The sequence below is a fragment of the Hermetia illucens genome, chromosome 4 (assembly GCF_905115235.1).
Source record: "Hermetia illucens chromosome 4, iHerIll2.2.curated.20191125, whole genome shotgun sequence".
NCBI classification, from domain to species: Eukaryota; Metazoa; Arthropoda; class Insecta; order Diptera; family Stratiomyidae; genus Hermetia; species Hermetia illucens.
In genome coordinates, this window is record NC_051852.1 from 74,679,362 (window position 1) to 74,823,540 (window position 144,179).

The 144,179-nt window shown below is 40.7% G+C and overlaps 5 protein-coding genes and 2 long non-coding RNA genes across 9 annotated transcripts in view; 4 read left to right on the top strand and 3 right to left on the bottom strand.

Moving 5' to 3' along the window:
• Positions 1-12,009, bottom strand: part of LOC119653426 (CCR4-NOT transcription complex subunit 9) — a 15,109-nt gene extending 3,100 nt beyond the window's left edge. Inside the window, exons 1-4 of the mRNA XM_038058005.1 lie at positions 11,667-12,009; positions 1,196-1,576; positions 945-1,139; positions 788-879 (exon numbers count right to left, since the gene is read on the bottom strand). Of these exons, the coding sequence (XP_037913933.1) occupies positions 788-879; positions 945-1,139; positions 1,196-1,576; positions 11,667-11,723 (725 nt within the window). The 5' untranslated portion in view covers positions 11,724-12,009. The remainder of the gene's footprint in view (positions 1-787; positions 880-944; positions 1,140-1,195; positions 1,577-11,666) is intronic.
• A 19-nt stretch (positions 12,010-12,028) lies between these two features.
• Positions 12,029-20,030, top strand: LOC119653429. The gene is made up of 2 exons (XR_005249696.1): positions 12,029-12,415; positions 19,924-20,030. It is a non-coding gene; the product is annotated as an uncharacterized LOC119653429 (long non-coding RNA).
• A 2,757-nt stretch (positions 20,031-22,787) lies between these two features.
• On the top strand, positions 22,788-32,371 carry LOC119653425 (protein DDI1 homolog 2). Its single transcript, XM_038058004.1, is given in 6 exon segments — positions 22,788-23,337; positions 30,819-31,020; positions 31,083-31,205; positions 31,265-31,427; positions 31,545-31,746; positions 31,807-32,371. Coding segments are annotated over 6 exon segments (1,455 nt in total). The 3' UTR covers positions 32,022-32,371.
• Positions 24,074-24,632, bottom strand: LOC119653428. The gene is made up of 3 exons (XR_005249695.1): positions 24,469-24,632; positions 24,271-24,309; positions 24,074-24,209 (listed from the first exon to the last, which is right to left on the bottom strand). It is a non-coding gene; the product is annotated as an uncharacterized LOC119653428 (long non-coding RNA).
• A 7,146-nt stretch (positions 32,372-39,517) lies between the features above and the next one.
• Positions 39,518-61,983, bottom strand: LOC119656279. The gene is made up of 3 exons (XM_038062706.1): positions 61,623-61,983; positions 61,478-61,564; positions 39,518-40,350 (listed from the first exon to the last, which is right to left on the bottom strand). Exons 1-3 carry the CDS (start codon positions 61,680-61,682, stop codon positions 40,210-40,212), a joined length of 288 nt encoding a protein of 95 aa, XP_037918634.1. The 5' UTR covers positions 61,683-61,983; the 3' UTR covers positions 39,518-40,209.
• Positions 61,984-62,284: 301 nt separating this feature from the next.
• On the top strand, positions 62,285-97,871 carry LOC119656278 (plexin domain-containing protein 2). Of its 2 annotated transcripts, XM_038062704.1 has the most exons (10): positions 62,285-62,427; positions 80,864-81,366; positions 81,423-81,545; positions 81,605-81,797; positions 89,180-89,389; positions 89,446-89,597; positions 89,660-89,732; positions 89,786-90,117; positions 90,176-90,193; positions 96,449-97,871. In XM_038062704.1, the coding sequence occupies exons 1-10, from the start codon at positions 62,319-62,321 to the stop codon at positions 96,515-96,517; spliced, it is 1,782 nt and encodes a 593-aa protein (XP_037918632.1). In that variant the 5' UTR covers positions 62,285-62,318; the 3' UTR covers positions 96,518-97,871. The 2 variants fall into 2 exon arrangements, with proteins under 2 accessions (XP_037918632.1, XP_037918633.1); XM_038062705.1 differs by lacking the exon at positions 90,176-90,193.
• Positions 97,872-114,248: 16,377 nt separating this feature from the next.
• Positions 114,249-128,373, top strand: LOC119655688 (protein regulator of cytokinesis 1-like). Of its 2 annotated transcripts, none has more exons than XR_005249940.1 (9): positions 114,249-115,079; positions 115,190-115,386; positions 115,523-115,910; positions 115,978-116,418; positions 116,478-116,658; positions 126,447-126,682; positions 126,750-126,856; positions 127,028-127,162; positions 127,266-127,403. XR_005249940.1 is itself a non-coding variant. In XM_038061692.1 (9 exons), the coding sequence occupies exons 1-9, from the start codon at positions 115,057-115,059 to the stop codon at positions 127,437-127,439; spliced, it is 1,947 nt and encodes a 648-aa protein (XP_037917620.1). In that variant the 5' UTR covers positions 114,272-115,056; the 3' UTR covers positions 127,440-128,373. The 2 variants fall into 2 exon arrangements, 1 of the variants encoding a protein (XP_037917620.1); XM_038061692.1 differs by having other exon boundaries at positions 114,272-115,079; positions 126,750-126,921; positions 127,266-128,373.
• The last annotated feature ends 15,806 nt before the right edge of the window (positions 128,374-144,179 follow it).

Sequence of the window (144,179 nt, forward strand, 5' to 3'; positions counted from 1 at the left end):
AAACAATATGTGACCACTCAACGAAGTATAGCCATTAGCAAAGACAGCAAATGACTATAAAAGTGTTAAAGTTCACCAATTCATCGTGAGAGGTAGCTTCGCAGATTGCTCAATGCAACTATTATCTAGGTTTTCGATTAAAAGGACATAACTGGAAAAAGGTGAGTCGATAAGCCATCCATTAAGAATTCAGCGAAGCGAAAGTTGATATTGCGTAAATCGAGCCATCACGTCACATACCGACATAGGTCTAATGAGCTTGTAGCTTTGTGGCGCAACCGTGCTGATTGAACTGGTAAAAGCTTTTGGCAGGGCAGTCGGATAAATCAACCAATACCACGTTGACCGTCCGGTTAATAACGTTTCCAATAAGCTTCTGACAGTGATCTGTTGCCGGGGAGCATTCGGAAGAAACTAATAGTTGTTATCAGAGTGACATCGAGATCAAATGCAGATTGCTCCACATCAATGTCCTTACTTACTGCTCTAGGAGAATAGTATCTGAAAAATGGCCGGTACTGTTACTCCTCCAAGTGTTGTTAACAAACATATCTATCGTGTCTTCAAAATGCTGTGTCCCACAATTATTAACAAACCGGCTGTTTCTAGGCCATGGAGTAGAATCCTAAAGACTCCTGTCGCAGAACAGTAGAGTGCCGCCTTCTCAGGAAGAGTGTAAGCTTTTCAGTTTCTAGTTTTACCAATGTAACATAAAACAATTCCATAAACCTAACCTATTCAAACTAATCAATGACTAGCAGTTCTCTTATCTTATATGGATTCTTACCTGGGATTATCAGAAAGTCTTAAGTAACAACGAACTACATGCTTAAGAAGTCTTGTGGAAGGTTCCTTAGCTAATTGTATAACCATTTTACCCTGAAAGTAAAAATACGTATTTAGTCAATTTTTCACGAAGAAAGCAAGTTATGTGTAAAACTTACTAGTATAATGGCTACATGTGAGAAGCGTTCGTAGGTTTGGCAGATATATGACAGGCCACTGTCATCAAGCAAAATTTTCTGTAAAATGAATGTTGCAACGGTTTTGCTTAACTCTGAACCCGATTCCATAATTCTTAGACACAACGGAATGATTTCGGTTGTCAAGAGAAAAGTAATTACTTCTTGTTCATCAGTCTGCAAAATCAAGAATTTCAATTACAAAAAAATCGAATATGTGAAAAAGATATTACCTTCACAAGTGCTCCAATTACACCTAAACTTGTCAAACGTAAATATTCAAATGGACGCGTTTTCGATGTGGTATGTAGAAATGGATACAAAAATAATGGAATCTGAGCTTGTAAAAAGACAGTTCGTGTTTCTGGATGAGATGCGACACATTGTAGGAGGGCAAGAGCATTGCATACACGATTGGACTGATGTGCAGTTAGTGTGGCAGGATTTATAGATGGATAGATGTTGATGATTTCTTGTAGAAGCGCAGCCGTCGTGCCAAAGCTATGCCATAGCATGGGTGCAAGATCGGGGACTGTCTCTCGTTTCTTACTTAATTCTAATAATGCTGTTTCCCGTGTTTCGGGGTTGGAGAGCTCGTTTATCCATTGGAACACCTGCAAGTAGAATTTTCGTGAAACGTTAAACAAATTTCCAGAACTTTTACCAAATGATTCCTTTCAAAGGTAAATTTTTCCCTGCTACCTGGTCCACGAATCTCTAAATTACAGTTAATTCAAACGATTCAGGAGAACATAACGAACATATGTTTTGATTTTCGTCAAATCAAACTTTTGTCAAGCTTACAGATTTGCAAACAGATTTTATAGTTGTAATGTATTTGTGTTCCCAAAGATTTGGCAGGGTTAAAATTTTTCGAGCGTTAATTAAAGTTCCGATGCCAGGATATCTTTTCCTGGGGTCTATCTGAAACTAAGTAGCGCAGAATTAAAACACATAGCAAGGAACATACAGTGGTAGCACCTATGGGATATTGAATCACGATACCCTAAAGATTACACAAAAAACATTCATAACGAACGATATTTACAAAGTGTTTACCAACATGAAACCCACCAAAAACTGCCAAACATGTATTGTTTGCATTCAAGTCGCTGCCCGATAGCATAGCCTATGACAAAACGTTGTAACGTCTTAGAACACGTTTCGTGAAATTTAGCCGGAAACCCCCCTTAAGTTCATGCTAGAAGTTCAAAATTTGGCAATGGTATAAGGGATAACATATGGCGTAACCGTAAGTTCGAAAGAAATCCAACTATTATTAACAAAGTTATAGAAGGTGAAATTTTTAAATTTTATGAGAATTTCATGTATTCTAAAACGTATCAATTCGTCAATACCACAACAAGGTGAGCTCACATGAATGGGAGGTCGCAGGGGTAATAGGCAAAGTTTGTTTGCTGTTGTTTGTGTGAGGGTGAGCATAATATATGTAATATATTATATATCTTGCAGTTTGAAAAAAATATCTAGGAATATTTTGCATTTGTGTCATATATGAATGGAAAAATTCGAATGTGTAAGATGAACACAAAACCTTTATACCCGAAGCGCCGTATCTCGACTTGCGGCAGTTTAAGAGAACAATTACTGATTGAAACCTAACGTTGGGTATGGTCCTGCATATATTAAGAAATTGCTGTTTCGCTGTGGAAATAACACTCATAAAAAATATAAAGCCCTTCAAAATCTTCGCCTGGTGTGTGATGAGCTGAACAAATGTGCGGCAAAGTAAATGTTTGCTTATTACATGAGGAACCGTTCAAGTTTGCCCATGAGTCAATTCAACGTGAACAAACAAATAAAAATAGAAAATTATGGGAACCAATTATGCTATAAGTTTAGAAGAAAAGCTGAATCGATTCTTGAATGCAATAAAAGTAGAGGAGGTTGTTATCCCCAACTTTCTTCAGATACATATTCAATGTATTCTAAGGCGTAGATTGCATGTGATTCATACCAATAGAGTCACCCCTGATTTGGCTGACTTATCTATTCGCCACAATTTAAGATTAAGATAAAGGTAATATATCAACATTTTTACATTAAATGTTATCCATAGAATAGCAAAATGATGAAAATCCGAAATTCGACCGTATGAGACAATAGGATCAGTTTCAGAAACGACAAATTCATCAATGAACAATTCAAATTGATAACTAATAGTTATACAATATAATTATAATCTGCGAGTTTCTTAGAGCGCGAACACTTGCTACCTAGTCATCTTGGATAAACAAACATGCTCAAAGGGAATGAGAAATGCTCTCGATAGGTGCTACGCTTGCTGCTCTTCCGTTCTGTTAATAATATTATTATATTCATTTTGTCCCACTATATTAAAAACAATTGCAATTAACTTTTAAGACTTCACTAACCCTTTTGTAATATAAACATTAACATTTTGTGAATTGAAGTGGGTCAACTAAACATATAACCCGTTTCGCTCCAGCGCCTGCATTTCGTATCAGCACATTGAGCAAACCGACGAGGCTAGCACTGCTGGAGGCCATCAAAAATATGAGCAGCTATCTTATCCTGATCCTTTTCAATCTATACACCACCACTCTGCACTCCAGAATAAACCAGTAAGTTGAAATTGTTCAGTTTGCAAATGATGTCCTCATTATTGCGTCGAGGAAAACCAAAGAGCATTTCTACAACCTTTCGGAAGACTAAGGCAATGCGACTACTAAAGCTTTCTGATCAATCCTTGTGTTACCACCCGGGTACCCGGGTACCATCGACATACAATTTGTTAAATTACTTTCGTTCTTGGATCTTTACGATTGGGTCAATTTCCTACAGAATTATGCATTAAACAATTCTCTTTCATTTTTCAACTAAGAAAATTTTGAAAGTAAAATCATATAATCGATTCGGGGCACCCAGGTACCCTTATACAAAATTCATGTTATTCATATATTATATCATGATGCAAATGTGTTTCTAAGGAAGTCAACCGGTAAATTTCTAAAATATGGTAATATACTATTATTAACTTTATTTGTGCAGATATCGGAAAGAAATTTATTTTGAGGCCTAGATTTCATATATTTGCATCACTGTTTTTTTTTTTCAAACTTTTCGGTTGAGTAGGTTCTGCGAACGAGCCCTGTTTCACTTTTTGGGGCATACATGTTGTGCCCCTAGGTTTCACCCAATACCAGAAAAAAAGATCAATTTCGAAAAGTACTAATTGAGCCTTTCATTTGATACCCCAAATGACTATGTTCTGTGAAAAAACAATTTACGCCCTTCTTTCGCATGTATGGGGAGCCCCTCTTAAAATTCAACAAAAAATGGCGCCACTCACTGCATATAAATGGACACACAGACCACATGTTCTCACAAAATTTCTTAACAATCGGTTCGAATGCGAAAGTTGAATTGAATGTCAATTATTCTCGTTAATTATAACGTCAGCATCTTATTTGTATGGCTTAGCATGCGGTAAATTCGCTCGGAATTCATAAGTTGAAACAGCTATAACTTTGACACTAATAGCCAGATTTTCATGAAACTTGGCATGCATACGATACTGTCTTCTATGCCGGCGCGGTCAATTATTTTCGTTAATTATGTCGTTAGCAGTAAATTCGCGCAAAGTTGCTAAGTTTGAACTACTATATCTTTGGCCTTAATGGCCAGATGAAATTTGCCATGCATATGCAAGATATTGTAATCTATGCTGTTAGTTTGGTATTCCTAGGATGCACTAAAGGGGGGTTTATTAGTCCATTTCTAAAGTTGGTAATATACTATTAGTAAGTTTATTTGAGCAGACATTCAAATGGCACATATTTTGAGGCCTAGATTTTATCTAAGTGCACCACCCTGATTTTTTTCGGATTTGGATCGGGTAGTTTCCGAAAATGAGTTCTGTCTCACTTTAAGTCTATGCATTTTGGCTCGTTACTAACACATTTTACAATTCACGTCAAAACTAATATCAGTTTCAGAAAGTACTAACCGAGCCCTTTCATTTGATAGCCCCCCCCCCCAACTATATCCGGTGAAAAAAATTGTTAAATCCTCCTTTGCATGTATGGGGAGCCCCATTTAAACTCCACCTAAATTTATGTCACTCAATTGTTGGGAGAACGTCAGGTTGGTGAAGCAAATAGTCACTGAAATATGCATATTTGCAAAAATAATAATACCGCATATCGATTTTCCACATCTGTATTGCATTGATTCGAAACTAATAAAGTTTTTGGCGGTATTCATGGAAGCGTGGCCTCCACATCGAAGCTATAACCGAGACAGACTTCTACAAGTACCTAGGAATTCTGCTAGGAACCCATGCTCGAGTTGGTGATTCACTGGTTTATGCATTCGGAATATTGCCGTGGACGAAGACCGATCTGGAAAACGTCGTGCGGCGGATACGGACAACTATGTCCAAATTCCGAATGCATCATCCAAAGTCTGCCGTGGAGCGGATGGACCTGCCTCGTGACATCGGAGGTAGGGGCGTGGTTGACGTGGCGGCACAACATCATCGCCAAGTCGACTCGCTGCGCGCTTATTTTTACAGTAAAGAGCTGGCAAGTCCCTTGCATGTGGCTGTCTGTAAGGCAGACTGTGGGGTGACTCCTCTTAACTTAAAGGATGGATCTTCCAATCTTCTGAGTGGGGTGAAGTCGGACCAAGAATGGATCAATGAATCGAAGTCGAAGGCAATGCACGGTAAACACATGAATTGTCTTTGACAGCCATTTGGCGAACAGGCTGTGTGCTGGGGAGCTCTGTGCTGTCTATTAGGACCGGCAAGTTCTGACTGACCGCCATAATCTACATAACAAGCCTGACGTACTGTTAGTTGACAAGACGGGTCGCTCCGCATATATAAATGATGTTGCTATCCCCCATAACAGCAACATCGAGCGGAAATAGGTGAAAAGGGTGAACTATGTGCCAGTGGTTCGGGAAATCAAAGAAATTTGGCGTTTCGAGCTTGTGGTTGTAGCTCCCATAATATTGTACCTAAATCCCCCACGGCTTCCCTTGATGTCCTGGGACTTTCACACAGTTTGGTACAAGTACACCATTCTGCATACGTGCTCGATGTTGCGGGGAGTTCTCGACGGATTTTCCCATTAACCTAACACCGGCCACCAGCACCAGCGCCCCTTTAGTTTTTAAGTAGGTAGGATCGTCCGAGCATAAATGCTTGCCACTTAGTGCTAGTATTAGGTAAAATCCGGCATCTGCCGAGATTGTGACAACTCGGAAATAAATTAATGAAAGGAACGGGTATCCGGTCTAGGCCTGCCTTAATAAGGAACTCCAGACATCCCGGTTTTGCGCCGAGGTCCACCAATTCGATATCCCTAAAAGCTGTCTGGCGTCCTGACCCACGCCATCGCTCCATCTTAGGCAGGGTCTGCCTCGTCTTCTTTTTCTACCATAGATATTGCCCTTATAGACTTTCCGGGTGGGATCATCCACATCCATACGGATTAAGTGACCCGCCCACCGTAACCTATTGAGCCGGATTTTATCCACAACCGGACGGTCATGGTATCGCTCATAGATTTCGTCATTGTGTAGGCTACGGAATCGTCCATCCTCATGTAGGGGGCCAAAAATTCTTCGGAGGATTCTTCTCTCGAACGCGGCCAAGAGTTCGCAATTTTTTTTGCTAAGAACCCAAGTTTCCGAGGAATACATGAGGACTGGCAAGATCATAGTCTTGTACAGTAAGAGCTTTGACCCTATGGTGAGACGTTTCGAGCGGAACAGTCTTTGTAAGCTGAAATAGGCTCTGTTGGCTGACAACAACCGTGCGCGGATTTCATCATCGTAGTTGTTATCGGTTGTGATTTTCGACCCTAGATAGGAGAAATTGTCAACGGTCTCAAAGTTGTATTCTCCTATCCTTATTCTTCTTCGTGTTTGACCAGTGCGGTTTGATGTTGTTGGTTGATTCGTCTTCGGTGCTGACGTTGCCGCCATATATTTTATCTTGCCTTCATTGATGTGCAGCCCAAGATCTCGCGCCGCCTGCTCGATCTGGATGAAGGCAGTTTGAACGTCTCGGGTGGTTCTTCCCATGATGTCGATATCGTCAGCATAGGCCAGTAGTTGGGTGGACTGGAAGAGGATCGTACCTCTTTCATTTACCTCGGCATCACGGATCACTTTCTCGAGGGCCAGGTTAAAGAGGACGCATGATAACGCATCCCCTTGTCGTAGACCGTTGTTGATGTCGAATGGTCTTGAGAGTGATCCTGCTGCTTTTATCTGGCCTCGCACATTGGTCAGGGTCAGCCTAGTCAGTCTTATTAATTTCGTCGGGATACCGAATTCTCTCATGGCCGTGTACAGTTTTACCCTGGCTATGCTATCATAGGCGGCTTTAAAGTCGATGAACAGATGGTGCAACTGTTGTCCATATTCCAACAGTTTTTCCATCGCTTGTCGCAGAGAGAAAATCTGATTTGTTGCTGATTTGCCTGGAGTGAAGTCTCTTTGGTATGGGCCAATGATGTTCTGGGCGTATGGGGCTATCCGGTCTAGCAAGATAGTGGAGAATATCTTATAGATGGTACTCAGCAACGTGATACCTCTATAATTGCTGCACTGTGTGATATCTCCCTTTTTATGTATGAGACAGATAATGCCTCGTTGCCAATCGTCAGGCATTAACTCGCTGTCCCATACCTTGAGCACAAGTTGATGAACCGCTTGGTGTAACTGGTCGCCTCCCTATTTAACTAATTCGGCTGTAATTCCATCGGCTCCTGGCGACTTATGATTTTTTAACCGATGAATTGCACGGACTGTTTCTCCTAAACTTGGTGGTGGCAGTATTTGTCCGTCGTCTTCAGTTGGTGGGACCTCCAACTCGCCGATGTTCTGGTTGTTCAGTAGCTCATCGAAGTACTCAACCCATCGCTCTAATATGCCCATTCTGTCGGAAATCAGATTTCCCTCTTTGTCTCGGCAGGATGAGCATCGAGGTGTATAAGGTTTCATCCTGTTGACTTGTTGGTAAAACTTCCGCGCCTGGTGCGGTTGCTCCCTGTACTTTTCTAGTTCACAGACTTGTTGGTTCTCCCAGGCTTCCTTTTTCCGTCTGTGAAGTCGCTTCTCCACTCGACGGAGTTCGTGATAAATCTCTGCGCGTGCCCGCGTTCTTTGAAAAAGCAACATTACTCGGTATGCTTCATTCTTCCGTTCCGTTGCTAGCTTACATTCATCGTCAAACCAGCCGTTCCGACTCCTTTTGCGGCTGGGGCCAAGTATGTTTGTGGCCATATCCATGATAACGTTCTTCAGGTGATTGTCAAGATCATTTGTTAATGCTTCATCTCCAGGTCCTCTGTTGACTGCGGTTATTGCGGCATCCATTTCCCTCTTATAGGTATCGCGGAGGGTTGTGTTGTGGATGGCTTTAGTGTTCACTCTCACCTGATTGTCAGAGGGGATTCTAGGTGGTATTGTTATTCGAGCACGGAGCACCATGCCACCGAGATAGTGATCCGAGTCTATATTGGCCCCCCTATATGTTCTGACATTCATCAAGGCTGAGAGGTGGCGGCGTTCGATTAACACGTGGTCAATTTGGTTGAAAGTGGTCCCGTCTGGAGAGGCCCACGTATGTTTGTGGACCGCTTTCCGCACAAACCAGGCACTTCCAACAACCATTTCGTGTGACCCTGCTAATTGAAAAGTCCGCAGTCCGTTATCATTTGTATTTTCGTGTAAGCTATGGGAGCCAACGTATCGCCTGAATACGGGCTCCTTCCCTACTTGGCTGTTAAAATCCCCAAGTATGATTTTGATATCATATCTGGGACAGGCTTCGAGGGTTCGTTCTACTGCCTCGTAGAAGGTATCCTTCTCCGACTCTGCAGTCTCCTCTGTAGGGGCGTGAACGTTGATGAGGCTTTTCTAAACTTGCCTCGCGAGCGCAGAGTGTATAGCCGTTCGCTTTCAAAGCCGATAACAGCAGGTTTCATTTTTTGGCTGACTAAGAAACCTACTCCGAGCACATGGTTTACTGGATGACCGCTATAATATATGGTGTAGTGGCTCTTCTCCAGGAAACCGGTCCCTGTCCATCGCATCTCTTGCAACGCTGTTATATCAGCCCTATATTGGGACAGGGTATCGGCTAGCTGCTCATCAGCTTCATCTCTGTACAGGGAGCGCACGTTCCATGAAAAAATGCGCAAATCGTTATTCCGTGTTCGTTGCCGGGTCCGTCGTTTTAAAATCCGTCCTGTCCGAGGCTGCTGTTGTGGCTTCGTAACAAGTTGTTTTCCGTGTAGGGTTGTCAACCCTACCCAACCCCCAACCTGGAGGACCAGTTGGTACAATTTGTCCCGTTTTTAGGCGCGGGAGACTCGCCTTCATCCTTCTCCGTCTGCAGCTTTTCGTTAAGAAAGAGCTCCCAGCGGTCACCACGTGGAGGTGGAGATAAGGTTTGGTAGTAGAGCTGTTGGTGTTGGTTCAGCAGGCATTTCCCAGGTTTTATGCTCCATCGTGGGTACCAATCCACGTTTCGCCCTGGGACCTATACTACCCTTTGACCAGAAGGGAAATATCAGAAAATGTGATTTTTCGGCTGCTAACATATTCATAGACACCTCTGTATATTTTGTATTCTTAAAGAATTACTTTTCAGCGAATTCGATGGATTTATCCAACTTCCCTGTTATAATTTTCCCTCGAGTAATTTGTTATCCCACCCATTTTCGACAATATTCATTATAATAGTGTAGGCTAAACCAAAAGAGACACACTTTTCGCTCTGACCCATTCGTTACAAAACATAAATGGGTGGATACTTAAGCTATCCTGTTGAAATTTGAAGAACCGTTGCTTCCGAATTTTAAGCAATTTCAATTCTAGTAGCCTTAGGTACCCCCTTACGTTCTTTGATAAATAATGAACTATTTGCGAGAATAGAAAGGAAAATCAGCAGAACCATCAATATTGAGCTCTTTTCTGTTGAGAAATAGTATTTCTTTCAATCCAAGGCAAGTGGACCTGACAAAACTCTAAACTTCGAACACCCGCTGATGTATCCGCAAAACAATTTTTCTTTATTTTTTCGATTATATCGTGAACTGCAAAATTCGAGGCGATCTTCAAAATGTTCCGATGGAAAACGGTTGTTTTATTGTACCTTTCTTCTTCCCCCTCTCTCCTTAGATTTACATATTAACCATTCCACATTATTAAACCGCTTGCCATGACCAGTTTCTCAAAAGAAATCACCAACAATAGATTTTCCAAGGTCTTGCCAATATTCGCTTACAATCCCGATAATGCTCAAAGCTACTATTGCCAAAATGTACAGGACAGCGTTGGCGCGTGATTATCGAATCCGAAAACTTTCTCTGATGGATGAAATTCTCTGTACTTCATAATTATTTTATATAAAACCTGTAGGTTATATTAATGTAGACTCCCCGTTGAATACAACCTACACTATAAGCAAATAAGCAAAAACTCACAAGCGTGAAAGTATTTTATGACGGAGTGTTATGAACGAATTCTGGCAGGATGTTAACTTTTTCGTATTTTCAATCATACTTAGTATCCACTGCACACTGCACATTCCCGGAAATCACGAATAACTTTTTAAAGTGGAGCCACAAATTCCTCTTTCCCCGGGACTTCTATTGGATAATCATATGAGAAGCATAGGCTCCAGGACAAAAACAAAACTTATAAAATTATGATATACTAGCAAGGAAATAGCCAAAAATTCTGCGAGGCGTCTACTCGAGATTATCTTTTAACCACTTGAAAAGATCCTTCTTTAACCTCGTATTTCATTGGTTTTATGCGAAGCATCAGGGCTCCTGATATGCATTCTTGACAACATAGCAGAAGAACGAGTCTCTAATTCCTGCCACCCCTACGTTTTGCAGATTATCCGCAACAGAAAGTGCAAACCTAGCCACCTGTCCAGGGTCTTAAGGAAAGAATCCGAGCCGAGAATGAAAACCATGCAGGTCTCCCCCGAAATTGCAAAATTAGTCTTTAAAGACTACATTCCCGGACTCCCAAAGAGACTTTGGGCCCGGGGAGAAGGACCCTGTTCCACTTCTTCTCTACAGGCCTGTGCATACTCTAAGATAACGAAAAATAGGATCCTTACTGTATTGCCTGCAACATTCCCGCATTAAAGAAAAGAAGACAAAAATATGTGAGTTATAAGCGAAACTCCTACAAACATTACTGAGATTTTTCGTATTGTTTGGCAACCTTGAGCTGAGAAGCAACTATGAACAGACCATTCGCTAGCTCCTAGCTTTGACATTTTTTCAATCAAAGAGACTTTGAATTGTTCGCTCAATTCGAGCAAAATTTCGGAAGGCGTTCCTGGCAATCAATTTGCCTTTTATTCAATATAAACAGACACCGCTTTGCGTACATCCGAAGGAGGGCTCAGTCGCCATTTTAATAACTTTAAAAGTAGTTCTTGCCGGGGACCATACTAAAACCTTTGACAATTTTCCGTTCGAATACGCAACAAAACCAAAAATAAATACTCATGAATGCATTCACCATATCTTCGTGGCCATACTTGACCCTATTTTCTTCCGAACGTTCACAAAGTCGGTCTCACCACCAACGCGACCGTCACCCTTTCTTTACCTGAAACCAAGCAGGCTTCCAGGCCCTACCATTTGCAGAGTCCTCCGAGCTCTCAATTATTACCTTTTCACTTTCAGCCGTCGACGAATTAAGATTTGCTGGACTCGGCTGCGTGCTCATGATCAATCCTGTCCTCCAAAATGTCTAAAAACTTGTAAACAGGGGCACAGTGAGTGGAGTAGAAACGCCTTTTCCGTCACGTATTCTTTCCTAGTAGCAAGCCCAAACCACAATTTTCAAGCACGAACACGTAAAATACCGGAAGAATTCTCAATTACCGACCGATGAAAATCGATTCCTTGTCCACAAAGCGATTTCCCTCAAAACTTTTTCACTTCACACCTTTCAACTTCACAGTTTGCTATTACGTCGCACAAGCACTTTTCACACACTTTGCTGTACTAAAAATTGCACGGCATTGCCTCACTCCACTTTTTGCCGGATTCCAGTGATCAATGACAGTTTGCTGCTACGATCACATGTTTAAAAGGGAACGCAACCAAAATCCTATCTATGCAGCCCAGCTGCCGTTTCCAACTTACGATCTAATACAGTTAATGTGCAAAATAGTTAGTTGCGCACAGCGTAGTTGCCATTATTTTATTAGCGAGATTACTGTTCACGGCTAAAGGAAAAGAAAAAATGTAAAGAGGGAACTGATAGGATAATAAAATTTGCAATAAATACCGGAGTAATGATGACAGGCGAAAATATTGAAGGAAAGTTTTGAAGTATTATCACAACGGATACTAGGTAGCACTCGATTGTATGTAGCAGTGCTGGAGATATCTAAAGCCACCCACAAACTAGAGGTAAGTAAGTAATGCATGTAATGTAGAAAAAGTGGCATCTTTCACCTTTTTAAAGTTTTGTGAATTATTAGAATCGATTCGATTTTCGTCTGTTGCATACGTTCACGATTTGTTCGGAAGCGGCAGACCCGATTGGCGCGAAATTTGGTTAGAACAGTGTCTTTCTGTGTCTCTTTATATGCAACGGGATAATTTTGCGTTCCGATTATGGCGCGGGGGCTCCCCGTATATGGGAAAGTATGGTGTACATTTCTTTTCCATAGAATGTGGTCATGTGTGATATAAAATGAAAGGGTTCGGTGTACTTTTTGAAAATGATCTTGCTTTAGATATTGTTTTTTACGCCTCAAAAAAATCCCATTCTAATATCCGTTCAAATGAAGTCAATAAAACCCTATACCATGTTTTAAAAATTTACTTGAAAACCCTCTTTAAGTTTGTTGTAGATGCACACAATTTTGCAATAATATATCTGATAAAATCAACAAACCTTTAGTACACCTCATGAGAGAATTACCAATTACTATACATTCATTACCAATTGGAGACACAGATACAAGGACCTACACCACAAATCATTCTATTACATTTCCAACTGCTGAGACCAGTTTGCTATTCGCAAATTAAAAATATCAGCACCAGATTCAAGCCAATAGTCTGAAATACACTACAGTGTCTTGCACGTATAAAAGACGAAAGTGTTCTTTGTCCCTGTAAACTATTGAAAAATTTCTGTAAAACGCTTTCAGCTGAAAACCATTTACTAAATGTGTTAATTTTTAATTACGAGCTAACCCTTTTTCAGGCAAAGGCTTAAGAAGAAGAAGAAGAAAAGGATAATTACTAATTTCATATACACACCGGATAAAATTATCAAATACTCAAACCACTGAATTCTGTCAGATCACAAAGGTTAAAGGTTTTTCGCGAATCGTTAGAACTTAGATGGTGGCCAGATGATATTTGAGAGATGTTAGCCCTTTTTTACTTTTCAAGGTTTCCAGTGAAACCAAACTCACGACATATGTGTATGTTAACAAAATTTGTGGGTAGTGTCTCATACAGATGAGTGTAGGTATATATAGCTCCCTTAGTGCCAGCGGTATTCAACTAACGTACTTATACATATATATGTACATATGTAAGCTTCGGCACTTGGAGTAAAGTGGAAATATTCAAATAGCTGTTCGCAATTTAGGTATGTGCGTGCATATATATATGTAAGCATCAGTATAGGGTAATATGCAATGTTTTTTTTGTTTAGGATGAGCATAATGTTTATGGCTTCAATATGTACATACATAGGCCGTCTTCTTTTTCTTCAGCCTTTGTCCCATTGACAAGCAGGGTCGGCTCGTCTTGATCGGTTTTGCCATTTGGATCTATCAAATGCCTGATCTGGATGCTATCTCGAGGCTTTTAAATTCCCATCCAGCATATCAAGCCACCGTTGTTTCGGCCTGCGATCGGTGCAACCCCATAACGGTCGCGGATATCCCCATTTCGAATGTAATCAAAACGTCGTTAAAAATTCAGTTTTATTTGTTGCATGAGGCGATCATTCCATTTTTGGACAAGTTGCTCAAGATAATTTTTGCTATTAGATTCTAGGAAAACATCATCTGCATAAAGCAGTGTATAGGGCGCTGGCCGTCCCGTGAGATGGTGTGGATAATAAGAACAAGGAGGAGTGGTGAGAGGGCGCTTCCTTGATTAACACCAACAGAGACACGAAGCGATTTTGATACACCCGCCATACTTCGAAGTTTACTTTTCGGATCGTGGTAGAGCAATTGAACCCAGTGCACGAGTTCGTCTTGTACTAAGTGTTGTCTTAAAGCATACCAGATGAGTTCGTGTGGCACACGGTCAAACGCTTTCACCAGATCCAGAAATGGAATGTAAGGATGGCGATGCTTCTCATGGCGTTTCTCCACGAGTAACCGCGCAGCGTGTATTGCGTCAGTAGTTCCACAGTTTTTGACAAATCCGGCTTGATTCACACTATTTCAACGATTTCGCGAATGTGGTTGTCAAGAATGCGTTCAAAAATCTTCGTGGTATGGGAAAGTAACCGAATCGGACGGTAATTTGAACATTCTGCTGGACTACCTTTCTTTTTCCATATTGGAACAATAGTGCTTTCTTGTCAGTCAGGTGGCCTTCTACCTTCCCGAATAACCCGATAAAAGAATTCACTGAGCCACAGTGTTGGGTCCCAGCTCTTCGCTTTCCAGAGCTCAGGTGCCATGTCGTCAGGTCCTGTGGCTTCCCTCGAAGAGGATGAGCAAATTCTTCAGTTGAAATCTATTCGAAGTATTCTCGCCATCTATCCGCTGTGGCTTGACGGTTGGTAAGCAGAGTACCGTTCTTGTCATTAGGGCAGCAGAAGTGTTCGATATCCTGTGTGCTTTTCTTTCGGCTTTTGGCAAGTCGCTGCAGATCTCTCTCGCCATTCTAAGTGTCCAGTTTATCGTAAAGATTTTGGTAATAGTCCGCTTGGGTGACAGTGACTGCTTTCTTTGCTTCCCGGTTGGCATCTTTATAACTTTGCCAATTGGGTAGAGGCATTTCTTTTCACGGACCTTCATTTCAACATCGTCATTCCAAAGCCAAGTACCTCGATGTACCGCTTACCTGGCTTGGTGACCCCAAGGGTTGCAGAGGCCGCTTTGTGGATCGTGTCTTTCATTTGGTTCTACGATTCTTCCACATTCGTAATGGTTGGTAATCGCGTAAGTGAGATCATTTCTTCTTTCTTCTCACGAAATCGCCACCATCTAATGCGCGACGGGCCAGTGCGTTCCTCACGCTGTTTTATTGCTGGCTTACTTCACAGAACGGCAATCAATGGCCGATGTTGAAGTGCGATGTCTGATTGGGAACGGCTTTGCAATCAATGGCAGTGGTAAAATGTCGACGTCTTATGAGAATATAGTCGATTTGCGTTTTAATGTTCCCATAATAAAATGTAGGAAGATGAGACAATCGTTTGATGAACCATGTATTCATAAGTACAAGGTCATGGGTTCCGCAAAATCGATTATACACTCGCCACCCTCTTGCGCGCTCCGAACCCGTTTCCCCCATCGCACCTATTATCGTCTGCCTTTTCCCCCAGATGACCATTAAGGTCGTCGGCAATGATGATATAGTCGTCAGCAGGCACGTGAAAAGAAATTCAGCTGGTTGATATAAACACTTTTAAAGACAAAAAACATATCGGTCTATAACATCAACGTGTTTTTTCGATCTTGGAAATGTTTCCTAGGATTGGATGGTGTGGACGAACAAACACAATATACCGTCCTATTTCTACATCACCGATTCAGGGGTGAATTGTCATTTCCGCGATATGATCATCGCCTATTTCCTGAAGCTTATTCATATTCCCGAAAAGAACTTTATTAGCCAATACCTAATGACTGTGGAAGATAATCGAATTGCCTCTCCAACTAGGCAAAAAAATTTTCACGAGTTACTCCTATAACAAGCGATTCAAGCAGGTAATGAACAACCAAATCAACAAACTGATTGAATTTCCGTAAGTATATAAACACTCATGTGCAAATCAAATATACTTTGAAAACCAGAGGTGAAATAGACAAAGCTCTGTTGGAATTTAAAAAAAAAAATTACCGTAGCCGTACAGCTCTCCACCCCATGCCCATGTATCACCAATCTTCCATCTCATCTTCATCTGTAGTATACCGCATAGTATACTACAGATGGTCCAACTAAAGCGCAAGTTGAGAAGACAATGACAGGCTCGTAGATCTACACACTTAAAAAAGCAATTCGCCAGAGCAAGTCGATCGCTCCATGAAACCCTTAAGGATCAACGGAAACAGGAGTTACGAAGTTGCTTAAGAGGTTTATCGCCTACTGTATCAACTGATTTCTCCCTGTGAAACGCTACAAGAAAGTTGAAGAGACCTGTTCAATGCGAATCGCCACTGAGACCAGCAGATGGCAGCTGCAAAAGGTATTCCTTCCCCACTTGCTGGAGATAGAGTCGAGATTTCCAAAAATATCCCTACCTACACCGAAGGGAAGCGTCTCATTTAGAGCCAAACAAGTTACTGAAGCCTTTAGAGAGCAAGTGGACCCAAAGAAAGCTCCAGGATACGACCTAATCACGAGAAAAGTATTGAAGTAACTTCCGGGTACCGTAATCGCTCACGTGACTCACATATTCAACGCAATTCTACGTCTCGCCTGTTTCCCTATGGCTTGGAAGGATTCAGAAGTTGCAACGATCCCTAAATGTAGGTTGCATCATACAGGCCTACAAGTCTGCTACCCTCTCAAAGGTGTTCAAAAATTACTAATTTCAAAAAAAAATCACCACATCTAGTAGAAAACTTATTTCTCAGTACCAGTTTGGCTTTCGAGAGAAGCATGGTACAATCCAAAAAGTGCATATGATCGTCTCTGAGATAAGAAGTCCACTGGAGAATAGAAAATATTGCTCAGCGGTCTTTTTGAATGTGACGCAAGCCTTCGACAAAGTGTGGCGCGATGGTTTGATTGTTAAAATAAAGAAACTACTTCCAGTACAGTTTCATCAAATTTTAGAATCTTTTCGCTTGGAGCGCAAATTCAGGGTGAAATAGATTACAGATGATACTACCATTTTAAGTATCCATACCAATCCTCCTCAAAAAACTTGCAAATCCACCGAAGACGAATTGAAAAGTGGTTTATAAAATGGAAAATTCGCGTAAACGAAACCAAGTGCTGCCACGTCACTTTCATCCTGAACCGGCAGAACTGTGCTAAGGTCTCACTGAATGGTGTAACGATCCCTCAACAGAATCATATAAAGTATCTCGGTTTGCACCCGGATAGACGACTAACGTAGAGAAAACATATTGAGACAAAGGCAAATGAAGCTGAGAACAAAAATATGTATTGGCTTCTAAATAAAAACTCTATGGTGGGACTCGAATACAAACGCCTACTCTGCATGCCAATGTGGGCAGTTGTGACTCAGCTGTGAGTGAGTACCTGAGTCAAATCAGGGTAATAATTTCGGGCGAGCGTAATGCTGACCACATTGCCTCCTATAGGGTATTCTGTAGTGTACCGGTACGGTCTTAAACGAAGTTCTTTAACACACTTCAAGGACCTGATCTAATATGGGTTGTTGTGCCAACGATTATTATTTCCGAGTTATCACAATCTCGGCAGATACCGGATTTTACCTAATACTAGCACTAAGTGCCAAGCATTTAGACTCGAACGATCCTACCTACTTAAAAACTAAAGGGGTGCTGGTGGTAGCGGCCGGTGCTAGGTCAATGGGAGAATCCGTCGAGTACTCCCCGCAACATTGAGCACGTATGCAGAATGGTGTACTTCTGCATGGTTTGAACCAGACTGTGCGAAAGTCCCAGGACATTAAGGGAAGCCGTGAGGGATTTAGATACAATACCTGTAGCTGACAATATTATGGGAACTACAACCACCCGCTCCTTGATTTCCTGAGCCAATGGCTCACAGTTCACCTTCTTCTCTATGTATTTCCGCCCAATATTGCTATTATGGGGGATAGAAACATCAACAATATACGCAGAGCGACCCATCTTGTCAACTAACAGTACGTCAGGTTTGTTGTGTAGGGTATGGCGATCAGTCAGAACTTGCCGGTCCCAATACATGCTGTAAGCAGAACTATCAAGTACTACTTGCGGCTCATATCGGTAAACCGGACATATTCCCGTGATCAGCCCATGGTGTATGCAAGGTTTTTATGGATAACTTTACATACAGCATTATGCCTGGTGATGTATAGCACCGGTGCCATAATAGTACAGCCAGAAATGAGATGGTCCAACGTCTCTAACACCGAACCACACATTCTGCACTGGTCGTTCTCCACCCATTCTTTCATGATGAGCTTTTTATAAGCTAACATGAACCTCTCCGTCTCAGCAAAGAGCTCCCCAGCACACAGCCATCGGTTCGACAAATGCAAATCGACAAATGGCTGCCAAAGACAATTCCCGTGTTTACCGTTCATTGCCTTCGACTTCCATTCATCGATTCGCTCTTGGTCCGACTTCACCCCACTCAGAGGATTGAAAGATCGATCCTTTAAGTTAAGTGGAGTCAGTCCACAGTCTGCCTTACAGACACTCGCATACAAGGGACTCGCATACTCTTTGCTGTAAAAATAAGCACGCAGCGAGTCGACTTGGCGATGATTTTTTACCGCCACGTCAACCACGCCCCTACCCCCGATGTCACGAGGCATGTTAATCCGCTCCACGGCAGACTTTGGATGATGCATTCGGAATTTGGACATAGTTGTCCGTATTCGCCGCTGGACGTTTTCCAGATCGGTCTTCATCCAGGGCAATATTCCGAATGTATAAGCCAGCGAAGGGATAGTAAATACATTCAACGCGCTTATTTTATTCTTCCCCGAGAGATGCGATTATTATTATTAATTATTATTAATATTTCCATAGAAGATTGCAATGGACAACGTTATTATATGCCTCAAATATTGCTGGAAAATATTCTGGATTATATTTTGTCTCAGATGACGCTCATTATCCCAGGTGCAACACATTTTTAAGGTTTTGTGTAAACACAAAACCTTATTAAAATCGGTTTACTGTCTGTCATATCGGTCCGTCTGTCTGTCTTTTTTTTCATCAAATATAGTCATGTGGGGTATCAAATGAAAAGTATCGGTTAGTACTTTTCGAAGCTGGTCTTAGTTTTGACATCTGTTGAAAAGGTGGGGAGTGCGGGGGGTTGAAAGTGATCATTTTTTCAACGAACCCGTTCTCAGAAACTACTCAACCGAAAAATATGAAAAAAATCAGGAGGCTGCCACTATATGGTGCCTAGGCTCCGAAATACCGTTCATATCGATATCTGTTCAAATAAAGTTAATAATAGTACATTACTATAATTTTTAGTAATTGACAGGAAAACCCCCCTTAAGTTCACTCTAGAATCACAAAATGCCGCAATATAGGCTCCAGCATAGAGCATGATCCTGCCAAATTTGGTGAAAATCACACTATTACTAACAAAGTTATACTAGGTCAATACTGTCGCTTCTCTGCAAATTCAAGACTGAATGTCAATATCACTTGAAAGTGGAAATTTTCACATAATATATGCATATTTTACGTGCTTCATGCTAATGGGATAAATGCACACTCAAATCTTTTTATAAAAGAAATACACAAAACCTTTCATACCTGAAGCGTCTAGCTTCCGGTTTCCCGACTTGTTAATTTTAATTTGTGCAAAAATAGTACAGTTTTCTCAAGTTCGACGTATAGTGCCTAGGTACTTCTTCCGCTCCTTGGCAAGCTTCTCACATTCATATGCAGATTTGTAAATATAATAAGTGGACTTGGGATCTTTATCAAAATTGCAAGGACTGCAGGAGACAACTCTACACGGAGACCGAGAGCCACAATTAATGATCTAAATTAATTAATTTAATAAATTTATCTAATTTTTCATAATTTTGTTGACAGGACCTTCTGGATGGAGATTTTTGATTCGAAATGGCATGCATATCATAACGTACCGTTTAGATGAGGGGCTGTGAGTTAAGGAAAGCTGCTATTAAATCACAAAAAAATCGGACGAAAAATAAGTGCACAACTTGGACCTCGATGGGAGTTGCATGACCAAAATATCGCGCATAAGGGCCGGCATGAGTGCCGTGTGTGATGCAGTGCATTGGTGTGCGCCCACTTGGTTACGAACACATGGCTGCGAGTTGCTGCGAGCACGTGACAATATTTGTCATCACAATAGATGTTGCACAGCGGTTTATGGCTTCGCAAATCCCAGCGGAAACCATAGGCAAAGCTTCCTTAAAGATGCATTTCAGATTAATGGTGATGGATCTTAATGAAATCACTGAACGAATGATGCTTCAAAATCCCTCTACAGGAAGCTTGGTAGAAGCAAACATGCGCAACATTCTCCGCAATAGATTCATATTTACTTTCCTAGGAAATGAGGAGGAAATAAGTAGGTGCTGCTGAAGGGTTGACCTTGCCCTTCAGATGCATTCATTTCCTGCCGGTATAGGATAAGGAAACACACAGAAGAAAACCATCTAAGCGACATCGACACACCAATACCCTACCTCGTCCCTTCCCGAAAGGTGCGCAATAAGATTCCGTGCCCCTTTGTCACTTGGTTTCTCGGTCCTCCCGTATCTAGTCTTCTTGACATCGCTCTGTTAGTATTAAAGATAGCAGTAGTGATGAAAATGATGAATAAATGCATTTTTATCTCCATAAGTCTCTATTTCACTGAAATATATATATGTAGCTGTTAGAGATATCAAATTTTTTAGCGAGGTTTCGGGCCTAAATACGACACTGTTCGATGCTATATACAGACAGTTTCCAGGGTATGGCCAACTCTTCAGAGCTATTTGGAATTGGAAATCTACACCTCAGCTCAAGATGACTAAATATAGAAGATAGAATTCCCTATCAAATGCTCGAATTTTTATGTTGAGCAGTGCGCCGTCCTAACTGACATGTATAGATGCGATGGTGTGCAGCCACATGGTTGCAATTTCATCTCTGTAAGGGCTAGTCGAGCGCATAAATGAAGAAAAAAAAATCTTGTAACTTTTTTTCCCCAATAAATTCGAGTTCTGGTTTTATTTACGCTCGTTGATAGGCTTTCATCAGTAATATTCAGGTGGTGTGATTCTGTATTCCCTTTTAAATCACTACTTGCGTTAAATTCACCAAATATCAGTTTGAAATGAGAATTTATCTCTTTTGCTTTGGCCTTTATCATGTCACGAGTTATTGATAAATTTCAGGATCGTTGCTTTCAGAGTCACTTCATTAACGTTTTTCCATGTTTGTAAAGTTTTTTCTTGGTAACAGTCAAAATGTGCTTTCTTTGGTCTCTAGTCTTACACACTGATGGTTTTAATAATAATCGTTGACGCAGCAGTTCATATTGGATCAAGGTCTTGAAGTGTGTTAGAGCACCATTTCCAAGACCGTAACGGTGAACTAAAGATCACTGTAGGAGGCAATGTGGTCAGCATTACGCTCGCCCTAGATTATTACCCTGATTTGACTTAGGTACTCGTTCACAATTGAGTCGACTGATATCCGACATCCAGTTACTATGTCCGAGTAGCTGAGTGGTAAGAAAACAAGTCTGTCGTACGGAAGGTCGCGGTTTAAATCTCACTGGTGACAGTGGAATTTGTATCGTGATTTGAAGTTGGATACCAGTTGACTCAGCTGTGAATGAGTACCTGAGTCAAATCAGGGTAATAATCTCGGGCGAGCGCAATGCTGACCACATTGCCGCCTATAGGGTAGCAGAGCCTACCTCCTGCTGACAGAAGCTAACAAACATACTGCAAAGTTTATCCTGTCGAAAAGCAGGAAGATTTGCGGAGGTATTGTATGTATTCTGACTGACCATAATTCACTAGCTGGACATGTGTTCAGAATAGAAATTGTAATCAACGAAACATTTTCTACGTGTATGCCAGGCCTATGGACATATCAGATATCAGATCTTCGGTGTTGATGTGCTCCAGTTACAATGCGAAGCACCACACCCTCTAACGGAAATCCTAGGATACATAAACGTATCTGAGATATTTCCTAAGATGTTGGAGTCGAGTACATTGGGCCACTATGGTTTGGGTGCTCAGAGGTTGTGCACTTCTTCCACCTCACCACGCGAGTGACTCCCATTTAAAAACATGTCATAAGTCATGTACTCCGAAATAGAAACTTTCAGTTAATTTTTCCAGATATTATAATTTTATTTGCTTGGAAGCAAAAAGAGGAATCATTTCCAGAAGCGCCATCAATACATTTCAATTGAATGAATGACATGATTATTGACTGTTTGAATATGTACTCAGAAAAGAAAATGTAAACCTGCAATATTCCATGTTACCTGCATAATCATCGTAACGGACTCTAATATCATCGATTCACAAGTACATAGGAATCTCGCAACTTTTAGTACTCCAATGGCAGCTGATTGCACTAAAAATGGAATCTTCTCTTTGCATGACAAGTCACTCTGGCGGATCGTCAACAAACGTTGGTAGTGGTTGACTGTATGCGTTCGTTACATACTGGAGTTGCTACTGTCAAAATTTGCCGTGTTATTATTTCCGTTTCACAGAAAGTAAGTGCGCGGACCTGGTCGGTTTGATTTCGCAAAATTTTTAATGATTCAGTTTAATCCCTTACAATAATTCGAGATACGTGGTTGTGGTGCATGTGCGCATAGAAAATATTCGCTTCCCTCATAAAATTTGAATCAGTTAGGACAAAGCAAAGTTTCGGACTCGGTCGCGCGATAGAAATTACATTGATAAGGCACAATGAGGGTTACGGTAACGACGCTGACTGACTACATTTTCACCCTGGACGTGTCGGAAGACTTGGAATTGGAAAACTTCAAGGCGTTCTGCGAAGTGGAGTCGGGGTTCGCGGCTCCTGAAATAATGATCGTGTTCAATGGGCAGCCTTTGCTCGACAATAAAAAGTCTCTAAAGGACTTCGGAGTGAAAGATGGGGACGTGGTGGTCCTACAAAGAATGCTTGCCCCTCATCCGTCCGCTTCGAGTGGATCGTCAGGCCAAGGTTCCGACTGCAATTACCATGGGTCGCAGTGTTCGTGACGAAGTTTTTCTCTTTCAGGGTTGTCCGGTTTGGACTTCAGCTCAATCCGCGTGCCCGGCACACCTGGATCTTCGAGCGCTGCCCCGGGCGCGAATCGCTCATCACTTCAGCAGCAGAACCCCTTAACAGTTGGTGCAGAGGATGATCCCACAGTTATCAAAGACATGTTGCTCGCCAACCCGGACCAGCTCGCTCTGCTGAAGCAGAACAACCCGAAATTAGCAGAGGCGCTGTTGTCTGGCAATCTAGGTAAGAGTACACTCCCGCTCGTTTATAATTAGTTGCGGTCACTTCTTTCCGAAAAATTGCATTTCATTTTGCGCGTTTCGTGTCGATCTCGCGACTACCACTGGGTCAATGAAACGCTGAAGGCTGAGTCACAAGTTTGTTTTCTCACGGAGTGGAATTTACGTGGTAGTCGCAGCATAATTTTCGAAACATCCTGCACCGCCCAAGCACTGCATTGAGGAAAGTGTTTCGTTTGTCGAGTGTTTATTTTTACTGCCAGTGCTCGCTCCATATTTGTCAGTGCTCAATGGAATACTGGATTTCTACCGCCGGCAGAAAATGCTGTGCTTGTGCTTATGCTAGTCTCGTCTTGCAGATTTTCATTTTCGTATTCCAAGTGAATTCCAATGTAAATCGAAATAAATATTTACAAAGGTATCAAGCAGTCAGATTTGACAAAATCAAACTATTTTCCGTGGGAAATTTATGTTGTAGCGCTTAGTGGGCTCGAGTTAAAAAAAAAATTCGAGGATCTCTTTTTATTGGGGTTATAACTATGAAATCAACATATCATAATTTACAGGTATTTTTTTTGTTTTGTTTTGACGCACTCGCAGCCATCCGGCTCAATATGACAATTGTCTGGTATCGGGCAATGTATGTTGGCAGCTGGCACGATAATGTAGCCTTAGTAAAAGTTTATTGATTGAAGATCAAGGGGCGTTTCTACAGCTTTTGTAGCTTTCCCATGTTGAAACCTGGATTATAATCGTTGCTGTTGAGAGTGCAAATGCACTGTCGTCGTAGAAAAGAATAAATCTAGTCTCCGTCAAATAATAAACTTGAAGATTTCAGGGAATTTGGCTGTATCATAATGTGACTTTTTTAATAGGCTAATCAGAAAAATAAATTCTTAAAACAATGGTACTTTTTTCTGATTGTGGCTGAACTTACACGATCAGTATTTCATCAGTCGGCCATAAATCAATTCATCTAAAATGGAATGATGGATTGATGACAATGTAAACAGGACAAAAACCCTTTTGGTGGCACAAATTTAAAGATTCGAACCATTCCGAATGCGTGTTTCGATTAACAATATAATGACAATTGCATTCCACTCAACTTATCATCAGTCCAGCAATTACTTACTAGATTAGTAGTGATGACTATGGATAAGCCCAATATATTCGTAAGTCAGGTCCATTGAGTATGGGTACTGCCTGTTAGTTATACTGTGCCCTAAACAATCAATTTGCCATAATTTCGTCATTCTGACAGACGCCAGACTGATGAAATACTGATCGTGAACGGTCAGACAATTTGTTGCAATTGATGATGTAATCTTTTGTCTCCTACTGGCAATAATACAATGTTTGCAAATGGAGTTTCCTATTTTATAAAAGAGATCTTTTGAATGGCTGAAATACAACACAGGAATTAATGCATGAGAAACGAAGTTCATTGCAATGTGTGGCGGATGATAGTTTGTTGAGACTTCACGTCATTTGCAAATTGGCGGGGCTTTCCTTTTCCGGCTGTTACTTATGAATGTAATTAATTTGAATGAATTCGTTTTTACAGCTGCAAAAGGCACTATGTCTTTGAGTCGCAAGTACTAATTATTACAGTCACTGCATTAGTGCCGTCGCTTCCAATCATAAAAATTGAATTTAAGCCGGAGGTATGTGCACAATGAAGCGGCTCAATTAGCGTTTTTCAAAACTATCCTATATTTGATGTTGGGTTACGCGTGAAAAATGTAACAGGAGTTTGGAAATACCTATAATAAAATTATACGTACGAATTGGAAAACGTGCATAGGAAATTTCTCAAAGAAAAAAAAACAGAAAATCTTTATACCCGAAGCGGCCAACTGTCAATATTTTGACTTGTCACAATCTTGGAACACATTTCTCGCCAATGACAATACGCCCATGGAAGATCCCATTCTTACGGTTACCCTACCTTTAAGATCCCCCTAATTATTCAAAGTGTTTCCGAATATGCCGATGAAATGAATGACTTTAGGAGGGTTTCACGTATTTTTGCCAGTTTCTAATGAGAATACTTGCAAGTCCCTTCAGAAATGGAGAGAATAATAAATAATGTTTTTACTGTAAGTTGTTATTGCAGAAAAGAGGCACTTCGCCAAATGAGTAGCATCAGCAGTAGCAATGAAATAACTCTTTAAGTGCATAGTTCTCTTACTTTTGGCGTTGTTTTGCTTGGAAGATTTTGCAAAACTGCGGTAATTTTATGGTTAATTGGTTTTGAGAAGATAATGATAGGTTTGAACTTAATATGAATTGGAGGAAACCTTAGGAAGACATGTTTTCAACAAATGTGCTGTCTTATATCGTTGATCTCTTGGGATTATGATCGCCAAAAGTTACATTAGTGGGAGCCCATCTACTTTTGCGTAAACATCTTCTGAACTAAGCTGCTGTAAAATAGTTGATAGTGTTGGTGAGGTACTGAGAGCTTCAACAGAATACGGCGCGATCTTTATGATTTTAGCTTGTCCTGCCAGGATAATTTTCTCGAACAGTTTCGACAGAATAATTATCAGCACCGTTCATGCAGTCCCAGCTAGTAGATTCTCTTTTAAATTTTGTGTGATTATATTCCAGTCCTTGGCTGTAATGGTTCTCGCATTTAGCGGCTTAAGCCAATACGTTGTGTTTTGGCGTAATTTTTTACGCCCGTCAATTCCAGAGAAATGCGTAAGACTAGTCTTGAAGCTTCTCGGTGACATTTGGGTCACTATCCATGTGCTACTCACCCCACTGAAAGAACACTAGCACAGAATATTCCCAATTTCATCTTAGGTGTTATATACATAGCTCCTCTTTTACAAGTAGATTTTTTATTTTCACAACGAAGGACATATTTTGGGACGGTCTAAAAATAATTTAGAAGCATCGGAAATGATAACTAATCTATGGATTTCCAGAGCCAAGTGCAATGTTCAGTCCATTAATGCACATTGGGAGATTTAGATGACCCGTCAGACTGAGAAACTTGCTTTTGTCAATGTTTGTCTTCAATCCAACTCTCGACTTGTTTCTTTTTTCAAATCCAGAGCCATTTGGCAAACAGATGTCATCTACATAGTTGAGGTGTTTTAGGAAAGGTGTCATAGTCCATTGAAATTCTGTATATCTTCCGGAAAAGCCAGCCTGAAGAGCGTCATCGATCATCATCATTAATGGCGCAACAACCGGTATCCGGTCTAGGCCTGCCTTAATATAGAACTCCAGGCATCCCGGTTTTGCGCCGAGGTCCACCAATTCGATATCCCTAAAAGCTGTCTGGCGTCCTGACCTACGCCATCGCTCCATCTTAGGCAGGGTCTGCCTCGTCTTCTTTTTCTACCATAGATATTGCCCTCATAGACTTTCCAGGCTGGATTATCCTCCTCCATACGGATTAAATGACCCGCCCACCGTAACCTATTGAGCCGGATTTTATCCACAACGTTGACGGTCATGGTATCGCTCATAGATTTCTTCATTGTGTAGGCTACGGAATCGTCCATCCTCATGCTAAGAACCCAAGTCTCCGAGGAATATAAGAGGACTGGCAAAATCATTGTCTTCTACAGTAAGAGCTTTGACCCTATGGTGAGACGTTTTTAGCGGAACAGTTTTTGTAAGTTTTTCCCTCCACATTTAACCAACTTGGTTGTAATTCCAATGGCTCCTGGCGCCTTATGGCTTTTAAGCCGATGAATTGCACAGATTGTTTCTGCTATGCTTGGTGGTGGTAGCATTCTCCGTCTTCTTCAGTTGGCGGGGCCGCCAACTCGCCGGAAGGATGAGCATCGAAGTGAATAAGGCTTCATCCTGTTGATTTGTTGGTACAACTTCCGCGTCTGGTGCGATTTCTCCCTGTACTTTTCTAATTCACAGACTTGTTGGTTCTCCCAGGACTCCTTTTTCCGTCTGTGAAGTCGCTTCTCCGCTCGACGGTGTTCGTGATAAGTCTCTTCGCGTGCCTGCGTTCTTTGAGAATACAACATTACTCGGTATGCAGCATTCTTCCGTTCCGTCAAACCAGCCGTTCCGACTTTTCTTGCGGCTGGGGCCAAGTATCTTTGTGGCCGTATCAATGATAACGTTTTCCAGGTGGTTGTGAAGATCATTTGTTGATGCTTCATCTTCAGGATCTTTGTTGACTGCGGTTATTGCGGCATCCATTTCGCCCTTATAGATATTACAAAGGGCTCTGTTGTGAAAGGCTTCGGTATTCACTCTCACCTGATTGTTTGAGGGGATTGTAGACCACCTATTCGATCTCGGAGCACTATACCAATGAGATAGTGGTTCGAGTCTATATTGGCCCCCCTATATGTTCTTACATTCATCAAGGCTGAGAGGTGGCGGCATTCAATCAGGACGTGGTCAATTTTGTTGAAAGTGTTCCCATCTGGAGAGGGCCACGTATGTTTGTGGACCGCTTTCCGCACAAACCAGGTACTTTCAACCACCATTTCGTGCGATACTGTTAACCGAATAATCCGCAGTCCGTTATCATTGGTATCCCTATGTAAGCTATGGAAGCTAACGTATCGCCTGAATACGGGGTCCGTCCCTACTTGACTGTTGCAATCTCCAAGTATGATTTTGATATCATACCTGAGACAGGCTTCGAGGGTCCGTTCAACTGCCTCGTAGAAGGTATCCTTCTCCGACTCTGCAGTCCCCTCTGTAGGGGCATGAGCGTTAGTGAGGCTTATATGTCTAAGCTTGCCTCGCAAACGCAGAGTGAATAGCCTTTCGCTTATATTTTCCAAGCCGATAACAGCAGGTTTCATTTTTTAGCTGGCTAAGAAACCTACTTCGAGCACATGGTTTACTGGATAGTCGCTTTGTCTATCGCAATTCTTGCAACGCTATTACATCAGCCTTATATTGGAACAGGGTATCGGCTAGCTGCTCAGCAGCATTCGGTGTGTACAGGGAGCGCACGTTCCATGAGAAAATGCGCAAATCGTTAATCCGTTGTGGGGTTCGTCGTTGTAAAATCCATCCTTCCGTGTCTTCATAACATCAGTTTTCCATGTAGGGTTGTCAACCCTACCCAACCCCCAACTTAGAAGACCAGTTGGTACGTCTGCAGTTTTTCCTGAAGAAAGAACTTCCAGCGACTATCACGTGAAGGTGGAGATAGAGTTTGGTAATAGAGTTGTTGGTGTTGGTGCATCAGGTGTTTCCCAAGTTTTATGCTCCATTGTGAGCACCAATCCACGTTTCGCCCTTTGACCGCCACTGAAACTGAACGATGAGGAACTTAAGTCCAGCTACCATCTACCCCGCAAAAACATTTACAAACACGAAGTGGTGCGCATCCTTGAAGATGTTATACAGAATCTTCACAAAATTGCGTATCTTGCATATCATGCTAATAACATTAATGTTGACATAGTAATATTGGCAGAAAACATCTAAAGTGTCTACGAAATGGTTAATCTGAATCATCTGAAATTTTACTTTGATTCTCATGCAATTCTTAGAGATATTTCGTTTTGGATCTTAAATTTCCTCACTGAGCACACACTCAAATTCGGCCACTGCCACACACTTATTCCAATTGGTCTATCCGGAATCAGCTGGCTTAGCCCTGTATTTTCAATTTATACATTGCTAGCCTACACTCTATTGCTGACGCCTGAACGAGAGTCATTCAATTTGCTAGAATTTTCCCCATTTTTGGTCTGACAATTTCAGAGAATTGTCAACAACTTCTAATTAAAAGCCATCAACTTGTGTCATAGATTAGCGCTCCCCATTAACATTGACAAATCCCATACCATCCCATATCAAAGGGACAACATTATGATTGCAGATCATCTGACCTCACGCACCAGTCACAGCAAATTTCTTGGTAGAAACATAACTAGCAAGCTGTTAACTGTTTGCTGACATCTTAACAAATACATTAGCTGCAATCAATGCACTATTCCACGGTAAAAAGTTCATCAAGGTTTCTTATCTAGGGTGATTCATTTAGGCTTTATTCTTTAAATTCAAATAAAAGAAAGAAAGAAGAACAATCTATAATATTTACTTTCTAAAATATATCTTGTTTAAATGTTTCCCGCGATTACGCTTTGAATCCATCCTGATGGACGGATTTTGGACTATGCGTTCGAAAATAGCACTTGATATACCTCGAATAATGCGAGTAATGCTGACTCCAGAAATTCCAATTAAAGCTGGCTTCTCAGGGAAGTCCAGAGATTTCACATAACACCAAAGAAAATGGAGTGATGGCACACGATCTAGGTGGTCAAGATAATTGAAAACTTGATTTACTAGATATTTGTTTTCGACGTATATTTTTCATGATCCTAAAGTCAAGTAAGTTGAGAATTTAGCAGAAATTCCTAGATCAGTAAGTTGATTCGAGGTTCCCCTCTTTTTAATGACGCGATAGGCACTTAGACTTCAGAATAGACAGAATTGTATGTTTATATTCGTGTAGCTCACTCAGCTCATCGCGGACACGAGAAGTACTACTGTTGTAAATCAACAGAAATGTGCATTCTATAACTATAGTTCTCGGTTTAATTTTTTTTTCAAATATAGTTGCCAATATCCTCGAAATGGGGTATAGCGCGTTAACCACGCCCATGTGCCATTGTTGTCAGTTCGCCGAAATGTGTTTTAGCTTCCTCTAGGGTTTCCTGAAAGTCTGCACTCCTCTACTGTTTTGTACAATGTATATATCTAGAGCGAATCAGTTGTTGGCTATCCTGGGATAAAGCGAATTCTAAAGCTGTAACCTCCTTAGCACCTATTGTCATCTGCTGCCTTCTCATCTACGTGACAATTAAGATCACCTGCAATAACTTTACAGGACTGTGTCGAGCAGCTGCCAGTAGGTGTCCCTCTTGCCATCGGGCCCAACTGCTTGTGATGCATATGCGATGAAGAAGTGTCGATACCGTATTGAGTACATTGGCTACAAAAGTAGCGTTCGTGTTTTATGTCGTAGATTTTGGCATCACATCATCGAGTTTCTTGCAGAGTGCTTTATGAGAAAAAGTTATCTCTTTCCTTGTCAGGCTACTATAACCTGATGTCACCAGCGGTCCAGAAAAAAAGTTAATTATTTTGAGCCCAGCGACTATTGCCATTACAGTTGTAAATCTGGGAACAGAGGACTTGTACCTTTTTGTTGTTGTTTGCTCTACAGTATTAGATTTGCTATCATTTTATTTCGCAAGTAATTTGCATCGGACTGATAGACTAAAGACCACGAAGTATCTTCTATATCGTACTTGGGCATTTTCTGATCAACATTATATTTGCTCCTAGTAATGAGGGATTCCGCTTTTCTCTACTCCATAGTGTAATTATGTATTCAGTATAATATCAGCTGAAACAACAACAAACTTTACTGATTGAAGCATCAGTACGAACTGTCACATATAAATAACTATTTTTTATAACTTCAACATTCAATATTCAAGGCTCGATTATCTTCTGTTCCAGAGACCTTCACTAAAGTACTTCGAGAACAAATTCAAGCTCGGGCTGATCGGCAAATGCAAAGAGTCCGCATGATGCAGGCTGATCCATTTGATACAGAAGCACAACGGATGATTGCCGAAGAAATTCGACAGAAGAACATCGAAGCGAATATGGAAGCTGCAATGGAATATAACCCAGAAACGTTTGGCACAGTTGTTATGTTGTATGAATCTATAAAACTTTGAGTGATGAATTTACATAATATTAGCAGCGACATTTTTCCAGGTACATAAATTGTAAAGTGAACGGAGTACCTGTGAAAGCATTTATTGATTCTGGAGCACAGACGACAATAATGAGCGCATCTTGCGCAGAAAAGTGTAACATAAATAGATTAGTAGATACAAGGTGATAAAAAGATCGGTTTTAGAAGTATTGAAAACCTAAAAACGTTGCTATTTTTATAGATGGGCAGGTGTGGCTAAAGGGGTTGGAGTGCAGAAGATTATCGGGCGAATCCATATGGTGCAAATACAAATCGAAAATGATTTCCTAACGTCGAGTTTTTCAGTTTTAGAAGAACAACCTATGGATATGCTACTAGGTCTAGACATGCTCAAACGACATCAGGTGAGAATGGTTCTGTAGTAGAAGAGAAAGATTCGGCAAACAATATGTTTTTTATTAGTGTAGCATAAACTATTGAGGTGAATAAATATTACAAATAACTATTGAAATTCCTTCCAGTGCAACATTGATCTCCAACGAAATGTTTTGAAAATTGGGACTACTGGGACAGAAACTCATTTTTTACCCGAAAGTGAATTGCCTGATTGTGCTCGTTTAACAGGCAGCCCATCTGAAGAGCTTCAGGCACTGGGAGAATCAGCCAAATTAGCTGAAGATCTAGCAATTAAAGAAGCAATAGAGAGGAGTAGAAGAGAACAAGGTATCAGTTCTAAAATCTGATAATCTTTACAATTTAATCCTTTGAACGACATTTTTTCAGCTGGAGGATCAACGTCAGGAGCCGGTCCGTCGACTAATAATTCTAATAATTCAAAAACCACCATTCAACCTTCGGATAAATTCACAGAAGCGGATGTAAACGATATAGTAAAACTTGGATTTTCTCGAGAACAGGCTATAGCTGAACTTAGAAATTTCAATGGAAACAAAACGCAAGCAACCGCAGCACTTTTTGCAAAATCATTGAAGTTTTAATAGGATAAATTCTACAAGAACTGTACATAGTACCTCATTTTCGCATTTTTGCATTACACATTTTATTGGCATTCTAAGAGACACTCATCTACAATTGCAATAATTTTCTCCTATGTTGATTGATAATACTGAAGTTAGTAAAATCATTTTTTCGTACTTATTTGGTCTTATTGGGGTAGTTTTCATCAAAGTTTTATATTGGAATTAGGTTCAAAATAGAAGTAATGCATGTTTCGCTTTTCATTTTAGTTTAATACCATATGAACGCTGGAAGCTATATATTACAAGTTATTTTGTACTGGCATTTGAAGGTATTCGAAATATAACAACTTTTGAAAGAACAAAAATGATTTTGAGACTTTTTTCAATTATTTTCACTATTTGTTAGGAAGGTGAAAGTATCACTGCGGTGCTAGAAATCTTTCTGCGTGTGATTGCGACGATGTATTAGACTTCTATTTCACTTCAATTATTTTCCACCTGCGCAACCGTTTCGGTTTTATGTGCATCGACATTATCGTTGTGCTTAACATGAACTAACTTTCCCCAAATCTTTCCTCGGACATCCAAGCAGGACGTGTTTTGCGTCCTTCTTTTTCTTGTCCTTGTCCCGTTCACAAGCGGGGGCGACACGCCGTAATCGGTCAAAGGCCTGATCTAGATTCAGTCGTGATGCTTTCAAATCTCCATCTAGCTTATCGAGAAGTCGCTCTTGTTTTGCTTGCCATCGACTTTGACGATACCATCCAAGACGCCTCTCTCGCAATCTTTCCACGATCCATATCGATCACGGAAATTCTCATTTCGGATGTTATCAGGGCGTCTAACGCCACTAGAACAACGTAACATCTTCGTTTCCATTATCGCAAGAATCCGTTTCTTGTCTTTTATAGTCGGCCAACACTCAGAACCGTACGAGGCGACAGGGCGGACGACATTGCGGTAAATTTTAGATTTGAGATGTTCGTTAATATGTCGATCATAAACACCGCTATTTGTGGAACGACACTTCATCCAAGTTAATGCATGAAGCAATATGATAACGCAGTTCTCCATTGGCTGATAGCATTAACTCGAAATATTTAAGTCGCTGAGTTGTGGGGAGGTCACTGTTACTGACAGTGATAGTGTCTGTTATATAGGGATCGATCGACCAAAATTCAGTTTTATTGAGATTCAATCTGAGACCGTTTTGCATGAGGCGATCAATCCATTTTTGGACAAGTTGCTCCAGATTATTTTTGCTATTAGACGCCAGGAAAGCATAATCTGCATAAAGCAGTGTATAGCGCGCTGGACGTTGGATGTCCCGTGTGACAGTACCCATAACCAGAACAAAGAGGAGTGGTGAGAGGGCGCTTCCTTGATGAATACAAACAGAAACACGAAGCGGTTTTGATACATCTGCCACACTTCGAACTTTACTTTTCGGATCATGGTATAGCAATTTAACCCAGCGCACGAGTTCTTCGGACACTAAGTGTTGCCTGTTAAAAGCTTTCTTCAGATCCGTAAATTCAATGTAAAGAAGGCAATGCTTCTCGCAGTTTTTCTCCATGAGTAACTACACAGCGTGTATTACGTCAGTAGTTCCGCAGTTCTTGACAAATTCTTCTTGATCCACATATGGACTATTTGTCAAGAATGCGTTTGAAAATGTCTATGGTATGGAAAAGTAACTGCATCGGACGGTAATTCGAACATTCTGCTGGACTACCTTTCTTCTGCCATATTAGAACTGTGGTACTTTCTTGCCCGTCAGATGGTGTTCCTTAATAAGCTGATTGAAGAATTCACTGAGCCTCAGTGTTGGCTCCCAACTCTTCGCTTTCCAGAGCTCAATTGCTATTTCGTGAGATCCTGTGGCTTTTTCCGATTTCATTCGTTTTATTGCCTCCTCCACTTCAGTTGCGCTGACAGTTAAGTCCTTGGATGTTTAACGTTGGTACCTGTCGTGGAGACTTAATCCTATGGTCCTCTTCAGACACGGATTGATTTTGTGACCACAATCAGAGCCCCGCTGAGACAAGCAACAATGGTACCAGTCTATATCAATGGATTGCTTAGCATTCATGGATGCAAGAATTACCTAAATCTCTACCGAACTAAGGAGTACGGCACCCATGTTGAAACGCAACACCACGCCGAGGCGCGAAGGTCTCTTCTCGCTTGAGCATAACCACAACCCCCATGAAACTCCCACTAGGGGGCCTACCGCAAATAACCGAGCTGTCCTCACATACCACGGGAGTTCACCCGAAGTATGAGAGTCCAGGGGCTATCTCGGTTCCCATGGTACCAGTATACCCCTGGTAAGGTTTCGTGACCAATTTGCCACTTCAGATCAGTCCCCGTGTAGACTCGGGTCTGATCGTCCTAATTAGGCCTTTGGAGCCTACTGCATCACGGCCGGCAAACCAAAGTGAATACAGCGTCTCCCGGTGCCACCACTATGGAGGTTCTCCTCGGGCACTTGATTTTGGTTGATTTTGGCCGACAGGGTTGCCGCCCCGCCTTCCTCACCGCCACCTGTGAGCACCAGTTGCGCTGACAGGTGGAATTGCTCGGAATGTCGGCAATACTTGTGGAAGTCGAGGGCGAACAAATTTTTCCGTTGAAATCTGCTCGAAATATTCTCGCCATCTATCCGTCGCGCCTCGACGGTCGGTAGGCAAAGTATCGTTCTTGTCGTTAACACAAAAGAAGTTTTCGATATCCTGTGTGCGTTGGTATTGGCTTTTGGCAAGTCACATACAGGTCTCTCTCGCCATCCCGAGGGTCCGGTTTATCGTAAAGATCCTTGTAATGGACCGCCCTGGTGGCAGCGATCGCTTTCTTTGCTTCTCGCTTGCCATTCTTGTAAATGTGCCAAGTGGCCAGCGTTTTACCGTCGAGAAACTTGTGGAACAGGCATTTCTTTTCACGGACCTTCATTTGGACATCGTCATTCCAAAGCCAAGTATCGCGGTTGATGAACCGCTTACTTGGCTTGGTCATCCTGAGGGTTGCTTTGTGCATTGTGCCTTTAACTTGGTTCCATGTTTCTTCCACATTGTACATGGTTGTAATCGCGTCGGTGAAATCATTTCTTCTTTCTTCTCACGAAATTGCCACCATTTAATGCGTGGCGGGCCAGTGCTGTTGTATTGGTGAGATACTCTAGAAATATATTATACACTTGGTATACAGTGCAATGAGGAGACTAGTACAATTTATAGTGGGACAAATATTTGTCGGGATGGATTAGTGGCTAGAACGCTTAGCTGTTCCAGTAGAAAGTCCCGGTTCAAATTTCGCTAGCGGCAGAGGGATTTATATCGCGACCGGATGTCGGATACCAATCGACTCAGCTGTGAATGGGTACCTGAGTTAAATCAGGGTAATGATCACGAGCAAGCGCAATGCTCACCACCATTGGTACCATGATCCTGTAGTGTGCCGTTGCGTTGAATGAAGTGCTACGCTTCAAGGCCATTCAATGAAATGCATCTAAATTGTCGTTCATTAAGAATCGTTGCAGATCTTAATTTATTTCGCACACTCAACTCTCAACCCATGAGATCGATGTTTGAATGGGATAGTGGATTCCATTACATGATGTAGCCAGCAATGAACTTTTAGCCCTTCTTTAATGTGTGGCTTATTCACTGTTACTTCCCACTTCTGATCAACACGTTACGTTTACGGATATTTTGGGCGTACATCGCCAAAGCAGAAGATGGAACTGGCGCTGTTAAGGGGTTACATTTGTTTGGAATTTGATTTCTTCGATTTTATATAAAAACAAATATTTTTAAAATTACTTTCTCTAGAGTAACTCGTAAGAAAAACAAACGCATTTTAGCCACAAAATACTCACTGTTCCGTATGAGGAAGATAATGGGCGCAGCATTACCGCACGCAAATAATAGCTGTAAGAGCAAAATATGGTTGCGGAAGGGCAATTGTATAATGCTGGGAGCAAAGTTAAAAAAGTGTATGAACCATATTATTATATAAATGTTGTCTTGAAAATTTTATTGTAACTTCTTAATTTGATTGTCTAATGAAGTACACACAATTTTAGCAATTGATGAAGAGATTTTTTTTAATGATTTAATAATTTAAATAAAGCGTCATTCTGCGAAAAAAATAACATGTAGTTCATGAAATAAATTTTTTATGCTTCTAGATGTCGATCCAAGGTAGATGCCATACTGTTCGCCGTGAAGGGCTTCAAAAAATCTGTTTTTATTTGTATGATCAATGATACATTTCTTTCTTACTCCCGAAGAATGACTATGATGCAAAAATGTGCTCACACAAAAATCTTGAAAAAAAACTCTTTTTTGGGGGGCTACAAACAAATATAACCCCTTGATGCGTCGATGATGAGTTGAAAATGATAGGCGTTAGGATTATTTTAGTTATCAGCTTCACGACGAAAATACAACTCCAATTTTCACAAACAAGTCGGGTACCTTTTTCCGATCATCCTACCGCCAGCTAGGGCCTCTATTTCGAACAGAGTTTTATTGTTCACAATTCTTGACAAATTCATAAAGTTAAAGAGATCCAATACTGGTTTATATTTTTTCCGGTTTCCATCATGTTTTTCAAATACGATGCTGGTCTTAGCAGTCCAGGTAAAGGAGGAGGGTTTGAGGCAACGTACTTTGTACTATCGTCAGTGAAATAAAAAAAAAATGGTGAGATCAAGGAGAGATAAATAATATATAGTTGGAGTTATGTCACTGTGCTAAATCCTAACTGATCTCCCTTTGTGACAAGTCGACCAAGAAAATGCATCCGTCGTTAAAAACAAATGATCGGATTGATTCACAATAAGTCTCGGAAAAATATTAGGGCGTCCACCTCAGTCGACGTGGCAGAATGGGCTTCGATCCCGTCGAACAATGGGCAAGGGTTGCATGGACGCCGTCAGGACATAAGTAAGTTAGTCCAACCAAAACAAATACGTATCTGCACGTTAAATAATGGCACACTCACAGAAAATACCGAGAAACTTAAAAGAGCCCTTCGGAAAAGGCGTATTGACATCTGCGCTCTACAAGATACTCTGGTGCCAAAAGCTGCAACATAGAAAGCGAACGTGGTACAAATGGTTATAAACTTCTCTATTTTGCTAGTCCACACACTCAATACGGTGTTGGCATTGCCATCTCAGAGGGTTTCCGTGATGCCATTAAAGAAGTCGAACGACTTGATGACCGGCTGTTGAAGCTCAACATTATATCAGCTGATCACACTATTAATCATTTCACTGGGTAAGCACCACATACCTGATGCCCAGAGAGATGCCTTCTGGCAACTTCTCGATAGAAAGACCTATAATGTGCCTGCTGATAACTATATCATCATTGCAGGCGACCTTCATGGTCATGTAGGTGAAAAGGCAGATTTTAATAGGTGCCATTAGGGAAAGGGGCTTGGATCGCGCAATTCGGGTGGGGGAATAGTAAAACGCAAATCGAATATATTCTCATAAGACGCTGACATTTTACTACCGTCACTGACTGCAAAGCCGTTCCTTATGAGATCATCGTACTTCAACATCGACCGTTTATTGCCGTCCTGCGAATTTAGTCACCGTAAAACAGCGTGAAGAACGCACTGGTCCGTATAAGACACGATCCACAAAGCAGTTTATACAACCCTCGGGTTTCCCAAGCCAGGTAAGCGGTTCGTGAAACCAGATACCTGGCTTTGGAATGACAATGTTCAAATGCAGGTCTGTGAAAAGAAACGCCTTTATTACAAATTCTTCGATGATAAAACTCTGGCCAATTGACAAAATTACAAGAATGCCCAGAAACAAAGGAAGCTATCTTTGCTACCTTAGCCGTCCATTACAAAGATCTTTACGATAAACTGGGCACTGTTGTTAGAAAACCCTGAAGTCCTTTATCGTTCAAGTGGTATAAAAAAGGCTCTAGTCAGGGAGCAGTTGCTAAGGAACGCAGTATCTTGCAGTCCGATTCGGTAACACGAGCCTCATTGCTTTTCGGTCCTGGGTCTCAGTTGATATCCTGGGATGTCTGCCACCCATCTTTCGTGCAATGGAGTTCCTGTTACGGAATCGGATTTTGAGATTTTAAGTTCCTTAGCAACTACTCACTGACTAGAGCCTTTTTGTACCACTTTAACGATGAAAGGCCTCAGCTTTTCGGGCAATTGTTTCCTAACAACACAATAAATCAGCAATAATCTAAGAAAATTACTTTGAGCATACTTTTTTCCAATAAATAAACCAAATTGGAAAAATTATTTTGAGCACGTTTTTTTTCGTCCAAAAAATTGATTAAAGTGACAATAATGAAAGAGGTTACTTTGTTCAAAAATTTAAATTACCCATCTAATTCTATATAAGATATGTTACAAAATCATATATAGCATCTAATATAAGGATTAAAAATACATTCGTCTTTTAACGGAGAACATCTGTAAAAACTTTGAGCAAGTTTTTTTTCTGCCACCGTATAATGTTCTATGTGGAACTTGAGGGGAGTTTCCATAGATGCAAGAGGGAGGTGTAACATTTTTTTACCAAATATAGTCGTGATGCTGCCACTATACGGTATCTAGGCTCCGAAATACCCTCCATACCGCAATATGACTATAAACCCCCCTTAAGTTAGTAGTAGAATCATGAAGTTTTGCAGTAATAAAGGTTATTAGATAACGCACGATTCTATCAAATTTGGTGGAATCACACTATCAGTTGCCGCTCCAGTGCAAATTCTAAAACTGTGAATATCAGTCGAATGCTAAAGTAAATATTCTGGCACAATATATGCATATAAATTACGTGCTAGATACAAATGTCAACTCAAATATTTTTATATGTATAAGAAATACACAAAACCTTTCATATTTGAAGCTTCCAGCTTCCGGTTTCCCGACTTGCTTCTTTCTCTGGAGATATAACTTGTTAAGCGTCCTACGAGGTTTCAAAAGAATCATTTGACCCCTCTACTCTTTTTTTCGAGATTTCCGTTGTTGGGTTTTAGTATGGTGTCAATTATGTCGCTTGTGTACAATTTGCACTCTCCAGAAACATCCCATTCTCCAAACTGCTTGTAGCAGTAGCAGGTAGTCCACAATGGAGGTACTGCATCCCACTAATATGGACGGCCAGCAATCCATGTTCTCAATTTAATGGTATCTTAATGAAGAAACAAGAGTATGAAGTAAATTATTTCTTTAAGCTTCTTTTTTAGAGAGGAACTGAAATGCGGAGCTCTCAAATGCGAATTTAATCACTCTTCTTGGTCGTTGCTGGTTGTTTATTCTCTTATCATATATTTCACTACATTCTCTTTTGGACAATTGTTTCGATTTTGTCCCATATGAAATGTTTGGTGCAGTTTCTGTACCAAGCGATCGACTGTTCTCACTCTGGTTTCACTAGTGTATACCAGTTAGCATAATCATAATTAACTGAAAAGCTTTTAAGAATCCCAACTCAATTTTCTGCCACCTGATAAGAAATAACCTTGGGAATAATCATATTTATTTCCTTGTAAACATTATTTATTTTATCAAATACATATCAGTATAATTTAAAATTCAAATAAATATGCAGCGCGCTAGAGGGAATCAGCTTACGTTGCAAACCAACGTAAAAACGTGCTCATTTTAATTTGGACGTAAATAGCAATAGAATTTCACTCTGATCTGATTTAATGAATTTATTCAGGCTGCGTGTAAGAAAGTCAGTTAAAGTAGGTACACATGTAACATTTTTACTATTTCCCGAATCGATAATAAATAAATAGATAAATAAATAATTGAGCAAATGAGAAACTAGAAAAGTGGTTGCTTTCCTATATACAGTGCTCCCATATCTTAGTACATATTTGCTTATTTGTATAAAAATAACTCGAATATTTTACATTTTTCCTTATCTATGACATTATCATATAATATCTTTAACTTTCCAAATACGTTTTAAAGTTGAAATAAAATTTAATAAGTCAGTCTGTAAAAACAATTTCCAATTAAAGCAAACATGCCGTCCAAAACGAACCAACGGCCGAATATTTTCAGGTATAATAATATATACGTTGTTTAGTCATATAGAGTAATGATGAATGTAGGAATTGTGGCTATTAAATGTTCGCAAAGCTTCGTTAAAAATATGACGTTTACTGGGGAAGAGCCTCCATGAAGAATGTCCGGGATAACATTAAGTACAACAGTGATATGAATGGCTACTGCTTTTAACCCCATAATTATAGGGGGAATTCGTCCCATTTTTACTGTTTTGTGCCGATGAGAATGAATGTTGGGCCGACTTACAGCTGAATTGACGGTGGCTATTATTCTCCTGAAAATAAAAAAAAAACAACTATATTTTCATTTGCTAGCTTGTATGTAGATCATGAAATATTCAAGATTATTTTATGTTCGAAATGGCATTGGACTCTTTAATTAACCGGTTCATATATAGGCCGTGTTGACCGTTTATTCTATTTAAAAAGCAATCCTTTATTCAACAAATGAAAAACAATTGGACTTGTACGTACATTCTACAGTTATCTCATGGTTTAATTTATAATTTACAAGTTGAGTGGTGCTGAATGGAATCGCGCTGCCTGCAATACTATAAATATGGAAGAAAGCTTATTTACCTGTTTCCATATGAAAGTGAGAACTTAATCTCTTCAACAACATATTGACCCTGCAATATGCGCTCATGACAGGGCAGCGATGAAATCACGGGCTTGACCAGGGAGTGTATACGATTTAAAATCATCGTGAAAATTGTGGTCAGGAGTACATAGGGGCAGAATCAATAGCGCTGTTTACTCTTCTTTGCCGTTATATGGAACTCTCTGTTCAGATTCACGATGAATTCCAAAACGCATATATAAAATTTTCAAAGGCAGATCTGTAGCACAGGCCATGCATTTCTAAGCTCTATGCATCTACAATGGATTCAGTCTCAAATTACTGATGAGCTTGCGATATGATGCTATTGAAACTATAGTCCCATCAATACGACCAGAACGCACGCCATATAGCTCATTCGGGTGACCGAGAAATCCACAGAGAACAACTGATCATCAGCGATATTATTGGGGTGGGACATTGTTAGGATGATTCAAATCGACCTTGACAATGCTAGCAGACTAGTAAACAATAGAGAAGCCACAGAAGGAGCCTCGGACAGGATGGATTTCAAAACGACAAACCCGGCAAAGACAACGGAAAAACGATTTGCGCATTTTCTCATGGAACGTGCGCTCCCTTTCCAGATCAAATGCTGCTGAGCAGCTGGCCGATACCCTGCTGTAAATTGTACAAATAAAATGTACTATAGCAATGTACAATGATCCGTGCACTTGCACTAATTACATTTTGTAAACTAAAAATAATAATTTAGGCAGGTAAGAAATTAGTCCCGTAAGAATTTGAAATTGTATAAAATGCGAGAATTCAAATAAAATTCATTCCATATCTAACTGAGTTCCAGCATTTTTGCTACTCAAAAGGAGTATAGCTTTTCAGCTTCTCCTAGATTGGAATTAGGAGTATAGCTTCCTAGCTTCTCCACCTTGCCCACGGGTCAGGCCAGTGCTACAGCGCCCACGCTGCACTGGAAGCCGAGTTAGAGCTATCTAGCTGCTCGCCCCTGATCCCGTGTATACCACCGCACCTGGCTAGAGCTACAGCGCCTCATGCTGCTCTAGCCCGTAAATCGGGATCAACCAGTTGCGGCAAGGATACCATAACACTATTGAGCCGGATTTTATCCACAACCGGACGGTCATGGTATCGCTCATAGATTTCGTCATTGTGTAGGCCACGGAATCTCCCCCTCGGACACCACCTTGTCGTGGTGGGGGAGCCTGTAGTAGTTTACTACTACACTAAGGGTGTCCAAAAATATGAATATGGAAACGATGGATTTAAACTCTTCAAGTGGTAAGAAGTCACAGACTTCGAATCCACCCGCGACCATGAGCAATCATGTCGCGGCCGAGGCGCGGATTTTGGAGGCCTCACCACATTCATATTCGCATACAGATCAATCTGTAGAAGGCATGCTTTCCGACTCAGTGGAAAGTTTACACTTGGTGCCTACGGCGAAGTTAGCCAGAAAGGAAAGTACGGAAACTTTCATATTGGGAGAAACTGGAAATCCGACTACGGCTGAATTCTGCCTGTCAGAACCTTCCGTGAACCTGGAAAGGCCCGAAGCCGACGGCAGAAGAGAGCACTGCGAAGGAAGATGAAGCACCTTGGGAATGAGGACATGGACGTGGCTGTACCACTAGGCGCGGTAACGCCCAGAGAAATCGGACACAAGGAAGCGGAATCTCCGGCGGAAGGTGGGGATAAACTGGAAACCCCGGTAAGATCCACACTGGACGCACCAGACTCTTCTGTCAGCGACAATAGACTAAGTTTATGTCGAAAAACATAAAGATTGATCAAATCAACCTGCAGCATGCCAAAGCTCCCTCCTACCTGTTGGCAGCGAGAATGACAAAGCTGCAGGATTTCCCCTATATCTTTCTGGTGCAAGAACCGTGGGTTCGATTTAACAGAATCTGTGGCATTGGATCAGTAAAGGGGGATAGGATCTTCTACGACGAAAGATCCATAAGACCGAGAGCTTGCGTCCTAATGTCAAGACAGTTAGAGGCAACTATGCCGAGACAATATTGTTCCCAGGACTTAGCTACGGTCATCATACAATACCAAATAAATGGCGAGAGGAAAAACATCATAGTTGCCTCCGCTTATTTACCCTATGATTCTTTGTATCCTCCACCGACGCAAGAGCTTAGCGATCTGGTGACGTATGCACAATCAAGTAGTCTCGAACTCTTAATAGGTTGCGTTGCGAATGCTCAACATATTTGTTGGGGCAGTAGCAAATGCAATCCAAGAGGAGAGAAGCTATTTGATTTCATCACTTCAGCTGGTTTTATGACTGCAAACGTAGGGTGCGCCCCTACGTTCGTGGGACCGAGAAGAAGCGCAGTAATTGACCTAACAATCTGTACCCCAAAATTGTTAGAGTTGATTACACACTGGCGAGTGCTAGACGAGGTCTCACTGTCAGATCACCGATATCTAGAATTCAATCTGACTATTGCGGGCGAACATTCTGCAGTACAAAGACGGAACCCTAGGAAAACGGATTGGGCAAAGTTCAATGAACTTCTTGGCAATAAAGTACAGTTCCCTAGGCGACTAAGGACTCCTTTGGTGCTGGAAGATGAATTGAAAACTCTGAACGGCACACTTTTAGAGTGCTATGAAGAGGCCAAAGCGGGAAAACGGTTCCTTGGTGGAACCGAGAACTGCAAAAACTCAGGAAATCAACCAGGCGACTTCTAAATCGTGCTTGCAGAAGTAACAAGGACGAAGACTGGTTAAATTTCAGGAACTCACAACGTGAATATAAGAGGCTGGTGAGGTGCTCGAAACGAGACTCCTTTAGAGCGTACTGTGAGGAACTGGAAGGCGAAAGGGAGACTTCAAGGCTGTGCAGAGTGCTCAAAAGGGATGAGTCGGCCAAGTTGGATTCTCTTAGAAAACCCGACGGTACTTTCACGAGCTCCAGACTGGACTCAGTACAGACCCTCCTGGAAGTACACCACCCGGGAGAACGGGTGAGAGAAGTGGTAGGGGGACAGTTGACGGTTCTTGCAACCCCTTCAATACGCAAGCGTTGCAAGGGGAACTGGAACACTGCGAAAGCGGTTGTTACCCAAGAAAAGGTGAGAGCTGCCATACTGTCCTTTGAACATTTCAAAGCACCTGGCATGGATGGCGTCTATCCGGCAATGCTAAAGGAGGGTATGGTGCATTTAGAGCGACCTCTAAGAAATATTTTTCGAGGATGTCTTGCTCTGGGCTACGTGCCTTCTTCTTGGCAACAGGTTAAGGTAGTTTTCATACCGAAACCTGGGAAAGATGACTATTCTAATCCAAAGAACTTCAGACAGATCAGCTTGACTTCATTCTTGCTGAAAGGTTTGGAGAGACTGGTGGAGCGTCATATTCGTGGAAACGCACTTAGGTCACATCCACTTAGTGAAAACCAACATGCTTACCAACGTGGAAAGTCCTGTGAGTCTGCTCTTCATTCTTTGGTCACAAAGATAGAGGATGCAACTTTGAATGGTGAGTACGCGATGGGGGTGTTTGTGGACATTGAAGGGGCTTTTGACTGTGCGCCTTTTCAAAAACTTTGTGATGCCGCCAGAGTGCATGGTGTTGATGATGCTTTAATTAAGTGGATCTATGCTATGCTAACGCAAAGATTGCTGTGCGCTGAGGTAGGGGTCGATCGCTACCTGACTACAGAAGCGTCGAAGGGCTGCCCCCAAGGAGGTGTGCTTTCGCCGCTTCTGTGGAGTATGCTGATCGACTCACTGCTTTGCGAATTGCAAAATTTGCCAATACACGCTCAAGCTTATGCTGATGCCGTAGCTGTACTTGCTGTTGATCGGGATCTTGGAACGGTGTGTAGGAACACACAGCGTGCCGTTGATTTGATAGACAGCTGGTGCCTTAGACATGGTTTGTCAGTTAATCCAAATAAAACCACAATGGTTTTATTCACAAAAAGGAGAAAACTGGATGGACTTTGTCTCCCTGAGATGAGGGGTACTACCCTTCAACTCTCTGAAGAAGTGAAATATCTGGGGGTCACTCTAGATAAAAAACTTCTTTGGAACAAACATGTAGAGGTAAAGATGAAACGAGCTCTCACAGCTTATGGGCTGTGCAGACGGACCTTTGCCTCGACATTGGGACTCAGGCCTCATGTGGTAATGTGGATATACGTTGCCATCATTAGGCCGATGTTCGTATATGCATCCGTAGTGTGGTGGGTTAAGGTGAGACAAAAAGGTTTTCACCGTAAACTAGACGCACTGCAAAGAACTGTTTGTCTGGGTATCACTGGTGCCATGAGCACGACATCCGGCGCAGCTCTGAATGCACTACTCAATTTGCAGCCCCTGGATATATTTATTCAAAGCACTGCAATGAGAGCAGCTCATAGGCTAATTCGATTAGATCTATGGGAAAACAACGGATGTGGGGGGCACAGAGCATTGGAAGAGTTACTGGGAGGACTAAATCCAATTCTTACAATGCCTTCCGATTCTCGTGTCCCCATACATCTGTTTGGTAGAAGATATGTAGTTACCCTGAAGCGTAGAGAGGACTGGGAAGACCCAGAGGAATGCGTGGCGGGATATACGGAAGTCTTCTACACCGATGGCTCACAAACAGAAGAGGGTTCTGGAGCCGGAGTCTACCTCTCGAATAAAAACGAGAAGTGGGCTTTTCCTTTGGGACAATATGCAACGGTTTTTCAAGCCGAAGTTTATGCGATCCTAAGGGTGGCAAACTGGGTGATTGACGAGCGGTTGAAGGGCAGGCGCATCGCAATCTGCAGTGACAGTCAAGCTGCACTGAGGGCATTGAGCAGTCCTTTGATCACCTCGAAAATCGTTCAGGAATGCAGAAACCGTTTGAACTCTATGTCTAGATTCAATACGGTGGAACTACTCTGGGTACCTGGTCACTGTGGCATAGAGGGAAATGAAATCTCGGACGCTTTAGCGAAAGAGAGGTCAATCTCCCCTATGCCGGGACCGGAGCCAGCAATTGGGGTATCAGTAGCATTGGCTAAATCTGTTTTCAAAAACTGGGAACAAGTTTCCCATAACGACAGGTGGCAAAGCTTAAATGCTGCTCGACACACCAAACTTTTCCTGCTAGAACCCAACATACGTACCGCAAAGTTTATCCTGTCGAAAAGCAGGAGGACTTGCAGGTGTATTGTGGGCATTCTGACAGGCCATAATTCACTAGCTGGGCATATGTTCAGAATAGGAATTACCGAAGATGATACGTGTCCCTCCTGTAATGAAGAAGCGGAATCCACGGAGCATTTCTTATGTAAATGCCCCGCCTATGGACGCATCAGGCATCAGATCTTTGGTGCCGATGTCCGCCAATTGCGACGGGTAGCATCACATCCACTAACGGAAATCCTGCGATACGTTAACGAATCCGGAATATTCCGTTAGACCGGGGAGGCGAGTACAATGGGCCAACACGGCCTGAGTGCTCAGAAGCTGTAGCTTCTCCCCCACCATACACACACACACACACAGGCCACGGAATCGTCCATCCTCATGTAGGGGGCCAAAAATTCTTCAGAGGATTCTTCTCTCGAACGCGGCCAAGAGGTCGCAATTTTTCTTGCTAAGAACCCAAGTTTCCGAGGAATACATGAGGACTGGCAAGATCATAATCTTGTACAGTAAGAGCTTTGGCCCTATGGTGAGACATTTCGGGCGGAACAGTTTTTGTAAGCTGAAATAGGCTCTGTTGGCTGACAACAACCGTGCGCGGATTTCATCATCGTAGCTGATGTGCAGCCCAAGATCTCGCGCCGCCTGCACGATCTGGATGAAGGCAGTTTGTACGTCTCGGGTCGTTCTTCCCATGATGTCGATATCGTCAGCATAGGCCAGTAGTTGGGTGGACTTAAAGAGGATCGTACCTCTTGCATTTACATCAGCATCACGGATCACTTTCTCGAGGGCCAAGTTAAAGAGGACGCATGATAGGGCATCCCCTTGTCGTAGGCCGTTGTTGATGTCGAGTGGTCTTTTGAGTAATCCACGCCTATTTTAGCTTACAAAGACTGTTCCGTTCGTCAAAGCTCTTACTGTACAAGACAATGATCTTGCCAGTCTTTATGTATTTTTCGGCGACTTGGGTTCTTAACAAAAAAAAATTGCGAACTCTTGGCTGCGTTCGAGAGAAGAATCTTCCGGAAAATGTTTGGCCCCTTAAATGTGGGTAGACGATTCCGCAGTCTATATAAGGACGAAATCTATGAGCGATACCACGACCGTCTGGTTGTGAATAAAATGCGGCTCAACAGGCTGCGGTGGGCGGGTCACTTAATCCGTATGGATGAGGATGATCCAGCCCGGAAAGTCTATAAGGGCAATATCTATGGTAGAAAAAGAATACGTGGCAGACCCTACCTGAGATGCAACGATGGCGTGGGTCAGGATGCCAGACAGCTTTTACGGATATCGAATTGGTGGACCTCGGCGCAAAACCGGGATGTCTGGAGTTCCTTATTAAGGCAGGTCTAGACAGGATACCGGTTGTTGCGCCGTTGATGATGATGCGTCTACAATGATACATCTACAATCTCAAATAACTGATGAGCTTGCGATATGTCGCCATTGAAACTATATTCCCTTCTATATTGTGGTATAGTTGCCGCAATCAGACTGCATGGCCAGAAGGCTTCATATAGCTCATTTGAGTGACCGAGCAATCCACAGTGAACAACTGATCGTCAGCGACATTATTGATGTGGTTGAAATTCTGGATAGATGTTGCTGCCAGAGATGCTAGATGTGAACGGACTGCAAGTAGTGTTGTTGTCAAATGTTTGATGGGCAGCATGGTGTTTTTTATCACTACTGGCACAGGAATTACATTGAATAGATCGAAGGGTTATTGATTGACAAGTGGCAGTTTGGTGAAAATGGCATAGCCTTTAGTCAAAATATCCTTTACTGTGATCACCTTATACAGTGGCAGCAAGTTTCCCAGATCTCCAGGTAGTTGACGAGCCGCTGGTAAATAGGTTCTAATTTTTATAATTTCCGCTTCTAACTATTGTGATGGGTACATAACTTTCGACAGGGAACGTTTCGACGCCATATAATAATTTTCACTAACATTTTTGTTCAAATTGGATCTTTTATGTGAGTTTACCACCATCATGGGATTATTTGTTAACTTATATTCATATATAAGCATATATGATATAGATATGGATGTGGAATTGTGTAGCAATGCGATAAAACGTCATTACATTTTAGCCGAAAAAGTAATTTCTTTTATAAAGACCGATGAAACAAGTAATCAATGCAGCAAAAGATTGTTATGAGTAAGAACCGCGGTTATTTATAAATTTAAAAATTAAAATCTCGGCTGTGTAACATCAATATAAAAGGGTTCCCTATATTCTAACATTACAAGAGGATATAACTTACGTACATAACGTATATTTGGGTGCCGCTAGTTAAAGCCATTCAATCAAGTGAGTTGAAAATATAATACAAAAGCTGTCCCAGGTAATAGAGTAAATCATTATAGCTTTCACCCAGAAAATTTCCCAGATTACATTTTCATTAATTTCTCAGGCTATGTATGTCTATGAAAACTCCGCCATGCTATCAACATAGTATGCTGGTCCCAAGCCCAGGTAAAGGAGGAGGGTTTGAGGCAACGTACTCTGTACTATCCTCAGTAAAACAAAAATAAAATGCTGAGATCAGGGAAAGAGATAAATAGAGTATAGTTGGAGTTATTCTACTACGCTAAATCCTACCTGATCTCTCTTGGTGACAGGCCCCGCGACAGGTCGACCAAGAAAATGAATAGAATGTCGTTACAAACATGATGATCGGATTAAGTCACAGGCCTCGGAGAAATGCTAGGGCGTCCACCTCAGTCGACGCGGCAGGACGGGCCCCGGTCCTGTCGACAAATGGGAAAGGGTTCTTGACGCATGGACGACGTCAGGACGTAAGCAAGTTAGTCCGCACACAACGAACAAAACAAATACGTGTCTGCACGCTAAATGTTGGTACCCTAACTGGAAAGACCGAGGAACTCGCAAGAGCCCTTCGGAAAAGGTGCATTGACATCTGCGCTCTGCAAGAAACCCGATGGTCTGGTTCCAAAAGCTGCGACATTGAACGCGAACGCGGTAAAAATGGCTACAAACTTCTCTATTTCGGTAACCCACACACTCAATATGGTGTTGGCATTGCCATCTCAGAGGATTTCCGTGATGCCATTAAAGAAGTCGAATGATTTGATGATCGGTTGATGAAGCTCACCATTATATCAGCTGATCGCACTATTCACTTCTTCACCGCGTATGCACCACAGACAGGCCGACCTGATGCCGAGAAAGATGCCTTCTGGCAACTTCTCGATGAAAAGACTTGTCACGTGCCTGCTGACGATTACATAATCATTGCCGGCGACCTTAATGGTCATGTGGGTGAAAAGGCAGACGGTAACAGGTGCCATGGGGGAAAGGGGTTCGGAGCGCGCAATGAAGGTGGCGAGCGTATAATCGATTTTGCGGACACCCATGACCTTGTACTTATGAATACATGGTTCATCAAACGATTGTCTCATCTTCCCACATTTTATAGTGGGAACAATAAAACGCAAATCGACTATATTCTCATAAGACGCCAACATTTTACCACTGTCACTGATTGCAAAGTCGTTCCCTATGAGACCATCGCACCTCAACATCGGCCGTTGATTGCTGTCCTGCGAATTAAGCCACCGATAAAACGGCGTGAGGAACGCACTGGCCCGCCGCGCATTAAATGGTGGCGATTTGGTGAGAAGAAAGAAGAAACGGTCTCACTCATACGATTGCCAACCATTACGAATGTGGAAGAATCATGGAACCAAATGAAAGACACGATCCACAAAGCGGCCTCTGCAACCCTCGGGGTCACCAAGCCGAGTAAGCGGTACATCAACCGAGATACTTGGCTTTGGAATGATGATGTTGAAATGAAGGTCCCTGAAAAGAAACGCCTCTACCACAAATTTCTCGACGATAAAACGCCTGCTAATTGGCAAATTTATAAGAATGCCAACCGAGAAGCAAAGAAAGTGGTCGCTGTCACCCGAGCGAACCATTTCAAAAATCTTTACGATAAACTGGACCCTCGGGATGGCGAGAGAGATCTGTATCGACTTGCTAAAAGCCGTGATGAACGCACACAGGATATCGAACACTTCTGTTGTGTTAATGACAAGAACGGTACTTTGCTTACCAACCGTCGAGCCGCAACGGATAGATGGCGAGAATACTTCGACCAGATTTCAACTGAAGAATTTGCTCATCCTCCACTTCCACAATCATTGCCGACATTTGGAGCAGTTCCACCAGTCAGCGCAACTGAAGTCGAGGAGGCAATAAAACAAATGAAATCTGGGAAAGCAACAGGACCTGACGACATCGCATCTGAGCTCTGGAAAGCGAAGAGCTGGGACCCAACACTGTGGCTCAGTGAATTCTTTAACCGGGTTATTCAGGAAGGAAGAACACCATCTAACTGGCAAGAAAGTACCACTGTTCCAATATGGAAAAAGAAAGGTAGCCCAGCAGAATGTTCAAATTACCGTCCGATCCGGTTACTTTCCCATACCATGAAGATTTTTGAACGCATTCTTGACAACCGTATTCGCGAAATCGTGGAAATAACCGTGAATCAAGCCGGATTTGTCAAGAACTGCGGAACTACTGACGCAATACACGCTGCGCGGTTACTCATGGAGAAACACCATGAGAAGCATCGCCCTCTTTACATTGCCTTTCTGGATCTAGAGAAAGCGTTTGACCGTGAACCACACGAACTCATCTGGTATGCTTTACGGCAACACTTCGTGCCAGAAGAACTCGTGCGCTGGGTTCAATTGCTCTATCACGATCCGAAAAGTAAAGTTCGAAGTATGGCGGGTGTATCAAAACCGCTTCGTGTCTCTGTTGGAGTTCATCAAGGAAGTGCCCTCTCACCACTCATCTTTGTCCTTGTTATGGACACCGTCACACGGGATATTCAACGTCCAGCGCCCTACACACTGCTTTATGCAGATGATGTTTTCCTAGCATCTGATAGCAAAAATGATCTCGAGCAACTTGTTCAAAAATGGAATGATCGCCTCATGCAACACGGTCTCAGATTGAATTTAAACAAAACTGAATTTTTGACGACCGATCCCCATGAAACAGGAACAATCACTGTCAGCGGCAGTGATCTGCCCAGAACTAAGCGATTTAAATACCTCGGGTCAACGCTATCAGCCAATGGAGAACTGCGTTATGAAATTGCTTCACGCATTAACGCAACCTGGATGAAGTGGCGTTCCACAACTGGTGTCCTTTGTGATTGACGTATCAACGAACGTCTCAAATCTAAAATTTACCGCAACGTCGTCCGTTCAGTCGCTCTCTATGGTTCTGAGTGTTAGCCGACCATAAAAGACAATGAACGCCGTCTTGCGGTAATGGAGACGAAGATGCTACGTTGGACTAGTGGCGTCACACGTTTAGATCACATCCGAAATGAGGATATCCGCGATCGTTATGGGGTTGCACCGATCGTGGAAAAGTTGCGAGAGAGGCGTCTTCGATGGTATGGTCACGCAATTCGTGCAAACGAGAATTCACTTGCCAAGATTGGTCTGAACATCGAAGTCGATGGTAAACGACCAAAAGGCAGACCTAAGCAACGGTGGCTTGATACGCTGGATGGGGATTTGAAAGCCTCGAGATTGCATCCAGATCAGGCATTCGATAGAGCCAAATGGCGAAGCCGATCACGACGAGCCGACCCCGCCTGTGAACGGAACAAAGGCTGAAGAAAAAGAAGAAGATGTATGTCTATGAATGTGGGTTTATTTTTTTTCCGCGTGCCGTTCTCGAAATGCATATTGCACTTTAAATGTTTTTTGAGGTCATCGCTAGACATTTCATGGAGTACTGACAGAATAATTTTTGTAGAGTGTTAATTCGGCCGACAATGAGTGAAAAGGTTTACCTTTTTAGATATTAGGTAAGTGTGAAATTTTTCATACTCCTCCTCATCATCTATGAATAGTCTTAAGCCAATTGACATCAATTCAATATTAAACTCTTTAATGCCGAGCTCATTTATGATCTCTATTATGGTCTCACGTGACAATATGGGAGATATAATCATCGTCCAAAAGGGTAGCCAAAGACAAACTTGATAAGCTTGTATTCGATCTAAAGGTTCGAATTCGGGTGATTTGATTGTATTCAATGAAGAGAGCAACTGTTACTAATACTAAGAGATTTCATATAGAAGCAGAGCACAGAAATTCATTTTAATAATTATAATTTAATATATAATGAAAAAAATATAAGTAATAATCATACGTTGAATTGAGGTCGTTTTGCCCTAACCCTCTCCCGGAAAGCGGTAGTCTTCCCAAGTATCTAGGGTCCCCGCCGTTGTATTTGAAACGCCAGGCGCAAATATCTAGGTCGGGGTGGACCACCACAAGGCCACTATATCATCGGGCCCCCATGAAGACGAAAGGAAAACGGGGGCCACTCGATGCGTCGATGAAAGGGTTAACTCGGGGCTAATCCTCCCCCGTCGATCTCTCCACGCGTTAGTTTTTTCTGTGATTTTGAGCTCTATTATTAGGCCGTTAGGCAGTCTAGCTCCTTTGGTCACAGTAGATATACTATAGGCAGTACCCTTACAAAAATGACCCCACTTGCAAATGTGCTTGCAGAAGCTTATCTGTACACATCAGAGACGCTAAACAAGGAAAAGGCATAATCTTCGTCAAATCGTATTGGTAAGAGAGAGAGATCGGTGAGCTCTTGCTATTCTGGTACTACGGCCACAGTAGATCTACTATAGGCAGTACCCTTACAAAAATGACTCCACTTGCAAATGTGCTTGCAGAAGCTTATCTGTACACATCAGAGACGCTAAACAAGGAAAAGGCATAATCTTCGTCAAATCGTATTGTTAAGAGAGAGATCGGTAAGCTTCTGCTATTCTGATACTACGGCGTGGTCACCCATATAGCAAAAAGTTGTTTCACGTATTCACTTATACATAAGCAAAAACTTGCCGATCTCACCAATACATTGGCAAGTCCGGGCGGTATGTCAAACACAGCTGATCGGGTTTTTGCTACATCTCGCTCATGCTCAAGGGCAAAACAATTTGAAATCGTGTGCACAGTTAGATACTAGACAGCTACCTCACTCCCCCTTGCCCCTCAAGGGGGGAAATCAGTGCGAGTACACACGATTTCAAATTGTTTTGCCCTTGAGCATGAGCGAGATGTACCAAAAACCCGATCAGCTGTGTTTGACATACCGCCCGGACTTGCCAATGTATTGGTGAGATTGGCAAGTTTTTGCTTATTTATAAGTGAATACGTGAAACAACTTTTTGCTATATGGGTGACCACGCCATAGGATCAGAATAGCAGAAGCTTACCGATCTCTCTCTTACCAATACGATTTGACGAAGATTATGCCTTTTCCTTGTTTAGCGTCTCTGATGTGTACAGATAAGCTTCTGCAAGCACATTTGCAAGTGGGGTCATTTTTGTAAGGGTACTGCCTATAGTAGATCTACTGTGATCGTGTGTACTCGCACTGATTTCCCCCCTTGAGGGGCAAGGGGGAGTGAGGTAGCTGTCTAGTATCTAACTGTGACTACGGCGTGCTTACCCATATAGCAAAAAGTTGTTTCACGTATTCACTTATACATAAGCAAAAACTTACCAATCTCACCAATACATTGGCAAGTCCGGGCGGTATGTCAAACACAGCTGATCGGGTTTTCGGTACATCTCGCTCATGCTCAAGGGCAAAACAATTTGAAATCGTGTGTACTCGCACTGATTTCCCCCCCTTGCGGGGCAAGTGAGGTAGCTGTCTAGTATCTAACTGTGGTTTGGTAAAGAAATTTTCGGTAGTATCAACTCGCCTGGAGACTTCACGTCTCTATTAGGGTAGATTACCCTGGTGTGGGTTTAGTTTTTTCCTTACTGTGCACGTGAGAAGATCTCTGTGTCTTGACAGGGAGAAAATATTTTTGAACCAAAAACCAAGAAGTGTAGTTTCAGTCAAAATAGCATCATGTTCACTAACAAATTGAGTTTAAAACGATTTTTTTTTCTTTAGTATACTGCATTGAAGCAAAAACTAGAATCATATTCAAACTAAAGGCCGATGAAGCAAACAAAAACGTTGCGAAGGAATTTTCTGTTTCCTTTTCCACAATTTCTACGATTTACGAACACTAGGAAAAAATTTTACTGTTAGTCGATAATTGACCGGCACATCCTATATATATGATATATGCTATAAGCAGACGATGATAATTTGCCATTAAATTTATGGCTGCAAGAAACAACATCCATTTATAATGCCTTTGATCCGAGCACCAGATAATTTTGCTCACGTTAACGAAATTTTGGCCGGCAAAGCAATCATTGAGGTCATCAAAAATGATGAAGCTGACAGTGTCGACGGTAACATATTTGGTCCATGCATTTTAATGAACAAAGCAAATATATTTTTATATATTTTCCTAGAAGCCGGACTGAATCAACCGACAACGAATGAGTCAACAGTTGCAGAAGCTTTCTTCGCGAACAGAATTGTGAGGATATTTCTTCTAATCAATAATATTTCGGAGGTCAATTTCTTAGAAATGGAAAGAAAATGAGAGAAATAGGGAATGTAAACAAGGCGGTGGATAAAATCCGGCTCAAGAGGTTACGGTGGGCGGGTCACTTAATCCGTATGGATGAGGGTGATAACACCCGGAAAGTCTATAAGGCCAATATCTATGGCAGAAAAAGAAGACGAAGCAGACCCTGCCTAAGATGGAGCGATAGCGTAGGCCAGGACGCCAGACAGCTTTTAGGGATATCGAATTGGTGGACCTCGGCGCAAAACCGGGATGTCTGGAGTTCCTTATTAAGGCAGGCCTAGACCGAATACCGGTTGTTGCGCCGTTGATGATGATGATGATGAAACAAGGCGTATTTTAGACCCAAAAATGTGTAAATGAAATACATACGTGAGCTCTTTCATTCTATTTTACACAGAGAAACACTTGAAAATAAGAAAATGAATATATGTACATACATACATATGTATCTACATATGAGACAAAGGGTAACATTTTTAAGCCATGTACAAATGAAATGTTTAAATGTTTACGTTTAATATCCTTCTCTAATTATTGCGAAATTAAATGATTTAACGACTTGTTTAAGCCTATTTGCCTCTTAAATTTGGACAGCCCCCTCCGTTAAGAGCTCCTAAAGTCAATCATTTGTTACAAAGATTACATATATGTTTTCGCTGCCCCCAACCTTAAATTTCAAATCCCATGTCGGCAGTTGCAAAAGAAAAAAATTGGGGACGCTATACATTATAATAGGTACTAGCTAGAAATATGTTCAGAATAGGAATTCTACAAGATGATATATGCCATCCTGTAACGAAGAAGCGGAACCCACGCAACATTTCCTATTGGAGAGTTCCATTTATGGACGCATCCTACGTCAGATCCATCAGACCGTCGAGTCAAATGGACTGATATGGCGTGAATGCTCAGCCTCACTTAATATACACACACGACCAATTTTGTGGAGTGGAAAATTCTTCTTGCATGAACATTAAAATATTTATAACAAATATATTTTGTAGTGAAGAATTATTGAACATAAAAAAATCTATAACAAAAGAATTAAGTTTTTGAATTATTAGGAAGACCCCACTTAACGTAATTTTCGCTTTATGCAAATTCATGCTGGGGTACATGTGTATCCAAAGATGAGAAAGGATATTGACGAAAAGAACAAACCGCCCTTATTGGACGTATTAGTCAAACGTTGCAAGTTCAATACTTAACATTAGCAAAAATCAAAAGTAATTTGCTACTCGTCCTTTGAGCACTTCGATCTCTTACGTGTCATTTAGCAAAACTTCACGTGCCCGTTAAGCGATGCGGATCCTCAAAAATACCATCAACACACGGGACTTCGCGGTCATCTAACAAATAATCAACACACGAGCTAAATTGAAAAGTCAAAATGAAAAAAGTAGCGGCTCGACCTCGCGTGTGCAGCCTTAAAACTCTGGACCCGAGTGCCGCGATTGATAGGGAAGATCCACGACGAATCGCATCCTCAATCGTTGCTTATCCTTCCTCTGATGTGCAATGAGACGCAGCCTTTGAGGTTCCCGCCCTGCCTTGGCGTCATCAAATTTTAAAATGGACACAAAATTAATTATTCAATCACCCCAATTTCCATACCGATTGGGAACTTTGAGAAACGAAATCCATATGAAAAATCCTTCTTGTCGATAGTAATGAACGCGCTTGTTAGACTAAAATAATTTTCCTACCATTCAGAATCAACCCGGTCACTGGTCAACTTCTATTATATATGAATTTATGCCATTTGTTGTTATTCTGTGTAATCTATCGGAATAACTTCTTTTAATTGCAGTACTTTTTCTCAAAAAAATTGACGATCTGAAGTCGTTTCACTCCCGCGCTATCAATTAATTTCAATTCCCCAGATTTATTTTGGGTCTCATTCTCCCGTGTGGAATGTGGCTATCAGTTGCACCATCCAGCACCATCGAGACCATTCACCATCAACAATGGTCTAATATGCCATGCGTTCTCTTCAACCTGGCCCTGGAGAAAGTGATTCGCGATGCAAACGTAAATGCAAGAGGCAACATCCTCTTCAAGTCCATCCAACCAACGGGCTGCGCTGACGATATTGACGTCATGGGAAGAACCCGAGATGTACAGTCTACCTTCATCCAGATCGAACAGGCGGCGCAAGATCTCGGGTTGTACATTAATGAAGGCAAGACGAAGTACAAGCAACATCGATTCGCACTGGTTAAACGAAAACAATGAAGATAGGAGACCACAAATTTAAGACCGTTGAAAATTTCTCCTAGCTAGGGTCGAAAATCACAACCGACAACAGTTATGACGATGAAATCCGCGCACGTTTCGTTTGAAACGTCTTACCATAGGGTCAAAGCTCTTACTGTAGGAGACTATGATCTTGCCAGCCCTTATGTATTCCTCAGAGACCTGGGTTCTAAGCAAAAAAAATCGCGAACTCTTGGCCGCGTTCGAAAGAAGAATCCTTCAAAGAATTTTTGGCTCCCTTCATTAGGATGGACGATTCCGTAGCATACATAAGGAAAAAATCTATCAGCGATACCACGACTTGGTTGTGGATAAAATCCGGCTCAATAGGTTGCGCTGGGCGCGTCACTTAATCTGTATGGATGAGGATGATAAAGCCTGAAAAGTCTATAAGGGCAATATATATGGTAGAAAAAGAAGACGAGGCAGACCCTGTCTGAGATGAAGCGATCGCGTAGGTTACGACGCTATACAGCTTTTATGGTTATCGAAATGGTGGACCTCGGCGCAAACCCGGGGTGCCTGGAGTTCCTAAACCGGATACCGGTTGTTGTGCCGTTAATGTTGAGCTACAATTCTGTTCTGTTGGAAGAACAAATCTCTCCTTCGAAATCACTCACGGTTCCCACAAAACAGACACAGATGAAAATCGCTTCAACACCCTTTTAGCTCGCGTCACTTCACTTGCTTCAACAAAAACGTCACTCCTAAACGCACTCTCTCTATCATTTTTCGATCTCTTCGTCTGCCGAAGGTGATTATTAATTAACAACATAGAGTAATTCACGATTTGTTATAATGCAGAACTGCACTCCTCCCAAAAGACAAAAACGAACTCCTCCCAAATCCAGCTGACCAATCTCTCGACTTCATCAGCAGGTCCGCATCCCGACTTTGAATTTCAAATTATTCAAATGGAAATGGATTTTAGGGTTTAGGAGAAAGCTACCAATTGTTAGGTTCTTTTGTTTTAAAGTAAGTAAAAATAATTATTCTAAATGTTAAATATTGGATATAAATGGATGTTGGGTTGGGAATTAAGAAATTGAGAGGAGTAAACTGGGAAAGTTAAGATCAACACTCCTTAAAGTAGAAAAGAGGCAATATTATATAGTATTACATGCATTCCTTTCTAAGATTGTCCCTGCAAAAGGCGAATAAAATACCGCACATGTCGCAAAACCACGAACACTCATTAACAAGCTCTAGAAATACTCTTCTTTTATAATGAAAAGTTCTAATAATGAAACCCCTGAAGTAGATATTGAGGTAACTCTTTATGAATTCAATAAACATGCTTTCACTTTCTCAAAGCATTTATTTTATTTTATTTTTATTATTTTTTCCGAAATGGCAACATTCTCATGGTCATGAGAGTGTATTGTAAGCGGAGATAATGATCCTGAAGCGAGAAATATTCTGACACAAAAAGAATCAGAAAAGATTTTATTTACTAAAGTAGTGGCTATCGTGTGAACCAAAATTATCATATTATATATAATTTTCAAAATTTGAGTTTTTTGGGATTTTCAGGGTTGAAATAGAATAGAAAAAAATTAAATTTTGACACGCCCGGTTCACAGAATAACAATACATATGTGCAACAAGTGGTTATAATTTCAGACGGATCAGTTCAGGAGTTTCGGAGAAACCACTGACAAGGTTTTTTTGCCAAATTCAATGCGTTTTTCACGTTCAAAATATCGAATAACAAACCTTTACAACTTTCCTAAACGCCATATATCTCTTACAATTTCTACTGAAAACAATTGAGAAATACACTATTCTGTAAATTTATTACATTTTCGATAAAAATCCGAGCCTAGTCTCCGTAACAAATATAATCCCACATTGACAAAAACAGTAATGACTTGAAATAAACAAGAAAATTTAAAAAAAATAAACGAGAAAATAATGATGAGAAACCCGGAAGCTTGACGGTTCAGGTACAAAAGGTTTTGTGTTTCCCTATGTGAGGAGCATAACGCAGTTCTCCATTGGCTGATAGTATTGACTCGAGATATTTAAATCGCTCAGTTCTGTTAGGGATAGTGACATGCCCAGAACTGAGCGATTTAAATATCTCGGGTCAATGCTATCAAACAATGGAGAACTGCGTAATGAAATTGCTTCACGTATTAACGCAACCTGGATGAAGTGGCATTTCATAACTGGTGTCCTTTGTGATCGGTGCATCAACGAACGTCTCAAATCTAAAATTTACCGCAATGTTGTCCATCCTGTCGCTCTCTATGGTTCTGAGTGTTGGCCGACTATAAAAGACAACGAACAGCGTCTTGCGGTAATGCAGACGAAGATGTTGTGTTGGACTAGTGGCGTGACACGTTTTGATCAAATCCGAAATGAGGATATCTGCGATCTATATGGGGTTCAGCCAATCGCGGAAAAACTGCGAGAGAGGCGTCTTTGGTGGTATGGTCACGTAATTCGCGCTAACGGGAATTCACTTGCCAAGATTTGTCTGAACATCGAAGTCGATGGTAAACGACCAAAAGGCCGACCGAAACAACGGTGGCTTGATACGCTAGATGGGGTTTGAAAAACCTCGCGATTATATTCAGATCAGGTATTTGATAAAATAAAATGACGAAACCGAACATGACGAGCCGATTCCGCTGTGAACGGGACAAACGTTGAAGAAAGAAAATGTGATGTGCCTGACAGTTTCGTGCAACATAGTTAACAATTCTATTCTCTATTTTTTAGAAAGCGATTTAAATAAACCATTTGATGGAAAGCATTGTATTGATAACAGTCAACCTTATATGCTTCACACCCGGAATTTAATATTATTAGCAAATGTGAAGAACTTAACCTACAACAGGTAGAAAAAAGGGCTGGGGAGAACTAGATTCTTCATGAATGGAATTTTAATATTTCACTCGAATGTCAATTATTCTCGCTGGTTATGACGTCGGCATCTTATTTGCATAGCCTAGGATGCAGTTAATTCGCACAAAATTGATAAGTTTGAACTGCTGGGTTGGATAGTTTCCGATAATGAGTCCTGTCTCACTTTAAGTGTGTACATTTTGTCTCCTTGCTCACGCGCCTTGCAATTCACGTCAAAACTAATATCAGATTCGGAAAGTATTAATTCATTCGATGTCCCACATGACTATATTTGATAAAAAAAATTTGCATCCCCCCTTTACATGTATGGGGAGCCCCCATTTAAACTGCACGCAAATTTATGTGACTCACTATATGCCTGAGATTTGATAGTTCCCATCTGTTCACCAAGTTTCGTTCAGATTGGCTTAGCCGTTTTGAAAAAAAGTGGGTGTGGCAGACAGTGAATCGATTTTAATAAGGTTTTGTTTTACACAAAACCTTAACAAAGCAGAAACAAAAAGCTATAAATATGCAAAGCTTTAACTGATTTTCAATGGAATACGCTCAAGAAAGATTATGCCCTAAAAATGACGTTATTTTCTATCAACGGAATGATCTCGCATGTAACATTTTTATAATGTGGCAACCTCAACAAACTATCAGTTACGCGACTGCTCCAAGAATTCTCTCCGGTTCTTCAACAGTATCTATCCAGAAAAACAAATTAGTTAGTAGAGACATATGGTCACATCTCGCGTGTACTCCCCTTTCAAATGCGTAGACAGTCAAAGCGAATTTTTCCATAATTCTTATAGAAGCGCCCAGCTTCTCCCTGATTTGTATATACATACAAATCAGGATGCTTCAAAATTAAACAAACTCTGATGACATTGTTCTATTAATTGCAATGGAAACAAAACAAACAGTTATATTCGATCATTGGTCCCATGATGCTGGCCAATTGACTTTTGTCAGTCGGGCCAATCCGAAGGAACAACACGTTGCCTTGGTTACCAAGGCGCATCTCATTATATTCTAGGCAGAATCAAGTGAGGTATCCATCCATCACATCTTCTCGTCTTACCTACGAATTCGCGGTCTCGGTTTTTCGATGCAGGGCTCATTCTGTTGCGGATTACACAAACGATGCGTTAAGATATATGATTTTATTTAGGAAAATAAAGAAGCGGAGCAGTAATGTCAAGAATTCCGCCACTTTTAAAAATAATAATAATCGTAGGTGCAGCAATCCAATTGGATTAGGACCTTGAAGTGTGGTAGAGCACTTCAATCAAGACCTTGCAGTACACTGCAGGATTATAGTACCCTGTAGGAGGCAATGTGGTCAGCATTGCGCTCGCCCGAGATTATTATCCTGATCTGACTCAGATACTTGAGTCGACTGGTATCCGAAGTCAAGTCACGATACCAACCCCATTGCCACCAGTGAGATTTGAACCGCGACTTCCCGTACGACAGCCTTGACCAGCCGTCTCTAACCACTCAATTTGCTGATGTTTATATAAAATCATCATTCATTAATTGTAAGTTTCAGCTTTGTCTTCATGGTTGAAAAATGTATGTGTATGTACATAAGATCCTTTGGCATTGGTCGTGTTTTGGAACCCAAGTAAAATGAATGGTTAATCGTTCTGAGCAGACCTAAACTCCTTCACAAGGGTAGTCTCAGAGTTTTCTAATTTGGCTGTGTTTAAGCCCATGCGAATGCTAAGGCATTTTATTGTTGTTATAAATGAATATACTCTTTTCGGAGATGTAAGTGTAAGCAAATAAAGTAATATATTAATATGCGCTGAAAAATTATTTTCCCTGTGGGAAGGATTTGAAATCGTAGCGGATTTGTGGCGGTTGTTGTTTCTGTGACCTTTAGTGAGCAGCCAGAAAAAGTGGGCCCGGAGTTAGAACGTGCAATAAGCAATGTCTATAAACCGAGTATATAGTAAGTGTCCCTTATATGTGGAGTTCTGAAAATTTCGCAATCCCAACTTCACTTACCTTGGGCTGAATGGGGAAGCAACACCATAAAATGAATGCTACAAAGGCGACCAGTGTTCCAACCAGCAGTATGAAGTCTTCGATTGTCTACAGGGAAACATTTCCATGACTTGTTATATACTCAAAAGAAAAACAGTTTATTTACCGGCTCCTCTCCGAGTAGGACGTGATTTATTAAATAAGCAAAGTCATCAAATGGGGTCATGATCAGTTTTTATTGCTTTCGGTTTCCAGTTAATTCCTCACACAATGTATACCTTCAGCGATGTAAACACTATTTACAGGATTCATGGGGACATTCCTCAAGGATCTTAACTTTAAATAAGACTAGTTGTTGCTTAGTTTATTTGAGCAAAAATGCCTTTTGTTTACGCCTAGCGGTGAAGCAGTAGAATGTTACATGTCGGAGACTTGACGTCTGTCGATGAGTTGACAGCTCAATTACATCAGGATGAAGGATGAAGGCACTGCATCCTTATTCAGGGTTGTGAAAACAAGAAGGATATGTAGAGCGAAATATGAAGGCAGCGGGAATAACAACAGAACGTGACTATGCCTAAGAACGGAATAGTTCTCTACAGGAACAATTAAGAATTAAAGTGCATAGATTCTGAAATGATGACGAATTGTGTATTCAGGAAGTGAGTAACCGAATATTAAGACAGAAATTAAATTTTTTCTTCTGACGTCATTTCCACCGAAAAGAACCGCTAATCCACTTCTGAACTGGTCCATTGCGACATAGTGACACGATGATATCGCCTTTTAGAACGCGTTTCGTGTGGAACAGTGTCAATGTGACGTTAGGTGTTCCATTTCCGTTGGCTATTTTCGGATTGGAATGGACAAAGTCAGTGCAAGAAAGATGGCGAAAGTGTGTGGTGTGACAGTGGGGTTTTGCGTGATTTTTCTGTTTAATTTGGATTACTGCAATTCATACACGAATCAAAGTAAGTTGAAGATTTTTATCTGACGGAGGAAATCAAGATATCAATGGCAATAGAGGGTGTGGGGACGCGTAGCTGCATTCGGAATATTGGAAATCTACGTCTTTGCCGCAGCAGTAAACATTCGTCTGTGGCATCTAACTGGAGAATTCCCGAACCAGGCCAAGCTGGCTGCGGTTTAGCTTTGTTTGTTGAATAAAAGGGACACTCACTGAGTGGTTGGAAATAGGGAGGAATCGACAAAAATGTGGCTGGACATTGTGACGGTGACTTGGATGAGCTGCTAGAAAACTGCAAGAGGCGAAGGTTGGGAATTCAAAGAACGCAGAGTAAAAACTAGTTCCGCGAGATGTGAGTCTGGTGCCTACTCATCGCAGCCCGAAATCTCGGAGATCCCACGATCGCGGGAAGTTGGTATTGTAACTTGTCGAGAAAATGATTGCTAAATTAAAAAACGTTTGGCCGTTTTTTCCGCATCGATTGAACGGTGGGGCGCTGGAGTGGTAAATCCCGCTGCGGCATCGGTCACGAGGCCCGTGCACATTCATGGTTTCTCCGCAATTAAGCAGAAGAATTGCTGCTAAATGAAAATCGAGCTGCATTAATTTTAATCGAACTAAACGACTTTAATTGATGACATGGCCGAGGCACCGCTCTACGTCTCGTCTTAGTTTCTTCGAAGTATTCATCGTTAATTATGCTAAAATGTAGTGACATCTCCGCAAATTGGCCACGAAAAACAATGTTTTTACGGTGGACTGTCGACTTCGACACTGTCCATCATAGTCCACAATGGCGCAATACTGCGAATCATTGCAATGGGGCTGTACAGAATTTTGTTCGCGGAAATATGAGTGATTGTATATTGGTCAAGAAGCAGAACTAGCCATTGATTTTTTGCAAATTCAGCAGGCCTCCAGTTACTTGTTATAAAAGCGACAATAACCGTATTTGCAATGTTCTTCCTTATAGCGATAATTTACAGTGCAACTTGTGGTCAGCATCTGATAAACCAAACCGTTATGATCTTATACTTTTTACATTTAAGGTCTCGATCTACGAGTGGATGTAAGCAAAGGATTTTTTTACCCGTGCCGTGCTATGTTGCTATGAAAAGTTCTAATTTCATATGCAATCTGATCATCGGCCCATAATATGGCCTAGTTGGAGTCTGGTGGATCAGAATTTTAGGCCGGTATTTGCGCAAACTTTACTGGCGAGTGTCGTCTTCTGGAAATTTACTCCTTTGAGCTTGAATATTGAAACGAAGTTGTTTGGTTAAGTTAGTGTTTATCAGAAGGCAGTAGTGGATCAGTATTCAAGGATGGCTACAACTGAATCGCCCTAGGATTACGTGGACCAGTACAGTGAGGGGAGAAATTAAAGGAATATGTCGAGGAAACGGCAGTAATGGCGGAAAGGTGTGATGATATAGGAACCATATATAAATCGGGCATTGTTATGCTGCAAAGCCCCTTTATTGTATCTCTCATTGAATTGCGGCCGCTTGTCGGGTCGCCTCCTACTATTTCATTCAGTTTGAAGACCAGATACGACACTATACGCAGCTGGTCCCCAGGTTTTATCTCAAAAGTCGTTTACAGATCTCCCGTTTTTGCCTCAGAGCATGAGGATTCTTTACTGGCGAAAAATGGTTGTTATTTTGAACACTTGAGGTGATTTTTGTGGACGAACTTTGTTGACAAGAACTTTTAGGAGTAGCATATGAATTCGTTTGATTCGAGACACACCTTCCAGTATTTCCGGTGGGTCCTCCATATAACCTGATTAGGGTTACTCACTGCTCAACAGTCAAGCCTAACACCCGTTTTGGGGAGGTTAATAGCATGTGTAGCTCTTCAAAAACTTCGAGTAATATTTCCTTCGCCAGCAATTATTTTTGTCTGTAGCATCTAACACTAGGAGGAGTATAAAAGCTAAATGTGGATAACATTGATTTTCGCCATTACAACGCTGACTTTCGGGAGCGCTATGATTTTTTGAAAGACCTATTTACTATATGGCGTCGCCAGATTTATCTCTCCTAAGTGGAGGACTCGAGGCATCTCTTTAAAAGTATTTGCTTTCTGGATATGCATATCATTCATATTCTACAGCATCTTCTCTTCTATCATAAAAATATTCTGAAAAATTAATCGCGACCAACGATTAGTGTCGGGATAGCTGAGGGGTTAGAGCACAACGCTGTCGTACGGAAGGTCACGGTTCAAATTTCACTGGTGGCAGTAGGATTTGTATCGTGATTTGATGTCGGACACCAGTCAAATCAGCTGTCAGTACCTGAATAGAATCAGGGTAATATTCGCAAGCCAACGCAATGCTGACCACATTGCCTCCTACAGCGTACTGTTACCGTCTTGAATGAAGTGCTCTAACACACTTCAATGCCCTGATCCAATATGGATTGTTGTGCTGACGACTATTATTATTAAGTTTACTAATCGTTAATCGCGTTAACAATTTAACCGTCAACCATGACAAAATATTAAAATTTGGGTAGCCGATGACTGACATGCATGTACTAAATAAATGTAATAAAATCCAACGGAAACATGATGTGATTCTGTGCAAAAACAAATAAATCCGGAAACGGCAAGCTGGACACTTCAGGTATGATAGGTTTTGTGTATTTCTTTTATAAGGACATTTGAGTGTGAATTTGTCCTATTAGTACGTAACATGTAATATATGCATAAATTATATGAGAGTATCCACTTTCGGGGGATTTTAACATTCAAAATCTTGAATTTCCAAAGAAGTGACAATTTTGACCTATTATAACTTTGCTATTAATAGTGCGATTTCCAGGTAGGATCAAGCTCTATATTGCCTACATTGCTGCAAAATTTCATGGTACTAGAATGGACTTAAGAGGGGTTCTGCAGCCAATTACTGAAAATTAGGGTAATATACTATTATTAACTTTATTTGAAGAGATATCGGTATGGAAGGTATTTCGGAGCGTAGTCACTATATAGTGGCAGCCCCTTCATTTTTTTCAGATTTTTCGGTTTGGCAATTTCTGAGAATAGCCCAGTTAAATAAATGATCACTTTCGGCCTCACCCCAACTCCCCGCCTTTCCAATAATTTTCAAAACAAAGACCAGCTCCGGAAAGTACTAACCGAGTCTTTTCATTTGATACCCCACATGAATATATTTAGTGAAAAAAATGTACACCCTCCTTTTGCATGTATGGGGACCTCCTCTTAATTCGACGTAAAAGGATGTAACTCACTGTATGCGTGAGCGTCCACAACCCCCCACCAACTTTGGTGTCAATCGCTGCTGCAGTTTCCGAGATAAATGCATGTGACGGACAGACAGACAGTAAACCGATTTTAATAAGGTTTTGTATTACACAAAACAAAAATTTGCTTGCATTAGATGATGGATAAAGTTGTTGTAAGTGAAAGACGTTTATTGAATTATTATATTTTTGAACAATAAGAAAAATCAATAACCAATTCAGTAGGTAATCAATTTGCGATTGGTTGATATTTTATTTGATTAATACTAGCATGCAGATTAATTGATTAAAATATTAGGTGTAGTAAAAAGAAATCCATGATTCTTGCATGAAATTAAAAGCTTTATTTAGTATACTTAGGATGATCCGATTTATCTTAAATATGCGTTATTTGTAGGATAACTTGTTGCCTGTGAAGCTTTCGTACCTATGCATCTGCATGTTGATATGCATCCGCTGAGCACGAAGGGACGCGATTCATTCGAAATCATTCAACTCCGAACAAACAATAAATCATTCTTCTAGTCTAGCTTGCAAGCAAGCTTAGATTATGCGATACGATTATGGACCATGAAATGAAATTTTAATAGTATGTTGACAATTACGTCATTCCAAACAGCTAATATCAAAATGAAAGGATTCCATTGTCTTTCGTCTCCCATGTATTGAACCACTGGGTTGTGCTTAAAATATTTGACGAAACAGTTTATCGAATTATCTTATACTATGGAGATATGCAATTGCTGTTTTACTTGTTGATTATTCGTGTCATGACAGATTGAAAGTTCCCGTATTTACCTTGGGTTTTACGTCAGAATCTACTGTTATCAATTTAAGTCTACAAATATCCTCTATGAAAGTTTAAGAGTTATCACTCAGGTTAATTTAAAATTTTATAACAGTGGGAGGTAGTGCTTCAGTTGACTCCAAAATTAATCATGTTCGCTCTGTATTCCAAGTTCTAAGGTTTGTTTTATTTACTTCACAAATATGGTGTCTCTACAGATTGGAAATGAATTGATAAATTGAATTTAGTCTGTGATTGGTTTCAGGTGAATAGCCTGTGATAATTCAATACTATCATTATTATTAATGACAATGAAATGTCGCTGTTTATGTTGACTTTTATTTCATTTACTTATTTTTACTTTACACTGAGACAGTGTGAAAATGGATTTTTTGAAGACTTTAGTAAAACAAAAACGTACAAAAACTGATTAATTATTGTTCTCAACCTGTCTACTTATCACATTCAATTTACTGGAAAATCGCTAAGCCAATTATCACAGAAATTCGGAAATAATATTTGATCTGTAAAACTTGCATGTGATTTTATATTGAATTTAAGACGTGTTCCCCGTATAGACAAATACTCAGAATATAGTTATATTGGGTGTCAAACGAAATTCTCAAAACTTGAATAATTTTAATAATGATTGAAAAGTTGGGGAGTTAGGTTCCAAAATGTATCATATATTAAGGTCTAATTTTCAAAACTATTTCAAGGCTCGTTTCACATGTATATGGTTACTTTCGTTTCAGTTCAGTTGCGGTCTTTGCCGTCTTTGCAACTGTATACATATGAAACGAGCCTTATACCTCATATTGAGCAAATTGGGCTGAAAATTGTGTTAAAAATAACCGATCTGGAAGGCCAAATAAGATTGTTTGGCCAACAAGATTCCTCAGTAATAAATGAAATTTAGATAATTGAATTTATAGTTGTTCATAGGTCATAGCCTAGGAGTTACAAATGGAACCATTCGGCGCCCAAATATTCTTATATATTTCTGACTTGTTTTCCGAACAAAGCAATGGGCCACAAAGCCGATTTGCCATGAATAGATAAAATTTCTGGACAAAACTAATCATAGATTTATATTATTTATTTCAAGAAGACATAAAAAATGTCATTGAGCCTATAATTTTTCACAGCGATGTATACATATTTTTTTTATTTCCTATTCGATAAATGGCTAGCTTACGGTTAATATTTATGATTGTCGCTTATCATTAAACAACATCTACACATTTTACTTAGATTAGCTTATCGAAGGAAGATTAATCTTAATCTAATAAAAAAGTATTACCATATGCTAGATAAGGGGAAAAGAAAAGATAAGAGTTTGTGCTAAGGTGGGTATTATTATGAAGCTAGAGGGTTGTATGACCAAGCAGGTTGCGAGTGGTGGTGTCAATAGTTATTTAGCAACGCCTAATGTCTAATGAGTAAAGAAGTCCAGAAAGAGCATCACTATAGAAAATATCTATATATTTCATTGAAGAGAAGTTCTCATACAAACGAACAATGAATTTGAATGTTCACTAATAAGAATTTGCCTTTTATGTGTGACACACATTAACGTTCACGCTCCTGCAGACTCGTAGAGGGATACCTTCTACGAGGCAGTAGAACGAACCCTCGAAGCCTGTCCCAAATATATCAACATCATACATGCGGATTTCAACAGCCAAGTAGGGACGGAGTCCGTATTCAAGCAATACGTTGGCTCCCATAACTTACATCAAAATACAAATGATAATGGACTGCGGGTTATTCAATTAGCAGTGTCACACGATATGATTGTTGGAAGTGCTAGGTTTGCACGGAAGGCGGTCCCCAAACATACGTGGGCCTTTCCAGAGGACCACTTTCAACCAAATTGACCATGTGTTGGTCGAACGCCGCCACCTCTCAGCCTTGATGAACGTCAGAACATATAGGGGGCCAATATAGACTCGGATCACTATCTCGTTGGCATGGTGCTCCGAGCTCGAATAACAATACCACCTAGAATCCCCTCTGACAATCAGGTGAGAGTGAACACTGAAGCCATCCACAACACAACCCTCCGCGACACCTATAAATGGGAAATGTATGCCGCAATAACCGCAGTCAAAGATCTTGGAGATGAAGTATCAACAAATGATCTTCACAATCGCTCGAAGAACGTTTTCATTAATACCGCAAACATACCTGGTCCCACCCGCAAACGGAGTCGGAACGGCTAGTTCGACCATGAATGTAAACTAGGAACGGAACGGAAGAATGTTGCATTCTCACAGGACGCGGGTATGCGCGGAGACTTATCACAAATTTCTTCGAAGGGAGAAGTGACTTCACAGACGGAAAAAGGAAGCCTGGGAGAACAAACAAGTCTGTGAACTCGAAAAGTACAGGAAGCAACCGCACCAGGCGCGGAAGTTTTACCAACAAGTCACCAGGATGAAGCCTTACACGCCTCGATGTTCATCTTATTTGAGCCAAAGAGACAAAAATGTGATTTTCGACAGAATGGGCATATTGGAGCAATGAGTTGGGTATTTCGATGAGCTGTTGAACAACCAGAACATCGCCGCTAGGATCCGATGAAAATACAACCGAAGTGGTTTAATATGAAGGCGACCAATTACACCAAGCGGTTCATCAGTTTATGCTCAGATGTGGGGAATTATTTGTCTCATACATAAAAAGGAGATATCACGCAGTGCAGCAATTGTAGAGGTATCACGTTGCTGAGTACCATCTATAAGATATTCTCCGCTATGTTGCTAAGTCGAATAGCCCCATATGCCCAGAACATCATCAGCCCATGCCAAAGAGACTTCAGTCTAGGCAAATCAGCAGCAAATTAGATTTTCTCTCTGCTGCAAGCGATGGAAAAACTGTTGGAATATGGACAACAGTTGCACCATCTGTCCATCGACTTTAAAGCCGCCTATGATAGCATAGCCAGGGTAAAACTGTACACGGCCATGAGAGAATTCGGTATCCCGATGAAATTGATAAGGATGACTAGGCTGAGCCTGACCAATGTGCGAGGCCAGATAAAAGACAGGTTCATTCTCGAGACCATTCAACAGCAACAACAATCTAAGGCAAGGGGATGTCCTATCATGTTTTGTCCTCTTTAACCTGGCCATTGAGAAACATTTCGTGGGATCCGTGATGCTGAAGTAGGGGGCACGATCCTCTCTAAGTCGATCCAACTATTGGCCTATATCGTCATCATGGGAAGAACAAGACGCACAAATTGCCTTCATCCAGATCGATCAGGCGGTACGAGATCCTGGGATGCAATCACTAATTACGGGGCACAAAATCTTCGAGCCGGAAATCAAAGAAAAATAACGTGGACCTATATGAAATTTAGACCTAAAATACATTTCCTATCGATAGCTTCTCAAATAAAGTTACAAAAAGTGTGTTGCTAACGTTAGAAAATATACTAGAAATCCCTTCTTAAATTCACTGTGAGAAAACAAAATTTAGCAGAAATAGAAATCGTGGTGAAGGCCATGAAGCTGGATTTTTATGCAAATCGTACCATAAAAAATAAAGTTGCTTTTCGTCGTGCTTTTCTTGTGAATTCGCTGCACTCAAGACATCATATTTAAATTTATCAGTAAAGTGAAATTTTCGTGTAGTCAGAGTTCCTCGTAACAGAAAAACATAAACATTCGCATCTCACGTTTGGATGCTTTAACTCGTAATAGTTACACGCTCAGGTTTAAATCATATAATTACACTACATGCAGGTGGGTATATTCATTTAGGAGACAAAACAAGTTGGGATACCGGAAACTGGACGCTTCGGGGTAAAGGTTTTTATTCACATTATGTGAGGAACTCCCTGTGCATGGTTTTCTATTCGTATTTAGCTAGAAATGTAAAATATTCATTCATTAATTGCTAAACTCTAGATATAAATATGTACATACATATCATAGACATCAATATTTTGTAAACAAACGTTACCCCTTCAAATTTCCACTTTACCCTGTGCACAAAAGCATACAAATATGTACTTAAAGTAAATACCACTGGTACTAACATACACACATGTCTATCCTATTAGACACTACCCGCAAACTTAATTGGCACTTACATATTATTCAGTTAAGGGGAAGTCGCACCGTATCCTTAAAGAACTATTGTGCCCCTTTTACTGTTTATAGTATATCTATTAATCATAGTATCTGAAGCAAGTCTATAACCGTTAGGAATTTTAGTATATTCCCTACTTCCAGATCTTTCAACTTCGTATCCGGTATTAAGTATTCTCCCAGATGCCTCGAGCTACTTTGCACAAGTGCCGGACACTGTCGCAGAACGTGTATAGAGGTTTCATCACACTCCGTAGATATCCCTAGCTCCCTAGGTGATAGTTTAGACGGCAGTGAGAATTCCCACTATGATTCGGAGGTTCTTTTTGGTGAGCTTTAAGCAATCCTTTGTGTACTTGGGTTCGTATCCCCAAATAAGCACCCTGGACTGCTCCATTCCTGGTAGACCCGCTCAGTACAGTTCCCTCAAACAAGCCGGGCCGTTTCGTTCGGTTGGACCTGAGTGCTTTGATCGCTGCTTGGCTGTCGATGAGAATAGCAATGTTCTGCCCCCTGTAGTTCCTTTGGATATCAAAGGAGGCACATCTGTCTATGTCGTATATTTCTGCCTGGAAAATGCTAGTGTGCTTACTCATTGGCTCCAAGTACATTTTCCTTGGAGAAAAGACCCCGGTACCTCTGCAGCACATACATATGTCTGTCTCGAGTAATTGATGCTGATATACAAATAACTAAAAAAAAGCTAAAAAAGGAAAATTAAAATGTCCCCATAGACCTCACCGTTCATATAACTTCACTTTATATGATGTTTCAACACCAATAGCTTTGTTAATAATAGTTGAACTTCATCCAAACTTGCCAAAGTTATGCCTTATATCATCCCTTATAACAGTGCCAAATTTTGCACTTCTAGAATGAAATTAAGGGGGTTTTGGGTACATTTCTAAAATATAGTAATATACTATTTTTAACTTTATTTGAACAGATATCAGAATGGGATGTATTTTGAGGCCTAGATTTCGTGTAGATGCCCCATTGTGATTTTTTTTTTCAGATTTGCCGGCTGTATAGGTTCTGAGTACGAGACCTGTTTCACGTTTTGAGCCCTCACCCTGCTATAATGTCAAATCATTAAAATTTTTTGACATTTTTCTACCTATATAGTAGGGCAGTGTAGATGCATGTTTATGACTGCTTTCTGTTCTATTTTGCAATCGTATTTTTAAAGAATTCTGTGAATTCAAGCAGGTTACTAATTTCTGTATCAAATCTTTAAGTCCTTTCTGTGCTTGCTGTTATTAGCTCATGTAGCTGTTTTTCAGAATCTGGAACTAATTGAAAAAGAAGAAATGGCGAAAAATAATATAGCGGCCCCACATCTGCCAACAATAGGTGGTCTAATCTAAATTAAATTTTTCACTCTTGAAAAAGGACCCTCTAAAATCCTTGTCAACACTACTACACAAAACATTACAAACTTTACAAACTATAATAATAATAATAATCGTTGTTCCGACAATCGAATTGTATTTGGGCTTTGTGGTGTCTGTTAGAGCACTGCATTGAAAATCACGGCACACTACAGGATTGCAGCACCTTGTAGGAGACAATTTGGTTAGCATTGCGCTCGCTCCTGATTATTAGCCCTGATTTGACTCAGGTACTCATTCCCAGGTGGGTCGATTGGTATCCGACAGCTAGTCACGATACAATTGCCACCAGTGAGATTTAAACTGTGTCCTTCTGTACGATAGGCTAGCCACACTGAGTCATCCGGGCTAACTAATAAATATTATTAATAATCTGTGAGCTGTGGGTAACAAGTTTCACGTTTTCTCACACTATCAACGAGGTTTTGGGTAATTAGGGTTGGGTGGTTTTTTGCGCTGGACTGCGGTTACAGTACATGGCGCTATGAACTGTAACCACAGCTTTAAGGTAACTAATGTTATGGAACCGCGTGTTGTTGTCGTAAATGGGACAAAGCTTCAGTTTACTATTATGACACCATGCTTGATTCTGTACAAAGGATATACAGCAGCCAAATAACGCAAAGATGAACACAAACATCCATGGTAAACTAGGAATCCAATTTAGGCTAATTGTAACCTCGATGTTTATACATAAATCATAATCATGTGTAAGCCGAAAGAAATTGCCAATTATTTGAAATAGCATAATAAATAAGATGCAAGATACATTACTGTTTCTAATTCTATCTATCTTCATTTTCATAATTGGCCGCGAAATTGAACCTCAAGCTTTGTCCTTGTTAAGGAAGACGATTTCAAACCTGGTATTTACCATTGTTTTTCATGTTCATTATTTTATCTTCTATGCTTAACGTGCATATGTGAACATAGAAAGTTGTAGCATCTGTTACTTTCCAAGTGTATAAACGAAGGCATGGACACATACTGTATATATTCTATGTTGTCTTAATTAATAATAGATGGAAGGAAAAAACTTTTAAATTATGATGGTAGTTTTGCCGGAGTGCGGTGGGATAGGAGTTCGTTACATATTCGGTTATTATTGACTATATTTGTTCAGTGTAGAAGTGTGTGTGCATGTATTGCATGTGTTTGACAGACAGAAATGCAAACTGGCATTATTTTGGTTTCCATCAGATATGCCGACAATCAATATATTGAACATTTAGTAAGAAATATGCTTTCTTATGATGACAGGGTGATAGTAGGCAAATTAGTACTTCAATGAGGGGTGACGTTTTTTGTTGGTCACGCAATGCATTGCGTACTGATGAAAAGGTTAGGCGGAGAACTTGCTTAGATTTATACTTCTCTAAGGGTATTTTTGACTAGTTCCGAAGATTATCTGAGTATTGGTTGACCTGAAGCATAATGAGAAAATTGCATAAGTTAATTTTATAATAAGTAAAAGACTTTCAAACCAAATTTTTACTAATAACGAATATAAATTTTAGTTAATTTTCAAAACAAGGCCATAGTATTTTTTGAACATTGAAAATTAAGTTGCTGTCTTGATTTACTCCTGATTAGAGGGGATTCCAAGAAGCCTCTCTCGGGAGACCAAATGGAAACAAATCAGAATTTACTGGAAAATAATGTATCCTGAAATTTTCATTCTACTCAATACCGGAACTAGACGTTTTATGTCTATTTATTAATATACATTGAGAGTTTCTTTGGGAAGATGGTGATTCACTAGAGAAGTTCTAGCCTGTTCTTTGAGAGTTCACTTAGACAATTTCCGCTTAAATACACTGGTGGAAATTCTTTGGTATACCCCCTTTTTAAGGTTTTGTGTAAACACATGAGTTGCATCCTTTTACGTCGAATTTAAGGGGGGTCCCCATACATGCAAAAGGATGGTGTACATTTTTTGTCATCAAATATAGTCATGTGGGGCATCAAATTAAAGGTCTTGGTTAGTACTTTTTGAAGCCGGTCTTAGTTTGGACATTTGTTGAAAAAGTGAAACTACCCAACCGAAAAATCTGAAAAAAATCAGGGGACTGCCACTACATGGTGCCTAGGCTCTGAAATACCCTCCATACCCATACCGGTTCAGATAAAGTTAAAAATAGCATATTGGTATAATTTTTAGTAATTGACAGGAAAACCCCCCTAGAATCACAAAATAGCATAGAGCGTGATCCTGCCAAATTTGGTGAAAATCGCACTATTACTAACAAAGTTATGCTAGGTCAAAACTGTCGCCTCTCTGCAAATTCAAGACTATGAATGTCAATATCACTTGAAAGTGGAAATTTTCACATAATATATGTATATTTTACATGCTACATACTAATGGGACAAATTCACACTCAAATTTCTTTATAAAAGAAATACACCAAACCTTTCATACCTGAAGCGTCTAGCTTCCGGTTTCCGGATTTGTTAATATTTTATGTAAATTGTGACATTATTAAAGTCGATTCAATGTCTTTTTTCCGTTTGTCTATCTGTTATACCCAATGGTCAAACGGTTTACAGTGTATGTCATAATTTGGTGTTAAGTTTAAGAGGGCGCTCCCAATCCATGTGAAAGGGAACGCAATAGAGTTTGATTAGCAACTATCAACATCGGTTAAGAAAATTCAAAAGTAATATTCAACATTCGTCATGAACCAAAACGGCGAACTTCGTCTTGAACGTCCAGTTTCTCCCAAAACGTTACCTCGAAGCAACATTTGACATTTTGTATCGTAATATGTCGCTGTGGTAGCAGCTATTCTCAGGCTTTTGCAATAAGGTCTTTAATGGAGAGATTTTATCATTGCAAAGCAGGCTGTCTAACCGATCATTTAGCCGGCATAGTATTGGTTTTTGGCATAAAGCTTAATACACATGTACGTTCGTTGTTAGATTTGAAATCCTTCACCAGTTATTAAAATTATTTATCTAGTTGAGACGACACTTAAGTCGTTTCTATTTCCTACTGTGGTTGATATAAATTGTGCGCGATTCGATTCCGGTGTTTATAGCGATCAGGACCCAAAAATAAAACAAAAATGACATTCCTTCCTAATATCTCAGGAGGGATTTATTAGTAAATAAAATATATGTAGTAATAAGACTAGTGAAGGGAACATCGTCTATTTTTTCACTTTGTTTTGTTTGTCCTGATCGAGCGATTAAATTTCCGCTTTTCATTTTAAAGCCGTGTCTTTAGGTTGCCAGAGACTCGTCCAACTACAGTTCCGAAATCCTACCTTTTTTTTCCTGTCTTCCCACTGGGATTTAAAATTAGCGAGTTATTCAATTTTCAATCAGTCATAACAGCAGCATCCCGAGTTGAGTAGTGGCTGACGGTGAAAGGTGGGATACCTAATTTCTTTCTGAATCCGCCATTAAGTTACATATTACTCATTTCTCTAATGTTACTCATGTTTGTCACCGTTCAGCAATCGATTGATTCTTTTAACGGCTAAAACCTGGGGAAAATATCGCCCTTTCCTTTTATTAAAGTATGGTTTTAGTATACTTTATTATTTCTGGAAAATCTCTTGCAAGTTAAATTTAGAGAGATCTTCAGTACACATCAAAGTATTACATCAAATTTGACTAGCAAAGAAGACACAGATATTGCGCATTCTGAGAAATTAATTTGCAACATGTGTACACACATGTATGTAAATAATATAAAAGTTTCAATCTCTAATATCGTAATATTGCATGATCCGGATCCTATAAATTGATTTCTCAAATCTTTATACCCTTTTCCCACTATCTTCAACTATTCTATGCAATTTTTTCCTACAAGTAATTCATATGAAAATTTTTTATTCTTTCATTTCATTCAGTTCATAGGTCAAATAGAAATCATTCCAATTCATCCCATTCACCAGATCTAGCCGCACCCAACCATCAAACTTTGGTGACGTATAGCTCAAGTGATAATAATATTCAAGGGTCACGATGAACAATTTATGTCTGACCTTCGTAATTTAATGAGAAATACTCCAGTTTTTTTTACATTTATATCGTTTGTGCGTCTTCCAATTTGTTCTTCTATCTGGGAAGAATATTTTGCTGTAAGTAAAACGAAGTAGATGGCCAATGAATGTACGTAGCCGGATCTTTCTACAAATATTTGCACAAATATCTCATTTTATCTAGACGGACTAAATTTCATCGGAAGATCGGAGATCTGAATGTGATGCATGTATTCATATGTGAATCAACAATTGACGACTCACGATAATGAAATTTTGTAAATAATGATTAAAAGTAGGCGCAAATTGTGTGATTCAAGATTGATAATATGACAATTTTAGGAATTTTCAATTAATATGGGAAATGATTTTTGGATGGAAATATATATTGCCTTACATTTGTATCATATAGTTTTGAAGGGTTTTTATATAGTGATAACTTATAGTTATGAGGTCTCTTTTTTTACAAACGCATATTGCGTCGGTACCTAAACATTTGTTCCGGTTTTGTAAAGGGTTCAAGTTCAATTTGTGTTAGGACCGCACTTACATTTTCTATATTTGCATCTGCTCACGCTTTAGAAATTATGTTAGTATTACAAAGATTAATACTTGTAGATATACATATATGTGAATTCTTCCTGTGTATTTTTCTTGAGATTATTGTTGGGAAAATTGGATAGTACATTTTATGCGGTTACAAAATTCGCCATTGAATATTTGTTTACCATCATCATCATCATCAGCGACGCAACAACCGGTATTCCGTCTAGGCCTGCCTTAATAAGGAACTCCAGACATCCCGGTTTTGCGCCGAGGTCCACTAATTCGATATCCCTAAAAGCTGTCTGGCGTCCTGACCTACGCCATCGCTCCATCTTAGCCAGGGTCTGCCTCGTCTTCTTTTTCTATCATAGATATTGCCCTTATAGACTTTCCGAGTGGGATCATCCTCATCCATACGGAATAACTGACCCGCCCACCGTAATTTATTGAACCGGATTTTATCCACAACGTGACGGTCATGGTATCGTTCATAGATTTCTTCATTGTGTAGGCTACGGAATCGTCCATCCTCATGCTAAGAACCCAAGTCTCCGAGGAATACATGAGGACTGGCTTTGATCCTATGGTGAGACGTTTTGAGCGGAACAGTTTTTGTAAGCTGAAATAGGCTCTGTTGGCTGACAACAACCGTTCGCGGATTTCATCATCGTAGCTGAAATTATCAACGGTCTCAAAGTAGTATTCTCCTATCCTTATTCTTCCCATTTGATCAGTGCGGTTCGATGTAATTGGTTGGTTGGTTTTCGGTGCTGACGTTGCCACCATATACTTTGTCTTGCCCTCATTGATGTGCAGCCCAAGATCTTGCGCCGCCTGTTCGATCTGGATGAAGGTAGTTTGTACATCTCGGGTGGTTCTTCCCATGATGTCGATATCGTCAGCATAGGCCAGTAGTTGGGTGGTCTTAAAGAGGATTGTACCCCTTACATTTACCTCAGCATCACGGATCCCTTTCTCGAGAGCCAAGTTAAAGAGGACGCATGATAGGGCATCCCCTTGTCATAGACCGTTGTTGATGTCGAATGGTCTTGAGAGTGATCCTGCTGCTTTTATCTGGCCTCGCACATTGGTCAGGGTCAACCTAGTCAGTCTCTCATGGCCGTGTATATTTTTACCCTGGCTATGCTATCATAGGCGACTTTAAAGTCGATGAATAGATGGTGCAACTGTTGTCCATATTCCAACAGTTTTTCCATCGCTTGCCGCAGCGAGAAAATTTGATCTGTTGCTGATTTGCCTGGAGTGAAGCCTCTTTGGTATGGGCCAATGATGTTCTGGGCGTATGGGGCTATCCGGCCTAGCAAGATAGCGAAGAATATCTTATGGATGGTACTCAGCAACGTGATATCTCTATAATTGCTGCACTTTGTGATATATCCCTTTTTATGTATGAGACAGATAATGTCTCTTTGCCAATCGTCAGGTATTGATTCGCTGCCCCACACCTTGAGCACAAGTTGATTAACCACTTAGTGTAACTGGTCGCTTCCATATTTAACTAATTCGGCTGTGATTCCATCGGCTCTTGGTGACTTATGATTTTTAAGCCTATGAATTGCATGGACTGTTTCTTCTATACTTGGTGGTGGCAGTATTTGTCCGTCGTCTTCAGTTGGGTCTGTGAAGTCGCTTCTCCGCTCGACGGAGTTCGTGATAAGTCTCTGCGCGCGCCTGCGTTGTTTGAGAATGCAACATTACTCGGTATGCGGTATTCTTCCGTTCCGTTGCTAGCTTACATTCATCGTCAAACCAGCCGTTGCGACTGGGGCCAAGTATCTTTGTGGGCGTATCAATGATAACGTTCTTCAGGTGGTTGTGAAGGTCATTTGTTGATGCTTCATCTCCAGGACCTCTATTGACTGCGGTTATTGCGGCATCCATTTCCATCTTATAGGTGGCGCGGAGGGCTGTGTTATGGATGGCTTCAGTATTCACTCTCACCTGATTGACAGAGGGGATTGTAGGTGGTGTCGTAATTCGAGCTCGGAGCACTATGCCAACGAGATAGTGGTCCGAGTCTATATTGGCCCCCCTATATGTTCTGACATTCATCAAGGCTGAGAGGTAGCGGCGATCAATCAGCACGTGGAATTTGGTTGAAAGTGGTTCCGTCTGGAGAGGCCCACGTATGTTTGTGAACCGCTTTCCGCGTAAACCAGGTACTTCCAACAACTATTTCGTGTGATACTGCTAACTGGATAATGCGCAATCCGTTATCATTGGTATCCCTATGTAAGCTATGGGAGCCGACGTATCGCCTGATTACGGGCTCCGTCCCTACTTGACTGTTGAAATCTCCAAGTATGATTTTGATATCATACTTGGGACAGGCTTCGAGGTTCCGCTCAATTGCCTCGTAGAAGTTATCCTTCTCCGACTCTGCAGTCTCCTCTGTAGGGGCGTAAACGTTTATGAGAGCAGAGTCTTTCGCTTATATTTTCAAAGCTGATAAGAGCAGGTTTGGTTTTTTGGCCGACTAAGAAACCTACTCTGAGCACATGGTTTACTGGATGGCCACTATAATACATGGTGTAGCGGCTCTTCTCCAGGAAACCGGTCCCTGTCCATCGCATCTCTTGTAACGCTGTTACATCAGCCTTATATTGGAACAGCTCGGCTAGCTGCTCAGCTGCATTCGGTCTGTACAGGGAGCGCACGTTCCATGAGAAAATGCGCAAATCGTTATTCCGTTGTCGTTGCCGGGTTCGTCGTTGTAAAATCCACCTTGTCTGAGGCTCCTTCCGTGCCTTCGTAACATCAGTTTTCTATGTAGGATTGTTAGCCCTACCCAACTCGCAACCTGGAGGACCAGTTGGTACATTTTGTCCTATTTGTAGGCGCGGGAGACTCGCCTTCATCCTTGTCCCAGCGATCGCCACGTAGAGGTGGAGGTAGGGTTTGGTAGTAGAGCTGTTGGTGTTGGTTCAGCAGGCGTTTCCCAGGTTTTATGCTCTATCGTGGGTACCAATCCACGTTTCGCACTGGGACCTATACTACCCTTTGACCGCCATTTTATTTACCGCTAAATAAATAAAGTCATTTGTATTTAATATCTTCTAAATTAACTCATTTACAGGGAAGGCCAGAGGAACTGGTTGCATTTCAGATGGGTGACAGAAATAATAAAATAGAAACAATAGTTCAAAGCAGATGAATTTAGATTTGTTTAGGGCTACTTATGAATTCCTCTGACATTTGAAGCCGGGTTGGGTGTTTGTCGTAAAAGGTGTCTAAGGGGATAGAAATTTGAATGCTAGTAATATGTATATATCGATATTATTTTGATCATGAAACGTCAACCAGGCTTCGAATGGGATTTAATGACTAGATCTTTAACTACCGAGGAAGCGCTACGCTTTTCGAGGATCCATCGGTTGCTAGCGTTTTCCAATTTCAACAAAAAATCGGCCGACATCGACTGGACTTCTGGGCATAACCGAAGTGAGATGGTGGAACTCTGGAAAGTATTCCACTCCCTCTTGCGGATACAATAGAAAGCGGGTGTAAAATTTTTTCACAGAATATGGTGGTGTGGGGTATCAAATGAAAGGGCTCAATTAGTACTCGAAACTGATGATATTTTTGATACCTGTTGAAACAGGTGATTGAGGCCTCAAAATGTGTGCCTCAAAAAGTGTAACAGGTCTCGTTCTCAGAACCTATCCAACGGAAAAATCTAAAAAAATCACAACCGTGCATCCATACGAAATCTTGTCCTTAAAATAATCCCATTCCGATACCTGGTAAAGTAAAGCAAGCAATAGTATATTACCATATTTTAAAAATTTATCCAAAAACTCCCCTTAAGTTCAGCCTAGAAGTAAGTAATAATATAATGCATAATTTTTGAAGGTTTGACAATCCAAATCCAACTGTTATTAACAAAGGTATAGAAAGTAAAAAGTGTGTATTTACGTAAATTTATCGCACTCTAAGACGTGTATGTCGTCACCATCATGATCGTCGGAATTGGAGTTAGGATATACATATGTTTGTCGTTGCCGAATTGTTGGAGTTTGAAAGTGTCATATATATACATGAGTAGGAAATTTCTCAGGCAAATGAACACAAAACTTTTGTTCCCGAAACGTCCAGTTTCCGGTATTCCGATTTGGTTGAAAAACAGTATTAAACCAAGTGAACTTTAAATAGTTATTTAGAAAAAAACCATTTTTCCTTTTATGTCGGGAAGCTACAGTTGTAGTGTTGTATAAAAATAAATGAAATCAAGCTGAGAATTTGGTCGCCTAAAATATTTGTATGATATTCTTTTGATAAGACTTTAAAAAGAAAAGTAATTTTGACTAAATGCCATTTCCTTTTTCTTACAGATAATTATGATTTGTATGAGGTAGATGGGGTACAATATGCCGATTTTTTGTCTGTTCATAACATTCAAAAACGGCAAACACTACCCGAGTATAAGCAAATAAATGCAGGAACACCTCCAGAAGACGTCAAATACAATGCACCATTACAAAACAAGGAGGATTCAGATGTGAAGCAAGAACCGCCAGGCGTGTTGGACAGTGGAGGAAATGGAAATGCTTCCGTAGTCGATGCAGCGTCTTTGCCGTCCATACATGAGAAGCAATTATTAGGTGTAAATGGTACAGGACAGAGAAAAGATTATACAACTACGAAGAAACCTGAAATTGTTTCGGAACCTATAAATCCAGTGCCTAAAGTAACCAAATTGTCCACACCGAAAAAAGTAAATGTAAATGCAACCGATTCAATGACTATGACAGACACTATAATAGACGAAGTAGACCAGCCAGAAAATAACACTAGGAACGAGTTAACGAAGTATAACATAACAGAAGTGAAAGAAGTATATATTGAATTTAATGAAATTGGAGAGTAGTTGAATAACTGGGAACATTTCAGGATTTTCACCTCTATTATAACAGTTCTGTGCTTGTGGATAAGGAGCTAATTGCCCAATATTGGAATGAGTTTAAAAACATCACTCCAAACTCAATGCTATCGAAATCACATAGAAGAGCAATGGTAAATGAATAGAATAGCTTCTTTCCAAATGATATAACTACTTATTGTGTTTTGGTTAGACTGTGCATCTCTCGTTTGATTTTCCTTTCTATGGTCATCTTGTAAGGAATGTAACTGTTGCAACCGGTGGTTTTCTGTATACAGGAGAATACGTGCATTCTTGGCTTGCTGCAACGCAATACATAGCTCCTTTGATGGCCAATTTCGATACGAGCCTGTCGGAAGAATCTTTTGTGAAATTTGTAGATAATGGTATGTACAAATTTTATATGAATATTTTATTGATTCTGTGATTGCTTTTATATGCGGGATTCATCGTTTGTAAGTGGAGTGTGGCCGCATTGATATCCGAATCGATCGTTCGGCACTCCTCTTATTTAAATTCGAGTAACTCCGGAACAATTTTGTCAATTTTTATTATTTTTTTCAATATTTTCATCAATTTATGTATATAAGGGAGAAAGGTAAAATTTGATCGAAGTTAATTTGAAAGCAATTTTCTGAAAACGGAAACTGCCGAATATGTATTGTTATGTCATTTTATTCGTTACAAACTACAGAATTATTGAATTAAGGACTCATTATTATTCGCAAACGTGGCTAGAAAAAAAAACAAAACTTTATAAATTTGCTCTCAGATTTCTTCAAGGCAACAATTTCCATCAACTGCAGTCAACAAATAGTTTTTTTTTTTCAATTCAAATAAAACAGCATAAAATTATCTTCAAAAATTGAATTTCGCACTCGCTTCTTATTTTTATTTAGTTCCCCTTGTAGCGTTAATCTTCAAATCAATAAAAAAGATCAAGATTACATCCAAATTTTTTGAAGGCCTTATTGTATGTATTGTGTAGTTTTGTTTTTCGTACCTAACGCGAGAAGAAAAAAAGGATTTCGTAAAATTTACAAAAAAAGATCGGTCCGAATGTACCAATTTTGCTGGAACTTATTAAAAACGATGCAATATAAAAATTTTCCGATGCCGAAACGGTTACACTCCTCTTGAGATTAACTAGTATCGGTACAGGCAGGATTTAACATATATTTTCATCAATATTTCTCTAACCGACCATTGTTAGATCAATTGTATTTATTCTAAATTCTCAGCTTGTCTTCGATTTTCCACTGGAATCTAAGATGGAACCAGCCACACTTTCTTCAGATATGAAAGGTTTAACTACTCAATTATTGAGAAAGAAATATAGTTATATTTTTGGAATGCCATTCCACCCCACTGTTTTAAAGTGTAGTGTAATCTCATAGAAAATTGATTTAGTGTGATTTGATCAGCAATTTGTATATTTAATGAAAATATTATTTTGTATGGTGTATAGAAAAAGTTCTTTTCGGAATGGATACATTCTTAGTGAATATCCGAAATACAACCCCTCGATATCATAAATTTCATTTGAATGGTTTGAATGGTACCCAAATTTAAGACAGTTGCTCTAACATTCAAATTTCAGCCCTTAACTTCCTATTTAAAGGAAATTTGAAGAAGAATCTTATCAAATCAAATTTCTTTTGATATTGGGCACGATTAACAATTTTCGATCTTTATTTCACATTCCGGATAGCTGAGTGGTTAGAGCGCAAGGCTGTCGTAGCGGAAGGTCGCGGTTCAAATCTCACTGGTGGCAGTGGAATTTGTATCATGATTTGACGTCGGATACCAGTCGACTCAGCTGTGAATGAGTACCTGAGTCAAATCAGGGTAATAATCTCGGGCGAGCGCAAGCTGACCACATTGCCTCCGAGTGTACCGTTACGGTCTTGAATGAAGTGCTCTAACACACTTCAAGGCCCTGATCCAACATGGATTGTTGCGCCAACGATTATTATTATTATTATTTCACATTCCACTCTGATGTAAAATAATACATAATATTTTTCTACATTCGTCCTTCATCATAATTCCCATACTATCAATAACTTCAATTACAACAATCTTTAACCCTTTCCGAGTAAATCACAGTGAGCCACCCTGAACTGTTTTCAACTTCAAACGTCAAAATTAGTTTTATGATAATTCAGTATATTGTGCACAAACCACCAAAAGCATTTGCACTCAAGTATTATCAAACAAAAGTAATTCCGAATGGAATTCAAATGCTATAGTGTGATTGCCCTATATGGCTGGAAAATCGCAAGCAGACATTATTCGTGAGTTCAAACTCATGAAAGTGAATAAAATGGTTGTGACTCGTATCATAAGCCGTTACAATAGTACTGGTAGTATTGCCAAACGCTATGGTGGAAATGAAGGCTCGACTTGAAGGAGATCCCCCTCGTAGCAGTAATCAAATAGCCAAAGAACTTAAAGCTTCCCGGCGAAGCATGTAAAGAATATTGAACAAATCGGGAAACCGCAAGCTAGACGCTTCAGGTATGAAAGGTTTTGTGTATTTCTTTTATAAAGAGATTTGAGTGTGCATTTGTCCCATTAGCATGTAGCACGTAAAATATGCATATATTACGTGAAAATAGCCACTTTCAAGTGATATTGACATTCATAGTCTTGACTTTGCAGAGGAACGACAGTTTTGACCTAGTATAACTTTGTTAGTAATAGTGCGATTTTCACCAAATTTGGCAGGATCATGATCTATACTGTAGCCTACATTGCTGCAAAATTTTGTGATTCTAGGGTGAACTTAAGGGGGGTTTTCCTGTCAATTACTAAAAATTGTAGTAATGTACTATTATTAACTTTATTTGAACAGGTATCGGTATAGAGGGTATTTCTGAGCCTAGGCACCATATAGTGGCAGCCCCCTGATTCAGATTTTTCGGTTTGGTAGTTTCTGAGAATGGGTTCGTTAAAAAAATGACCATTTTCAACCCCCCGCACGCCCCACCTTTTCAGGAAAAGTCAAAACTAAGACCGGCTTCAAAAAGTACTAATCGAGACCTTTAATTTGATATCCCACATGACTATATTTGATGAAAAAAAAATGTATACCCCAATTTTGCAATTACAACTTAGGAAACATGCCTATACAAATATTTAAGTTTCTAAATTGGGGTCCACCTCACAGTGCACACACTTTTGGACGTAAGAATACGACCGTATTCGTATTCACTTATGTAAATTCGAAAATATTCACTTATTCGAATACGAATGTACTCGTTTTCATAGAAAATCATCGTACGAATTTATTCATATTCGTATTTACGTGACGTTCCAATAAGATTGGGCACTGTTTAAAAGGCTCGTATGAACCAAGAATGGTTAAAAAACCATGTTCCAAACTTCATTTTGTACATACAGTGGATTTCGAATTCACCAGGCGCAAATCCGATGGACTATTCCATCTGGTCCATTTTGGAGAGCAAGATAAGGATTAAAAAATATGCCACGATTATACGTGAATGGGCCAAAATTCCGAAAGACCACATTCGTGTAGCATCCAAATCGTTTTTTTTTACCGTTTGAACGCCATAGTCAACGCAAAAGTTGGCCACATCGAGCTTTAAAGTCAATGGATTCTGAAATGTTGATTATTTTCACACATTTTTGTCATTTGAACAATAAAAAATAATTTCACACGCAAAAATTATGATCGTTTAAATAGGAAACATCATTTGCGCCACCAATTTCGACAAGATTCCATTTCATAAACTTCAAAAAAATAAGAAAATCGCAATCAGTACCATTTTTTGTGTGTTTATCTTCATCAAAAGCATTGCACGGGGTAGTACCACGCTTCCCAAGTGACCTGTGACGCATTTACCAAACATATTTCGTTAATATCTACTGCATACACCTCATTCATATGGTGTGTCGTATTTCTTATTGGAAAAAGTCCACCCAAAATGTAATATTTTTCTCTAATTTTAGCTGGGTGCAGCCATTAATTATGTTATAAGATTGAAAAAATGGAAACCTCACGCAGGAAAAAACATGTTTAGAGAAAAAACGTTTTATTACTGATTTTTATTGTGTGGGAAACGTTCGACACGCACTTCGAAATATATTCACAGAATATAGGGTTGGAGAAAATAAAATGTCGTATTTTGTCAATAGATTGTAGCATTTAAACATATCTTGTATTGTACTTATCGTATCGGGTCATACGGCGATTTGAAGACGACAATCTGTACAACAAGTGTCTTTTTGACAGTGTTGTGATCGTACGTTTCAGTCTCAAGTTATAGCGCGTCAAAAATGGAGTCCACCAAGCAAGAAATTCGTCATATTTTACGTCTTTACTACCTGAGAGGTAAAAATGCAGGGGGTTTAATAGAGGGGGGATAATGAAGTTGCCTTCTAAATGGCAACAAGTTTGCGAATAAAACGGCGTATATTTGACTTAAATCGGATAATTTTAAGTATGTTAAATAAAGCGTCAAATTTCCATCACAAATACGAAATTTCTTTTTCCCCAACGAATGAAACAAGATAAGTAATGGGAGAATTTTATATCACTTGCCAAGATTGGTCTGAACATTGAAGTCGATGGTAACCGACCAAAAGGCAGGCCGAAACAACGGTGGCTTGATACGCTCGATGGGGATTTAAAAGCTTCAAGATTGCATCCAGATCAGGCATTTATAGAGCCAAATGGTGACGAGCCGACCTCGCTTGTGAGCGGGGCAAAGGCTGAAGAAAAGGACGAAGGGAGAATTTTATATCTGCAAATCATCTTTTAACCCGTGAAGTTGAACATTACACTGTACGACTTTCTAAGTAGATTATGAACGGTGTATTATATCATTCAAGCCTCTGCTGTAATTCCGCAACTGCATATATCTTGCATGATTTTATCTCAGAGCAGCACACGGAAATCGACTCCCATTCTTACTTAAAAATCGAAAACTTGTGGCCAATTCTTGTGTATGAATTTGCTTATAGGCGCGCCAAAGTATTGATGATCTTCGTCTAGGTAGGTATCGTTTAGTTTTGAGCAAGTCGATTAACCTTGAGGATTTGGCTATACTAAACAACATATATTTATATGGGGAAATTTTGGTGAAACTTCTTCTTCAGACTTTGTCTCGTCTTGATAGGTTGCGCCATTTTGCTCTGCGAAATGCATAATCTGGATTTAGTCGCGATACGTTCAAATCGCCATCTAGTATATCAATGAAACGAAATGAAATTTTTATTACCAACAACCATTCTCAGAATAGCTTTATTCTGAAAATGTTGTTTGGTTGATGAGAATTTCTCTAATCTCTTTCAAGGGAATAACAAACCATATAATCATGTTGGAGGATACATTTCGAGATCTCGTCAATTCTGAATTGTTTTTTTTTAATTGCTTTTTTATCATTATTCGAGGTCTAGCACCACCAATTCGATATCCCTAAAAGCTGTCTGGCATCCTGGCCTATGCCATTGCTTCATCTGAGGCAGGATCTACCACACCTTTTTCTGCCATATATATTGCCCCTATAGACTTTTCGGGCTGGATCGTCCTCACCCGTACGGATTAGGTGACCTGCCCATCGCAACCTGTTGAGTCGGATTTTATCCACGACCAGAGGGTCATTTTATCGCTCATAAATTTCATCGTTATAGAGGCTACGGAATCGCCCATTCTCATGTAAGAAGCCAAAAAAACTTCGGGGGATTCCTCTCTCGAACGCGGCCAAGATTTCGCAATTTTTCTTGCTAAAAACCCAAGTCGCCGAGGAATACATTAGGGCTGGCAAGATCATTGGCTTGTACAGTACGTAAGAGAGTGAGACGTTTCGAGCGAAACAGTTTTCGTAAGCTGAAATAGACTGTTGGCAGCAAAGAACCGTGCGCGAATTTCATCGTCATAGCTGCTATCGGTTGGGATTTTCAACTCTAGATAGGAAAAATTTTCAACGGTCTCAAAATTATAGTCTCCTATCTTTATTGTTTTCGTTTGACCAGTACGATTCGACGTTGTTGGTACTTTGGCACTGACGTTTCACCATTATTTACTTGGTCTTGCCTTTATTAATGTGGCGTCCGAGACCTCGCGCCGTCTGCTTGATCTGGATGAAGGTAGACTGTACAGCTCGGGTTGTTTCAATGTCGTCAGCATAGGCCAGTATTTGGGTAAACTTGAAGAGGATGGTGTCGCTTGCATTGACCTCTGCATCGCTAGGCATTTTCTCTAGGGCCAGATTAAAGAGGACGCATGATATGCCCCGTGTATTAGACCGTTGTTGTTGTCGAACGATTTCGAGAGTAATCCTGCTGCTCATTTTTATGTATGGGACAGATAATGCCTGGTTGTAGGTCGGCACGTGTTGATTCGCTGTCTCACACTTTGAGCATCAGTTGATAAACCGCTTGGTGTAGTTGATCGCCCCCTTATTTAACCAATTCGGCTGCAATTCAATCGGCTGTGCTTCACACACTGGTTGCATTTCAGGTAACCGCGAACGATGGCGCATAGGTGCGGTTGACGGACTATACCCCGCTAACTAATGAATGGCAACCATATATGCACATATATATATTTCTAGAATTAGTCGAACAGTGAGGAGCATTTTAATAATAATAATATTTTATGTGTTATATGTTTTCATAATAGTAATGTTTTATGTTGTTCCGTACTCGAACTGATTATCGTTACTTAATACCCTGAGAATTAAGAAGCTCCTTTTAAAAATACAGCCGCAACTTCCGTAATTGGAATTCTTACTTGTATTTTCATATATTCGTATCACAAGGAGTGTGCTACACACTAAAAGAAAATCGTTTTACAATTTTTATATAACTGTCTATTTACAATCAACATACTACTTATTAAATCCTTATTGATATTTGAGTGATCAAGTATCCTAGCTAAATACCCATTCTAATTTTATACAATATTTCGCACCTAAACTTTTTGTTTTGAATAAGCTGACTGGGGCGTGTTCTGCAAGTATACAATTTTCGGTTTCGCTTTGTTTTTCCCGTTCCCTTATTTCCGATAAATGACATCATCGATTTTTTTTCACAAGATTGATTTTCCTTGTATTAGTTGCAAATTGCCCTTTAACAACCCTTTCAAAACTTGACCTTAATTCGTATGCGATTTTGGCATAGATCAATCAGATTAAGAAAAAAATAAAATACCGCGATTCGCGATCTGGAGGTTTAGAATGAACATGAACATGAAGTGCAATCGCTTTTACATTTTCTACTTGAAAGCACTGTTTCGTACTTTTGTGTGATGTCCACAGAAGAGAAACGTTATTATTCAGTAGTTCCTGGTACTTCAAGGAATCGATTCCATTGAATTGAATCCCAGAAGTTACAGGGGGTTCAGAAAAATGTATTCGAAATAAACAGTTCCCGGGATACGATGTTTGTAATTTGTGACGAATAATTTTAGCCAATAAAGAACATTTCCCTTGAAATTGTTTCTATTGTTTAACCATCGACTAACAAGCAAACTTCCAATTTGAGCTATGGACAGATTTTTGTTAAATACTGGAAAGCCGGGAATCACACTATTTGACTATGTACTTTACGATTGCAAATTCATTTCCCCATCTTTGTTAAAAGGTAATGCACGTCATTCATTGCATGCTTGGGAGTTTCAAGTTTCTATCCATCCACCAAATTCCGCGCCAATATGTACAACCTAAAATTCGACAGATGTTGACAATAGCTTTTGATGTACAAAGTCTTTAATTTGCAAATTTTTGTAATATCATTTCAGGTACATCTTTTACAGTGCTCTGGGAGAAAGTTGCTTTGCAAGACAAACCGGAAGTTGGAACATTTACTTTTGCAACCACTTTACATAAAACCGGTGATATAGTTTTTACGTACTTCAGTGTTCCAATTGAAATTGAAGCTATACAAGATGACAAGCATCCTGTAAAGGTGGGGCTGTCGGATGCGTATATAATAGATAAATATGTATTCTGTAAGTTATTGGTGCGTTTTCTTCCGTACACTTTATTTACTTCTTTGTCTTTTTAGTTGCGCGTAGGAAAACTATTTACGAATATCACCGAGTTAATTTCCAAAGTCCTCATATTCAAAACGATACAATAATCTACTTGGCGGCTCAACGGACGTGTCTATCACTGAACGATTGCGTTTCGTGTATATCAGAAAAACTAAATTTCGATGTAAGTTGTTTTGCACACTTGGGAAGTTTTTAATGTTATTCTAATGATTTTTTTGTTCACAGTGCAATTGGTGCCCTACATTGAATAAGTGTTCAACTGGAACCGATAGGAAAAGGCAAGAGTGGTTGAAAAAGGGTAAGCTAGCCATGAAATTTCATTGATCAAAGCACTTACACAGGAAATTGTAGGTTGTGACAGAACAGTAATAACAGAGGAGTCGTTTTGCCCCGCCTTGGGCGAAAAGGGTAATAACGCAGCTCAACAAACTAATGACACAGCAGTAGCTTCAAATTGGGAATCAAATCTCTATTCGAATTCAGAGTCTATGCATAATGTTAACGATGTAACGAGAAATGCCGAAGCCAGTCAGATGGGACAATCAGAAAAAGAGAACGACGGTAAAAGAGTCGGTCTCGTATTAGGATTTATGCTGCCGATTTGCTTGATAATGAGTGCTTTACTATGGGTGTTCTATGCTTACAGAAATCCGCATACAAAAAGTGGTCAGCTACTTATACAGGTAAGTGTTTAATTTCATTTAGCATATTAAAAAGTCAATTTCCTCTTGCTATTTCAAGCAAACACACGGTCTAAAGGTTCGTAAACAATACTGTGTATTTTGGTAAAAATGTAAACAACGTATATTACATGAAAAAAGTAGGATTCTAATAAGTATCAGTTGAATTACCTTTCTAAAGCCGAAGCATGCATTATATTTGTACTATTCTGTCTTTTTGTTAACCTCAACACAAATTTTCGGCGTTACTTTACAAGTTCCAGAGGAACATGGAAAAGCTTAAAAGTAGAATGCATACATATATTCTATCCAAATGTGTTGATGAGTCGATAACTATGCATCAGCATTGGTTTTAAATTATTTCTTTTTTATTTAAAACTTCTGATTGTATATTTTGTATAGAGGAAAGCTTTATTAAATTCGGGTGACTGTCTGTCTGCCTATCTGCCGCACGCACTTTTCTCGGAATCAGCTGTAGGTATTGACATGAGGTTTGGTGAACATACCAGAACTGTGAAGCCTCGCACATGTAGTGAATAGCAAAGTTATAAGAGGTCAAAGTTGTTTCATTGCATTTAAGCCATCATAAAATGTTATTACATTAACGTAAATAGCCTGATATAGCGAAGGCTCATATGTCACGAGAGTATTGCGATAATATCATTTTAATTATAAATTACTGTACTAGATAACATTTGCACCTCACTAGAACTACAATTAACGACCTTCCCCATCAACAAACCTGCAAAACTACTGCTCACGGCCTTACTCATAGTCCTAACAAAAATACAATTGTAATAATACGCCTCGCAACGTTCCGTGTAGTAAACACAAAAGATTCAAACTAGTAATTTGGAATTCTGAGATTCTGTTGCGTGAGAAAATATTCTCAAACGGACTTCTGTAAACAGATATGCACAATCTAAATTAAGAGGGCACTATGGGGAAAGTGCAACTTCAACACACTTGGTTGCTTGTGCAACATCAACGTAACTTGGTTATTACTTAGAATAATTTAGACTGATTCTGCTTAACTAAGTGAATTGGCTAAAAAAGCGTAAATGAATGTGCAAAGTAATTGGCAAAAGTCGATTTGATCACAAGTGTGTGGGAAAAGTTGGTCCTCACAAAAACCAGTAATTTTTAAGTTGTGTTCAATTTTTCTTCCCGACCACCACATGGCAATCGCCATCGTGGCTACTTTACTTATTTTACTGACAAACGATATAGCACAATAGTATTAATAAAAATAAAACTAGGTAGCTTGCTCCTACTACAATATATTTTAATAGTTAGTAAATACGTATTTCGAAAGCTACTTACTCTCTTCCTCAGTACTTAAGCTACCGATAGCTAACGATAACTACAATAGTATTGTTAAAGTCTCCATGATACTAAGGCAAATGAACTATTTGAACTTTTCAGAGCAAACTCGTTATATAAGTGGGTGTTGAAAATTAATACCCAATTGAAGTTTAAACTACGAAAAATTGAACGATCATAAACTGAAAATATAGTAATATACCAGAATCTTCCCTCGGACGCCACCTTGCCGGGGTGGGGTAGGTAGCCTGCAGTAGCTCACTACTATACTACTAATTCCAAAACACATAAATATGAAGACTACGAATTTTAAAAATAGGAACTAATGGTTTCGTCCACGGCAAAGGCAGAAGCTGCCTCACCTCTGCTCTGGTGGAAAACGCGCCTTTATAAAATCGCAAAAACACAAGGGTGCGAATTATATCCACGTTAAACTGCCAATAGTTTGAGCCTAAGCTAGACTAAATCTAGATTATTGTTTGGGGTAATGTCCATATCCACTTGATGTTGAACCGGACCAAATGGAGAATAACTTGCTCTCAGGTTGCTCACGGACCCCTCGCTTTGGGACATAGCATCCAAGCATTCAAAAATAGGATTTCGGTTTCGTCTAGGGCACGGATTTTAACTCTCCAAATGGTAAGAAGTAGCAGACTTCCAGTCCACCCACGATATTGTGCAATGGACGGGAAACTTCAGGCTAAATTTGTTTGGAGGAAAGGGCATCAACATTTACTGCACCTCTTATAAGATCCAGCGTGTATTTATAAGGGGGAAGACATATTCAAGCAAGGGGCGTACAAATGTCATGTGTAATGACTTGATGATCTCAATATTTTTGAACTCCTTCGCAGGTCTTTGTCATACTGCAATTGAATTCACCCAATAATATTTCAATCAATTTTTCTTTTCTGAAATTTCTAATTGAGGGTCTTCTTCCTCTGACTGATCGCAATAATTTTTTGATACATCCAAACACAAGCGGGAATCGGTCTTCTTTTACACAAAACTAGATACCTGAATATACACCTTCGATTTACCAGATAAAAACAATATATGACGTTGTTGCACTATAACACATATCCATTGTTTTTGTATACTGATACGCATTAAAACAAACGGCCACACGTAAAAACAAAATTGTTATAATTTTCCCTTTAAGGTTTTGTAAATCTACATAGAAAATACAAGTTTAACTTAATATAACTTTGTGAATAACAATAGGAAGTTCATCCTAGGGATGTACAAGAATACAATTCATAATATGGCAAACAATATAGTCCAAATTTTACTAGTATAACATAAGAAATTTAAAGTAAAAATTGTTCTTGCTTGAGTTGACTTCAACTTTAGACATCATAGAATGTGACATAGGCTCTCCCCCTCATCATTATCAAACTTAATGTTGTGCAAATCATAAGCCTACAGCAGCATATAAAATGTTATGCCAACATGTAGAAACCAATTTTACCACACAAGGTGTTCTCAAAAACTACACCAAGAAGACTATCTTAGGCGAGGAGTTTATGAATGGAAGCAAATCACGGACGATTGAAAGTTTATTCCTTTTACTTTTGTATTGATTGATGCGCCAACGATTATTGATAGACCAGTAGCTTACTCCAAACTACAATTTTATTTTATTAAGTGTATATATTTCGACTTCCATTCATCGATCTCTTGGTCCGACTTCATTCCACTCAGAAGATTGAAAGATCGATCCTTCAAGTTAAGAGGAGTCACTCTACAGTCTGCGTTACAGACAGCCGCATGCAAGGGACTCGCCAGCTCTTTGCTGTAAAAATAAGCGCGCAGCGAGTCGACTTGGCGATGATGTTATGCCGCCACGTTATTCAGTACCCATAAAAGGGGGTTCAGTGCCATACAAAACCAAAAGGGACTCAACAGATCCCCCTGGAAGATGCTCCTTCGCATACGGATTGGCTCTGAAGTATTAGCACCCTTAGATGTACGCACCGATAAGGTGGTATGCCACCCTTCCATGACTGTCGCCAAAAACTTTATTAGTTTCGGATCAATGCGATACAGATGTAGGACATCGATTAGCCATGTATGTGGGATGCTATCGAAAGTCTTGGCATAATCGATATAGCAACTAAAGAGGCTTCTTTGGACTCTAGTTGCTTGTCATACGACTACCGAGTCGATAATGAGTTGCTCTTTGCAACCCCGTGAACCAACTCGGCAGCCCTTCTGCTCCTCGGACAGAATGTTGTAGGTCTGGAGGTGTACATTGACTCCTCCACTAATAATGGACGTTATGAATTTGTAGAGGGTTGGTAGGTAAGTAATCTGCGTGGTCCTGCACCTTGTCCTTTTTAGGGATAAGGCAGGTAATCCTCGCAGTGAGGAAGGTTGGAAATTCCTCCGGCCGATTCATTACCTGGTTTATAATCTGTGCAAACTGACTGTGTATGCTAGTAAATTTCTTATACCAGAAATTCTGCACCCGATCCAAACCTGGGCCTCTCCAATTCTTCGAGCTGTTTATGGCTCGTCAAACTTCCTCTTCGGTAACATCCGCAAAATTCATGCCAGGCGTATTGGCATGGCGGGTACCTTTGGCAGTGATCCACTCAGCATGCTCAGCATGCTGGGCGGGTAACCCCCAAAGTCCACCCCAGTATTCTTTCACTTCTTTCGATTCGTTGAGAGATGTGAAAAAGCTCCGCTGGTTACTCGCCGTAACCGACTGCATATGACAGAAAGTTTCTGTTTTAGTGTGTCCAGAATTTCAATTACGGGGGTTTCACTGGGGATGGCACAGTTCCGGTAAACCCTCTGCACTTTATTTCTCGCTCGTCTGCTGGCATTACCAGTGCTGATCTGAATCGATCTAGCAATGTCCTGCCTTATTGAGTCAAGCCGACGTGCCAGACGAATTTTCCGTTGTGGATCTCTTCGGCCACTCAAACCAATAACACGAAAGCGAATCTTCTGAGCGTGCAATCTGACAGCCGTAATACACAAGTGATTGTAGTTGTAGCAGCAACATATCAGCACACAATCGAGATGAAATCTCATCATTGATTTGAGATAGAATACCTGGAGTTGCTGGAGATGCAAAGAGCCTGGGAATACCTGATACAAAGGATCCATTTCCAAGAATTCTGTACACGCTCTTTGGAATTCGTCCCGAACCTCAGCGGAAACCTCAGCTGGTCGGCGGAGAAGAGTGTTTCGGCGAGTACTGAGACTGTTGCCTGCAGTGCGTCGTGGTGTTGTTGATGCCGCCGCCTCTGCCCCTATCGACTCTCGGTTACCAGTTTCCCCGATGACCTCAAGTCGAAGACGCTCCCTGATGATGGCCGGGGTTGTGTCGCTGCGAGTTATAAAGCGGTACTTGTCTGCGACTCGCTGCACAGTTACGTGCGCGAATTGCGGGAAACGCTCGACGAATCTCTGGTGCAGCAAGGGCGATAAGATTTACCCGCCCCCGCTGTTATTTCGTAGTAAGAGCGGATGATGAATAGGTTCATTTCTTCAGTTTACTTCATCCGCTGCCTACGCGAACCTGCTGAACTGGTCGCCACAGATTGTGGCGAAATAGCCACCCCTTGCTGTCCATTACGGGAGGTCGACCCAGTGACCAAGTCACACGACTCCCGCCGGTTGTCCGTACCGGATCTCAAGTTTCTCCTTCTTCTCATTAAGTGGATTTGCATTTTATACCTAACTGCCAGGTGTGTGGATAGCTTCCTCAGTGAGTAATCTACAAGACTACAAAGTTCCTGCACTTTCCTCGCCTACCCCCTAAGACGCTGCGATGGCGCACATTCAGACTAGCTATCTGGATGGAGTCAAGACGTTGTCAAATCAATATCCAGTGTATCTGCGATCGCTGTTTACGAAGATTTTTGTGTTATTTCCCATTGACTTCGTTCAGGACAGTCTTAGCTAATGAGTTCTCGTTAGTGCGAATTACATGATCGAACTGTCGAATATGATAAAATATATGATAAAGGTTTTATCCAAAGTGTGGAGCAAATTTGATAAAAAATAAACATTTTGTCTAAGAAATAATGTAATTTTCAAATACATTGGTTCTACACATAAGAAAGACTTATATAGTGAAGAAACCAAGTACAACATAAAGTGAGTTAATATAGCTAAATCGGCATGTTTCTTCACTTATTCGTTTCTTTATGTCGATCATCAAAGAGAGCCTGAATTCTTTTCCTTCCTGTATCAAGTTTAACCCGTTACTAATGCTTCCAGATTGTGATTTTTGAATTTTTCCTAGATAGTAAAGTTACAGCTACCAGTAAATAAAGATAGTAAAGATAGTAAAGTTACCAGCTAAATCAAAAGAAATTTCCTAATCCGAAGAGTGCTGATTTATCCCTGTCGCAGTCGCAATAATTGACTTTTCTATTCCGAGGGCAGTCGAATGCATGCTATCACTATCGCAGGTTGTCCGAATCTGGCTAAGGAAACCAGAATGGTAATATTCTGCTATTGCTCATTTGCCAAGCCAACGATTTCGGGAAAATAAAGCCAGTGCTTTCTCTTAAAAGCATGATATCGGTTAATCGTGCCATCTATCTTTATTTTTAAGTTCTTGCAATTTTAAGAAAAAAGTTATTGAAATTTAAAATAATAATCATCACTCTGTAGAATTGAAATTTTACCGAAAAAACGTTTATCAACTGGTAGCGACAAAAACATTTTACTACTGCGCTTACTTTTGTCCGCATCTGAATATGTTTCCTGCCCAACTTTTACTCCCATATTCAATGTGTAAATAGCGATAGAAAGATATTGATGTAGAGACCTATTTTTTCGTAGCATTACTAGATTATAATTTGAAATGTTTTCCTGTGATAAAGTAGCAAATGTTTATCTCTTCCTAAATGAGATTCACACGGATTCATGCTCCAAAATACAATATTCTTTCCTATCCACATATATTTTTGTCTTTTAATATTTTAAGTACTTTTTTCATGGATATTTTGACATAATATTAAGGATGTTTTTTTGTTTATTCCAGTACCGTCCTAGCCAGTGGACATGGAGGAGGGGGGAAGCCAGATACACGGCAGCAACTATACACATGTAACTATATTCCTCATGATACTTAGGAAGGATCTTAATACAGTAATTATAAACATAATGTAAATTAAAAAGACAAATCATCACACTGAATAAATAAATGATGTATTTGAGATGAGCCACTATTTGGCGATGACAACTGAAAATGCGTAAAGTAGGAAATTAATTATAAATCATCCACGGCTTATATTTTTATAAGTGACAAATATCCATTTTATACAAGAAAGAAATTATAGAAATAAATTTTTTAATTATACAAACGAAAACAATACAATTAAATTATTATGTGTATTTTACAACACACGACTTTTTTGTTACTGCTTTTCTTTTTTTATTTCAAAATTTGAATTACTAACAAATACACTCGCCTTTAATCGGTTTTTAATAAATATTAATCAAAAAACTTGCGTCCATCGAGTGGTACTTTTCAAATATTTTTGCAAGTCTAGAATACGCATGTGTTTATCCATCGTTGTTATTTGCATTAAGATCAAATGCCGAGTTTTGTCCTTTTTTGTTCCTGTGATATGTTGTTAATTAACTCTATCAGACTTTTGAAGCGATTCAAACTTTATACGGCGTCCATAACATTTGAATATTCTAATCATTCACCTTAGTGTTTTGTTTTGAAATAGTAAATTTGATTCTGAACAACTATTGACATCAAAAATTATTATTTCATCTGAAAGTAATTTGGGAAAGACGTTCTGTGTATTTAATTGAGAACAGTTGGTAGCTTGTGCCATGTTGAAAATGTTGACATTCAAGAATGGAATCTCATAAAGTTAGGAAAAAGTTAGTTTGTCATGCAAAGCAGGCGAAAAGCAGTCAACTGTTCAAAAGTAATGCATTTATCGTAAAGTGTTTTGAAACGAAGTTTTTCTGAGGAGATACTGGTCTGAATGCTTTTGAAATTTTTCAATAAATCAACTGCATTTTGGGTTTTTATGTTGTACGAGTATTAATGGCGCAATAATATTTTTATCCGCCAAAAGGGTGATGGCAGCTCTTCTGAAGCCGTAGGCGCATGTTTTCAATAGCAAATGAACTAATAGCATGCTTAATGGCATTGATATTTTACTAAATATTTTTTATGATTAACGGTTGATACTACTGTTGCGTTAATAGTTTTAAAAAAGTTTAAGTTGGGTGGAACCAGATTATAATTATTTTTGCACATTTCAAATTAATAACTAAACGAAAATTGTTAAATATTTTATTTACATTTAAATTGAATTGAAAATGCATACGATTAAATGTAAGCTTACTATACATTCTTGTAATTTTAACACGATAATTGTATATTGCTTTTTATTTTGGTAAAAATTAAATTTTAAATAAATGTCTTTATGAATGTATAAGAAAGTGTAAAAGTATTTCATGTTGCTCAGCTTGTGTACAAATAGCTCTTACTAGTTGTTTGTAATATCAGTATATGTGCGACCCCTCCACAAATAAATTCACATCCACTAATTAACATTTATTTTACCGGATTTGGACAATAATGGGACGGAGTTGTGAGCAAGAAGTCTACACACAGGAGGTCCAAATGCTAACCCGATGCTTGGAAATCATTGCAACAGTACGCTGTCTTGACTCAACGACCTACGCGGATGCCTTCTACGCACTTTCTATTACGAGAATTGGTATCGCGTGGGTCTGCGTGGTTGCGTGCACATAACTACATATGCCGTAACAATCTAAATGAACCAAGTGTCAAGTCGAACGTTCACCTCTAATTAACATCTTAAGACATTTGTTGAATTATAATTTGCCAAAGCTAATAGAAGAAGACTTACTAGTTTATAGTCAGCAATTTCTAAATCTATCTTAATAATATTACTCCACGTTGGCAAATTGGACAATTGTTTATGACTTGTCACTATCTGTCAGATATACTGTCTCACAGGACATCCAACGTCTGACGTAATAAACACTGCTCTATGGGGATGATGTTTTCCTAAGGTCTTATAGCACAGCAGATCCTGAGCAACTTTTTCAGAGCAGAATTATCGCCCCATGCAACACGGTCTGAAACTTGATCTGAAGAAAACAGAATTTTTGACAACCGAACCAACAGAAACAGAAAATCTTCTGTCGAGCCAATGATTCACTGTCTCACATGAACTTTTCTTTGAAACGATTACACTTTCTCTGGCCCTGCAGACCCTACAAATTCCAATGATAGGTCTTACGAAGGGTTGCCTCTGTTCGTCATGGTCGTGCGACCGCGTTGTTCAATTTGAAAAGCCTAGGTGCCCTGACTCAAAAGTAGTAAAGTCGCTGGACTCAACGGTCTCCCCGCAGAGAGCGCTACACCCACTCTTATGGAAATCCAGGAATCCAGGACCTCTAGAGAGTGGAAGATGGGGATGGTCGTTAAGATTTGAAGGAAGGACGCCTGTTTTGGGTGTGTCAATTGGAGGGGTATCTGCGTGCTTGAGGAAGTTTTCGACAGCGTGAATAGGAAGTGTATCTGTCGTGCTTTCGCAGGAGGGATACTTCGGAGAAACTAATAGCTATTATTAGAGCAACATATGATGGCGGAAAATGTCACATGCTGCACCGAGGTAAAATCTCAGAGGAAAGTGAAGTCCAAAGCATATTTCAGCAAACACCTCGCTGTCCTGATACTATATCAAACGAAGTAGTTGGTGAGCATACAGGTCCGTTACCTGTGGGTAAATAGCAACACATATAAGTATTCCTTAGGGTTGCAGTCAATTGATAATTGTTTTGTCAAGAAATCCGCCTTTCTCTGAGGAGTTTGCAAATCTTCGGTTTGTCCATACGTGATTGACCGGTTACAGCTTTTGGACTAAAATAAAAGTGGACGCATCCGGCTCATTACATATAGTTAAAAAATCCCACGGACCCTCTTTCCGCCCAACCGTACCGAGGGGCGACCAACCTAAGGATGGGCTGAAGGCAACATCCAAAGGCCCGCATCACAGCGATGATACCGTTTTAACGCAAAGTGTGTGCGACCATGCGAAAATGTATTACTACATCCCGATTGTCGCAAACACTTCAGCCAATGACGCGGAGGTTCTACACTACAGAGACATGGATCTTATATCGAAGACAGTGCGGATCAAGACTGAAACCCATTAGGTCAGATTGTTACCGGACAGGACTCTTCGGACTATAGCACAGGTTGTAAGGATAACCGCTTTTTGCATCTCCATGTATAGTCCAGCCCTAAGATCGAGCGTTTTCAGCGCTTTATGTAAGTTCTGCGGAACTAACCCCGTCGCTGAAATTACTACTGGGACTACTTCGATCTTTTGTAGTCTCCAAGTCTGCTTCATATCGTCTGCCAAGGGGCCGTAGTTCCGGATTTTTTCGTGCTGTTTTTCAACAGTGTTCCGATCCAACGGTACGGCTATATCGATTATAAAGCACGCTTGTTCTTCCTTCAGAAGCAGAACTAGATCGGGTCTGTTATGATTAACACTGTGGTCGGTGGCAATAGTGTGATCCCACAGTAGTTTGACTCGATCATTTTCCAAGATTCTATGCGAAGTATACTTATAGTAAGGATGGTAGGTTGCCAACAGAGCCTATTTCAGCTTACAAAGACTGTTCCGCTCGAAACGTCGCACCATAGGGTCAAAGCTCTTACTGTACAAGACTATGATCTTGCCAGTCCTCATGTATTCCTCGGAAACTTGGGTTCTTAGCAAGAAAAATTGCGAACTCTTGGCCGCGTTCGAGAGAAGAATCCTCCGAAGAATTTTTGGCCCCCTACATGAGGATGGACGATTCCGTAGCCTACACAATGACGAAATCTATGAGCGATACCATGACCGTCCGGTTGTGGATAAAATCCGGCTCAATAGGTTACGGTGGGCGGGTCACTTAATCCGTATGGATGAAGATGATCCCACCCGGAAAGTCTATAAGGGCAATATCTATGGTAGGAAAAGAAGACGAGGCAGACCCTGCCTAAGATGGAGCGATAGCGTGGGCCAGGACGCCAGACAGCTTTTAGGGATATCGAATTGGTGGACCTCGGCGCAAAACCGGGATGTCTGGAGTTCCTTATTAAGGCAGGCCTAGACCGGATACCGGTTGTTGCGCCGTTGATGATAATGATGATGGTAGGTTGCCACTAAGTTATACTTCAACGCAAGGTTTTGATGGAGAATCTTGCAGATGGAGTTATGACGATTGGTGTACTCGGTACCGCTCAACATCCTGCACGCAGATGTTATGTGCTGGATGGTCTCCTCTTCACAGTTGCATAACCTACAACTGGAGTTGGTGATTGAGGAGTCGTGAAGAATGTACCGTTTATATTTTTTTGTTGGGAGCGAAGCATCCTGAATGGAAGTTAGGAATGCTTCGGTCTCATAGAAAAGTACACCATTTGTCAACAATTTGTTGGAGGCTTCGATGTCAATACCTGACAACAACAAATTTTTGATATGACCTCCGTGAATGGGTTTCTCTTTCCACATGTCGATCTTCTGTTGGACTGAAGTAACATTCGACATGGGATCCCATTCTCTGCCTCTCAAGTTCAAAGGAGATAATTTATTATCTGCCATGACGGTAGCCTGATGTATTTGGCTAGAGGATTGTTTCTCATAGAAAAACGAAGAGAATGCACTTGATTGTAGTGCAACGTTTTTAAATCAAGTACCCCCCTTCCTCCCTGATGACGTGGGATAGTGATCCTCAATTTTTCGGCAGCTCTATTATGCATGTTGTTGTTTGCAAGAACTACCCTTACCCGTCTATTGACAGCTTCTAAATCAGTATTACTCCACTGTATCACACCGAAAGTGTATAGAAGGACGGGAATGGCGAAGGTGTTGATTGCCATGATTTTATTTTTCCCGTACAGCTCAGTTTTAAGGACAAGATCCAGACGCCGTTCAAATTCCCCCAGCAACTTACATTTGATTATTGCCACAGCAGGTGTTGTTGCTTGCAATATGCCGAGGTATTTGTAGACGTCGTCCGAATCCATGCCTTCAATTCGGATGTTATTTTGGCTGTATCCTTCGTTGTCGGTGTGTTTTCCCCGAACAATTGTTTTTATGCGACATTTCTCCAAACCCAACTGCATGCCGATATCCCTGCTGAACTGGATTGTAATGTCCAGCAAGGAGTGAAGTTGGTTCTCGTCTTTGGCATACAATTTGATGTCGTCAATGTACATTAAATGGCTTAATGTACATTTCGACAATATGCTATGCTTGACTTGGATGCTTTGCTGTATTTGCTTTCATGAAAAAGATGGGATAGCGGATTGAAAGCCAAACAAAACCACAGTGGGCTTAGAGAGTCGCCTTGGAAAATGCCACGCCTGATTGGTATCTCTCCTGATGTTTGCGAAGATACCGATAGCTTCGTGCTCCAATTCTTCATTACTATTCTCAGTAGAAGAACGACATTCGGGTTGATTTTATACAAGCGTAACACTTGTAGTAACCACGAATGTGATATGGAGTCAAAGGCTGATTTATAATCGATATAGGCTGTCGAGATGTTTCGTTTTTGGTGGACAGCCTGCTTTACAGCTACCGTATCGATTACAAGCTGTTCTTTGCAGCCTCGGGAGCCTTTTGCGCATCCTTTTTGCTCCTCAGCTATCAATTTATGAACACCAAGATGTTTTGAGATGTTCGCGCACAGAACTGAAGTGAAGACCTTGTAGATGGTAGGAAGACAAGTAATTGGTCGACATTTTGAAGGGCAAGAGACACCCTGTTCCTTGGGGATGAGGAAAGTTATCCCCTTGGTGAAAAATGGTGGAACTAAATCAGGATCGGCAATCATCTGATTAAATTCATTTGTCAATATCCTGTGAGTGCTCTTGAACCGCTTCAACCAGAAGTTGTGAATCTTGTCAACTCCTGGCGCCTTCCAGTTACCTGCCTTGTCAATGGCTGCTTCAACGTCGACTTCAGTTACGTCAGGCATGGTCATTTCGCGGAGGGCCTCGCATGAACGCATAAGGTGTGGGAGCCACGCTGGTTCTAAATTGCAACGGCTGGATTCGCTCCAAACACTTCTCCAGAAGTCTTCTGCCTGATCCAGATCGAGGTTACTTTCCCTATCTGAGTTGGTGAGATTTTTGTAGAATCCCCGTTGGTTCTGGAAGAACAAGGTGTTGTCTGTCCTTCGCTGAAAGCTTTTCTGATACCTACGGATGCGATTGCAACATACCGCAAGTTTCTGCTTCAGCACCTCGAGGATTTCTTCGATTGGCATATCATTGGACAGATGGTAGTTTCCAATGATGTTCGCAACGCATCTGTGCACCCTTGGTGATGGATTTCCAAGGAGTGCTTGCGTCACACGACCAATCTCCTCTTTTGTTGAGTCGACACACCCAGAACGGTAAAGTCCCTCTGCGCATACCTCTGTTATTCGCTCTAAGATGTTGATTATGGAGACGAATAACCGTGGCAGCTGCAACGTAGATCAGGCTGTGAACCTCTGTAGCAGTAATCTCGCTAGCCAAACGATCAGCCAAAATTCTGTCAACGGCAGCAATGATGTTAGTAGTTGCCGAAGTAAACTTCAGTTTTGGGATCTTTGGCCTAGCGTCTGGGAGAATCTCAGCATACTCTGTGAATGCGACCTGGAATGCGGTCAAAGCCTCATTATAAATTAGGTCGACATCTCCAGTTACTAAGCTTCTCCTGACTACTGGATTCATGGAGTGCCTTACAGATGGAGTACTTGTGTTACTCCTTTGACTAGTCCGGTAATTTGATGACTCCAGCCCAAGCTCAAGTGAAACCTCTTGGAAGATTTGTTGCCTAGTTGGTAAGGCAACTCGGTTGTTATTCACGATCACCCGGTACTGGTTGACGACGTTCTGTTCCGGAACATGACTTAGCTCCGGAAATCGGGTTATGAACGCATCATGTAGTCGATGTCTGTACCCTGATGGATTCCGTTCCAAATCCGTGACACGGTAATAGGCGCGGACGATAAATTCGTTGAGTTGGTTCGTCCAAACCATACGACGCCTAGGTCTCCCGTCCCTGGTGGTTGAAGGCATAACCGCCAAAACATCCAAGGGCGAAGAGCCGCTCTGATGTTGTTGAACGACCCTTAACCGTGTTGGGTACTGTCTTCGTGTCCCTGGGGTCCCATTAAAAGAATTTGAATTGTTTTCCCCAATTTTGTTCCCACGAGTATTGGGGAGGTAGTCAACTCTGCAACAGAGCCCCAATGTTGCAATGCCCCATGGTTACCTCCAAAGGTAGGGAAGGTATTTGGAGGGGAGCCGCTGAAATACAGTGTAACGTCACTGCAAGTCATCCGATAAGCGCGTCGATCCCTTCACCCCGGATTACGGATTTGTTAAGGAGGTTTACTCCCCCTGAACGGGAAGAATCGGTAAGGGAGGATGAACACAAAGAGAAACGTTCTGCTTGTCTGCGGCTACTTATTTACAAGATTAACTTGTGATATTTGTAGCTGACCCGGTGGGTCATGTCATTATCCGCAACCCATGACACGCGCCTGGTCGCATGCAGCTCTGCGTTTGCAACTCAGGTGAGGATAAACCTGGTACGCCATATATATATATATATGCTATATAAAATATATAATCCATGTCTTGCTACCATAACATACAGGCTAAATGAATGTCAATTAAACACCAATTTTGATTTCCTGTGTGTTATTATTGGTCAGAATAGACAACACTAGCTAATAAGTTTATTCGCAAGCGTGGATATCCTTCTTTTGGTTGTTGCCGTTCGATACCAGTGACTCCAGTTAGGCAAATTTTATCACTTGTTCAAAGTTGTAGTCGTCTTCTAGATTGCATCATCCATCGTTGAAAACATAACCTTACAAAAATCGGTTTACTGTCTGTCTGCCCGTCTTTTTGTAGAAGGTGGAAATCTTCGAAAAACCACTGGCTTGGGCATGTCAGTGTTTGGGAATTTTACCTACTAAAACCACCCCCCCGACTCCATCCCTACCCCGTGCAACCACCTTTACCACGAGGCTGAGTTAGTTTACTTCAGTTAGGTCTCCCTCCTGCTTTTCGCAGTTTACGTTGGATTGTTGCAATCATGGAGTTGATCCCATCCAAATCCTCCTGGCACGCTACCATTTTCCAGACAAAATTTTCCGTTGGTAACATTTCGTCTAGAATTTCCTCTAAGGTTCTCCTTTCTTCTACGAACCTGGGGCATTGGAAGAGTACGTGCAATAGGTCCTCCAGATCCTCATCGGAGTTAGAACAATCAGGAGAACTGTCAAACTCAAACATACAACTATGAAAGTATTGACGGTACGGCCGCTGAGATTATAATTGATCTTCCTATGTTTTCTTTCTGTGGTAGGGATCAACCTGTGTCCAATGACCCTTTTTAAGGTTTTGTGTAAAACAAAATCTTATTAAAATCGGTTTACTGTCTGTCTGTCTGTACGTCACACGTATTTTTTCTCGAAGACTGTAGCCGCAATTGACAATAAATTTGGTGAAAAGGTGGGAACTGTGAACGCTCACGCATACAGTCAGTTACATGCAAAAGGGGGGTGTAAATTGTTTTTCACCAAATATAGTCATGTGGGGTACCAAATGAAAGGTATTTGTTAGTACTTTTCGAAGCTGGTCTTAGTTTTGCCACTTGTTGGAAAGGCGGAGAGTGCGGGGGGTCGAAAGCGATCATTTATTTAACGGGGCCATTCTCAGAAACTGCCAAACCCAAAAATCTTTGAAAAAGATCAAGAGGCCGAAATACCTCCCATACCGATATCCCTTCAAACAAAGTTAATAATAGTATATTACCATAATTTTCAGTAATTGGCTGCAGAGCCCCCCTTAAGTTCATCTTAACACCACGAAATTTTGCAGCAATGTAGGCTATATTATAGAGCTTGATCCTACCAACTTTGGTAGAAATCGCGTGCGTATATTACGTGTTTCAATTAGTAGTGTCACGAAATGGTTGTTGGAAGTACCAAGTACCATATAGAAGAAACAGTCCGTGCAATTCATCGGCTTAAAAATCACAAGTCGCCAGGAGCCGATGGAATTACAGCCGAATTGATTAAATATGGAAGCGACCAGTTACACCAAGTGGTTTATCAACTTGTCCTCATGGTGTGGGGCAGCAAATCAATGCCTGACGACTGACAAAGAGGTATTATCTGTCTCATACATAAAAAGGGAGATATCACACAGTGCAGCAATTATAGAAGTATCACGTTGCTGAGTACCATTTATAAGATATTCTTCGCTATCTTGCTAGGTCGGATAGCCGCATACGCCTAGAACATCATTGGCCCATCCCAAAGAGGCTTGACTCTAGGCGAATCAACAACAGATCAGATTTTCTCTCTACGGCAAGCGATGGAAAAACCATTGGAATATGGGCAGCAGTTGCTTCATCTTTTCATCGACTTTAAAGCCGCCTATGATAGCATAGCTAGGGTAGAACTGTACACGACAGTGAGAGAATTTGATATCCCGATGAAATTGATAAGACTTACTAGGCTCGATAAAAGCAGCGGGATCACTCTCAAGACCATTTGACATCAACAACCGTCTACGACAAGGCGATTCCCTATCATGCGTCCTCATTAACCTGGCCCTGGAGAAAATGATCCGTGATGCTGAGGTAAATGCAAGAGGTACGATCCTCTTTAAATCCACCCAACTACTGGCGTATGCTGACGATATCGACATCATGGGAAGAACCACCCAAGACGTGCAAACTGCCTTCATCCAGATCGAGCGGGCAGCGCGAAATCCTGGGCTGCACATCAATGAAGGGAAGACAAAATATATCGTAGCAACGTCAGGACCAAAAACCAACCAACCAACAACATCAAACCGCACTGGCCGCGTTCGAGAGAAGAATTTTCCCTTACATGAGGATGGAGAGTTCATAGTCTACATAACGACGAAATCTATGAGCGATACTATAATCGTCAGGTTGTGGATAAAATCCGGCCCAATAGGGGGGATGTCTGGAGTTCCTTATTAAGGCAAGCCTAGACCGGATACCGGTTGTTGTGCCGTTGATGATGATATTACGTGTTACGTACTAATGGGACAAATTCACATTCAAATGTCTTTATAAGCGAAATACATAAAACCTTTCATACTTGAAGCGTTCAGCTTCCGGTTTCCCAACTTCTTTAACGTTTTGTGTGAAACAAAACCTTATTAGAATCGAGTTGATGTCTCTGTGTCCGTCTATCTGTCTGTCACAACCAATTTATTCGGAAATGGCTAAACCGATTGTCACAAGATTTGGTTAGAACGTGTGGCCTGTGAATCCCTTTACATATAGCAAGTGGCGCGATTTTGTGTTGAGTTTAAGGGGGCTCCTCGTATATACGCAAGGGGGTGCAACATTTTTTTTCACATGCGGAGTATCAAATAAAAGCACTTGGTTAGTACAGCACAGAGCCATATTTGATATCGAGTGAAACGTAGCGGGGTGGGGGCTCAAAATATAACCGCCAGAAAGTGTAACAGTTCTCGCTCTCAGAACCTATCCAACTGAAAATTCTGAAAAACACAGTACCCCCGTTCCGATAGCTGCACGAATAAAGTTAATAATAGGATATTACCAAATTTGGAAATTTAGCCGGAAACCCCCTTAAGTGCATGCTGGAAGTACAAAATTTGACAGTGATATAGGAATTAACAGAAGGCATAACTTTGGGTGGTCCGGATAGCTCAGTGGTTAGAGCACTAGGCTGTCATACGGAAGGTCGCGGTTCAAATCTCACTGGTGGCAGTGGAATTTGCATCGTGATTTGACGTCGGATACCAGTCGACTCAGCTGTGAATGAGTACCTGAGTCAAATCAGGGTAATAATCTCGGGCGAGCGCAATGCTGACCACATTGCCTCCTAGTGTACCGTTACGGTCTTGAATGAAGTGCTCTAACACACTTCAAGGCCCTGATCCAATATGGATTGTTGCGCCAACGATTATTATTATTACGATTATTATAACTTTGGGTAGTTTGAAGGAAATCCAACTATTATTAACAAAGTTGTAAAAGGTGAAGCTTTTGCATTAAACGTGTATGACGTCATCATAACATGAATTTGTGAATACAACAACAAAGTTAACGTATGTGAATGGGAGGTGGCAGGTAAACATTTCGTTTTAGGTATGTATGTACAACTTCCTTTTTTCAAAACTCAATAAAAACTATTGTATTTATTTTTTATAATGTAGGTACATGTCTAAAGTTTTTATTTACATTGTTTTGAAGATCAAATCTGTTAGGTGACGTCCCCCATTCTCCATACATTGCGTAAACCGATTTCTGGCGTTTGTCATGACTCTTGTTAGCATAGCAGGTGTTATGTTGGCAATTTCTTCTTGGATGTTGGTCTTCAAATCTTGTTCTTGGTTCTTGGACGGTTCACATAAACACGGGATTTCAAAAAACCCCATAGAAAAAAATCACAAGGGGACAGATCAGGAGAGCGTGCCGGCCATTCCAAATCGCCTCTAATTGAGATAAGGCGCTCTGGAAAGTGCTCCCTCAAAACAGCCATCGATGCTCTTGAAGTGTGTGCTGTTGAACCGTCTTGTTGTAACCAAGTGTCCCCCAAATCCAAATTTTCTAGCCGTGGGAAAAAAAATTCTGTAGCATGTTTACATACCGGTCCGAATTCACTGTAACCTCATTTTCCTCAAAAAACCAGGGACCAATAATTCCAGCTGAGGAATTGCACACCACACTGTGACTTTGGGTGAATGCAAAGGCTTTTGATGCAATTCTCGAGGGTTGGAGTCAGCCCAGTAGCGCATGTTTTGTTTGTTAACCGACCCACACAAATGAAAATGGGCTTCATCGCTAAAAAAAACAATAGCACCCTCGGGAACGACATCAAGAAGAAGCTCACACGCGTTCATCCGAGAATTGAAGTCACGTTCTGAAAGTTCCTGCACTATCGCCATCTTATAGCGATGAAAATGAAGATCATCACGAAGAATTCTTCTCACAGAACGATCGGATAGTCCAAAGGCAGATGCGTGTTTGCGCGCAGAACGCCGTGGCGATCGCAACATTGACGCTCTCACTGCTTCAATGTTCTCAGGTGATCTAACGGGCCGAGGGACTCCAGTTCTTCCTTTTGTCGCACTTGCAGTTTGTCTAAATGTACTGACCCATGTAACAATTGATTTGCGGTCTGGGACGGGAGTCAACGGGGCTAAATTAAAGCGATTCCGAAATGCACGCTGTGTTGCAATAACCGAACATCCGCTTGAAAAGTAAACCTCAACGGCAAAGGCACGCTCCTCACTATTCCAACGCATGATGGCGACTGAACCGTGTCGGGACAAAACTTTACAGTATCCCCTCTTGAACGAGACCACTAGCGCTCCGCTATGACATCAACTAACTGAGTGGCGCGCATTTTAAAAAAGGAAGTTATGCTGCCGCACCCTGTATGTATTTATATCTTCTTCTTTTTCTTCAGCCTTTGTCCCGTTCACAGCGGGGTCGGCTCGATGTGATCGGCCTTGCCATTCGACCCTATCAAATGCCCGATCTGGATGCAATCTCGAGGCTTTTAAATCCCCATCCAGTGTATCAAACCACCGTTGTGTTGGACGGCCTTTTGTTCGTTTAGCATCGATTTCGATGTTCAGACCAATGTTGGCAATCGCAGTTTTTCCACGGTCGGTGCAACCCCATATCGCTCGTTCATTGTCTTTTATAGTCGGCCAACACTCAGAACCGTAAAGAACGACAGGACGGACGACATTGCGGTAAATTTCTGATTTGAGACGTTCGTTGATACGTCGATCACAAAGAACAGCAGTTGTGGAACGCCACTTCATCCAGGTTGCGTTAATGCGTGAAGCAATTTCATAACGCAATTCTCCATTAGCTGATAGCGTTGACCCAAGGTATTTAAATCGCTCAGTTCTGGGTAGGTCACTGCCGCTGACAGTGATTGTGCCTGTTTCATGGGGATTGGTTGTCAAAAATTCAGTTTTATCCAGATTCAATCTGAGACCGTGTTGCAGGAGGCGATCATTCTATTTTTTGACAAGTTGCTCGAGATCATTTTTGCTATTAGATGCTAGGAAAACATAATCTGCATGAAGCAGTGTATTGGGCGCTGGACGTTGGATATCCCGTGTGACGGTGTCCATAACAAGAATAAAGAGGAGTGATGAAAAGAAATATTTACCTATCGTCCGCAGCCTGGCCCTAGCTACAGCAGGCTGGCAATAATGACTTGGTCTCCTATAGGCCTGTGCCCCGTGTAAACTGGTGTAAACCTGTACACCTTTGTGCGTGTCTAACCCAAAAATTTTCACAAATATGTCTTGTTATAGAAGGACCAAATTCTCCTTGACTTAGCGCAAGTGGTGAGTCATCTGAATTGATTATTGCAGTTCTAAAAAATTACAGCTCTAGCAAATTACAGTCGACAGCGGGAGTCTATTGCGTTCATCGGGGGACTGTCAAGAGAAAAGCTCCACTTGGCCAGTCCGTCGGCCTACATATTCTCCTTCATGTTCCTATAACCGGGAATTCAGACGGCAGTGATTTTGAGTGAGTTCAGCGCGTACATGCACCGCTGTAAACGCCCAAAGTTTCCAAGGTACTTCGTTCTAAGATGTTACTGTAGAGTTTCATTGCCCAGATTCTAGGACTTGAAAGACGAGCTTGTCCTTGTTGAAGTGAATCTTTAGAAAGCAGAATCGACAATCTTGATGATCTTAAAGACGCACGAACCGAGAAAGTCGCTGGAGAATTGGTCCTTGCATGTTATTATACTTGGAAAGAGTTAAAGCAGTGGACATATCTCGCTGGCAGTCGAAAATATAGTCGATCTTTTTTTCTTGGTTCTCGCGGCATCCAACTCGTCGACAGCGGTTCCTAGGGTAGAAACGTCTGTCACTTGTTTTTTTTTTTGTTTAAGGTCCACGTTTTGGTCGCACGGGTAATCCACCACGGGATAAGATGAAGATGCTCAATGTATTCAGAGTCCGTATATTAGAGATCAAGCTCCTCCTCGGACAAGTAGCCTTCGTGAGATGACTGAAGGTAGCACGGCGTCGAGACTGGTTCTGTCATAATATACTTCTTGTGTTTAAATCATTTATTAAAACAAAATGGATAAATAAATTATATTTAAGTTTCTTTTCGTTCAAATATTGGAGGGGTCAAAGAAGCCGGTAAAGGAGGAAGTCCAATCCAATTCAATCTAAAAATTCTATTGTCTCAATAAATCTGTAAATTTCATTTTTTAAGTGTTGTGAGGTTTTCGGCTTTAATTTCCGTACAATCGACAATTAGTCTATAATGGGGTTAGCACATTTTGAATGGATTGGGTACATATACCTAGAAACCACAACTGGTTTCTCATAAAAAATGTTTAAGTGGTCGAAAAGATCGATTATTTGCTGGCTAATAATGTGTTATGGATTGACGATGTTGATTAATCTTTTGTGATCTTTCTAGTACTTGAGTATTAATCTTAGAATAAAAGCTAATGCTGAAAAGTCGATTAGAAAAGGCAAAGTAGGTTTTGTCATGAGTAACTCATGTTTCTTTTTTTATTGTAGTTTTTTTATAAAAATGAGTGGAACTGTATGTAGAAACAGCCGCTCTATTGAAAATATGAGGAAAGATATTTGAGCCACGTTTCATCATAAAATTTCTAAGAACGAAGAGCCCAAACACCATTTATACCCCGAGGATATATGTAAGTTCATGATGTGCTTGGCAATTATGAAAGGCAATTGAAGAGGATGAAAGTAATCAGGAGGATGGTTCAGGAATGGCAAATGCTGCGAGTTTCAGAAGAACGGGGCAAACGGTATGCCAGGCGATTGCTCATATGATTCTAAGCAAGATATATACAGTATTTTTTTCGAGTTCTGGACTCTTTAGCTGCCACAGGGATTTTATTTTTTTTTAAAAAAAGATTCGACTTTGAATTACTAAAATCGCAATCACTCAAAAACTATAAGAGCTATGGTATTGAAATAAACGTTGGATCGCAGCTAAGACTTTGCTCAAAAATATGAATTTATATAGTTATAGTAAGTCGTTTGGATGTAATAAATTTCCAAACGCAAAAAGTGTGTTTTTCTCTCCCGCAAAATTAAAATTTTGCGTTTTACCAATGTTTTTCTTGAATTTTAACATAGACAATGAACAATGAAATTTTTTATTCTATTAAAATCATGTTAACATCATTTTATCCTAAATACTCAATTAGTGCAGTTACCAAACCATAAATTGGGAAAAAACGCTAAATTTTGCACGGAAACGAATTAATTTGCTTCTAATGGATAAAAAACTTAGACGATATTTTGATGGATAAAAATTCAAAAATAATTCTGAATGTTTTCATTAAAAAAATTATAGAAAACGCTCAACGTGGAAACTATGTACTGCTTTTGATAACATTAACAATTTTAGAAGAAATTTTTTGTAAGGACCTTTTCATTCAAATATCTCTACAGGGGTAGTCCAGTGGAATTAATTCGTACGATCTTGAAGGCACTATTTACCATCCAGCATACTTTTCGTTAAGTAGGGATGTAACATCCCTGAAATTGTGTAGAAGTGCCCCATCCTGGTGAAAACTCATTCTGCTTCTTCTGCTAAGTTGCTAGCTAGCTAAGACTCTTCCACTTTCAATCGGTTTGAAAGAATAAAAGGCCCTGTAAATTTGAGTGAAATTATGCGGTGTTTCCAGCGATTAATTAATTGAAATAATAAAAACTTGTTGTTTCTTTTTCGTTGGTGTGGATATTTATTCTTGCAAATACCGATATTTCGGGAACCACTTGTTCCCTTCATCACTGCTAACAACTTGTTAACAACTTGAGAACTTGTTAACAACTGCCGCGAATCTTGCCGCGTCAGAATAGAAAATCAATAGAAACTCTGAATTGCACACTTTTAGAGTGCTTAGAAGGGGTTTGTCCTATTTTCAGAAGTCAATGTGGTAAAATGGTTCCTTGGTGGAGCTGAGAATTGCAAAGACTCAGAAAATGAACCAGGCGACTTCTAAATCGTCCTGGCAAAAGCAATAAGAATGAAGACTGGTTAAATTTTCCGAAGTTACAGCGTGAATATAAGACGCTTATAAAACGTCCTAAACGAGATTCCTTTAGAGCATACGGTAAGGAACTGCAATGTTAAAGGGAGACTTGTAGGCTGTGCAGAGTTGGGGAAGTTGGACTCTCTTAGAAAACCGGACGGTACCTTCACGAATTCCAGAGTTGAGTCCATCCAGACTCTCTTGGAAGTACACCACCCGGGAGAACAGGTCTCAGAATTGGTAGGAAGAGAATTGGCAGTTTCTGCAAATCTTTCAATACAAAGGCGTTGCAAGGGGAATCGGGACATTGCGAGAGCAGCTTTTACCAATGAAACGACGAGAGCTGCTATAATATCCTTTGAATACTTCAAAGCACCTGGTATGGACATTCAGTGATGTTAAAGGAGAGTATAGTGCACTGAGCAACTTCTAAGAAATATTTTTCGTGGATGCCTTGGTCTGAGTTACGTGCCTTCCTCTTGGCAGAAGTTGAATGTAGTCTTCATACCTACATCTGGGAAAGATGACTATTTAAATCCAAAGAATTTCAGGTAAATCAACTTAACATCATTTTCGCTGAAATGTCTGGAGAGACTGATTGAGCGTGACATTCGTGATAAGACGCTAAGGTCGCACCCCTAAATGAGTTTGCTATTCACTCTTTGGTTTCAAAGGTAGAGTATACAACTCTGAAAGGTGAGTACACGGTGAGAATACTGGAACAGTTATTGGGCGAACTGAATTAAGTCTTTTGATTCTCGGATCCCCATACATCTGTAGGTAAAAGATATGAAGTTATCTTGAAACGAAGAAAAAACTGGGACGAACCAGAAGAATGCGTATCAGGATATACTGACTCCTTCTACACATAATATCAAAGCAGAACAGCGTTCTGAAGCAAGAGTCTACCTCTTGAATAAAAATGGGAAGTGAGTTTTTCCCTTGGGACAATGTATGACCTTAAGCGCGGCAACCTGGATGATTGACAAGCGCTTGAAGGGCAGATGCATTGCAATCTGTAGTGATAGTTAAGCAGCATTGAGGGCGTTGAACAGTCCTTTGATCACTCCGTAAATTGTCCAGGAATGTAGAAATCGATTGAACTCTGTTTCTAGATTCAATACGGTGGAACTATTCTGGGTACCCGGTCACTGTGTTGTAGAGGAAAATGTTATTTTGGGCGGATTTATCCAAAATTAGCAAAACTCTCCTCGATATTGCTGTGAACCTTACAGTAAGTCCATAATAGAATAATGCAAGTTATGAACCACTACTTAGAAGCCAACGGCACGCGTATAGCGTAGTCTGAGCGCTCTCTGGCAGAAGAAGTTAGATAACTCCGAAGAGAATGTTTTTCACCAAAAAAGGATGGGGAATAAGTATGTTTCTTTCGACAATCTATTGTACGCCTCCCACGTCCCCCCATGAATTTCCACGTTTTCGGAATGGGGCAAACACCACCAACCCATAAAATCCAAATTTGAACTGTAGCTTTATAGCAACATAGTACGTAGGATTTTTTCGATTGAGTAATTTATTTGTAAAAAACAACTTTTGTCTCAAATTGACGTTATTTGTATCAATATTTCCAAAAAAAACATTCATACTCGGTTCTTATATATTTATTTTAGGAAGCTTTTCGGTTTTTTGTTTTAGATAAAAATTATAACCTGAAGGTTTTCGCCTAAGGAGGTCATTCTAAAAAGGAGGAGTTTCCATTTATCAGTTAATTTGCCGACATTTTATTTATATTTATATATTTTGTCTTATACCTTAAATTTATATTAATATACAGCAAAAAACAGAACTAAACATTAATTGAAATTGAAATGACCTTTGATTTCATGCACCCAAAGTAGTTCACGCGGAATAGTTCGCTTGTCAGGCATACCTTTAGAGTCAAGAGCAAGACCAACTAGCTGCATCTTGATAAGTCAAACAACTTCCTCAATTTTGGAACTATTTAAAACTCTTCGTTTTTTTCAAGAACATATCCTACAAATTAATAACGGTTACTGATTCGATCATCGCCTAAGCATATGCAAAACAGTGCTTTCTTCCTGGACCGCTATTTTTTGTTGACGTGAATTTCTCGATGGCAACAAACATGCCAAAACCACGAAAAGTTTGATTTTCTCCCTTTTTGTTCGGAAAAGTACATTCACTTTCAGTAATTACTATCCGAAAATAAAATCACATTCAGGAAGTGAGACGCGTTGCCTGGGTGGAATTTGATTTGACAACATTTATCTGTCAGATGGTTTTTCTACGATATTTTCTAATATTGAATATGGTAAGCCCATTTCATTCTGACTCAGACGGTCCACTGAACTGAGTCGCGGACGTTTGAAAGCCAACGGCATTTGCTGTCGGTTTACTGTGTTGTGTGGGCTCAGAAGTCGGAGTGTTATTGTGAAAATTCGAAATAATTGTTTTATACTAAGTGAGCTGTTCGCTACGTGCATATATTTTTATTCTAGTTTAAGCGTTTTGAATTCTTTAAAGTGAAAGATGTCCTGGTTGGAGAGAAAGAAGTGAGTGCAGTTTTGGTTACACTTTGGCGGTTGCAAGCCAACAAGGGAACCGCCTGTTCTACGGGCTAACAGTATGCGAGGAAAGTAACGGAATGATTGTTTCGTTGCAGGGAGGAGGTGATCCGCAAAATGCAGGGAATAACCGCGGAGTACATGGAGAAATTGTCGGAAATATGGTTCGAAACGCTCGACCGCAAGAACTGTGATGAGCATTTGTCGAAAATGATAGAACACGCTGTTACCTTTTACACTGACATAATGCAGGAGTCCCTCGACCGTCGAGAGCGCTTCCTTGCTGCAATCGCCGGTAAGTTCAATTTTAACTGGGTTTGTTGATCCTGCGGCGCACCGTATGCGTTAAACAATAAATTAACACATGAATTCTGATGATTTGGTGACCCCTTAAGACTTAGATTTTGTCCTCACTGGTATTTTGTTTGCAGAACGTCAGGAGGAGGCAACGGAGCTAAATCGTTTGTTGAAAGTGGAAGTTGAGCTGAGCCCTATAAAGGGACTGCCGCTGCATACGGCTTTAGTAAAACTAGAGAACGGACTTAGCGATTTGCGAAGGCAACTGAAGCAGCGGAAAGACGAGATAATTGAACTCTTGCAGGAACAAGAGGTGCTCTGTGAGGAACTTGGCGAAACGCCAAGGGAACTTCATGACGACCCCCTGCCGACGGAATACGAATTGCAAACGTTCCGTGAGCACTTGAAAGCCTTGAGTGACGAGAAAATTCGGCGGAAGTTACTGCTGGATGAGTTACGAGCTGAGATCCGAGGCTACATGAAAGATCTTGAAATTATGATGGACACGACATTGGATTCAGTGTAAGATAGTATTTTTATCGATTAAGGAAGGGAGGTGAGACTCTATTAGGTTTTCTGATCCTTTTAGTTTGTTAAATGACCCGCAAGTGTCGTTGAGTGAGTCGACGATAAGCCAGCTGTGCAAGCTACGTGACGAATATAGACAACAAGTGCATGAGCTCCGCGGCTCGATAGAAAGGATGAAGTCAAAGTTAGATATTCTCTGGAACTACTTAGAAGTGAGCCCATCGGTCCGTCATAAGTTCTCCAAGTACGTGGAGTATACGCAAACTACGTACGACAGATATTATCAAGAGCTAGAGCGCTGCGAGAATCAGAAGAAGCAGAACGTGAAGAAATTCGTTGATCGAGTTCGTGCCGAGATCTGTGAATGGTGGGAGAAGACAATGAAGTCGGACACAGAGCGGGCTCGGTTCGCTTATTTCACGAATGAATGTTACACCGAGGATTTGTTGACTTTGCACGAAATGGAACTGGAAGATTTGAAGAACTTCTATAGTAGCAACCAGTAAGTGATAAGAGGAAACGATGATAAATATTGTTTATTCTCAATCATTTGATCTTCAGGAAAATATTCGAATTGATTGAACAAAGGAAAGTTTTGTGGGATCGAATGGCAGCGCTGGAAGCGAAGGCATCTGAACCGGGAAGGTATAATAATCGCGGGGGTCAACTGCTGAAGGAAGAGCGGGAGCGTAAGACGATTGCAAACAAGTTGCCAAAAATCGAAGCGGAACTTACTGAATTGGTAAGTGGAACTATCACATGTTTTTTTTTGCACTATTTTTTTACAATAAGGTCTTTGGACCCCGTGGAAAGTATTTTTTTTCGACTATAATGTGGAAATACTAATCTTGTATGCCTCGTTACTTCATGTCCTCTCGGAATTTTCATGAAATTCACTTCGTGGAGCGAAACACGTTTTTGCCTTTTGCATATCTCGTTGCTCTTCTTTTAGCCTCTTATTCTTGAAAAATTGAATGGCTTCTTAAAGGTTGTATTGTATTCGTGTTGGACGATCTGACATTGCTCGGACATGTGACGGGGAAACACACTCTTCGCAATCGTAAAGGTAGAGGTTCGAGGATTTCTGAAGCTTCCCCCGCATCGTCATTGGTGGCACATTGTTCGAGCACAGAGTTTGCCATAAGTTTGGTTTCAAAAGGCCGACGCCGTACAGCAATCAGATTGACGCTTAGCAATCATCAGTAGAAAGGGATCACCATCTCATAGTCGCTTAGGTTTGCTTGCCTTATGGTTCCCCACTTTTTGCAGGGTTGGGGAGCTGCTACCCCCCAATTTCAATATCGATCGCTTGCAAGTTCCAGTTGTCGCTTGACAGTGCGAGAGCTATCTCACTGATCGACCGTCGAAAGTGATGGCGGGCGTGGCGTGCTCAGAAAATCCCGGTAATACCACGGTAGTGTGGGCCGTAACAAAAGGGAATTTGTTATTGCGCTGGTAATGGAAGCAGAAGATAGGGAAGAAGAGAAGAGAGAAAAAGAGTATACCACATTACGAAACAACTGGCAGGTGGTACGAACTTGTTGGGTGGTGAATATAGGGGAATGGTCGCCTTCTCATCCACGATGACGAGCAGCTGAAGAGGTGGAGAGAACACTTCACCACGGTTCTTATTCGTATCACATTCGGTGAAGTTTCTCGTCTTGTAGACGAAATGGCTAGTCACTGCAACATGCGAATACGGACTGTTCCCTTAAGAAGACGGAAAGTCATTTTGGCCATCAATGCACTCAAACTGAGTAAAGCCGCTGGGCTTGACGGTCTCCCCTCAGAGTTATTCATTGCTGTATCAGATACAGGTACTGCAGATCTACTTTCACTCGCACGGAAATCTTGGGAATCGGAGATTACCCAGAGAGTGAAAGAAGGGGATGATCGATTCCAAAGAAGGGCACCCGTTTTGAGAAACCGTGGCAAAGATAACCGATAATAGCTGGAACTTGTCAAAGAACGTTTCGAAAACTTGATTTACAGCGTCCGCTCCCGATTCTCCTGCATTGACCACATCAACAAGAATGGATTATTTTGCAACAGTGTATCTGGCGTGCCCTACCCAGGAGAGGCACTCCAGAGAAACTACCAGCTATTATCAAAGTAACATAACATAGGAAAATGTCATGCGCTTCACCGAGGTAAAATTTCAGAGGAATTTGATATTAGTTTATTTTGTTATCGGTGACGTTCTTCATGTTGGCTTGTCCAGCGGATGTGGAGGAGTTCAAATACCTCGACTACTCTTGAAATAGAATAACAATTATAAAGTTATAAAAAATGCTTCGAAATAAAGGTAGTTCATCTACTTACTAAAAATTTTCGGCATGTGCGGTCACGGTGCCTCATCATCATCAACGCCGCAACAACTGGTATCCGTTCTACGCCTGCCTTAATAAGGAACTCCAGACATCCTGGTTTTGCGCCGAGGTCCACAAATTCGATATCCCTAAAAGCTGGCGTCCTGACCTACGCCATCGCTCCATCTTAGGCAGGGTCTGCCTCGTCTTCTTTTTCTACCATAGATATTGCCCTTATAGACTTTCCGGGTGGGATCATCCTCATCCAAAAGGATTAAGTGATTCGCCCACGGTAGCCTATTGAGCCGGATTTTATCCACAACCTGACGGTCATGGTATCGCTCATAGATTTCGTCGTTATGTAGACTACGGAATCGTCCATCCTCATGTAGGGGGCCAAAAATTCTTCGGAAGATTCTTCTCTCGATCGCGGCCAAGAGTTCGCAATTTTTCTTGGTAAGAACCCAAGTTTCCGAAGAATACATGAAGACTGGCAAGATCATAGTCTTGTACAGTAAGAGCTTTGACCCTATGGTGAGACGTTTCGAGCGTTTCATCCGTGGGCGGATTTCATCATCGTAGCTGTTATCGGTTGTGATTTTCGACCCTAGATAGGAGAAATTGTCAACGGTCTCAAAGTTGTATTCTCCTATCTTTATTCTTCCTGTTTGACCAGTGCGGTTTGATGTTGTTGGTTGGTTCGTCTTCTGTGCTGACGTTGCCACCATATATTTTGTCTTGCCTTCATTGATGTGCAGGCCAAGATCTCGCGCCGCCTGCTCGATCTGGATGAGGGCAGTTTGGACGTCTTGGGTCGTTCTTCCCATGATGTCGATATCGTCAGCATACACCAGTAGTTGGGTGGACTTAAAGAGGATCGTACCTCTTGCATTTATATCAGCATCACGGATGACTTTCTTGAGGGCCAGGTTAAAGAGGACGCATGATAGGGCATCCCCTTGTCGTAGACCGGTGTTGATGTCAAATGGTCTTGAGAGTGATCCTGCTGCTTTTATCTAACCTCGCACATTGGTCAAGGTCAGCCTAGTCAGTCTTATCAATTTCGTTGGGATATCGAATTCTCTCATGGCCGTGTCCAGTTTTACCCTGGCTATGCTATCATAGGCGGCATTAAAGTCGATGAATAGATGGTACAACTGTTGTCCATATTCCAACAGTTTTTCCATCGCTTGCCGCAGGGAGAAAATCTGATCTGTTGCTGATTTGCCTGGAGTGAAGCCTGCTTGGTATTGGCCAATGATGTTCTGGGCGTATGGGGCTATCCGGCATAGCAAGATAGCGGAGAATACCTTATAGATGGTACTCAGCAACGTGATACCTCTATAATTGCTGCACTGTGTGATATCTCCTTTTTAAGGTTTTGTGTGAAACAAAACCTTATTAGAATCGAGACGGTGTCTGTCTGTCCGTCTGTCTGTCTGTCTGTCTGTCTGTCTGTCACACCCGATTTATTCAGAAACGGCTGGACCGATTGTCATGAAAATTTATGAGAGTATGTAATCTGGTGTTCCCTTTACATGCAGTAAGTGGCGCCATCTTGTGTTAAGTTTAAGGGGGGGCTCCCCATACATGTAAATGGAGGGTGCAAATTTTTTTTTTACAGAACGTAGCCATGTGGGGTATCAAATGAAAGGTCTCAATTAGTACTTTTCGAAACTGGTTCAATATTTGATATTGGGTGAAACATAGGGGAGTGAGGGCTCAAAATATGACCCCCAAAAAGTGTAACAGGTCTCGTTCTCAGAACCTATCCAACCGAAAAATCTGAAAAAAATCACAGTGATGCACCTCTACGAAATCTAGGCCTCAAAATATATCCGGTTCCGATATCTGCACAAATAAAGTTAATAATAGTATATTTCCACATTTTAGAAATTTACCCGGCAACCCCCCTTATGTTCATCCCAGAAGTACAAAATTTGGCGTGTGTATAATGAAGGACATAGTGCACAGTTTAGTCAAGTTTGAAGAAAATCCAACTATTATTAACAAAGTTATGGGGGGTGAAACTTTACAATTTTTTGTGAATTTCGTGCACTCTACAACCTGCATGACGTCATCACATATCAATTCGTCAATACCACAACGAAATGAGTTCTTATGAATTGAGTCGCAGAGAATTATTTTGTTTTAGTTTTTTAGTTATTTGTCAACCAGACATGTGTGTATGTAGGTATATAATATATGCGTGCTAATGAACTTTGCGGGTAGTGCCTAATTCAGATAGATATAAGAAGTAAATCGGAAATATGGGTACGATCCATTTATATACGTACATATATATGTACAATGTTCGGAAATAGACAGTTTGTTTGTTTAGGGTGAGCGGAATATCTATGGTTGTAATATGTACGCATGTCTCGTAGTTTGGAAAAATATGAAAGATTATGTTGAATTTGTAGTTATACACGGATAGAAAAATGTGCGTTGAAATTTCCTACATAAGATGAACACAAAACCTTTATACCCGAAGCACGAGCTTCCGGTATTCCCACTTGTTTATCTATGAGACAGATAATGCCTTGTTGCCAATCGTCAGGCATTGATTCGCTGTCCCATACCTTGAGCACAAGTTGATGAACCACTTGGTGTAACTGGTCGCCTCCATATTTAACCAATTCGGCTGTAATTCCATCGGCTCCTGGCGACTTATGATTTTTTAGCCAATGAATTGCACGGACTGTTTCTCCTAAACTTGGTGGTGGCAGTATTTGTCCGTCGTCTTCAGTTGGAGGGACCTCCAACTCACCGATGTTCTGGTTGTTCAATAACTCATCAAAGTACTCAACCCATCGCTCCAATATGCCCATTCTGTCGGAAATCAGATTTCCTTCTTTGTCTCGGCAGGATGAGCATCGAGGTGTATAAGGCTTCATCATGCTCACTTGTTGGTAAAACTTCCGCTTTCAATGCCTGGTGCGGTTGCTCCCTGTACTTTTCTAGTTCACAGACTTGTTGGTTCTCTCAGGCTTCCATTTTCCGTCTGTGAAGTCGCTTCTCTGCTCGACGGAGTTCGTGATAAGCCTCTGCGCGTGCCTGCGTTTTTGGAGAATGCAACATTACTCGGTATGCGGCATTCTTCCGTTCCGTTGCTAGCGTACATTCATCGTCAAACCAGCCGTTTCGACTCCAAGTATGTTTGTGGCCTTATCCATGATAACGTTCTTGAGGTGGTTGTGAAGATCATTTGTTGATGCTTCATCTCTAATTCACGGTGTCTCGGTTAGTATTTTTCGAAGCCGGTCTTAGTTTTGACATTTCTTTGAAAGGTGGGGAGTGCGGGGGGTTGAAAGTGCTCATTTTTTTAACGAACCCCTTCTCAGAAACTACCCAACCGAAAAATCTGAAGAAAAAGGGGCTGCCACTATATGGTGCCTATGCTCCGAAATACCCTCCATACCGGTACCTGTGTTAATAATATTACATTGCTATAATTTTTAGTAATTGACAGGAAAACCCTCATTAAGTTGCAGCAATATAAGCTACAGTATAGAGCATGATCCTACCAAATTTGGTGAAAATCGCACTATTACTAACAAAGTTATACTCTGCAAATTCAAGACTATGAATGTCAACATCACTTGAAAGTGGATTTTTATAAAAGAAATTCACAAAACCTTTCATACCTGAAGCGTCTATCTTCCGGTTTCTCGACTTGTTTTGTTTTTAATTTTTCCAAGTTTAGCTCGGGTCGTGCGGACAGGTCATCAGAGTCAATTTCGCCAACTTTTTTTTTTCAAGTTTTGGGCTAGTTCGGTCGTCTCCGGCTACTAACGATAGTGATATGCTCGTGTCCTAAGACTTAATGTAAGCGGTAATGTCAAATGCCTGTTTATTCACGATAAACATATTCGGAAATACACGAAAGTATATTTTGGAAAACGTGCATCAAAAGTTTCTAAAAATAAATTACAGTCTAAACCGGATATGGGGACTCTGAAGGGACCGAAAAATTTGGTGGTTACATCCCGTACGACGTTTTAAAATTTAATTATTTAAATTGGGAATAATTAGAAAAAGATCTTAAATGTAAATATTTAAATATTTCATTTGCATGTGACTCTTTTTCTCAGCCGCTTTCGTTTGTTCCATTTGGGCGTCTATAAAAAACTTTACACATTTGCTTTGTTCTGTAAAATAATAATAATAATCGTTGGCGCAACAAGTCAATTGGATCAAGGCCTTGAAGCGTGTTAGAGCACTTCAAGACTGTGACGGTATACTACAGGATAGCCTAAGGAGGTAATTGCGCTCGCTCAAGATTATTACCCTGGTTTTCACTCAGGTACTCATTCACAGCTGAGTCGACTCGTATCCGACGTCAAAACATGGTACAAATACCACTGCCACCAGTGAAGTTTGCACCGCGACCTTCCGTACGACGGCCTTGTGCTCTAACCGCTTAAAGTTTTGTCGAAGTTTCATTATTTCTAAGTCCTATATGTTGATACGATTTTTCTATTACGCTTGGACGAACTTTTCCATGTTTAAGGAATTAACAAAATACCTCCAAGCAAATTAATGTGCGAATTGAGTCAATTTAGTCGATTATCTTTAGAATTTAAAGTTTGTAATGTCCTAAAGTTCGCTTTTAAAAATTTTAGGATCCTCTGCAGATGAAATATTCGGTGCAAAAATGCCAGTTGAATGGTTTCAGATCGCTTATTGTAGGAGGCACTGGATAATAATCTCCTAAAAGTAAGAGTTTTCCCTATTTTTTCTAGTGTTCGATCCCAGTTTCGAATCCAAATGCTTGAATAACCCTCATATCGCACCGAAAGTGGCCTAATCTTTTTAAGGTTTTGTGTGAAACAAAACCTTACTAGAATCGATTCGATGTCTGTCTGTCATACCCGATTTATTCGGAAACGGCTGGACTAATTGTCAAGAAAATTGGTGAGAGCGTGTGGTCTCTTGTTCCCTTTGCATATAGCAAGTGGCGCCATTTTGTGTTAAGTTTAACGGGGGCTCCCCATACATGTGGATGGACGGTGCCAATTTTTTTCCCCCACAGAATTTGGGCATAACCTCATTTCATAAAATGTGGTCATAACCTATCCAGTAAAAAAATCGGGTGCATCTCTACGAAGGCTTAGCCTCAAAATACATCCGGTTCCGATATTTGCATAAATAAAGTTAATAATAGTATATTAGCATATTTTAGATATTTAGCCGGAAACCCCCCTTATGTCCATCGCAGAAGTACCAAATTTGGCATGGGTTTAACATACGGCACAGTTTGAAGAAAATTCAATTATTATTAACAAAGTTGCAGGAGGTGAAACTTCGCCATTTTTTTGCGAATTTCTTGCATTCTACAACGTGTACGAGGTCACCACCACATATCAATTCGTCAATACCAAAACGAAGTGGGTTCATATGAATGGGTCGCAAAGAATTATTTTGTTTAGTTTTTTAGTCATTTGTGTATGAATATCAATTACTCCAAAAAGGCATGTGTGTACGTATATAGTAGATGCGTGGTAATGAAGTTTGACGGTAATTTCTAATTTTTACTATATTTATACAGTACGCACAATTTCTATTTACGCAACCCATATATTGCTCGTTGTAACTATATAGAAGCTTTCAGAAATATAAAGTTTATACGATAGTAAATGTATCTTTCTTTAAGTTTAGAATAACAAAAAAAATTAACAAAATACATCTTAATTTTTTTTTTAAATTGCAAAAAATTACATTTTGACTGCGCAATTTCTATATACGCACTTGCACTTTTAAGCTTATTGAAATAAATAAACGCATATTGACTAGTTACTAATATTTTGTTTTGCCCTCACTGAACCTTATGACTTCAAAAATTCGATTTGGCGTTGAGGCTATTAAAATTTTTAAGGTTTTTCTTCGATTTAGGCCCAGCATTTTAAAACTTTTGTCATTAACTCAAGTACGGAGCTAAATTGGCCTTCATTCGCATAGACTTTCCTTGCAAGTATCCCCCATATATTCTCTATGGGGTTAAGATCAGGACTTCGATGGGACAACTGCAAATTTTTTATTTGTTTGTCATTTAAAAAAGATTTCGTGTATGCAGTGGCGTGTACCGCGGCGTTGTCATTTTGGAAATTCCAGTCAATGTTATTATTCTCATCTAAACGCGGCATCAAAATGGCTTCCAGAAGCTCAGTATAAATTACTGAGTTCATTTTGGTTGGTACGATTCCCTGTCGAAGGTTACAGGGAAAAGAAAATGCCCCCCAAACCATAACATTGCCGCCTCCAAAGTTGCGACTCATTCGGGGAGCTTCATTTTTTTTTAGATCGTCCCAAAATGCGCTAAATCCAGCTGGGCCGTAAAGCTTGAATTTCTTCTCTTCCGAAAAAATTACTGCCTTCCATTTTCTTCCCATTTCATCCACGATGTATCCAATTTGAGACGAGCTTTATTATTTGTCGATATTAAATAAGCTACTTTAGCAGGTTTTTTATAGTTAATGAAGTTACCAGAAGGGAAAGCTGTTGCAACCGTCTCTTTTTAATAGGAAGAAGTAATTTCGACATGATCTGGAACGAACCAAAGTTTATTTCTAGTAGCTTCCTGCTTAATCAGGGTGATTTCTCTTTTTTCGATTTTTTTATTTCCACTCGGATGCTTTTTTGTGCCGTATTTTCCCTTTAATCTAAAGAAATTCCGCAAAACTTCGTCGGATCTACTAATTTCCCTCAACATCGCAGTCATTGTGCAATCCGAATCTTCCATTCTGGCAAGTTGGGCTTTTTCTTGTTCGGTTAACACTTTTCCACGAGGCATCGCTATAGTCTAAGCTAAAAAAGTGAAAGTTGAGCACCGTTTTACGTAGAACACTACAGCATTTCACGTCACACTTTTTACCTACAAAAAAAACTTTTCAAGAGTAATTTTATAGACGTTTTAGCTACCTGCGTATATAGAAATTGCGCACTTGCAAATGATCCCTTTCGATCAGAATCAAAATATCTTACAAAATTTTTCAGCTAAACTAAATGCCGCTGTCATAACTAATTCTCAGGAAACCAAGGAACTTATATTCCCTTCAATTGTTTCACACAATCTTCGCATTCTACGCATTTTCTAAGAAAAAGAGGAAAAATGTGACTGCATATGTAGAAATTGCGCTCACTGTATGTATGCTTTTTGCACGAAGTAAATCGGAAATATCATACTTGCTCCAACCAAAATTGTTATCCTCTACTTGCTCATTTTCCCATTTTTCACCTCTAAATTTAAGAGTTTTGTCAGGTGTCATCTTGAAAAATACCTTTGCCTCGTCAATGTTATAAATTTGGTTATCTGAATAATTTGCTCGGAGCTTTCCCAGTCAGTCGTCAAAACAATATCATGTTCTCCAAAGCATTTTCCAGGAAGGCATACGAACGCGAAAACGTTGAATCCGTCCCTGCCAGCACCCGAAATCTATTTTATCCAATAGTTTTGTAAAATTGTTTGCTTTCTTCTTTAAAAGCGGTTCATTTATCAGAATATTGGCAGAATTTGGTATGCGTATGCAAGATCCTCTATGCTGTTGCAAAATCTGGTATTCCTCGAATGAATTTACGGGGGTTTTCAGTCAATTTCTAAAAGTTGGTAATGTACTATCAGTGAGTTTATTTGAGCAGATATGTATGTACCATTTCAACATATTTTCAATCCTGGATTTCATCTAAGCGCACCGCCCTGATTTTTTTTCAGATTTTTCGGTTGGGTAGGTTCTGAGAACGAGACCTGTTACACTTTTTGGGGGTCATATTTTGAGCCCTCACTCCCTTATGTTTAACCCAATATCAGATATTGAACCATTTTCGAAAAGTAATAATCTGGACCTTTCATTTGATACTCCACATGGCTTAATTCTGTGAAAAAAAAATTGCACCCGCCATTCACATGTATGGGGAGCCCCCCATTAAACTTAACACAAGATGGCGCCGAATTTTTTAATTGATATTCACTTGTTCGAAAAATCGATGCTGGGCCGGAACAATGGATCTTTTCCGACTTGTTTGGGAATTACTGTGTGCGGCTAAGTAAATTTCACCCAATTTATTATAATTTGAGAACAAGGTTGTTAACATTTTCTTAATTAAATATTGAAAGAAATAGAACGGATTCAATATTCAATGGGAGAGAGATCAAGTCTCGCGAAAATATACATATGTGAGCTGTGAAGTGAACTTTTATTTACTTGTACTTTTTCATTTAAAGGTAACTGAGTACGAGGACAAATATCAGAAAAAATTTTTGGTTTTCGGCGAAGATGTGATTGAATCTATGGCTCGCGATTGGGAGACGAAGAAGGCTGAGAAGGAGAAGTTGATGAGTGCCCGGAAGAACGCGACTGTGTCAAACACGCCCATGTCAGCGTCGAGAAATATGGCCAGAACGCCGTTGTCAGTAAAGAACTATTCTACAATCAAAGCATTTTCGTCTAGTACAAAAGTGTAGGTGTTTTGTATTTATTCGTACAAACCCCAAACAATAATTACATTTTTAATTTTCCATTCACAGTTCAGCTCAACCGTCTGGCGTTAAGCGGAAACTTCTGACTGTCGAAAGCTTGCTACCAAACGCTAAACGGAGCCTGATGCACGAATTGGGAAGTCCGAGGAATGCAAGTAAGACACCTTTTAAATCTCCCGCAAAGAAAACTCGTGTAATTGCCACTACACTTAGAAGAAAGGTATACTGATTTTTAGATCGATTTTCATATTGTTCTCAATGATATGACCAACTGTAAAAGTTGATACGAGTTAGTATTTGGCGTTGAAATGAATCTTTAATTGCAGTCGGGACGAACTAGCAGCAATTCAGCAAAAACTAAAAGGAAATCCACAAATAAGACGCCAGTGAAATTGCCAAGAATGAAAATAACAAGCGAGAATTGCACCGGTTCGGACACAATGTCATACGATATGTTCGAGGTAAGTACATCACTGACTCAATCGAAGTTTGTCCAAAATTTTGACTTGGCTAGTGGCCGATCATCATAATGCAGGAATATATAGAAACTGTTTATACTTTCAGGATTACATTGCGAAAGACCCATCTTGCAGATCTTCGGTGGTGATTAATGACACGAAAAGGTCGAGAACGAACACCCGAACAAAATTTCTGACATCAACGTCGACGTGTCCGACGCCTACCCCTCCGCGCAGTTCTCGCAAACTGACTACTAAAAACTTACCAATTTTAATTTAATTAACCATGAAGTCTTCTCATTTTTTAAAAACTGGCAATCTTTCTTATGTTGCACGAAAGTAAGCTTGTTTTTCAAACACAATATTAAAACTAACATTTGATATAAGTTAACGTACAATTTTTGACTGCCGTCGAACGGATTTCGTATCGAACACTATCGATTGCAATCAGGTATACTTGGCATGCACCAACCATTGCTTGTAACTAGGTGAACTTGTGAAAAGTAGCCTGTTTGGTTTTAAGAGAAGTCGTTTGAAAGTCTTTATTTATATTATAAGAATGTTGACTCAATATAATAGTTTCATATGTTATTTATCTAAGCTAATTAAATTTATCTGTGCATAATAAAGCAGAGTGCGTACCCGATACTGGTGACGCACTTCACTTAGATTATTATCCAAGACTATTGTTTATATGTAATTTAAAAGAATATTGTATGCGAATTGAAAAGGAACTTTTCCCACATCTTTACTTTTTTTTTTAAAAAAATTTAGACTCCACCTACTGCTATCGATTCTTAGCTAACGTATGTATATAACTGAAAATAGGAACGTTAAAGGTGAATTAACGGGTACAAGGAACAGTTTGAAACTGTCAGTATTTGACGATTTATGTGATTTGCAATTGCTGTCCACTGGCTTCACTTTTACATTTCCTCGAGAATCCTGCCTTAGTTTTTATTTGTGTAAAGTTTTGATGAAGCATAATCCAATCGTTCGTTTATATTTTATAAATCTAACTTTGTTATTGGTGACGGATTGAGTAACAAGTTACTCATTTAATCAAAATAGACCTAACTACTACGTGTAGTGGGGTGCTAACCTAGATTATAGTAATGTATACATGTATGTAAATAGAAATTAATATAGTTTCGTGCTTCGTGTAAATATGTGATCTAATGTACAAATATTCAAAGTAAACACTTTCCTCCTAATTAACTTTGTGTTTTGATTATAACGAAATTACTTTGTGAACTATGCCTTTCTATGATTCTTTTTAAGGCTTTGCATAAAATAATACCTTATTAAAACCGATTAAATGTCTGCCTGTCACACCTGATTCACTTGGAAACGGCTGAGGCTATTGTCAGGATTTGGCGAGAAAACGCTATTTGCGAAAACCTTTGAATGAAGCGGCTTTCCATACACGCAAGGGTGGGATCCAAATTTGTTTTGTTTATCGAGGTAAGAGTTCAATTAGTAATTTTTTTAAAATAATGACTATTATTGGGTGAAATCTCTCGTAGTGGGTTCTCAAAATGTGTGTTCCAAAAAGTCCTAAAAATCTAAAAAAATCAAAATGGTGCAATATAAAATCTAGTCTCTAGTATACATTTCATTTCGATATGTCAAATGTTTCTGTTTACATAAATTATCACTAACACCAAAGGAATGAAAACCTAAAACTGTGAAACCAACTAGTAATGTGGCGAAAACATCTCCAGGAAATGGAAAATGAACTGGGCGAAAAGCCTAACAAGCTAGAGAAGCTTACATTACAGCTTAGTTCGCAAAATAAAGAACTACAGCAGGAAAACGAAATCCGCAAAAAAAAAAACAACTGACTGTAAATGAAACAAAGGGAGAAGAATTGGCCAGAGAAACTGACTGGATCTTTCCAATAAGAAGAGCGTCTAAGAAAAGACAGGCAGACTCGTCACCGAAAATCATGGAAACCATTGAACAAAGTCCCGCGAAAAGCGCTAAAGCGAAACATCTAACGAAATTGAGAGTGAAACTTCCTCCGCCGATTAATTTTATCGGAATCGATAAGCACTAGAAAGTTAAAAGCCTCCTATCGGCAGCCAGGAGTACTCAATAGTTGCTTTAAACAATGTTTGCAAAGTACATACTGTAAACACAGATGACTACAGAGCCCTCTCGAAAAGGCTGAACATGGAAAAAATCCCATGGTGCACGTGTGAAGACAAAAAAAAATAGGCCTCTCAAGGTTATGTCTAGAGGACTACAATATATTGAAAAAGGAAAAAAAATCAATGAAAAGGAAGAATCAATCGTCCTAGATGCTGCGAATATATTGAAAAGAGGAAAAAAAAATCAGTGAGATGGAGAGTCAATAATCAGTAAGCGAGGACTTCCACTATTCATGCTTGCGTTCGACAATAGTGAAGACCCAAACAAAATTCATAATTTAAGAGCTATCCTTAATATGAAGGTCAAAATAGAAGCACTGAGAAAAGTGAGGGACCCAATACTACAGTACAAAAGATGCCAAGGTTTGAATCTCACACAAAGGTATCGAAATGCAAGCTGTGTGAAATGTGCTGGTGCCCATGAATCCTTAAGATGTCTAAACAACAGAGCTTGCTCGGCAAAACGTGTAAATTGTAAGGGACAACACCCAGCCAATCACAGGCTGTGGAGTAGCGAAAGAATTATAGAAGTTAAGACGTAAAGGACCACTGCCGGCAAAGTTGGCTGCTCCCGAAAAACGACAAAGTTAGATCCGAGAAAATAGAATACTCGCAGGTGGCAGGCTCGCTTCCAGTTTCGTGGAATGGGATTTAAGACTAACACATCCATGTTGTCAAATAATGAAAATATAATGTCCGATCACTCGCCGGTTATGATGCTGGTCAGCGAAAAAGCGAGGAAAAAAGACTATCACCCCATATCCACGAAAACCTTTGCATAAATGTCCAAATCAACACTGCTTATCAACTCAAGGAGGAGATCGATCTGCTAACAATGAAGCTACAACAAGCGGCCTGGAAAAGCACCCCTACTCATCATGGACTCACTAAAAAATATACTGACTGTACTGCAGAGGTTAACAAACTAATTCCAGAGAAACGTAGAGCTCGGAAACTATGTCAAATAAACCGCACAACGGAAAGGAAAAAAACCCTAAACTTTCTGATGAATAATCTGAAGGCCTTAACAAATATAGAAACGAGTCCTTCAGCAGATATGCCTCTAATCTTACAGCACAAAAAGACACAGGATACTTTCTGTGGAAGGCTGTGAAAGATCTAAAAATACTCACACAACAAATTTCACCTATTAAACAGGGAAACGAGCAATGGGTTCGTTCTGCTTAAAGCCAGTCAGAAAACTGGACCATTACCCAATACGCCGCGTAAAACCAAATGTGCTGAGAACAGAAATTAAAACAAATGTGCCTCCTAACAAAGCTCCTGGCTATGAACTTATTACAGGAAAAATACTAGAAGAATTGCCAGAAAAGGGTCTAGTTAAATTATTACAAATAATTAGTGCAGATTTCAGATTAAATACGTCTCGTGACAATGAAAAATGGCCAAGAAATGGAAAATAAAACTGAAGGAAAGCAAACGAACATACATTAACTTCACAACAAAAAAATAGAATCCAGCTAAAGTCATCGCAACCTGGATATGAAACGGCATTCCACAACTGGGGTTTCCTTGTGATCGACGTACCAACGAACACCTCAAATCCAAAATGTACCATAGTGTCATCCGTCCTGTCACGCTCTATGGTTCTAAGTGTTGGCTGACTATAAAAGACAACAAACTTCATCTCGTGGTAATGGACACGAAGATGTTACGTTGGACTAGTGGCGTAACACGCCTTGATCATATTCGAAATGAGGATATCCGCGATAAATATGGGGCTGCATCGATGGTGGAGAAATTACGAGAGAGGCGTCTTCGATTTTATGGTCACGTAATTCACGTTAACGAAGATTCACATGCGAAAATTGGTCTTATCTTCGGAGTTGATCATAAATGACCAAAAGGCCAACCGAAACAACGGTGTCTTGATACGCGTGACGGTAATTTAAAAGCCTCGCGACTGTCATCAGCCAAATGACAGAACAAAATGGCGCAATACATGACGACGAATCGACTCCACTTGTGAACGGGCCAAGGGCAAAAAAAAAGGAAGTTCCATAAAATACATATAATAGCGTGGGCGTCGATAGAAAAAAATCGCCGAGTCCCCAAACTAAAAGAAAATACATTAAAGGTTTAAGGTAATTTAGTAATCTCTGGATTTTTGATGGAGAAATTAGAGGCTTAAACTTCTGACATGCTAATTTGTTTTTTGCCAACGCAAGTGGTGGTAATGGAAAAAAAAGGAAGATACGGGAGGAAAAAAGAATTAACAGTGATTTAGGAAACGTCAACAGTTGGCTTTTTGTGTTAATTAGGTAATAAAATTAGTTAGCAATTAAGGTCTGGATTTAGGTATTTCCCATAAGCAGTTCAGACAAAAACACACTGAGGAAGAGGACAATTGGTCCTCCAATTATGTGTATGTGAGACTTTTTCTAAAACTTTGCGTTGAATACCACGTTACTTGGAAAAGCCACCAAACCAAAGTAAATTCGCAATCCGCGATTAGACGCCAAAAACCAATACTAGAAAAACTTCTTCTAAGGGACAGCATTCACAATTGTTATAAAAAACTTCCCAACCTTATGTTAAGAGTATATAGTATTCCCCTCCTACTAGACAAAGAATCTTCAGGACAGAAAGGAGCTATAGAGGACACTACCGACAGAGTCCAGCGGGCCTTCAAATGTGAAAAGCGAAGAAAACGAGCGATCGACGACGAAAAAATGGAAGCTTTTAAGATACAAAAAGCCATCAGAAATCAAGGCAAGTGGAAAGCATCCCGAATCTTGTCGTCAACAAATCTTCAGAGACATTTTCAGAAGCACAACTGCAGTTACTGAATAATCGACTCAACGATGCGATCCGCAACAATAAAATTCCAAGGGAAGAAATCATTACCAACATTCTTCTTTTTTTCAGCCTTTTGGCCATTCACAATTGGGCCGGCTCGTCGTGATCGGTTTGGCCATTTGGCCCTATCAAATGTCTGATCTGGATGCAATCTCGAGGCTTTAAAATCCCTATCTAGCGTATCAAGCCACCATTGTTTTGGAGGCCTTTTGGCCGTTTACCATTAACTTTCATGTTCAAACCAATCTTGGCAAGTGAATTCTCGTTAGTGCGAATTACGTTATCATAACATCGATGATGCCTCTCTCGCAATTTTTCTACGATCGGTGCAACCTTATATCGATCACGGATATCCTCATTTCGGATATGATCAAAACGTGTCATGCCACTCAACATCTTCGTCTCCATTACCGCAAGAAACCGTTCACTGTCTTTTAAAATTTAAATTTTAGATTTGAGATGTCCGTTAATACGCCGATTATTAAGAACACCAGTTGTGGAACGCCACTTCATCCAGGTTGCGTTAATGCGTGAATCAATTTCATAGTCGCGTTCTCCATTGGCTGATAGCGTTGGCTCGATGTATTTAGATCGCTCAGTTCTGGGCAGGTCATTGCTACTGACAGTGGTTGTGCTTGTTTCATGGGGATCGGTCGTCAAAAATTCAGTTTTATTCAATCTGAGACCGTGTAGCATGAGGTGATCATTTCATTTTTGGAAGAGCATAAAGCAGTGTATAGGGCACTGGATGCTGGATGTCCCGTGTGACGGTATCCATAACAAGAATAAAGAGGAGTGCTACTTTGATGAACAGCAACAGAGACACGAAGCGGTTTTGATACACCCGCCACACTTCGAACTTGAACCCAGCGCACGAGTTCTTCTGACACTAACTATTGTCGTAGAGCATACCAGATGAGTTCGTGTGGCGCACGGTCAAATGCTGTCTCAAGATTTAGAAATGCAATGTAAAGAGGGCAATGTTCTCATGGTGTTTCTCCATGAGTAACCGCGCAGTGTGTATTGTGTTAGTAGTTCCACAGTTCTTGACAAATCCCGCTTGATTCACGGTTATTTCAACGATTTCACGAGTACAGTTATCAAGAATGCGTTCAAAAATCTTCAAGGTGTGGGAAAGTAAACGGATCGGACGATAATTTGAACATTCTGCTGGACTACTTTTCTTTTTTCACTCTTGCCAGTCAGATAGCCAGTCTGAATAACTCGATTAAAGAATTCACTGTGCCAGCTCTTCGCTTTCCAGAGCTCAGATGTGATGTCATCAGGCCCTGTGCCTTTCCCCGATTTCATTGGTTTTATTATCCTCAACTACAGTTGCACTGGCAAGTGGAGGATGAGCTCGAAGTATTCTCGCCATCTATTCGTCGTGGCTCGACGGTTGGTAAGCAAAGGATCGTTTTTGCCATTAACGCAACAGAAGTGCGTTCGTTTCGGTTTTTGTAATGGTCCGCTCGGGTGACAGCTTTCTTTGCTTCACAGTTGGCATTCTTATAAATTTGGCAATGGCGAGTGCTTTATCGTCGAGAAATTTCTGGTAGAGGCGTTTCTTTTCACGGACCTTCATTTCAACATCGTTACTCCAAAGCCAAGTATCTCGGTTGATGTACCTCTTACCTGGCTTGGTGACTCCGAGGGTTGCAGAGGCCGCTTTGTAGATCGTGTCTTTCATTTGGTTCCACGATTCTTCCACATTCGTAATGGTTGGTAATTGCGTAAGTGAAATCATTTCTTCTTTCTTCTCACCAAATCGCTACCATTTAATGCGCAGTGGGCCAGTGCGTTTCTCATGCTGTATTATCGGTGACTTAATTTGCAGGACGGCAATCAACGGCCGATGTTAAGGCGCGATAGTCTCATAGGGAACGGCTTTGCAATCAGTGACAGTGGTAAAATGTCGGCGTCTTATGAGAATTTAGTAGATTTGCAGTTTACTGTTCCAACTGTTGATGAACCATGTATTCATAAGTCCGAAAAATCGATTATACGCTCGCCACCCTCATTGCGCGCTCCAAACCCCTTTCCCCCATGGCACCTGTTCCCGTCTGCCTTTTCACCCACATGACCTTTAAGGTCGCCAATAATGATGATATAATCATCAGCGGGCACGTTGCAGGTCTTTTCATTGAGAAGTTGCTAGAAAGCATCTTTCTCGGCATCAGGTCGACCTGTCTGTGGTGCGTTCGCGGTGAAGAAGTGAATAGAGCGATCAGCTGATATAATGGTGAGCTTCATCAACCGTCCATCAAATCGTTCGACTTCTTTAATGGCATCACGGAAACTTTCTAAGATGGCAATGCCAACGTCGTATTGAGTTTGTGGGCTACCAAAATAAACAAGTTTATAGCCACTTTTACCGCGTTCACGTTCAATGTCGCAGTTTTGGCACCAGATCATCGGGTTTCTTGCAGAGCGCAGATATCAATGCTCCTTTTTCGAAGGGCTCTTACGAGTTCCTCAGTCTTTCCAGTTAGGGTGCCGACATTTAGCGTGCATATACGTATTTGTTTTGTTCGAATTAATTTACTTACGCCCTGATACCGTCCTTGCGTCAAGAACTCTTACCCATTGTTCGACGGAATCGAGGCCTGTTCTGCCACGTCGACTGCGGTGGACGCCCTAGCACTTTTCCGAGACTCATTGCCACTCAATCCGATCATTTTGTTTTTAACGACATTGCATGCATTTTCTTGGTCAGCCTGTCGTGGACCCTGTCACAAGGGAGATCAGTTAGAATTTAGCGTGGTAGAATAATTCCAACTATACTTTGTTTATCTCTTTCCCTGATCTCAGCATTTAATTTTTGTTTTATTGAGGATAGTACAAAATACGTTGCCTCAAACCCTCCTTCTTTACCTGGGCTTGGGACCAGCATACTATGTTAATAGCATGGGGAGTTAAATCATTACCGAAATTGAAAGTGCCATAAAATAAGAAAAGGAAGAGATACGAAAACCAATCATCATCATCATCATCAACGGCGCAACAACCGGTATCCGGTCTAGGCCTGCCTTAATAAGGAACTCCAGACATCCCGGTTTTACGCCGAGGTCCACCAATTCGATATCCCGAAAAGCTGTCTGGCGTCCTGGCCCACGCCATCGCTCCATCTTAGGCAGGGTCTGCCTCGTCTTCTTTTCCTACCATAGATATTGCCCTTATAGACTTTCCGGGTGGGATCGTCTTCATCCATACGGATTAAGTGACCCGCCCACCGTAACCTATTGAGCCGGATTTTATACACAACCGGACGGTCATGGTATCGCTCATTGATTTCGTCATTGTGTAGGCTACGGAATCGTCCATCCTCATATAGGGGGCCAAAAATTCTTCGGAGGATTCTTCTCTCGAACGCGGCCAAGAGTTCGCAAGTTTTCTTGCTAAGAACCCAAGTTTCCGAGGAATACATGAGGACTGGCAAGATCATAGTCTTGTACAGTAAGAGCTTTGACCCTATGGTGAGACGTTTCGAGCGGAACAGTCTTTGTAAGCTGAAATACGCTCTGTTGGCTGACAACAACCGTGCGCGGATTTCATCATCGTAGTTGTTATCGGTTGTGATTTTCGACCCTAGATAGGAGAAATTGTCAATGGTCTCAAAGTTGTATTCCCCTATCCTTATTCTTGTTCGTGCTTGTGTTTGACCAGTGCGGTTTGATGTTGTTGGTTGATTCGTCTTCGGTGCTGACGTTGCCACCATGTATTTTGTCTTGCCTTCATTGATGTGCAGCCCAAGATCTCGCGCCGCCTGCTCGATCTGGATGAAGGCAGTTTGAACATCTCGGGTGGTTCTTCCCATGATGTCGATATCGTCAGCATAGGCCAGTAGTTGGGTGGACTTGAAGAGGATCGTACCTCTTGCATTCACCTCAGCATCACGGATCACTTTCTTGAGGGCCAGGTTAAAGAGGACGCATGATAGGGCATCCCCTTGTCGTAGACCGTTGTTGATGTCGAATGGTCTTGAGAGTGATCCTGCTGCTTTTATCTGGCCTCGCACATTGGTCAGGGTCAGCCTAGTCAGTCTTATTAATTTTCGGGATACCGAATTCTCTCATGGCCTTGTACAGTTTTACCCTGGCTATGCTATCATAGGCGGCTTTAAAGTCGATGAACAGATGGTGCAACTGTTGTCCATATTCCAACAGTTTTTCCATCGCTTGCCGCACAGAGAAAATCTGATCTGTTGCTGATTTGCCTGGAGTGAAGCCTCTTTGGTATGGGCCAATGATGTTCTGGGCGTATGGGGCTATCCGGCCTAGCAAGATAGTGGAGAATATCTTATAGATGGTACTCAGCAACGTGATACCTCTATAATTGCTGCACTGTGTGATATCTCCCTTTTTATGTATGAGACAGATTATGCCTCGCTGCCAATCGTCAGGCATTGATTCGCTGTCCCATACCTTGAGCACAAGTTGATGAACCACTTGGTGTAACTGGTCGCCTCCATATTTAACCAATTCGGCTGTAATTCCATCGGCTCCTGGCGACTTATGATTTTTTAGCCGATGAATTGCACGGACTGTTTCTCCTAAACTTGGTGGTGGCAGTATTTGTCCGTTGTCTTCAGTTGGCGGGACCTCCAACTCGCCGATGTTCTGGTTGTTCAGTAGCTCATCAAAGTACTCAACCCATCGCTCTAATATGCCCATTCTGTCGGAAATCAGATTTCCCTCTTTGTCTCGGCAGGATGAGCATCGAGGTGTATAAGGCTTCATCCTGCTGACTTGTTGGTAAAACTTCCACGCCTGGTGCGGTTGCTCCCTGTACTTTTCTAGTTCACAGACTTGTTGGTTCTCCCAGGCTTCCTTTTTCCGTCTGTGAAGTCGCTTCTCCGCTCGACGGAGTTCGTGATAAGTCTCTGCGCGTGCCCGCGTTCTTTGAGAATGCAACATTACTCGGTATGCGGCATTCTTCCGTTGCGTTGCTAGCTTACATTCATCGTCAAACCAGCCGTTCCGACTCCTTTTGCGGCTGGGGCCAAGTATATTTGTGGCCGTATCCATGATAACGTTCTTCAGGTGGTTGTGAAGATCATTAGTTGATGCTTCATCTCCAGGTCCTCTATTGACTGCGGTTATTGTGGCATCCATTTCCCTCTTATAGGTGTCGCGGAGGGTTGTGTTGTGGATGGCTTCAGTGTTCACTCTCACCTGATTGTCAGAGGGGATTCTAGGTGGTATTGTTATTCGAGCTCGGAGCACCATGCCAACGAGATAGTGATCCGAGTCTATATTGGCCCCCCTATATGTTCTGATATTCATCAAGGCTGAGAGGTGGCGGCGTTCGATCAACACGTGGTCAATTTGGTTGAAAGTGGTCCCGTCTGGAGAGGCCCACGTATGTTTATGGACCGCTTTCCGCGCAAACCAGGTACTTCCAACAACCATTTCGTGTGACCCTGCTAATTGAATAGTCCGCAGTCCGTTATCATTTGTTTTTTCGTGTAAGCTATGGGCGCCAACGTATCGCCTGAATACGGGCTCCTTCCCTACTTGGCTGTTAAAATCCCCAAGTATGATTTTGATATCATATCTGGGACAGGCTTCGAGGGTTCTTTCTACTGCCTCGTAGAAGGTATCCTTCTCCGACTCTGCAGTCTCCTCTGTAGGGGCGTGAACGTTTATGAGGCTTATATTTCTAAACTTGCCTCGCAAGCGCAGAGTGCATAGCCGTTCGCTTATACTTTCAAAGCTGATAACAGCAGGTTTCATTTTTTGGCTGACTAAGAAACCTACTCCGAGCATATGGTTTACTGGATGGCCGCTATAATATATGGTGTAGTGGCTCTTCTCCAGGAAACCGGTCCCTGTCCATCGCATCTCTTGCAACGCTGTTACATCAGCCCTATATTGGGACAGGGTATCGGCTAGCTGCTTATCAGCTTCATCTCTGTACAGGGAGCGCACGTTCCATGAGAAAATGCGCAAATCGTTGTTCCTTTGTCGTTGCCGGGTCCGTCGTTTTAAAATCCGTCCTATCCGAGGCTCCTGTTGTGGCTTCGTAACAGGTTGTTTTCCGTGTAGGGTTGTCAGCCCTACCCAACCCCCAACCTGGAGGACCAGTTGGTACAATTTGTCCCGTTTTTAGGCGCGGGAGACTCGCCTTCATCCTTCTCCGTCTGCAGCTTTTCGTCAAGAAAGAGCTCCCAGCGGTCACCACGTGGAGGTGGAGATAGGGTTTGGTAGTAGAGCTGTTGGTGTTGGTTCAGCAGGCATTTCCCAGGTTTTATGCTCTATCGTGGGTACCAATCCACGTTTCGCCCCGGGACCTATACTACCCTTTGACCACCACGAAAACCAATAGCGAGAATAATAGAAAAAGCAGTAGAAGGGAAGGGAAGGTGCATGGAAGATAAAATTGTGAAAGAATTGAAGAATAAACCTGTTTATTACCTCCAAGCCGATAAAGTGAACAAAATACTGATCATAAACAGAAATGAACCCGACAAAGCGGTAATGGAAAGGCTGGAAAACGGAAACTTCCACGAATTAAGAACAAACCCACTACCGGACTCCATAAAACGAATTGAAAAGACACTAAAAAAATCGTCAAAGGTAATAAAGGACCCAGCAACGCTCAGGACAACAAACCCATCTCTCCCTCGGATCAGATGTCTACCAAAGTTATACAAATCATACCCCTTACGAACTGTAAGGAACAGAGAAGAACTCATTGAAAAACTTCGAAACACGGAAACACTTTCGGATGAGGAAGGTATGGTTTTATTTGAAATTAAAGCCCTCTTCACTAGTATACCAGTAAAGGAAGCAATGGCATACTTAGACGAAAAAATAATTAATATCGACGTATCATCATGGGAATGGAGAACGAAGGTGGGGCAATGTATGAAGTTGGGTACCCTTTGTATGAGTGAAAGCTACTTCATGTTCAGGAATCGATACTTCCAAACCATAGGGGCCGTCAACATGTCTAATCCGCTATTACCATTTATCAGCGACATCTTTATGGAGCGAATAGAGGAACGTATAGAACAACTTGGTGTTTTACCAAGATTCTTGGCCAGTTATGTTGATGACTTTTACCGAAAATCAACATCCAGGCAGACAACCATCCCGGCAACATCCCAACACTCCCTCTCACAAAAAATGGCACCGTACAATGCAATGCTCCATCGTATGCTAACCACGCCTTTATCAGAGGAACGTTTAAACAATGCGAAACGGCGCATCATTGAAACTGCGGAAAAAGACAAGTTCAGCAGGAAGACCATAGAAGGAATAATCAGTAAAAAAATGACGAAAATGGAAAGGAATAACCTGACGACATTTTTTACACAAGCGGGCCATTTAAAAAACGTCGAGTTCCTATCATCCATTCCCAAATTGACTACCAGGTGAAAAACATCCTAAGAAAACGCCACATCGAAGTGATATCTGCCAGGAGACCTCATCAACTGAAGACACGATTAGGAAGGGTCAAGGACCCCAAGGAAGACAGTGAGAAGCAGAATCTATCAGGTAACCTGCACCGAGTGTGTGTTAGTCATATAAAGGGCAAACTAGAAGATTAATAACAACGAGGTTCAACGAACATATAAGGGAAGCAAATCTGGCGAAAGCAAAAAGCAGACCAACACATGCCCTCAAATCATTGGTAGCCAGACACATCATGGGGGAGAAGTATGAAATAACGGAGGATAGCCTAAGGGTGATTAAGGAGATTAATTACTTCCGCAAATTGGAAGCATCATCCACAAGATCCAGGAGAAAAAAAGAATTAACAGTGATTTTGGAAACGTCAACAGTTGGCTTTTCGGGTTAATTAGGTAATAGAATTAACGACCAATTGAGGTCTGGATTTAGGTATTTAAGGACAAGCTGGACCATAAGCAGTTCAGATAAAAACTCACTGAGGAAGAGAGAACTGGTCCGAAATATGAGGAATAAAAAACTCGCTATTCGACATTTAAAAAATAAAATTTATCTTAAAAAGTGAAGCGATGGCGGCTTTACGGTTTCTTACCAGGGCAGAGGCAAATCGTCAGATGCTGCCTTACCTCTGCCCTGGGAGCAGCGTGACCGTGGCGGATCGCAGATGTTGAGTGCTCCTTTATATAATTCGTAGAACACGACATGACTACGAATTATATTGAGGGCAAATCCGCCTTATTGACCAGAGCTTGGCCAGAGCTGAAATATTCGTTTTAGGCATGATGGGGTCCTAAGTCCGCATCAACTTAATGCAGGACCGGACCAAATGGGAAGCAACTTACTCCCTCTCATTCGGTGGGGGAAACAATGTGGGACATTTTCGGATTTTTACAGCTCCGCCGTCTCATCATCATGGCACATTGTCCGAGCACAGAACCTGACATAAGATTAGTTGGGTCTCAAGTGACGGACAACATAAATTAATTAGATCGACCATTTCGCTGTCAGCAATAAATTTAGGATTGGTTTTCTGGATTTCAGGAACAAGAGAGAAGCTGACATCAGCCTGGTGTGAGGCCATCACTCGACGTCCACTTGCCTTCACTTGCGTATTGCGTTCGTACTTTCTCGCAGGGGTTGGAGCTACCCCCAACACGGTTCGCTAACGTGACCAAGCTATCGTTCGACAGTCGGAAACAAATCTTGCTAAACAGCTCGTGTGTTAATACTGGACCGGAGCACTCAACATCTGCCAGCCGCTACGGTCACACTGCTCCCAGGGCAGAGGTAAGGCAGCGTCTGACGATTTGCCTCTGCCCTGGTAAGAAACCGTAAAGCCGCCATCGCTTCACTTTTTTTAGAAGTTTGGGTGCAAGCCCTAAGCGAGGGGTCCGTGGACCAGGAAAGAGGGAGTAAGTTGCTTCCCATTTGGTCCGGTCCTGCATTAAGTTGATGCGGACTTAGGACCCCATCTTTCCTAAAACGAAAATTTATCTTATTTTTTCATGGTGTCCGGATAGCTGAGTGGTTAGAGCGCAAGGCTGTCGTACGGAAGGTCGCGGTTCAAATCTTGCTGGCGGCAGTGGGATTTGTATCGTGATTTGACGTCGGGATACCAGTCGACTCAGTTGTGAATGAGTACCTGAGTCAAATCAGGGTAATAATCTCGGTCGGTCTTGAATGAAGTGCTCTAACACACTTCAAGGCCCTGATCCAACATGGATTGTTGCGCCAACGATTATTATTATTATTATTATTTTTTCATGGTAATATAACCGGAAACAAGTCGGAAAACGGGAAGCTCGCGCTTCGGGTATAAAGGTTTTGTGTTCATCTTAAAATATATACCAACATATTTTTTCTATTTGAGTGATGAGAACATGGTCTTGGTGACCGTAAAAATAATGGTGTGAGGTTGGGGGATTTCCGCAGCTACAATCGTCCCATCATTGGTGGCATATTGTGCGAGCACAGAGCTTGCTGTTGATTTTTAACTGACAGACACCGTACGAGGAATCAGATTGACCACTTTGGGATCAGCGGTAGACTTAAGAGCTGTCTCCTATATGTGCATAACAAGAGACGTGCTGACATCGGTTTCGAAAGGCCGGTTCGCTTGCGTGTTGCGTCTACGTCTTTTCATATGGTTGGATACCTACAATTCCACAAGCTCAATATTCATCAGAAATGCTCTTTTCTCGGATGCCGCGCTGGTCGCCGGCCATGTCTCGAAGAGGCGGCCTAAGATTTGGTGGATTGCGGAATCTGATTCAGTGTAGCTCTTATTTGGGAGTAGCACGCGAAAGTGGCTCTGACAAGTTGCCCGACGATTGGGTACTTGGTGCAGAACAGTAGAGGAGGAGTGTGGCATCTCGGAAAGTCCCAGAGGAGGAGTGAAGCGCATTTGAGCGACCGCGAACGATCGCGCGTAGGTGTGGTTGACGCGCTATATCAGACGAAGGCCTGAGTGGATTATTGACTTTAGTTGAAATTACATTTGAAAATATGTGGTAAGAATATGAAAGTCATATTCGATTTTAAAAATGAGTAGCCAATGTATGTAGTGTGGCAGCTCCAAGCCGCATTTCGACCCTCTTACTCGTTGTATCGTGCTTTTCTCTGCTTTAGTGTCCCGATGGCTCAACTGCTTAGAACGATGGGCTGCCGTAGCCGAAGGTCGTGGTTCAAATCTCACTGGTGACAGAGGGATTTATTATCGTGATTGGATGTCGGATACTAGTCGACTCAGCTGTGAATGAGTAACCTAAGTCAAATTTGAAACTTCACCGCCATGTTGTTATTTTTTGGCGAAATTTTTTATTGTGGTTCATTCTATAGAGAATTTTATGCTGTTTTTTTATGTCTCAGTGATCCGAAATTACCCACGCGGTCAATTTTTGACATTTTATTATAAAAATTGTACAAAACAAAAACCAACCTGGAAAATTTCATAAACTTTGTGTTTTTAAGGTCTTGTGTAAACACAAAACCTTATTAAAATCGGTTTACTGTCTGTCTGTCTGTTCGTCACACGCATTTTTCTCGGAAACGGTTATAGCGATTGACACCAAATTTGGTAGAAAGGTGGGAACTGTGAACGCTTACGCATACAGTGAATTACAACCTTTTACGTTGAATTTAAGGGGGGGTCCCCATACATGCAAAAGGGGGGTGTAAATTTTTTTTTCATCAAATATAGTCATGTGGGGTATCAAATTAAAGGTCTCGATTAGTACTTTTCAAATCCGATCTTAGTTTTGACATTCGTTGGAAGGGTGGGGAGCGCAGGGGGTTGAAAGTGATCACTTCTTTAAGGGGGCCATTCTCAGAAACTACCAAACCGACAAATCTGAAAAAAATCAGGAGGCTGCCACTATATGGTGCCTGGGCTCCGAAATATCTTCCATGCCGATATCTGTTTAAATAAAGTTAATAATAGTATATTACTACATTTTTTTGTAATTGGTTAGAAGCCCCCCTTAAGTTCATCCTAGTACCATGAAGTTTTGCAGTGATATAGGCTATAATATAGAGCATGATCTCACCAAGTTTGGTGGAAATTGCACTATTACTAACAAAGTTATAATACCTCAAATTTGTTGCTTCTTTGAAAATTGAAGACAATGAATGTCAATATCACCCGAAAGTGGATACTCTCACATAATATATGGGTATATTACGTGCTACGTACTAAGAAATACACAAAACCTTTCGTACCTGAAGCGTCCAGCTTCCGATTTCCCGACTTGTTTAAACTTTAACATTATGACAGTATATATGCAAAATTTCATCCAAATGTCTGTCTTTATCCCAAAAAATAAACTGTCTGAAGAAAATCGAAATTTGTCTCGTCACGTTCCAATAAGGTAGATTAAACTATCCAGCCTACAATAAAACAATGGGAAAGTGAACATTTTGTTGAATTTACAAAGTTTATTAGATGTGCATAAAAAGTACATATGCATATACATTTACTTTCTCCAAATCTATATTTCAAGTTTTTGTTGGAGAGCGATGAAGCTCAACTGGATATTTTATTTAGGCAAGGTTTGTCAGTTAATTGGTTAATTGCGTACAAAAGTATCATTTTTGGAGACTCCACAACCTACTAGTAAAGCCAGTCCCTTTCACATGTCATCAAAACCCTTGCTTCACCACCAGGTAACCAGGTAGACACCGCGATGATAATTATATCAGAACAGAGTCCTTACTTTACCCAACGTGGGCTCCTGTGTTTCTACACGGCATTCAGAACAATGAACAACAGGTGCAAGTAGCTGCTTACGACATCGGACAATTACTAATTAAAGACGCATCTCCGAAGTTACCGTGTAGGAGAAGCGAAGGGAAACAGAACCCAAACAACTTAGGAGCATTGGCCAGAGCACGAGCCGTGCAGGACTGACTCCTTTTGTTATGGCGATTAAAGCAACAGCTGAAGATTCTAAGACGACCAAAGGACAGAAGACACCGAGAGACTCACGTTTGCATTGATGCATTCATGAAAAATTGAATGCAAGAATGGGAAAATGGATTGCATCGGCGTCATCAGCCTGATATGTCCACGAATTCAGTAAACATCTGCGCTCAACTCGCAATAGCGCGTCAGTGTGATTGTTTGAGTTGTAGGTA

Coding starts and splice junctions, on each gene's coding strand:
- LOC119656279 (XM_038062706.1), bottom strand. CDS start 61,682: ATGACCCCATTTGATGACTTTGCTTATTTAATAAATCACGTCCTACTC. Junction 61,565..61,622: donor TCCTACTCGGAGAGGAGCCG/GTAAATAAACTG, acceptor GTTTCCCTGTAG/ACAATCGAAGACTTCATACT. Junction 40,351..61,477: donor GCTTCCCCATTCAGCCCAAG/GTAAGTGAAGTT, acceptor TTTTATTTTCAG/GAGAATAATAGCCACCGTCA.
- LOC119656278 (XM_038062704.1), top strand. CDS start 62,319: ATGGACAAAGTCAGTGCAAGAAAGATGGCGAAAGTGTGTGGTGTGACA. Junction 81,546..81,604: donor AATCACATAGAAGAGCAATG/GTAAATGAATAG, acceptor TGTTTTGGTTAG/ACTGTGCATCTCTCGTTTGA. Junction 89,390..89,445: donor AATAGATAAATATGTATTCT/GTAAGTTATTGG, acceptor TTGTCTTTTTAG/TTGCGCGTAGGAAAACTATT.
- LOC119655688 (XM_038061692.1), top strand. CDS start 115,057: ATGTCCTGGTTGGAGAGAAAGAA. Junction 116,659..126,446: donor AAGCGGAACTTACTGAATTG/GTAAGTGGAACT, acceptor TTTCATTTAAAG/GTAACTGAGTACGAGGACAA. Junction 127,163..127,265: donor TGTCATACGATATGTTCGAG/GTAAGTACATCA, acceptor TTATACTTTCAG/GATTACATTGCGAAAGACCC.